The following is a 144,179-nucleotide window of genomic DNA, read 5'->3' on the forward strand; positions in this document are numbered from 1 at the left end:
CATTGAATTCATAAAAGTTTTGATTACTTCATCAGGCACATTTTTCAAATGATGAGAGGTAGAAGATTTCAAATCTTCCAAATTGTAAAGTTGTTCTTTACCAAGCTTGTGATCAAGCCACAACCTTTCTCTATTGGATTCAAGTCTGGACTATTGGCAGGCCATCGAAGCACTTGAATTTTACTAGAATGCTAGGATTAAGCGAGGTTTCCAAAATTTCGATGTACCTTTCTTTGTTGAGTCTACCATCGAATAAATGAAAATCGCCAACTCCACAGACACTCATACAGGCCCAAATGCCTATTGAACCACTGCCTTGTTTTGTTCGTTTCAAAATGCATGATTCATCGAATCGTTCGCTTGGAAGTCTACGCAACATTAAGCAACCTTTTCTGTTGTCTACCTCAACGTTCATTTCATCACTAAAGACCACACGGCTCCATTGATCTGTTGACCAACTTTTATGTAGTTTGCACCACTCTTTCCTGGCAAATTTTTGTTTTTTATTTAAGCGTGGTTTTTTTGCAGGAGCACGCCATAAATAATTTAAATTGTGGAGGACCCTTCGCACAGTTCTAGGGCTTGCTTTCAGACCATTTGACAGTGTCCATTTCGTAGACAAGTCTGTAGATGATGCTTGTCTGTTTTCTTTCATTAATCTCACTAACGAGCGAACATCACGGTCATTTGAAATTTTATTGCGTCCAGTCCTATGACGATCATTAACTGACCGGGTCTCTTTGTATCGTTGAATTATGTTAATAATGAAAGAGTGAGACCTTCCGAGCTTTTCTGCTATTTGTCTGATGCTATAGCCTTTTTCTTTTAATACAAGAGCCGCGTATCTGTCTTTTTCTTCGATCTTTGCACGCAATTTTGCAATATTTTTATATCCTTATTGCAATTCAAAAAATAAACGTTTATTTGATATCGAAACTCAGGTTTTGACATTTTATTTTATAGCCAACGTAATAAGCAATTAAGACAGTTAAAAAATTATTGTAATATTATTTTTAATAAGTGCAAATTAAATGGTCGTTAAATTTTGTCCAATTTATTTAAAGAAGATTTAAAAGTACTCATCAGTTTTTTAATAAGTTAAACGCTATTTAATTAGAATTAGATTAAAAAAATTATACCACTTTAATCCGTATGTTTTAATTAACAAGATATTAAAAAAAAAAATTAATATGTCAATTAGAATCTTCTTAATTTTAATTTAAAGATTAAGAAACCAACTAAAAAATGAGTGGTCTTTAATTTTTGGCCACCGCTGTATATGTATGTATGTATATATATATATATATATATATATATATATATATATATATATATATATATATATATATATATATATATATATATATATATATATATATATATATATATATATATATATATATATATATATATATATATATATATATATATATATATATATATATATATATATATATACATATATAAACATATATATATATATATATATATATATATATATATATATGTATGTATATATATATATATATATATATATATATATATATATATATATATATATATATATATATATATATATATATATATATATATATATATATATATATATATATATATATAGCGCGAGTTACTTAGTATTCATGTTTGTGTTTAGTGACCAGAAACTTCTTTTATGTTTATTTCATAATTAGTTTTATTAACTTCGATGATTCTTCACCATTTCATTGAAATCGCAATTATTGTTGAAAGTCTTTTTGTTTACAAAACAAATATAAAAATTGCTTTAAAACATTACATTAGAATAAAAAACAGATACACAAAATTACATTTTCATAAATAATACATACTTTTTAAATAAAAAATAAGAATATACTTATAAGAAATCAATACTACATAATAAACTTTCAAAATTTTGACTATCTAAAAAATATATATTTAAAACATTTATTTTTGTAAACAAATAATATTAGTTTTAAAGATTTTCGGCTTTGCAAATGTGGCTCCGAGAATGAGCCATAGTATTAAAGTATTAGTTCGTTTGATAATACATTCTTAAAACAATTTATGCTGTAATAAAACAACAAATTTCGAATTTCGAAATTCGAATTTCGAAAACAACAAAATTTCGAATTTTTAAAACAATTCAGCAAAAAACTCTAGAACTTAGCAAATTTCGCTTAGTCAGCGTATTTTTTGAACCAATAGAAGTAGATTGTTAGTAGATTACCGCTTGCAGATACTTTGTAATTGTTTTTACAAATGTGAGAGTTCCTCCATTAGGCATAGGCTGTAGGGTTTGTTTTCAAAAGATCTTTCTTTGAAAAGCAACCTTTGCAGAACCTGCACATTTGTTCGACATCTAAAAACTTTCCACTGTCCATTGATAACGCAGAAAAGACACCGTTTAATGATGAAAAGCCTCTTCTCTGCCAAGCACCGTCACATGACACACCAATATCTAAAACTTCATCATTAGTAGCATGTTTACGCAATTCTGCTACTGCATTAAACATGGTATCTTCAGCAACTTTTTGTGTAATAGCACCTATTTTCACAGCTAACTTATCATAATTATTTTGAGCCATTGGTTGTGGCATATTCATTAAAGTAACGAATATTTTTATACCAGAATATCCCTGTCCAAGTGCACGCATTGTGTATATTGATCTACAATTAATATCATATCATCTGTTACATTGTTTTGAAGTATAAAACTCATTTTCATATTTGCAGTTAAAGCACTTGATAAGTAACTTTGAGGCAAGTCCTTTTTTGCCTTGCATTTTTTCGGACAATGACAAGGATGAACACTCGCCACATTGAGGACATGCTAAAGCACTAAATATATCAGATGATATAGAGCAATCTATAATTCTATATCCAGATATTTTCATTCTTGTAAAAGCTCTGGAACATTTAATCGGCTATACCTTCTTCGCAGATACAGATGTAGAAAATAAATTTAATCCAGATTCGTTATTTATAGAGTTATTATTGACAGTTGTAGTATTTGAATCAATCAAAATTGTTACAGGAGGATTATCATTTAACTCCATTTCAATATTTTCTTTGTTAAGATTGTTAAATTTCTTCCCTAAGAAAACTCTTCTCTTTTTTTTAATTATTGTTCTTGATTTTATTCTAAACGCTTTACTCATTTTTTTGAAAAATTAAGAAAATTGATAACTTTAAAAGCTTCAGAATAACAGAAAATTGTAATCTGACTTGACAAACCAGACTTTTTTCGCTTGCTGGATAAGTAAAGAAGCCAAACCAAGCATTTTACTGCAGCCATTTAAAAATGCGCATTGATTATTAGGATTTTTAATAAGGTGCTACATCGTTGCTATGGGCGTTGCAGTAGTATAAATTTTGAGGTACCTTAAAAAAATGCTGAACTTGGAGGGTTTAATGATTAAAATCAGTAAACAAACAAATAATTTTGAATTCTGCATACATTAAAATGCATAAATAAGTAAAAATATTTTTTATAAAATTTGGGTACATTTAGAGGGGGTTTCCCCCTTAAGGTTATAAAGTATTTTGGTTATTACTACAAAAGACATTGTTCCTTAAATTTAAAGTTTAACGTTTAACTTAAAGTAATAGAAGCTAAATTGATTACAATTTCAAATCCAAATCAAAACGTAAAAAAGTAAAAGTATAGCTGCACTTTCAATGATGTCCCAAAAAAAATGTTTTTTAGTTTTAAGAAAGGAGAAAATGATTGTGAAACCGAATTTGCCTTACTTGAAGATTTGAACAAATTTGCTTATTTTAACCTTATTTATCTAATGTATCTTACAATGATAAATAGGTCAAAGGTTACGCAAGTTGACCTATTAGTAGTTTCAATACCAAGAGGTATTGCTTTTATTAGATGAAACTGGACAATATTCCAATTTGGGGTAAGGTTAAAGTCTCAATTTTATTTGTAAATGAAAAATCTTCTTTTTAAGTTTCATGCAGTTTTATTTTATAAGTTTATTGCGTTCCAAGCCACAATGCCTCAACTGAGTGATTGTTTTCGCTTATTGCAGGTCAACGGACAAAAAAAAAGGAAACTTCACTACTATTATTATATTATTACTATTATTATAAAAATATAAAATAATTAAACTCATGCAAAAACTTCAATATTTATTTTAATCTAAGGAACTTGATGATTATAAAAATGCTTTTTTTTTAAATATTTTTCATTATTACGAATAGGCGAATATTTACGCTAATCAACGACATCAACTTCTGCACAATGTCTTTGGAAATTTTTTTCCCTTCCAATGTCTACTCTCTTATCAAATCTTTAGCTGTACTTATTGTTTTTCCATTCTTGCCCAAATATCCTTTTCCAATTCCCCAAAATTTCTCAATGGGACGGAACTGTGGGCAGTTTGGTGGGTTCAAGCTTTTTGGTATGAATTGGATGTCTCTCGAATTGTACCACTCTACAGTCTTCTTAGAATAATGACTAGAAGCAAGATCAGGCCAAAACCAACAGGGGAATTAAATGACTTTGATAAAATGGCAAAAGTCTGGTTTGCAAGCATTCCTTGATGTAAACATCCGAGTTTAAAGTTGACAATGTGAAAGAAGCTCAAGATCTCAAACCGCAGCTTTTTATTGCTTGCCACAAGAGAAATTTCTTACCAAACTTATCCGATGGTTTATACTTGAACTTGTTGCTGAAACATCTACGAACAATTGAAGTGTAAATTTTGGACCTAGGAGGTGTTTGAAGTCACATTTGATGTACGTTTCGTCATCCATAATTATGCAGCCATTAAATTTTGTAAGCACGTCATCATAAAGTTTTTGAGCTCTAGGTTTAGCTGTCAGTGATTGCTTATCTGATCGATTTGGTTATTTAATGGCTCGATAAGAATTGAAATTTTTAAATTTCTTAACTTTCCTAACAAAAAGCTCTGAAACTTTATATCTTTTGGCTTGTTCTCTGATCGATAAGCCGGGATTTTGCGTGAATGATCGTCGAATACAAACTTATGCTTTCTTATTCTTAAGGCCACTCTTTCTTCCAGATCCTTGTGCTCGTTCGATAGATAGAGAGTGTTTGCATTATTTAATGACCATATAAACAGTAGATTTGCTGGATTAAGATTGTTTAGCCATTGAAAATAGCGACGCAGAAGGATTTTGTAGATTGTTGCGCAAAATTTTTTTTCGTTTTTCTTTCTATTTCAATGACAATTTAGTTAAGAAAAATATTTTGTTTCGTTAGTTGGTGTTTTTAATTAATATTATCATTACTTAACGTAATTATGCAAAAAAAAAATTTTAATGTGTTAGTGACAAGTTTTAAAAAGAAAGTCATTGTTCTGAATTTAACAATCGCATGCTTACAAAAATGAAAACATTTTTTTCTTTAAGGATAAAAACATGTTGATTAGTTTCACATCCACTCTGTTGCTATTCGAACAATGCACCCATCTGAGTAACGGTGATCTATACTGACTTTTTAAAATTTTTTCTGAAAAGACAAGAGCTTTTCAGAAAAAATTTTAAAAACTAAAGTTTATTCATTGAATAAGGATCTAAAAAACTTTTTTATCTCTTGTAATTTTAGTTTGTAAATGTTTTACATGCAGATCAGACATCTTGTTTTAAACACCAGCAGATAACTAAAGATATGACATAGCTTAATATTTAGATCCAGATCAAACATTGCGTTTCATACATCAGCAGGTTACTAAAGACTTTGATATTTACATTTTATGACTAAATTGATCTAATCACATGAAGTTTTCTCATTAAGTATTGATGAACTTATGGCTAAGCTAATTAACAAGTGCTCTCTCGTTTTCCTGCTTACTAAAAAAGGATTTATGGTTCCAATTTTAAAATGCTCTAAAGATTGCTTTTAAATCTCTGGCTATACCCCAGTCTTCTAATTATTATTAGCATGATCTTTAAGTAAGAAACTTCTAGTCTTGAATTCAACTCACTGATAATTAATACAGGTCTCTCTCGCTTTACTGCTGACTTTTTAACAACCCTAACAGAAAAATACTTTCATGCATTCTATTCTAGCAGAAAGATTCTTTCATGAATTCCATTCAAGGACAATACTCACCTTCATTTTCGGTAACTTCACAGATACCAAATGGTTTGATCCTTGGTCATGCTTTGTTTCTCGTTTAAAATAATAATGTTCCTGATAACCATGCTGTATCATGGATTTATTTATTAATGACATAAGAACATACACCAGTTTTAGCTAAAGCTCATCACTTTTGATCGCTTCAAACAGACAGAATATCTTAAATGTGATTTCTTTCATGTGACTATTTAGAGCTTGCAGTGGCTGGTTTTAATAATACATTTTACTTTTTAGACGAGTTTTAAGCTGCCACCCCTGTGCCTCTATTACAGTGTTATAATGTTGCAACTCTATATCTTTTCTACAAATACTACCAAGGTTGCTATGTAAGCTTTTAACGGGTGGTTACTAAAAATTCGGACTAACTTTAACTGAACTTTAAATGCCACAAGCTAAATCTTTTTTTTTCATGCTTATATTCATTTTAAAGCTTATTTAATTCTCTGTAAATTAATTTACTTGTTTTTAGATGATTAATAATAATTAAGAAAATAATGATGGCCAAGCAAGAAGAGGTAAGAAAACGGATTTATGAGTTCTATTTAAATAATAAATTGCAAGGTAAAAAGTTCACAGTAGCTCACTTCAATGCTGAAAAATTCCAAGAAGCACTATCTATGATATAATCAAACGTGTTGAGAATGATTCTGGGCACAAAAGAGTGCAAGGAAGTGGTTGTGTGGTAAAAATCATGACCCCTAAGGTTATCAAGCGCCTAAAAACCATATTTGATCACATTGACCGAGTTTCGATGAGGCAAGCTGTTCGAAAATATGGATGCAGTCATTCACATATTATTAAAACTCTTGCCAAGTGCACTGACATCAAAAGTTATACAAAACAGGGTATGCCTCATCGACAAGAGAACCAGAATCAGCGAATCAAAACCAGCATTGATCGTCTTTATCGTGATTTTAAAAGAAAATCGGTCATCCTTGACGACGAGTCTTACTTTACGCTGTCACACTCAACAATTAATGGAAACAGCACCTACTACTCTAGCAACGGAGACAAGACTCCACTAAGTTTTAAATATTGCAAAAAGCGCAAGTTCGAACCCAAGGTGCTTGTCTGGCCGGCCGCTTCTGATAAAGGTATTTCAAAGTCATTTTTTGTCCCCAGCGGCCTTGCAGTCAATAAAGCCAGCTATGAAATTAATTGTATAAAGAGAAGATTAGTGCCGTTCATCAACGCTCATCATGTCAATGGTAAATATATATTTTGGCCGTCCTGGCGTCATCGCATTATGCCAAAACCGTGACCAACTGCTATGAGACTCATAACATCAATTCTATCGAAAAAGTTGACAATCCGCCAGCCGTACCGGAGTGACGTCCAATAGAAGACATTTGGGCTATTTTGAAAAAAAAAGTATATGAGAGTAACTGGCAAGCAAAAGACGTGAAGCAACTACAAACCAGAATAAAGCTTTGCCTGAAAAAAATTGAGCTTAACCTTGTATTTTCACTTTTTGGGTCAACTCGTGTTAGAGTTGGCCGAATCCGAAGAAACAGACTGGTTGAAAACAAACTTAATTAAAATAAATAAATAACTAAAAACTCTTTTTAATGATAGTTTCATTTAATCTCTACCATAAAAACAATGGGAGTAATTGCCCATGAAAGTTTGTCCAGATTTTTAGTAACCACCTGTTATCTTTTATTTTATCATCTTAATCTTTTATGACTCGTGATACAGCAAAGCTGCTTCCACTTTCACTCAATCTTTTATGTTTAAAAAATTTTCATGTATTTAGTTTTTTTTCTCAAACATTAATGCTTTGAAATCCACACCCGTCTTCATGCTTTTCTGACAGTTATTTTAAGTTAACAATTATCTAAGTATTCAATCGCTTTTTTAGGTCTTTAATTTTTTTGTTTTGTTTTTTGTAAACTCCTGACTTAAATAATGGTTGCTAGCAACATTATTTTTGGGAGTAAGTTATTGAGTATTTTAAAAATGAATTATACAATTCAGGGGCGGATACAGCATTTTTTGGTGCTTAAAATACTTCCAGACATTGAGCAAACTCTAAACATTTATACCTATGTCAAATAAGGATGCTTTGCAAAATATTGTGATGATTGGAGCCTGAGAAACAAAAAAGCTCTAAAATTTTTATCATAACTGCCCTAAACGTGAAAGCAACAAGATAAATATTTTTAAATATATTATATTACAATATTTAATTAAACAATTAAATATCACATATAATATAACATATTTAAAAATAAATATATATAATTAGTTTTGCAATAAATCAATTAATTTAGTTTTTAATTAAGTTTATTTTTGATATGGGAAAAAGAATTTTAAAGAATTTTCCTAATCGCATATAGAAATTAGAAATTTCTATATGCGATTAGGAAAACTTCATGAAAAAAAAACTTAACCGCAATGGCTTTATAAAATAAAATAATAATATCAGAAAAAATCGATTGCAAAAGTTGTGTTTTAATATCTAATAAAAGGATTGGGTTTTAAAAATTCCTTTTTAATTTTACTTGTTTTTTATAAATTTTTTTTTTTTTTTTCAAACTTTAAAAACAGCATTCACCTAAGCTTAAAAGCAAAAACCAATCAAAATTAATCGAAGGCCAATCTTTAACTTTGTGTTGCCAAATGTTCCTAATACCAAATGTGTTTTAAATGTTCGCTATATTTGGTGAATTTTATTTTTGTTTTTAATATTTTAATTTATTTAATATACCAAAACTGCTTTAAATTTGCAAAAATTAAAAAATATATTTAACTTGCAAAATGTTTTAATAAAAGGTATTAGTTAAAGCAAACTTTTTTTAATATTTATAGTGTTCGATTTTCAAAATGAAGGTTCTTCAATTTTTTAACTTTACAATTAAATATAGAATAAAAAAAGTCAAAAAAATTGAAATTTTGATATTGATTGAAACTTCAAATACTTGATATTTGCAGCTGATTTTATTTAATCGTTCTAAATAACCTTTATACTTTCTAAATATCAGTAATATTAATTTTAAAAAGAAAGGCATTTGGATGGCATTTTATACTGAAAGTTGATTTTTAAATATTTATAATAGAAGAATTTAATACATTTTTAAAATTAACATTAAGATTATTATATTAACATTATTGGATCTACTATCTTTGGAGAACAGAAGGGGTGATTTGATACAAATGTTCAAACATTTGAAAGGGTACGATATCATAAATTTTTACACAAAACCCGAAATGCTAGATAACGGATATAAAACTAAAGGTCACAGTAGTAAACTGAGATATACAGGAAATATAAAACGACATAATTTCTTTACCAATAGAGCAGTAAACGACTGGAACATTCTTAAACAAGAAACAATAGTCGCAGCCAGTATCAACCAATTCAAAAACAAACTAGATAAACATTTTAAATATTACCTTTTATTATGTTTGTATGTTTATTTGTTACAGCTGTTACATTTACAAACTCTACATAGTTTGGGCTAATCACTCTTCAAGCGTACATCACTATTGTATTATTATATATATTAAATAAAAGCCACGCTGTTGGAAATAAAACTGCAGTTCTCCGTTTGAGATTTCCAAAAGGGTTTCTATATATTACGCCCTCCCCAAAATGAGGGGGTTGTAAACTTCACATGGTCAAAACATTCGAACACGAAAAAATTATTAAATAAAATTATAAAACCTTTCGATGAACTTAATTTTAGTGTAGTATGCTAGAAATATTTTTTATTCGGTGTGGGGGAGCACACCTTTATGGGTATTTTTGTTCTCCAAGATTAGAGTTAAATGTCATACCTGAAACATCAATAAATCCTGTCTACGGGCCTGAAATGTGTATAACAAAATAAATAACTAAAATGAAAAACCACTTTTAATGAAAAATAGTAATTGGTTATTAATAGAAATAAAAAGAAAACAAAAAAAAAAATTTTGTTTGCTCGATTGCCAAAAATGCATTTTGCAACCACGAAAGGCTTACTTTTATGGAACCATCGAGTTTAATTGATGCGTTCGTTAGATTTAATGACATTCATAATAGCGCACTGCAAAATTATGCAACCGAGTAAAATATTTTATTCCTAGTCAAAAGATTCATTTGTCAAAAAGTTTTTTCGTTTACCATTATTTAAGTTTGTTAAAAATAATAAAATTATATTTTAATCGCTTTCTTTCATCTAAACACTGCGTGATAAGTTATCTTGTTAAAAAAAACCTTTAAGCATCAAATAAAATTTAAAATGGTTTTTATCAGGATTTATTGACTTTTCTTTAGTATTTGAAAATAAAATAAACTGTTTTAGTTTTTTAATATTATGAACATTATGATCATTTCATTAAAATCCAAATTAATAAAATATTACGGTCTGGACACCAAAGTAAGTTGCAAAAATATAACGTAAATTAAATTGTCTTACTTTGACTGAGTGAAGCTTGGTATCTTTTGTGGTTTGTCAAATACTTTACTGGACTCGTAATGGCAAAAAAGTGATTGGATAAAAGGTAAAATGCCAGCAGACGGAAGCGCTCTCGGAAAAAAGTAAACATTTCCTATAAATATGTGAATAAAATATTTTGACATTAAAAGCTTATATTAACAAAGTAAACATTTATAATGAATATTATTCTAAAGTTTCTATAATATTGTTTTAAACCAAAGATACCTTTAGGGTCGTTCGGCTCAAACTTTTCAGGTCTAGTTATACGTGTTCCAAGTAATATTAAAAAAATTGTAAGAGGCCATAAAATTTCAACGATGTTACGAAACTAAAAAAAAAGTAACAATTATTTGGTAAACATATTCAACTATAAAATGTTGGTGTTATATAAATTTTAGCATTACCAATGATCTTTTTCTTATTATCAAGTTTTTCCATATAACCAAGCAAACTTTTGACCAAAAAAAACGCATTTCTGTTAAGTAAAGTTTAAAATGTATTTGATCTAATAAAAAATATATCTAAAAAGATAAAAAAATTACAAGAATGTCTAAACTTATTTTAAAGATTTGTTTTGAAGTATATCATTACCGCAATGTTGCCTGACGTACTATTTTGAAAATTCATTTTGTATAACCTTTATTTAATTAATAATAGTTTATCTAATCTTTTAAAAGAAAGTTTAAAATAAAAACACTATGGAACCTTATTAAAAGATGCTTTGCGACTGCTTGCAAGTTTTGTAATATCGTCTACCATTACTCTGGAAAAAAAAAAGTATTGAGAAACATACAAAAACATATACATTCAATTTGAGTGCATATTTTTAAGTTGATAGTCCGTAATCCACTTAGCGAACTTTTTTTAATCGTTATGACGCCGCACGACGAAAGTGAAGCACAAATTATAAAACAAAAAGAAAATACTTACTCATAATTAACTCAGAACACGTTTTGACGTCAATATGTATTGCTTCATCTTGTGCTTTGCATTATATGCATATTTTGTCTTTACTTAATTTTCTGCTAAACATTTGTTTATTTGTTTTTATTTATTTATTTAGTATGTAGTTTCCTTTTTTGTTTGTGTTCCTTTTGCATTGCTATATAATGACGATTAGAAATGTTTCTAATCGTCATTATATAGCAATGCTATTTATGTTGCTTAATGCCCATTTTTTAAATTTTAAATCCAGCAGTTTATTTGGCGTTATCTAGAAATGTATAAGTATGAACACTTTTAAATTTGTAACAGTTATTCGTTATATATTCGTTCATAAATACGTTTGGCCAAAAAATAGGGAACTTTTTTAAAGTCATATTTTTATCCTTCTTGCATAATTTTGTTTTGCTATCGAATAGACAAATTAACAATGATTCTATTAACCCTTAAAGAACGGGGAAAAAGTTACGTTAAGGACGGGTGGGTTATTAAACTACCCCAACTAAAAATATAGGTTTTTATTCAAAATATGTTGAACTTTTAAATTTAAAATGCGTGCTTTCAAGAAAAATATCATTTTTTTTCAATGTTTTTTAAGTCAAAGTGATATTTGATACAATTTATACTAATAAAAACAAAATAAATCTTTTAAATAAGGCAACTATTGCAAACAATTTTGCTATGAGTCTTGCAAACAGAATGACTACATGATGCTTATTGCAGACGGGTTTTTCTGTCGTGAACACGAGAACACATATAGCATCTTTCTATGTGTTGCTCTTGAATTACTTGACCTTGATTAGGTTATTTTATGCAATTACTTGGCAAAGATTATTATTTGCAACTATTTGTGGAAGATTGTTATTTGTATTAAATTTTTTAATAAGACTTTTTGATATATTTTTTTAAAATTCACGTCTTCTATGAGAAGCCCCATTTTTATGATTTGGGTGAATTGACAAGAATAAAATCAAAGCATTATATGCTGCAATATCCAAAATATTACAAAACATAATTAATGGCCATCGGTTACTCTCTCAGCGACCTGAAAAACAGCTCTAACGTATTAACTCCACCTTTTTATTTGCTGTAATCTAGAATAACACGTGGTTTTCATTAAGGTTCATAACAATGTCATTACTGTGATGGAAGATTGATAATAATATTATTGCTTTTTTAACTTAGGTACAACGGAAACTATAGTAGAGTTATTTTAAAAATCAAAAATGCACGTGCATCGTCCTAACGATGCACGTGCAAGATTGTTTGTAATAAAAAATCAGCTGTTATGTGTCTACCATTTTCATTTAAGTGATCAGATAGTTCAAGAATCACTTATGTACCTTGTCCAACATCACATACTCCATTTACTCTACCCATATACGGTTAAAAGTTTAGACAGTAAGAGGTTTCAGCATCACTTAATATCCATATCTTTATTCCATACTCTCCTGGCTTTGTAGGTATAAACATCTTAAATGGACAACGTCCCCAAAATGTAACTAGTTGCTCATTGACAGTAAGATATTCACTTGGATTGTAGTTGCTCTTACATTTAGTAATAATCATTTCTATTATATTTCTTAAAAGTGGAAATTTGTCTTCAAAAAATCTTTGATTTCTTGTTTCTCTCATTAAATCGAATGCATAGTTGCAAGTTAACAAATCGATCTCTTTGCATTGAAGCCGAAAATATTGGGATGCCATCTAATCTACTTCAAAGCTCTTTTATGCTTTGGTTTTTAGAATGGAACACTCCAGCTAGGAGAAGAACTCCAATAAATTCATAAAGCTTATTTACTGTTGTGTCAACCGATCCTTCTAGTCTTATTCTACGAGCTTCAACATTAGTGCAGTTGAAAATAATTCTAATCAATTTTGGTGTTTTAAAGAGTTTAAAGGTTGTATCCACAATTTGGCCGCAAACCTGAGCTGCAAATCTTGTTGGGCCAGTTGGTTTTCGAAAAATATTAAGCGCACGTGGCTGAGCATCTATAACTGGAAGTTTACTCCAAATATTCTCACCATTCTTTGAAATCATGTTTTGATCTAAATTGTGATTTTCCTGAAAAAATTCTTAATCACTTTCATCAGAGATGATAGCAGATCTGATTCATCGTCAGCTGTAATAATATCTTCTTCATCGTATGTAAGGTATTTTTATACCCCATGTAAGAAAACTTGCATGGGGTATAAAAATACCCCATCCGCATTTAAAGTAACTAATTTTTTAACTATAAATATTATTGTCAATTTATTAGTAAAACAAAAACATTTTACTCTTACAACTTCCTTAAATGATAATAAAAAATGCTCTCAAGTCGCAGTTTAAATAGACAAAAAAAATGTGGCAATTAAAAATAAACTCTTCTGGAGTGTTAAAATACTACGTCGTCCTTAAAGGGTTAAGCTCGGTTTCTGTCAACCCTATTGAGAGCTATTGTGCAAAAAACCGGGGAGAAGTTTTTTTTCCATATATTTTTATAACTACATACTTTTTACAATAATTATTACTTTTATTACAAATACATTCAAAAATACTTTTAATATAATTAAAATATTATTAAGATATATTTGATATACAAAGTAATCTATTAAAGTAAAATTGTACATTTACTTTAATAAATTACTTTGTACATCAAATATTAAAATTTACATTTTGAGAAAAACAAGATGAGATTAAAGAAAACAAACTAGGAAACACAAAAAAACAATGAAAACTCGCAGAAAAATGTGTGAAGGCTTGTCATTTTTTTTAAGATACGCAAAATTATTTTATTCATGACTTATTATATTTTTGAGTGCTCATGTTGCATATACTTTGTTTTTATGTCAAAAATATTATTGATGCAAAACAATAATGTCTAAAATATTTGTTATATATTTTTCACATATATTGTTAGTCGTGTTACGAAGCATAACATCAATATAACATATATATGTATATATTTTTCACATATATTGTTAGTCGTGTTACGAAGCATAACATCAATATAACATATATATGTATATATTTTTTACATATATTGTTAGTCGTGTTACGAAGCATAACATCAATATAACATATATATGTATATACATACTTGTTTAAGTGGTTAAGTTTTGGACTTTTGTTTGAAATATTTTTAATTTTTAGAAAATTTCCTTATTAGATATTATAAATTTTTTGGAATTAATTTGTTATACAGGTAAGAATTACGATATGCTATAGAAAATTAGGATAGTTTTCTATTTTGAAGGGTACTGTAAAGTTGAAAAAAAATTTTTTAATTGACTTGGGACGATTACCATTTTATGTTTAAACATAAACAAGATACGATAATAAAAATTGGTTTTGCAAATATTTAAAGCATTCATCTGTGTTAGTAATGGGTTAGAATAAGTATGCATGTCTTTATAAAATACAAATCTAGAAGCGAATTTCTTCCTTGGAACATAATTTAGTTTTATCGATGCTTGCCCATGCAATATTGGCGTATGATAGATAGCTGTGTATAAATGAAAACTCAAAAAGTTTTAATTTAGAGAAAATAGAGAAAAGGTCTTGATTTATGGAGTAGATTAATGTTTTTAGATATTTTTTTATCAATGACATTTATGTGAGAGTTCCATGATAAATTTATTTTTATTTTTTATAATTAGCACACCAAGAAATTTAGATGATTGGGTTCTTATAATAATTGTGTTGTCTATACTAAGAATTTCTAAAATTGGTAGGAAAGCTTATTTTTTTGGTTCTAATGAAATAAGATGTATTTAATTTTGCTTGAGTTTTTTTAGCTCTGAAGATCTAGGTTTGTGAGTATAAAGAGGTCAATGATTGAGCTGAGAGAATAAAACAAATTGGTATCATCTGCAAAAATTATGCGATTTAATTTTTACGAGACTTTAGGAAGGTTGCGTAAATAAAAAATAGAATAAGAGCCAAAATAGATCCTTGATGGACTCACACTTGATGGACTCCACATTGGATTTTTAGCAGTTTCGAATTTTTTTAGAGACCTATAGTAACACATTGTTGTCTATTATCTAGATAGTTTGCAAACCATTTTATAGTTTGATTTTTAATGCCATATTTCTTCATTTTTTACAGTAGTATTGCGTGGTCTACTGTGTCGAACAAAAAACAAATTTTTCATCATTGAAAGAAGCGCTAATATTATTGATGAGATCTAGAATATCATGTTACATTGATTGTTGCATTAGAAATCAGTATTGATTTTCACTTAAGATTCTGTGTTCTATAAATAGCCCTACAATCTGTTATAAATTATTCTTTCAAAGGGTTTAGAAAATAAAAGAAGATTTGAGGTTTAAGGTCCATAATTACTTAAATAGATGTACTCTATTTAAGTAATTATCGACCTTAAATCATTAAGCTGTTTGCAGATGATATTAAATTGTATCAATTGAGAAATGATTACAACAACATTCATCTTGTAAAAACTTAAAAAAAAATCTCAGCATGGTCCAATGATTGGCAACTAAAAATATCAACAAATTATTTGATAATGGAGCCCTCATCTGCATAGAAAAAGTTTAAAAATATTTTACTAGAACTGTCTCCAAAAAATGTCATATTACATAGACTAATTACTTATTAAGATTTATTATCTTCCAACTTGAATCTCTTGAATATCCCAAAGTTAAATTGATATTAAGTTAAATACACCATCTTTATATATATGTATGATTATATATGATATTATAGGTATGATATTATAGGTATGATTTTTGCTATTTTCATTTTTTCTAGGACGGTTCCTAGAAAATATAATTGAAGAGCTAAAGATATTTAAAAATAAGTGTTTTTATTGCACACAAAAAAACAACATAAAATGCAACATTGCTAAAAATGTTGTCGATAACTGGGGCCTTATTCTTTTTTCCAAATGCTTTTTTATTAACTCCTCGTCTCTGTCTATTTGTCTGTGAGCATCAAATCTTGCAATCAATTTTTGAGTCACTTCTCGATGATAGCTTTTCTTCAAATTTTGCACACATACTCTTGCTTGATGGCAATACAATATTCAATAATTAGTTTTGCAATAAGTCAATTAATTTAGTTAATTTTAATTAAGTTTATTTTTTGTATGAAAAGAAGAAGAATTAATATTATATTAATATGTTAACTTACTTAATAATAATACTTATATATTAATTGTTAACTTACTTATCAGCGCGTTCAGCTTATTTGGATAAGTCGTTCACTTATCCATATAAGCTAAACGCGCTGATAAGTAAGTTAAAAGGAGTGTCTGTGGTCCGAGACCCGCCTCTTCCTTAACTTTTTTTTTTTTTACACACACATACAGCCGAATGTTAATGATTTAAAATAGTAATATCAGAAAAAAATTGATTGTAAAATTTGTGTTTTGATAAAATATAAAAGCATTGGGTTTTAAAAATTCGCTTTTAACTTTACCTGTTAATTGATTTGGTTGCTGTTTCTAGTTTGTCTAAATTTTGTTATATCGCTAAGAATACCCGATCTATTTTAACATAACCATATGTCTTAACCTGGAGTAAAAGGCTCGACCAACTTTTATAGAGTTACCTCCTGTTGGATAAAAATTAGCCTCTTCAGCGTGTTGCTGAGTTTTAGTTTCCTTTTTTTTAGTTATAATATCCTTAATTTTTCTATTTTGTCTAAGGTAAGTTGAAAATATTTTAGCCTGTATAGTACCACTAATAAAGGGTAACCTTGTCGTAAAAAAAATATACACGATTCAAGTTAATCAGTGAAAAGATGATATCTCTAATATAACTTAGATTGTTATTTATTGTACTTTTAAATTATTTAATATTTTTCGTAACATTTTTTCGTATCTATTTGCTTATTTTGTAAGAATTTTATAATCTACATGTGTTAAAGATATCTTCAATTACTGATTTTTTTTTTTATTTTATAAACTTTTTGCTTACACAAGTTATAGCGGTTTGTTTTTGCGTGTTTGCATTTCATTGTCATGTATATTTAACAAACTTTTTAGGACTTCTTTAAGATCATTTTTTATTAAATCGTTTAAATTATTTTATAGTAAATTATTTTATAGTAATATATATATATATATATATATATATATATATATATATATATATATATATATATATATATATATATATATATATATATATATATATATATATATATATATATGTTAGTAATATATATATGTTTAAATTATTTTATAGTCAGGCTGCCCGAACCCGATGATTAATTGTTTTTCATCTGCGATATTAACGAGTTTTAAATTTTAGTAATCAGAAACGTCTTTTTTTAATAAAGCATTATCTTCTTTATTTATTTTATTTGCTCAAGTAATCTTTTTTATTATTTATTTATTTTTTTCAGTTTTCCATCACTCTTTAATATTTGTAATTTTTTTTTCTCTCGACTCTTCCCAGTTCGTTTCCACTTGAGTATTATACTCGTAATTTTTAAGAAGTGTTTTATTTAGAAACATCGTTCCTTTTTCAAAAGTAATTTTATTATTATTTGTTTTTATAAATTGAAATTATAGATTTTTTATAAATTGAAATTATAAATTGATAGTAGTCAATTAATATGGTTAAAATAAGTTTTGCTTACATAGAAGCGAGTGAGAATCACCATTTGCGGATGCAATCTTGAATTCGTATTTTTCCGAGATAAAGACTCTCTTTCAATTTTACAGAAAATTTGATATAACCGATTTTTTTTATTTGAGGGATGTTCTTTAAACTTTTTATTTTATTCATTCTCTGTTTGTGAATGTCAAGTTATTTATAATAAGAGAAACTTTTATTAATAACGTTCTAAAAACACTTCCCATTGTGAAATAAATTCGTTTAAATATTTGTTGCAAAAATTATTTATTTAATCAATAAACGTTTTCTTAATAGTTACAGGTTCGTATATATTTATAATGACATATTTTACCGCGTTTATTTGTTAAACCGCATAAAAATCCCGCTTACATCATTTCCAAACAAAAGTGCTGGTTCATGACGTGTTTTGCATAATATTGCGGTTCCACACAAATTAGGAATGCCAGGCAAATGAAAAAATGTCTTTGTCTCACTCACTTTTTATCATACATATGAGATCATTACCCAAACGAATTTCCTGCATGAGTATGAAGTTGTGGTTTATATTTTTAAATAAGGCAATAACTGCTTTAATCCGAAAATTTAATGTTTGTCGTAAAAACTTGGTTTTCTATATTTTAAATTGCGGGGTTTTGTGGCTTTTTTTTTCATTTAGTGAAATTAAATCCTACCCAGTAAACACACAAACGTCTATTAAACGTCAAAAAAACGTTTTGACATAACGTTTAGATTTGATCAATTACCCGTTTAGAATGAAATCCAGATGAGCGTTTAGAACAAACGTCCATAAAACGTCTATATTCAAACGTATTTTAGACGTCTATTATAGGATTATTATACGTATATAAAGCGTTTAGATTTTGTCTAATTTACGTTTAAATCTAGTCAATTTAACGTTTATGAAGCGCTTAGATTTAGTCTAAGTAAACGTATATTAAACTTTTAGATCTTTTCTAATAGTTTCCTTGATTTAGTTAACGTAATTTCAATTTATTTAAGTTTTAAAACTAATATTAATTAAAATTACGTTATAACTTTTAAACTTTATATAAGTAATAAGAGTTAAATTGGTCTTGAAATTTATAAATAAGATATAGTTATAAAAGTAATAAAATTTATAAATAAGATATAGTTATAAATGACCTGGTCTTATTTTTTATATTTTTTATAACTATTATATGTTTATAAACTACATATAAAGTTATAAATACTTTTATTTTATAAACTACATATAAAGTTATAAATACTTTTATTTTATAAACTACATATAAAGTTATAAACTTATATAAAACGTTTCATATAGTGGGGATAGAGAAAAAATGTTTGTGCGCTATACTTGTTTATGTTTCGATAAATAAAGAAAATTAAATGGTCAATCTTTTTGTAGTGAAAATTTTATAGTGACAATTTCTATTAAATATTTTTAAATTTAATCTAATTAGTAGAAAGTAAAAGTTTACATAAAGTCAAAGATTACTAATAAAATTAATAAACACATAAACAAATATTTTGGATCACTGTTTTCTCTGGTTTATGCATTATCAAAAATCTTCCTAGAATACTGTCTACCGCTTGTTCATCATGCACCTGTTTGTGCAACATCATCTTAAATATTCGTATTCTGATCGTCTGATTTCGTAACCTGATTTGTAACCTCAAAAAACTAGGGTAAAATAGTTAGCATTTTAAGTTTAATAAATCAAAATTGGAATTTCACAGAACAACTTTACATAAAGAGGATTTTCTGAATGGAAACTTCTAAAATTTCTTGTACCATCCATATTTATTTTTGACATTAAAAAATTAGTAACTTCGCGACATAACATATGCAGTGGTTTTTACCAGCTCTGTTCCACCAATTTTGATTAGCAAATGTAACTAAATTAAGCTAAAATGCATCTAAAAAAAAAAAAAAATATTCAGTTTTTAAACCTCTTGGTTATTGCAAGATGAATACTTATTGTTACACAATCATACTAAATGCTTTTAAAATGAATTTAAACTGTAAAACTTAAGAAAAAAGATCTTGCAGGAGGAATTTCATAACGAGAGACCAGCTACTCAAATTTTTTAAATGTGTCAATGTCGCCATCAATAATTTCAAAAACATCGGAGTCCATTGATTTGTTGGCATTTAGGAAGGTAGATAAGTAAAGTAGATTAGCAACTTCCATGAATTAAAATGGCGCACCTGACACTCGTTTATTATTTATGTATCAGTCGTTTTGCATTTAGTTGTTGAAAGGAAGTGAATCTTAAAAAAGCAAGTCTAAGTTAATTATTTAGCCAATAAAAAATAAATTTTTAAATATTGTAATACAGCCAATGGCTGTATTACAATATTATAATATAATACACGTTTATTAAACGTCGATTAAACGTTTAGAATAACGACTTATATTAGTCAATATTGTAAACGTTTGATCAACGTTTAATAAACGTATATATTAAAAAGTTTAAAGATTTCAAATCTATAAATATTTACGTTTAATTAAGGTCGATTAAAGGTTTAAAATGTTGACTAATGTATGTCGATATTCTAAACATTAGATCGACGTTTATAAACGTATATACAAAATAGTTCGAAATTTGCATTTCAAATCAAGCGTCGATTTTTAGTCAATAATAGGTCGCTAAACGTTTTATCCTTTTTTCGACCGATTTTGACTTAATATTGACTAGTTCTGAACCAATCTGTGTTTACTGGGTACACTTTATATATTTTTTATTGTTTTATGTCTATTTTTTTTATTAGACTATCTTATATTTCTTATATTATACCTTTCCTATATTTTTTTTTTTTAATTCATTTTACTGTTTAACAATAAATAATCAACATATATATACAAGAAAAAAAAAATGTCCGTAGAACAAAGAAGACAGTAAAAATCTTGTCAACAAGCACCGTTTTTGTATATACAATAAAAATATAAACTTTTCTTTTTAACAATGATCTTTATGAAATAAGGAGTTAAACAGACAGGGGCTCAAAGAAGATGAAAATGACAATACGTCATCGCAATCTTTTCATAGAGCCCCTTTATACATTTTCAATAGAATATAGATATTCAATTAAAAACCCTAATGGGCATAAAACTACTGTGCTAATCAGTAAATCAAAAAAAGATCAAATAAAATAAATACTAAAATAATTAAAATTACTTGGTGATCCCTTTAAGCACAAATGATTCTCAAATTTTAAAAATTTCCTTTTTTGTTAGAAACTTAAAAAAACTTAATGACTTTGCCATACATTTGAATACTTTTTGATAACTATTCCATTTATTTGGTCCTCGATATGGAATGCTATATTCAGCATATTTATTAAAGTTTTGAGGCATTTTATATGAGTTACTTATATTTGCTCTTAGATAATAGTTTTCATTTATGCTTATTTCAAACTTGTTATTAAAGTTTACAGGAGAGAGATTATTATTGAATCGATACTTAAAAATTAAATGCTGATAGATATTTATTTAAAAAACATCCATCATTTTCATATCTTTTATTATAGGTTTGGCGTGTTCACGCTTATTTTTAGAGTAAATAATTCTGCTAGCATGTTTTTGTAAACTATAAATTTTTTTAAGTTTTGATGGTTGCGTACTTGCCCGTGTTATGTTTGCATAGCTGATGAAGCAATGAATTAGTCCAAAATATATTAGTTTGAGACTTGATGACAGGATAAATTCTCGTCAACAAAAATTCCTAAGAATCTAATACTGGCTTGTTTTTTAATTAAGTTATCATTTAAGATAAAGTCAGGCAACTTAAGAGGAAGGTTTTCTTCTTGTGTTATTTTATGGAAAATACATAGTTAATCTGATTATATGAGAAAGTAAAATTGCAATAAATTATAAATCTCTCATAACTAAGTAGTAAAATCTTAATAAATAATATATCTTTCATTCATTAAATTAATCAAAAATAGAAAAGACACATAAAGCACCTTACGTTGAAAGACACATAAAGCACCTCACGTTGATAAAACACGGAAAGAATAAAGATCTGAGGTTTTATGCCGACAAAAAAGTTGTATGTTCTTCCATCGTTCAACCGATGACTAAAAATACAATAACTTTTTATTTGTTTATTGCAAAAAGTAGAACAATAGCTTAACAACAGTACCGAAAATATTTTATTGAGATTTATTTTTTTAGAGATAATTTGATTCAAAAATTAGGGTCAATTTATAACCCAAATATTTTAGAAATAAATTAGTTTTTTTGATTTATATAATGCTATAATTGACAAAATCAATTATAGCATTTTATTACCCTAAAGTGTGCATATTTTTGAATAGAAAGCGTTAATCGCACAAAAAATATGCCTCCCACTAAAAAGTTGATTTTAAAAAAAATTTAGCATTTGTCAATTTTCAAGACTTAACTCGTCATTTTACAAGACGGAAATTTAGTTTTTAAAATTAGTTTATTGTTTTGGAAAACACTTTTTGCAGTACCATAAAATAAATAATATTTTAAAAAAAGTACTGTCACAGATCTATTATGATTAAGGTGGATTGTTTCCGAGTCATTAAAATTCCATTTATTATAATGTTTATTGGTTTATATTCTTACTTTTGAATAATAACGGTATTGTTTTTTGTTACTTTTGTAAAGAAACAGAAACGTTGATGCAATTCTTGAAAACGTTAAATCGCTAAAAACCTCAAAAGTCATACAAAAAAATCTTAAATTTTGTGGTTTAAAAGTTGCATAAGTGTCCGACAAATAATAATATAACGATAAGTTTGTTATTTTTTGTTAATTTACTATTAAGTTTGTGGTGTTTGTTTTGTTTTCATTTTACATTTTTTTTAAAATGTTGAAGTGCCTAACGTTTAGCAAACGTCAAAACAATGACGAAAGTGTTGAGCCAATGCACAGTGGGACGTTAACAAACAAAAGGGTGGCCAAAATTATTTTCTTAATACCTTCACAAAGTTGTTATTATTTCAAAAAATTCGTATAGTAAAGTATGTAGTTCAAAATTTCAGATTTTTTGATTTATAGTTTGTAGCATAGACGCTCATAAGATATTCTCCACGCGGGGAGGGGGATGGTGTTTGGTTGTTGGAGCTAAAATATTGCTTAAAATTAAGGATACTCTATCGAAGTCTAATCTAAGATATGCTTAAATTAAAAACACTCATAAAATAAAATAAAATAAAAAGGTACTCAAAATTATTAAGAGGGAAGGATTAATTTTTGCAAACTACGCCTCGCCTCCAACCCGCCCCCACCCTCTCGTTTCTCTAAAAATTCAAAGTTATTTATATTTTTCATTTAAAAATTTTGCTTTATTATCATTTTTTATTCTAATCATTATCTATTTCTACACTTATATTAAATCTTTTATTAAATTGACCAATATCGATGCCATAATCTGATGTACCATCATTTTCGTTATTGCATTTATCTGTGTCTACCTTTTCCAATATGAAAGGTCAGTACCTATTTTTGGAAGAGCATATGTTTTATTTTTAGAATTTTTACTTAAAGATGATAAACATATAATTGGATCTGATGAGCCTGGGGGGGAAAATACCAAAAAAGATTCTCCCCTAGCTCAAATGCGAGGGCGATGAGCTAGGGGAGAATCTTTTGACTATGTCTAACAGGTGTGTCAAGTTTTCTATGTTTTTTAAATATAATGAATAATTTTACTAAAGCAAAAATGGTTAATGAATATTTCTTCAGTATATTTTATTATATTTAATCAGTTCATTTTTAGAAGCTGTAACACTGACAAAACAAAATTTTAGTTTTTTCTACAGCTATAATAAATGCCAATTGAACTTTTGGTCACATCTTTTGGTTTTCCTACAACTGATGGATTGTTTGTAATTTCACAAACAATCCAATAGGTAGATTAATAAATCCTGCAAAAAACGATATTGGTAGAATTAGTAAAGATATTCTCTCTAAATTAAATTATGAATTAAAAAATACTTTGCATCTAAATCAGCGGAAAAGCAATCAAAATGTTATCAACTGGTTTAAAAGTATAAAAGATAAACACTTTTAAAAATTCCTAATTTTTGATATCAAAAATTTTTACTCTTCAATTAGTGAAAAATTCCTTAACGGTTCAATCAATTTTGCGGAAAAACATCTCACTATAACCACAGAACATAAGTCAATTATTATTCATGCAAGAAAATCTTACTGTTTAGGATATTCATTCTTTTTTAAAATTTCAAATTTTTATTATAAATATGATTTGTCTTATACCGCAATGACGGATTAGCAGTTTTAAAAAATGCTACACTGTAAAAAATATAACGCTATCATAATGGTAGCTTAACGATAAGTGAAAAGTTTAGCGTTACGTTTACCGTTATGTTAGTAAAAAATAAGTTTTAAGCGTTATGTTTCCCAAAAATATTTACATATTCTTTTGTCTATGAAAGGCGTTATGTTTTACCTTTATGTTTAGTCCGGTGACTATATGGTAAAAATCTGACTTAAAATGAGTTTTCGTTGTACTCTTGTAATAGCTAAGTTTTTTGCTTCGATATTGTTAGAGCATGGTACTAAGATACGAAAAACAGAAACTTGCCCCATTTTTGCCATGCAGTTTTTTAGAAATTAGAGCTCGGGTCTTTTATCCCAAAAGGGCAATGGAAAAAAAAATTATCGACATTTTTTGTGCAAGTGATATTTTTCTGGTAGTAAATTAAACACTGAATAGATTTTTCCAAAGAACATCGACTCTAAAATGCATTGTTCTCAAGTTAGACCCGGCGCTAATCGTAGTTGGGGGGGGGGTGACAATTAATGATTTTTTTTTTCATTCAGTTGGCAAATGTGGGCCTTTTAGTCCATTCAGTTTGCAAGTTTAAACTTTTTTGTCGGGTCAGTTTGCAAATTTGGGCTAGTAACTTTTTTAAACTTATCTCGTACTCATATTTATGTAAGCGTAACAAAAAGTAGAAAACTTGAAGTTTAAAAAAAGAAAAAATGCTATGATTGTCAATTATTTTTTTATTTATCAAGTTCGCTTTCTTACTTTATTTTATCATCATTATCATCATCATCATAGAGTCTTTTCACACGCTTCACCGCATGCGCATAGATCAGTGAATGTTAGTCCGTTTTGTTTACAAGAACATCGGTTTGTGACGCAAACAAGTTTGGTTTGAAAGAGCAGTTAACAAATTCAAAAAGTGAATCGGGTGCAGGTGGAATTGTTGTCCAAATTAAGTTTACCTAGCCTCTATTTATAGATCAACCGTAGCCATCAGACGAAGGAATATTTATTATATCTTTTAATGAATTTTTTCGGATGTAAGCATCATAATTGGCACGTTTAATGCGAATCATAATTTAGAGGGATTTTATCTTCTGTTGATTTGCCCATTTTGAACAAGTAATATCGTGCTTTATTGACAACATCTATTTTACTTGCACCATAAAGGTTACAAACAAATTTATGTATGCCACTAACAACCTCATCTGATACACCTAGTGACATTCCGATACCTCGGAATGCAGTACAATATTCTTTTTTCTTTTTTGCCGACTTTAGGGCATATAATTTACCTTTTCCCTGAAAAGCAGACACTGCATCACAACCTAAATAATAAGTAGAAACAGCTTAAACATTTAAGTTTTCAGATACAAAATTTAGATAAACAGCACAATTTAATATATTATTTTTGGTAAGGTAGCAAAATAGCGCATGAAATAAATTCTTTTCAAAAAAGGTAATGCTTTCACTTATACAATTTAATTTGAATCTACCTGTAAAAGAATGGAATCTGATCATTCCATCACACCAACTGTAACCAATCTCTTTTGCGATTTTATTCACATTAATGATACGTTGTTTATTTCCACATCCTGTTTCAAAATGTACAAATCGAATACCATTTTAAAACTATCCTTTGAAACATAAAACAAACAAACAAGAGATATTAAAATAATCAAATAAAACTTAAAAACATTTGCATTATATTACTACAAAATATGTATTGAACTATAATATCATATTATAATCTAATATTATTAGTATGTCATGTTATAAATATAAACTTTTAGAACGCAAGTGTTGCTATAACTTTTATTAATACAATGAAAACTCAATTAATCAATATATTTCACACAAAAAAAGTACTGTTTACAATATAGTAAAAAAATGCAAATAGTAAAAAACAAATTAAAAGCAGACTTTGTAAAAAAGAATTAAAAACAAGTATTTAAACATTAAAAGTGAAAAAAAATACACACACATATTATATGTGTTTAATGTTTAAAAACTTTTTTTTAAATTCTTTTTACAAAGTCTCTGCTTTTAATTTGTATATATTTTTTTGTAGAATATCCGTAGAGTTTTTTTTGTAGAATTGTTCCTTTTTTTAATTTTTTCACCTTTAAAATACTGTTTTCAAGGTCTTTCCAATGATATATGACAATCTAGTTTTGATTAATTTAAGAATTTCATGTCATGTGCCTATATATACATATATGTGCAATATATATATATATTATATATATATATATATATATATATATATATATATATATATATATATATATGTACAATATATATATATATATATATATATATATATATATATATATATATATATATATATATATATATATATATATATTGTATATTATACAGTCGTGGACAAAAGTTTGCGACCACTGCAATTTTCACAAAAAACACTCAAAATTTAGAAAAACAAGTAGTAAATTATAAATCAGTACATATATTTTGAATGTTTATTCACACTAAACAGGTTAAACAGCATGTCTATTCATATTTTAGTATTTACAAAGAAATCCTTTATTTTTGAGAATATTTTCAATAGGTCCTGGCATCGATTCACACAGTTTCTTGCAATAGTCCGGCGTAATCTCCTGCACCCACACGCGTTTAATCCAGTTGATGAGGTCATCTTCAGAACTTGGGCTATGTGCAGCAATCTTCTGCTTCATTACAGTCCAAACATTCTTAATAATATTGAGATCAGGACTGCTGCCTGGCCAAGGTTCCAAGAGCGGGATGTTTTCAGAACGCAGCCAGTCCTTAACAGCCTTGGTATCATGTTGCACCATCATGCTGGAAATGAGTGATGCCATGTATTGGTACAAATGGTGGCAGCTTATCCATCAGTATACTCAAGTAAACAGCACCATTGATCGTTGTATTTTACGCGAATATTATTTGGCTAAAGTTTCGGCTTCCGTGCTGGTCGGTAAGATTTCAAGCCTGCATCAAATAACCGTCTGCGTATTGTCCGACTGTTTGGTTTCTTGGATGGTGATACAGACAGTTTGCCTCTAATGGCACTTGAGGATGCTCTTGGTGATTTTTTTGCTGCCTTTATTATAGCATTATCCATACGGTTGCTTGTAACCTTCGGGCGCCCAGCGCGTGAACGGGATTTAAAACTTTTCAGCTCTTGATTTCTCTTTACAGTAGCTACAACAGTGGAATGTGAAATACCGAGATTTTTGGCTATCTGTCTTATAGAAATGTTCTCTTTGTACAAAATAACGACTTGAGCTCGCTTTTCAGATGTCAGTTCTTTACCGCGTACCATCTTAACTAGTTCTGCTTCAAATAAGGTCTCTGTAATATAAATTGTTCCAAAATATTTCAGTTATATCTAAAAATAAACATGTAAACATCAATTTTAGACTCTAATTGACAATTAGCACAAATTGGTACAAAATTGTAGCACTAAAGTAGCCCAAAAGCAATTCAGAGTAGAATACATTAAAAAATATGCGAAAATCGCAGTGGTCGCAAACTTTTGTCCATGACTGTATATATAAACATTTTTTCAATACATTTACAAATATACAAAAAGTTATATTAAATATATGCTTTAAAATACATTTTTGATATATATATACATACTTGGGCCTCAGTTGTGAAGAGAGGATTAGTTTATATCAGAGTTTTAAGTCATAAGGACAATTGTTAAGGATATTGGAAAGTGAGAAAGCAATGTTTTTGTCTTTAGAATGTCACGTAGGAGAAAGCAGATTGATACTAAAATCCAATGAAGAGTGCGACTCCAAATTGGTTAAGAATCTATTTACAAAAATAATTGTAAATAAAAATGTAATCAAAAGAGTATATCATTTCAAACCCATGAGCAATGCACAAATTAGCCCTATTTTAGAAGACAAAGAACAAGAAGAAGAAGCTGCTTCTGCTTGTACTTTGACTTTAAGATTGTTGGATATTAGTACTCAAAGGTCTTGCTCAATGCATGCTGGAACTAGATTGCGTCTGGTACCATCAGGGTCAGCTATAGTATTATTAGTTAGCTTTTGCGACAAATAAGCTACATTAATTCACACCTCTCGACGTTAAAATTAACACGGCAGTTGTGCGACCAATTTACAGCGCTTTAGCTTCCCCTTTTAATCAGGGTGAAATCCTCAAATATATATATATATATATATATATATATATATATATATATATATATATATATATATATATATATATATATATATATATATATATAAGAAAAACGTGGCGTGAACTTCATTAGTTAGATGCTCTTCTGCAATGCTCTGTGCTAAGATTGTAAGGACTTCTGCAGGCACTTTAATAACACAAAAAAAAAATAATCTTTATCAATGTTAACAAAACCAAAGTCATTATAAAGAGTCACCGATGTGGCTTAACAATTCATTCTTAAAACACTAACAGGGGCACTATCCCATCGACATCCATTAGCTTTTAATACTTTACATTTGTTGATGGAGTCAGATCCTCTAAAAAACCTTTTGAAAAATTAGATTTAAACAGTCAACTCAGCAGGGTCTTTTTAGAAACCATATAATTAATCGTTTTAAAAAATTAACATTTTGATATATTTGTTAAAAATTTTGGTTTTTGACGTTTTATTTAAAAAGATTGAAACAGTCAACTTAGCAAGGGCTTCTTACAAACTACGCAATTACTCGTTTTGAGATACTCCCAAAGATTGTCTTAGTGATGAAATTGTTTATGTTTACCAACAGTTTCATTATTATTATTTTTTTTTTTTAGTTTACAATTATTAATCGTAATATAACAATATACCAATACATAGACTTGGTATCTGAAAGAAGATGCAAAAGATCTTGTCGCCAGAACCATATAAAATATATCAAACGTGTATATATAATATAATAAAAATACAATTGATTTAATAACTATTAACAATGTAGAATAAACAAAAACAGAAAATAATTTTACATTTCAAAAATATTTATATATATTGTCAGTAGAAAGAATAAAGTTTTTTAATTTAGTTTTAAAAACGGAAAACGAAATTGACAAACCAAAATTTGGAACAACAATTTTGTTCCATTAATACGGTGCTCGATAGTTTATGTACAATTGATTAAACTTTGTTTGACAAAAGGGTTCAATTAATGAATTATTATTTCGTAAAGTATATTTGTTTATAGCTTTATGGGTAAAAAGATCTTTAAAAATGAACAATGGTTGTTCACTTTTACAACGAAACATAAAACATAAAATATTATAGACATTGAGTTCGTAAACGTTAAGTGCTTTAACGTTTTTAAACAAAATATTAGAATGAGAAAAACGATTTTCAAAACATATTAAACGCATTGCGTGTTTCTGACGATGGTAAAGATTTCGTTTAGAGGTACTCTCCCCAAACAATATTAGCATAATTTATATAGCTATGAATAAATGAGTAGTAGAGTTGAATTAAATTTTGTTTATTTAGATAGTATCTGACCTTATATAGAATTCCAATACTTTTGGCCAATTTAGTAGAAATAAAGTCGATATGATACTTCCATGTAATGTTTTTATCAATGTAAATGCCTAAAAATCTTGTGATCGACTCCTTTTTTATTTCAATTTTATTAATAAAAAGTTTAGGTAAATTCTGGAAAAGGATCGATTTTGTTTTGTCAATGTTTAAAGTTAAACTGTTGTTTAAAACTACATTAGTCCACTGTAGTTTTGCTTATCTTTTACTTAGTGGACCATTAGTGGCAGCCACCATTAGCGGCTAGCCAATTACTAGCTACTATATCACATGTTGAAAAGTTATCAGCTGGCCACTTATTGCGGATGCCACTGATGGTCAACTAAGTAATCGATGAGCAAAACTCTAACAAACTGTTCAAAATGCCTATATAGGTCCATTGCTAATCCACTACAACAGTGTTTTCTGAGAATAAAAAATTTGCTAAGAAAACATTCTATATCAGAATTTCAGTTGACCTATATGAGAATTTTGAGACGATTAATAGTGGCAGCCACCAAAAGTGGCTAGCCGATGACTAACCATTATAACATATCGGAAAGTTGTTGGCTGACCATTTATACCAGCTGCCCTTAATGGTCCACTAAGTAGCCGATGAGCAAAACTCTAATAAACCACTCAAAAATTTCTTTACAGATTCACTGGAAATCCACTAAAACAATCTTTTGCTGGGTACTTATATTTAACTTTTTTGAAACTAACTTATTAAAAATTAGAAGTTTAACATTCTTATACACAAACTTATTTCATAAACAGTATGTTTAATTTAATAACATTATTTTTTTTTTTATTCCATTTTTCTTTTTAGGAATTGACAGGATGTATTTAGATTTTCTTCTCTGGTGCCTATTGTTATAACTTATTTTAGAAAGAAAAAAAAATTTTAGAAACTTTTATGCCGTTAACTTAAAGTCAAGACAATTCTATTAGCGAACTAAAAAACAGCACTAAAAAGATTATTTATAGATAAATATTTAGTTTATATTTTTTAGATAATATATTAAGTTAAACTAATATTAGTGGTTTATTTATTAATAAATATTATGGGTTGCTTATTAAAATTATTTGATAAGTACTATTGATATTATCAATCAGAGAGGATTCTAAAGGTGTAGGGGGTTGGTTAATCGAGTATTTGACACATTTAGTCGGCTGATTTTTAGTTTTGAGGACCTTTTGTTTTATTATTTCAGTAAAGCAAAGTAGGGCCCATCTGGCAGGTATTTTGAATGTTAAAAGAAAAAAAAAGTTTGTTTATGTCCACAAAAATTTTAATTTGAAAAACGAGTAATGTATACTTCTTTACTAGCATCTTTATCTTGATTCGGTTGCACGCAGGGTTGGTTTGAGTACTTCTTGACCTACTGCCATTTCAAGCCTTCTGACCCCTTTCGGTCTCCTTGTATTCAAATTTAACAGCAGTTAAGAACAAAAAATGTTTTAATTATTACGTTACCTGAAGCTTTCAAATGTTCATCTCACGCTATTTATTACGCAAAAAACGTTGTTTCATGAAAAACAGCCACTGTTATAAAGCAACTAGTTGAGGTTTTAATGCATCAGCATTTTAATCTCGCTTTCATCAGCATTATAATCTCGCAAATGATTGTTTTTACATTTAAACATAAACCAAATAATATTAAAGATATTAGTCTCATATATAATAGAGGCTTGGCAATAGTAAATCGACCCTTGAAATTAATGAGGTATGCAATATGTTTCTGTTAAGAATAAAGAGTTCGAATTTATTTTTACTTGAACTACCCCACGCAATGTTCGCATAGTTTACGTGACAATGAATGAGTGAATAATATGGTCTTAGTAAAGTATAGTTATTTAAAAAACTTCTTGCTTTAAATAAAACTCCTACGCTTTTTGATAATTTACCACAATTATTTATGTAATAATACCAAGTCAGATTTTCATCAATACAAATACCAAGAAAGCTGGTAACGGTTACTTTTTTAAAATTATATTATCAATAAAAGGAGGTGGCGTGGTATAAATATCAAGAGACAATTTATTTGCCATAAATCAATCAGAAACTCTTACAAGTTTTTTATCCATATTATGAAATAGTAATGTAATATTATTGTGAGATAAAAATAAGTTCTTATTATCTTCTTACAAATATAATTGTCATTAAATTTAAAGCTTTATGAAGATCGATGATGTAAACAAGAAAGAGAAAAGGAACAAGTATTGATCCTTGAGGAACTCCATTGGTTATATCAAGCAAGTTTACTGGTGATACTACATCAGCGTTACAAATTGCTTTCTATTATTTAAGTTGGTTTGAAGTCAATTTAAAGCACTGCCACCTATTCCGTAAAACTTTAGTTTATTTGAAATCATTTTGTGATTAAAATGATTTATTTGAAAGCATTTTTTGACCAAAACGATGATCAAAATCTTTTATTGAAAGATTTAGCAAAGTCGATAAAAACTTTTGCAAAGTTGATAAAACATTCAACTGTATATTGATCTCTCTCAAAGGTAAACTAGATGATTACGTTTTCTTTTGAGTTTTTTTTTTTGAAATCCAATTTGATTGCTATATATTTAATTGTTTATAGATAAATTATTATAAATTAATTAGTAGTAGAATCAACGACGATTGAGAAATATTTTGCTAACTTGATTTCGCAAACCAGGAAACCATGTCCAAAGTAATTAAAAAGTATAAACTATAATATTTTGTTTTATGGATGATTAAATTACCTGTAAATTTCATCAAATGAATGGATTCTTTACAAATGTTTGAGATGTAATCTAATTTTAGGTATAATATTAATTTAATTGGCAAACTTGGCATTAAAACAACTTAATTGGATGGTTTTGTCAAACTTTTTTTTTATTTATAGAAAAAAGCTTCTATAAAAAATGTCAAACAGATAGAGCTCTAACTTATATGAAATAACTTGTTCCTTTCGGCCCGTTTTCTCTGTCCGTTTTTGCTTTTTAAATAAATCTTAATAAAGAGGGTTGAAATTTTATTATAGCCTAAGTTTCCAAAAACACTTGAAGAATTGTTGCGCAACTATCTTCTATGTCAAGGTTTCTTTTATTATGTAAAAAATATTAATATAAATTAATATAGTTTTAAAGTTTAGTAAATTAATTGTTAACCAAAACCCAAGAACTTAGAATCAATTAACTTTTTGCCGTTTATTCAAATTTATTGAAGTATAGAGACCATATAAAGAAAAAGTTTAGAAATAGTTAGATAAGGAACAGACTTACCGTGACTCGTATCGTGCGGGTCATGACAGCAAGTATATAGTTAATAGTAGCAACAACGATAGTATTAATAATACAGTAGTAATAAAAAAATAAAAATCGTAACAATAGTAATAAAAATAAGAAAAAATATATACAAATACAGTGTCCGAAAAATACAACTTTTTCATAGAACCAAAAAGGTTCAAAACATATCTTGGTTATAAACCTCAAATAAAAGAAAAATATAGTTCTCAAATTATAGTTCTCTAAAACTTTAGGAAGTGTTAGGTGTAGATTTCCATTTTCTTCAAAATATTTAAACTTTTAATAATAAAGCATAATCTCAAAATAAATTTTTTTTTTTTTTTAATATTTTTATTTGATTTAAATTAAAAAAAAAACTCACATTTTATTGTAAATTTCTAAACTATGTATTTTTTTCATATAAAGTCAAACTTCTCTTTAAAATAAAAAAAAGTTAAAAAAAGCCTCGAACGAACTTTTTGACTTCGGATTAAGTTATCTTTTTGCTAAGGATATGTTTTTCAAATTGCTCCTTTTCATTCTCTTATCCACACTTTTTTCTATTATCTTTAACAACCACCATGAAAAACGATAAAATTTTAATGATAAAAAAAGAATAACAAAATAATGCATTTGATAATTTGTATAAACAAGGGGTTAGCAATCTTTTAAGACGGAAGACCCAAAGTTTATAATTTATAAAAATTTTCCAGTTTTTAAAGAGCTACTAACATCTAATTATAATAGAATTTGTGCATGGAGCTGGAGAGTCGCATTATAACATCGAAATTTTAGCATTAAATTTTTATACCAGGGTCGGCAACCTGCTTGCGAGCAGCAGGTTACCGGTTCTAGTATAAAATTTAAATAGTATAATGTAGATTATACTATTTAAATTTTATACCAGAAAATTTTAAAATGCTCATTTTATAAAAAAATTAGCGACGTAAAAGCTAATACGAGGTAATATATAAATATATAAATATATATAAATATATAAATATATAAATATATAAATATATATATATATATATGTATATATATATATATATATATATATATATATATATATATATATATATATATATATATATATATATATATATATATATATATATATATATATATATATATATATATTGACATTAAAAAGTTTTGTTCAGAAACGTCAGTAAAAACTCTTAAAACATAAAAGTTAAAGTTAATTTATGTCGTATTAGCATCGCTAATTTTTTTTTAAAATGAGCATTTTAATACCACATTATTTCAAAATGGGGCAAGTTGGGGCAGCTAACATTTTTAGCTTCTTATAGAATGATACAAACTCTCTTTAAAAAAAGAATCAGCTTCGCAAAGGAAGTCTAAGGTAAAAAGTCCTAGCACGGTAAAAATCAGTTTAAACTCGTTACAATTGCATTTTTTAAATGCATTTCATAAAATGTGTATAAATACATATTTCAAATATTTTCATAATTTAAGATAAAGTTATCTATTATCTTTGTATATATAGAAAATTAAATTGAAAAGTTTTGTATTTAGGGAGAAAATCAAGATTTAAAAACGATAAAATTTTAATGATAAAAAAAAGCTGTGTTCGGTCACTTTCAAATATAAATTAACGTTTGAATCTTTTATTTCAGTACTTATTTTTTTATACCGTTAAAATCAAAAGAAACTGTAGAACATAGTTAGCTAATAACATTATTTAAATAGCGCTACTCAAAAAACTGTATTTTGGCCAAATTTTAAGTGTTTCTAAATCACTGTGTGGCGGGGTGAACTTTTTCAAAAGATATGCAAATAATAGTTCATTTCGTGCTTTTTAGGTAAAAGCTCATCAAACTACAGTACAGGAGCATGGGGTTGAAAAAAAGTCATAACTCTAATGTTCATCTAGTTGATTTTTGAAAATGTTGAATTCGCGTCAATTTCTATTTGCGGCAGGGTATTCCACTGCAACTCAACACGGTTCGTGAAGAATTTCTCTCTTGGCATGCAATTGAGTACTCTTTGCTCTGCAAGTCTTTGATTATGATCAAGCATAATATACTTTGACGACGAAGGACGATTTTGTACGTTTTTAAAACGCTCTTTGGACGTTTTTATTAGGCTTAAACCTTATAAAAACGTCTAAAAACGTTTTAAAAACGTACCGTGCCCACTGGGTTGAATAATGCATGAAAGTTTATTTCATCAAATCCACGCATGAACTTGAACATCAGAATTAAATCACCTCTTATTCTTCTTTCTTCAAGCTCAGTGGTGCGATGCTTAATCTAAGGAATGGTTTTTGTAGCACGGTTTTAAACTTTTTCCAGCGCTTCTGTCTGTCCGTTGGTAAGATGACTACGCTTGAGATAAAAACTCCAAGATCTCTCTTTAACTGAGCAACTTTAATTGCAAATGGCAGGCCGTCTGATCCTGGTATGTAATAGTCTTGTTTTGATACCTTTTTTATGGGCCAGTATGCATGACTAGTAACTAAGTATGCATGGCTAGTAACGAAGTAATTAAACTTATTTTAAAAAGCAACGTTGTTGACGTCAAATTTTCTTAACCCCCCACCCTTTGCCAAAAATTGTCAAAAATCTTCAGACCCTCCCCCCTATTTTGTTGACGTAATTAATGCACAGTCCCTTTCAAAGCATAGTCACAAGAAACTCCAATTAGTAATATGGGTTGTACCGGGGGGCTCTTTGTGTCCGCTATTTGATAACATTTTTCGCAGTCCTTTAAAAGTTCACAACCTTACGAGACCAACAAACAATTTTTTAATTAGTTGGCATGAAATAAAAAAACCATCACATTTTTTATTTATAAAGTACAAAAAAAAAAAAAAAAAAAAAAAATTCGAAGGTATTTCTGTTTGTATGTTTTAAGTCTTATTTTTACATTTAAAATTTAAAACAGTTTGAGTAACACTTATTTTCTTTACTTTCTAGTATTAAAAGTTAACGCAATAAATTCACTATTAATTTTGAAGTAAAAAGTAAATTATTCGATGTTTGAAACAAAAGAATGTCTTCGATAGATTTTGTTAAATAGAATAGAATATGCTACAAGTTGACATGCTACAATTTGGGCTTTTTAAAAAGATTAGCTGATTTGAATTGAGTTCTTAGAGTTTAACTAGTTTCCAAATAAACTATTTAAAAAAAAAGATGCATAACTAAAAACAAATCCCAAAAATATAAAATTAAAAATAAAAATGATTTAGTTAAAGTGATTTGTTCGTTTATTCTAAATAATTTTAATTTAATAAATTGTTCAATCTTTTTTAGAATACATACAACAACAAAATGAGCAAAGATTTCAATGAAATTTGTGAAAATGCTAAACTTGCACGTGAAAGTGCATTATTAGGACAGTATGACTCAGCCTTAGTTTACTATCAAGGAGTATTGCAACAAATCCATAAAATGATGTTGCAATCAAGAGACTTATCTCGTAAACAAAGATGGCAAGTGGTAAGTATTAATTTATTGTAAAATATTATAAATCAACTATCAGTTAAATAGTATTTGACATTTAGATAGATACAGGGGTTCGTTTAATTTATACCCTTTTTTACAGGCTAAACAGGAAATAGCTCAAGAGTTTGAATATGTAAAAGATATTAATCGAACTTTAGCAGACTTCAAGCGTGATACATTTAACCCATCAGCTCCACCTTTAAAACTTCGTGAATATGGTGAAATACCAACAAGAGAAACAAGAGACCCTGATGTGTGGGCTCCTCCAACTCCTATTGACAGGGAAACAAGGTGACTTTTATTACAGCAACAGTTTTTTATATTTATATATTTATGGTAAGTTATTAAGAAAAAGAAAGTTCTAGTATAATACCTCCAACTTATAACTAAAATTATAAGTATATAATATATTTAAACTATATAATTATATATAAATATATAAGTATTATTTATAAGGCAGAAGGAGCTCTTAAACCTAGGATAGCAATCTTTTAACTTTTAAAAATATTTAATCCTAATTTGCAAAATAGTTTAATGCTAGAAGGGATATTTGTTTGTAAAAATTTCCTTCAAATCTTGCATAATTTTATATTTGCACTGTAGTTAAAAAGTGTTTCGCTTGTGTGTGTTTTAAAGTTAAGAGACTGATTTCTTTATCTTTTTTTTTTGTGAACCTGCATTAACTGATGAAACGTGTCTCTCTTGAAATCATATTTAACAAAAGTCATGATTGATAAAGCTACAGTTAAGCTGCCTAAAGTAATTATATTTTTAATTTTTTTTAAAAAACAGAGAAGAATGTAAAAGTGCATATCAGTAAAATAATCATAATAAATAATAATTTATAATGATAATTTATATAATTATAGTAAAAGTAGCTTTTATTATTATTAATAAAAAAAGTATTTATAATAATAAATATAACATTAATAATGTTTAAAAGTTTTTCAAAGTCTCAATGAACAAGAGCGCAAAAATAGAATTATGTTAGGCTGCTTAACAGTAGTTTGACCATATGATGTTTAATAACAATTATTTTGGATACTCTAACAAAAATAACAGTATTTTGAAATTTATAATTTGGTTAAATTTCTATTTAATACTTAAGCATGTCACTTATTTTTGAAAGAAATCAATGTCTTGTTTAAAGTTTTGACTGAAATTTAGTTCAGTGCTAGGATTTTTATCAATTATATATATATATATATATATATATATATATATATATATATATATATATATATATATATATATATATATATATATATATATATATATACACATATATATACAAAGATTTTTCAGGTTTTAAGTTTAGGATAGATATCTTCCAGACATGGAGCAAACAAATATTTGTATCTTTATACTATATGTCAAATATGTTTTGCAAAAGATTGTGATGAATGAAACATGGAAACAAAAAAATGCCCTAAAATTTTTGTCTAAGCTTAAACTTAACTTAAATAATTATAATATAAATAAAAAGTAATTTCTCTAAAAAATAAAAATAAATATGTTTTTTATTTGGTTTGGATTTTTATTTAGCATTTAAAGCATATATTATAAACAAAAATAAACATTTAAATAAAACTAAAGTAAAAATAAAACTTTGTTATATATGTATTTTACTTAATTAAATTGAATTCTTTGTAAAAGATTTAATTTATAAAGATATAAAGATTTAAAGTGTAAATAATAATTTTTGATAATAGGTATTGATTAATTTTGATAAAAGTTTTAACAATACATTTGTTAAGTCAAACCAATCCACAGATTGACTTCATTTACTAAATCAGTTTGTGGTGCAGGAAAAACACTTTAATGTAATTAAAGTTCTTTAGAGCAAACACAATATATGCTCTTGTATATAAACATTTTTTAAACTCTTTTATTTCCTATATTTTTCTCATTTGTTAAATGTTTTACTTCAAAATAATACTTATTGCAACTTTTCAATTAAGTTATCATCTAAAAATATTTCTATCATCTAAAAATTTCTATCATCTAAAAATTTCAATCATCTAAATTTCTATCATCTAAATTACTATTATCTAAAAATATTTCATCATCTAAAAATATTTTTCTAGTTTTTTTTTCTTCTTTTTTGTTAACTTTAAAGTTAGGACTTTTTTTTAATTTTTTATTGATATTGATAATATAATTTCTTTTATTATTATTTTATTTTATTTTTTTGTAAACTTGTAAACTGATTTTTTTCTTCTTTTTTTTTTCTTTTTAAATCTTATATTAGAAGATAATTTTCTATTTGATTCTATTAATAAAAGTATTATTTGTAAAATAATTTCTGACTATTGGTGATGCTTTGCAGAAAAGTTTAATATCTTTATACACTTTTTCAATTAGTAGAATGGTGTAAATTGAGTGAATTCATTTTGCTCCACAACAGCATCATCTTTCATACTTACCATTGATAAGATATTTAGTTGTTTCAACTTTATTGTCAGTTTTTAAAAAACATTTACATTGTTTTATTAGTACTAACAAAGCAAATTAAAAGGATGAAAAAAAAAGTTTACACACTTTTTTTAATTCTGGTTCACTCCCAATAAGACTGCAAGCAACCACTATTAAGTTGTGAGTTATTGCAAGCAACACTATTAAATTAGGAGTTATTGCAAGCAACCACTTTTAAGTAAGAATTAACTAGAAAACCACAAGGAAATGGTTGACAGAAGACTTGAAAAGTTGTATATTGCATGAGTCAGGGAAACATGAAGATGGGAGAGAGTTCCGAAAGAATGAAAGTGTGTGTGTGGGGGGAGGGAGAATGAAGTGTTGGAGAGGGGAAACTAGACAAATAAAAGTTTTTAGAGCACAGATGAACAGATACAGTAAAAAGATGTGACTTTGCTGAATGAGTCAAGCAAGAACGAGTTTGGTTGATGGAACTAGAGATGATAGCTCCTTGATCAGCGATCATGATAGTATTTGTAGAAAAGAGAAAGACACGCAACTTTATGACAGGGAGAAAGGCTCAGGCTTGACAGATAGAACAGGTTTAACTACGTTTAATAATACATTGTTCAACATTTTTGGACCTAGTCAGTATGTTCTCCAGATTTTTTCAAAATTGGAACCACAGATGTTATTTTCCAGCAAGGAGGAAAACAAGATTCATTCAAGCGCTTATTAAATAGTTTTAAGAGAATTGAAGAGATTTCTGGAAATTTAAAAAGACTATTACAGGAATATTGTCTTGACACAATCCGTAGAAGAGTTTAATTGAGGTATGACTTCTGCAATGGAAGCTAGAGTGCTTTGAATGTTCAAAATGGGTTAAAATGAGTCAAGTTAAAATAAAAGTTCTTTGCAAGTAGTTCAGCTTTATCTTGAATACATATAGAGTGCAGTCTTGAGAAGAAGGAGAATGATAAAGACAAAAGAGAAAGGTGATAGAGTGAATAGTTGTTGAGTGGAAGCACATAAAAGAATGGTCAGAGGATTCAAACCTGATTTTTCGACTAATAAGTGTATTGGTGCGTAAGTAATCAAGTTATTTTAAGTGATTCATTAAAAAAAAAGTGTTCTTGTCAAGATATATAAGTTTTAGCTTGGTTTCTTTCCAGTTTTTTAAAATCTGAAATGTTTACCTTTATTTTTTTATCTCAACTCAGTTTTTGTTTTCTTTTTCAGCTGTTTTCATATGTAATAACTCCACTTTTTGTCAAATGAAATAAAAAACATTAAATATCAATCATTTTCTAATATTACAAAGGTTTTATGTAAAAGATATAATCTGTTGATATAAACTTATTTTTTGATTAATAATTCTTGCATTTCTTTATAGTTGAACATTTATTAAAACATTGGTAATTTTGCTAATTAAGACGAATCTGATGTTCTATCTCTTGCATGGATCAGATCTTGTTATCTAACCAAGATTGAATGGTATGCAGAGAACTTAACCTTCAAGTTGCAAAAATTTTGCAAATGCTGTTAATGATCTTCCAAGTAAATTAATCAATGAATGCAAATTGTTTGCTGATAATACTAAGAATTTGTCCAAGGTAATTTCAGATGAGTGTACCTCAAGTCCACATAAGGATTTAAATATATCATTTAAATAGACAGAAGACTGTCTTTTAAAGTTTAATTTTGGTAAATGTGTAGTAATACACTATGGAGTAAACAACAAAAAGAATCCTCTGTATGTTAATGGCATAAAACTACCAGAATCAAACAGTATAAAAGATCTAGGTGTAATATTTTCTAAAAATCTCAATTGGAAAGATCAAGTTATTTTTGTAACAAGAGCATATAAGATGTTAGGTCGAATTAAAAAATCGCTTGCAAGATTAGACTGTCATTTACTTAAATCACTATATGTAACCTTTATTTGTCCTTTTCTAGAGTTCTCAGTACCAGTATGGTCCTAGTATCAAAAAGGTGACTGTAAAGTAATTGAACAAGTTCAGTGTTGAGCCACCAAACTGATTAAATCAATTAGGTGTTTCAGTTACGTGGATCGATTAAAAGTTTTGAAATTGATAAATCTAACTAAACTGTTCAAAATCATATTAGAGGTTACTATTTCAGTTACATGGATCGATTAAAAGTTTTGAAATTGATAAATCTAACTAAACTGTTCAAAATCATATTAGAGTTAATATTATAGGGAAACAAAAAATCTGCAAAAGCATAATTTCTTTTACAATAAATTGTCAAACTTATGGAACTCATTGCCTTTGAAACTAGTCAAATCATCGTTTGTAAACTCCTTTAAAGCAGGTTTCGACTGTTGGACAACAACAATCGATTGAAGCGGCTATCACAATGTTTTTAAGAGCATGCTCACTGGCCAATCCAGTTACAGCAATAAATACTAACTATTGTAAAAATAAAAATAAAAATTGTAATTATGTTAATAAATCTGCCTGCCCATTGAGCAACAAATGTCTATCTAATAACATAGTATACCAAGCAACAGTATGTTCTAATAAATCTGAATACAAAGATAAAGTATTTATTGGCTCAAATGCAACCTCTTTTAAAATTCGTTGCATAAATTATTTAAAATCATTTAACACCAATAAAAATAAAAACAACACCGAGTTTTCAAACAAATTATGGAAGTTAAAAGAAAGTAACTTGGTACCACCTATTAAATGGAAAGTTATTAGACATTGTTAGCCATACAACTTTTCCCAAAATGTGTCATCTTTGTTTAAATGAAAAATTTAAAATCTTATTTTATAAAGGTACTAACTTACTTAATAAATGGAGCAAAATGATCTCTATGTGCAGACATAAAAACAAATTTCTTTTGTCCTCCTACAGCACTGGTGATTAGACAACCATCTTATTTTTATCTTATATCTTATTTTTTCTTTTGTTAAATATCGCTTTGTTTGTGTTCAACTTGTGTAGGTTTATCCAAAGATAAGGAGTTGATTTAAAAGAGCGTCTCATTGTAAAAGGTATTTCTTTCAACACTTAAATCTAGCGGTGGGTGTAAGCGTATGCTGCTTTTTTTGCGCTAAGATCAACTATTTTATTGAAGACTTTAATGAACATTGAAGTTGCAAATACTACCCTATATGTAAATATTTATAACAAAATTTTAACTTTAATTTTAGTAGTTATTAAATGTTTAAAATACTTTAAACAATTTGAAAAATTAAAATAATAGTATATGCAATAAATATTATAATAATAGTATTTGCAAAATTAAATAGTATATATATATTATATTATAGTATTTGCAAAATTAAATAGTATATAGTAAATAAATAATAGTATTTGCAAAATTAGAATGATAAATATTATGCTTAATAAATGCTTGAGTTTTATATTAAAATATTCAAATATTTGCTTAAGTCTTATATTGTCCGTATAAATTACCAATGAAATCTAAATTTAGTAATAGACCTTTTCACAGTTCCGATAATTTTGTGCGCTCAAATAGTAAGTCATGGTTCCTTATGCGCAGAATTGCATGAAAGAAAGTAAATACACAAATATATTATGAAAGTATTCTTGGAAACAGTTGTTTAAAATGAGATTTCTTTTCTTTTTTTCATAATAAAGACATCGATTTTGCTTTATTATAGTTTATTTATCTATTTTAAGTCTAAATTTATTTATATATTTATACTCTTTATATGTTTGTGCTATAGAATATATATGAAAGAAATAAAAGCTCTTAAAGAGTGTGAAAATGCACAATGTAAGTTGTGTATGTGTGTATATATAATATATGTACATATACATATACAATATATATACATATATATGTGTGTATATATATATATATATATACATATTTTTTTGTTTATATATATATATTTATATATATATATATATATATATATATATATATATATATATATATATATGTATATATATATACATATACATATATATATATATATTTTTTTTTAATACTGTTGTTTAGGTGCCCCAAGAAGACCTAACGGTCTTGTCACAGAGCACTGCGGATGTGCATTTAACCAGAAAGTTCGCGCCTCCTTTCGTACCGTGACGTGAAAATATGTCCGAGGCTCGTTTCGAACCTGGATCTCTTGCTTATAAAGCAAGCGCTCTAACCACTGCGCCACGGCCGCACATATATATATATATATATATATATATATGTATATATATACATATATATATATATATGTATATATATATATATATATATATATATATATATATATAATATATATATATATATATATATATATATATATATATATATATATATTACCATTTTGGAATCTTCTTTTCCTAAAGCTCATTTTTATTTTTTAACATTAAATATTATTTAGAGCTTTTACCCTCAATGTACAAATTTGTTTTTTTGTTTTTGTTTTTTTCTTTGATTACAAATGTTATATAACAAAAATATATAAACAGTATAGATTTTAGATATGAAATGGTTAAAATAAACTTATATATAGCTAAATCAATGTCTTTTTTATGAAAAAATAAAACAAATCTTAAGTAAACAACTGTTTTTTTAAAGGCTACTATCTTCATTTATATGTGTATTTACTTGTTTTTCATGCAATTCTGCGCCTAAAATACATAACATAATAATATATTATTAAATATGCGCACGCATATTTAAAAGTACTTCATGATTCTTAAGGAACTGTGAAGACGTCTGTTGAAAAAAATTATATTTCCTTATAATTTATTTCTTTAAACAATCTTATACTTAACATTTTGTATGTTTATCATTATTTATTTATTTTTTTTTTATTTTTTTTTTGCGTGTTCAATGAAATATTTTTAATATTATAAATATTTTATAAATAGATTTTATCTTTTACCAATAAAATAATCGTAAGCATAGTTTATGTTCATAAATATATTATGTCAAAAGTACTTTACATGATATTGAATTAATAATAAGAAAAAAAAATTTTTAATACATTTATGAAAAGAATTCTGTTAAACAAAAACTCTTCTTTCTTGTTTTAAAGGCAAAAGTTTTTTTATTTGCTTTCACATAGTTTAATATTTGATGGAGAGACTTATGTTTTATGTAGTGAATTAGTTTGCAGATAATAAGAAAATAATTATACATTCTTTTGAAAATAAATTTTACATTTATAAATAGTTTTACAAACTATTTTACATTTCTTCAAAACAAAACTTAAATTTTTATTTTTTTTTAAATAATCTTATAAAAAATAAAAATTTAAATAAACATAAGCGTTTAATAAGTATTTACTATTATTTTAACTTTCATTTTGAATTAAATATTTTTGGTTGTTTAACTTTTACAAAAGGTTAGTAACATTCATGGAACACTAAAACTCATTTTAAATAAATGACATAATTATGGTAAACTTAATGATAAAAAATATAAATATAATTTAAAAAATTGCGTACATAAATAAGCTACATTTAACAATAGATTTTTTTTTAATTAAAAATATTGAAGTTTAAAAATTTTTAAAATTTAATGAAACTTTTAGTTAGTTATTGTAAACTGAATACAACCTAGGGTCAGAAAAAAGACAAATCAAGGAGTGATGGTGATTAGTGCTGTCTAGAAAATGAGTAACAAAGTTAAAAATCTGAGTAAGAGATTGAGGAAAACAAAAATTATGGACTTGATGCTAGCGGGTTAGTAGTATTAGAGCTAAGCCATTCAGTGTGATGAGCATTAAATCAACAATAACAATAATATTGGCAAAAGGATAAAGAGAAAGGATATAGTCAATTTGAATAGAAATTGCTCCTCAAAAACTGCAGTCTTGAAATTAAGGAGAGCAATAAGAAACAAAGAGAAAGGTGTTAGAGTAAAGAAGTGCTAAACGGAAACACAAGAAAGAATCGTCAGAGGATTCAAACTGATTTTTTGATAAACAGGTAAATTGGTGCATAAGTATGTCCCAAGTCAAGCATGTGACTATTGGAGTCTTTTCGAATCAAAAGATAGTACCCATCAATACTGAGATTTAAATAAGGAACATCTAAATTAAATTAGTCTCACAAAGAACAAGCAAGTCTGTTGAATTTTGCAAGAGGTAAGATTCAACAGATGGAAAGTTACTTCAAAGACCACAAGATTTTGTGAAAAATATATTGAAACAGTTTGATGGTGGGGATGGTATATATGCACAATTAAAACATCAATTAAGAAATCGTGTTAGTTTTGGTGGGTGAATTTTTTTAAATATTAAATTAACTAACAAATATATACAAAAAACATAAATACTTATTTAATAATGTCAAAGGGTTTCAAAATGTCTTAAAAACTATTAAAAGCCCACATATAAATTACAGTATTGTGTATTATACTTTAAATAATTTTGTAAATTGTGTTTGTAAGTTGTATAAAAAAACGCTTTTTACTTTATTTTTTTATATTTTATTTACGCTTTATACTCATTGCATAAAATAAAATTGATTTTTGATAATATTTTTGTTTATTTATTAATTTTATTTTTTTGTATTTTTAAGAGGTTCTAAACCTGTATCAAAGCCTGTTGTTCGAAACATTCGTAATGATCGTTATAATGATGATCGCTCATCTCGCTCTTCAAAAACCAAAGCCCCTAATAAACCTAGTAGCAATAAAGAAAGTAAAGCACCTCCAGCTGTCAAATCAAAAGTGGATACCAGGCGGTCTAAGGAAGAAAAATCAACAAATGTTAGTATTTTATAAATACTTTAACCTAAAAGATAATATTTAATAATATGTAAGTAACTTTAAAGAAGGATTTTTGTCAGTAGAGAAGTTTATTTTATATTGAAGGAAGAGGATCGAGAAGCACGTTTTGATGGCTCGGGGTATGATAAAGAATTAGTTGAAGGTTTGGAAAGAGATATTGTTCAAAAAAACCCAAATGTGAAATGGTATTTTTAAAACTTATTTTATGATTAAAATATTTAATAACTTTTGTTTAATGAGAAGTTTTTAAAGTTTAAACAACATTTATCAAAACATTCTGGTATTGATTTTTTATGCTATATTTTGTTATGTTAAGTTATATATTATAGTCGCAAATTTTTTAATTTTATACCATGCAGTGATTAGACTTGATATATAGCTACCATACTAAGATTAATGAGTATGTAGACTGGTCATTTATAATGACCTCTTTTTTTTTCTAGGAATGACATAGCTGAACTAACTGAAGCAAAAAAACTTCTCAACGAAGCTGTAGTTTTGCCATTGTGGATGCCTGATTTTTTCAAAGGAATTCGAAGGCCTTGGAAGGTTGTTTTTTGATCACCTTTAGTAAAACATCTTAAAAACAACTTTAAAAAATATATATGTAAAAAGTATTTTTTAGATAACTTAAGATAAACATCAAATGTCAACATGTTTATAAATTATTAAACATTTTTAATAAAGTTAAACATTGTTTTAAATGTTTTGTGATACATTTCATAGTACTTGCATTTTCTTAGTTAAAATAATGGTGGTATCTCTAGTATAGAGTTTTATAAACTATTGCTGTCTGCAGTTATAGTTACTTTCGAATTTTTTTCATTGAGATAAAATTTTCTATTTATTAAGATAAAATTTTCTATACATTGAGATAAAATTTTCATTTTTGTGGTTATTCAGAAATTGTAAGACACTAATTTTAATTAAATATTCTATGATAATTAAAAATAATCTTTCAGATATAGTGTATGCACTTTTGTTGATATATGTCAAAGGTGTATCATTTTACTTCAAGAGAAGCGTTTCATGTTTAGTTTAAATCTTGATACATGTGTTGTTTTATTAAGGAAGTTATCGAAAAAAATCTGAATTTAATATTTGAGCATAATAATTTATTTTTGTGATTTTATATGTATATGGCATAAATGTTCTATAAAATATAAACTTTTATTTTTTGAAACGCAATTATTTAAAATGATGCAGCTGAACGAAAACCCTTTCGAAAGCAACTCAAAATGTTTTTTGTAAATAAACCTAGTTTATAAAAAAAAGAAATTGTAAGTCATTTTGAAAATGAAGGATTTGCTTGAAGTACAATATATGATAACCTAAAAAGACTTTAAACTGTTCAATCCTTTTCTGATAGAAAGCACCCTGGTTGCCCAACATCCTGGACTAGAGAAAAGAAAGCCCAATTAACGAGACTTGTCAACAATTGAAAAGGGGTTGGTCTGAGAAAAATAAGTTTTAAATTTAGTGTAAATCAGTTGACAATGGGTCGTTAGTTAAAAAAATGAATATTAAATATTGAAAACATGAAAAGACTCCAAAATACACTATAGAACAACAATTAAAGGCAAAGAAAAGAAGTAGGAAACTAGTTAACCAACTCTATAACACAAAATTGCTTCTGGTCATTGATGACGAAAAATACTTTCATTTTGCAGGGGACAACATGCCTGGAAATTCTGGATACTACACAAACAATAAAAAAAACATACCCAGAAAGTGTTTGTTTTATAGGAAAAGAGAAATTTCCTATTTTTCTGACCGTGGTATTTCATTACCATTGTTTCCCACTTCCAAGACTGTAGCAGTTAATTCATCGATCTATATTGATGAATGTTTAGAAAAGCAACTTCTTCCATTCATTTATAAATATCACAAAAAACTTTAACTATTTATTTTGGCCAGATTTAGTAAGTTCTCATTATTCTAAAGATTCTCTAAATTAGATGGACTAATATGTCTATTATGTTGATGAAGAATCCAATCCCCAAATGTGCCTCAAGCATGATTAATTGAAAACTTTTGGGGATCGGCAAGCTTCCACAGAGCAAGTTTTGATTGATCGAATTAAATTAAAACTACAAGAAATCAATTTAAATTTTTTACAGTCGCTTGTGAAAGGCGTCAGCAAAATTGAGGTCAAATGCAGATGGTGGTGTTTTTTCATTTAAAAAATCTACTAAAAGTAAAATAAAAAATATAAAAATAGTTTTTTTTCATTTATAAATAAGTTATTGACGTTTTTATTTTGTACCGATAACTTATGCAAAACTTGTTAAATCTTGAAAATGGTATTGTGTGCATGATGATATTTTTTTCATGTCATTAGTCAGCAAAGATTAGTCAGGAGGTTAATCAACAGCTATGCTTGTGGTACTCAGCTTTTTTCAGTTTTTATAACACATCAACCCAATATGAATGCAGGAAAAATGAGGAACTTTAGGAGAATCAGTAGAACAGGTTGAGAATACCATTAAAAGTTTGGAAAAGGAATTTGAATTTAATGAAAACAATGAATTAACAACTGATGAAAATTAGTTTAGTAGAAACTAGAATCAGTAATTCTACTGGATTTTTTTTAAAGTGGGTAATCTATTATTTGAAGATGTAATAATTACAATTGAAGTATTTAGTTCTGAGTTTGATCCCCATCCGTCCCTGGTAGAATGGTGCTAAACTTGTTTCTCTGCGCAGCAACCTTGTTTGTCAAGGTTTATGTTTCGGAGTTAAAGAGGGTTGTAACCACAATATAGTAGCCTCAATGACTGTAGCCTTTTCAACTGAAATGTTTCATAAGATAAAAAGTTGAAGAATATTTTGTCTGAACTAGTGATAGTTTAATGAAAGCAAATGTGGATCTGTCAATGTTTTCAAATTTTGTAACAACTAACATTTTATTGGAGTTTATGTTAAATAAATTAAAAGAACTAAAAAATATAATAAGTTATCTAGTTTGTAATGCATTAGCCTTCAGAGTTAACTTAAAAAAGACTGAATTAAGTTGTTTACTGCATTATCTATGTCATGGAGAAAACAAAATAATATTATAGATATAGCAGTGCGGACAGAAATTCTCTATCAAGAGTTAAGCCAACAAATTTTTAGTTATTGAAAATATCATTGTATATTAGTGTTGATGTACAGATATTATATTATAAAACCAACCATGTTAATCAAGTTATAAATGCTTAACCTGTTTATTAAGTTATAAATCCTTAGTTGGAGTTGTCCGCGTATTTTCAAGACATAATTAATGTTCAAGTTTTTTTTAATGCAACTTGCTGAATTAAGTTAGTAATTTTATTTTAATAATAAAACACAAAATAATCTTGGGTTTGATTATTCAATCCTGGGATTAGAAATTTTCTAACTTTTTGTACGCTATAATTGTTTACTATTATATTGACCATTGACTGTTAACAAAGATTTAATTGTAAATTTCAATTGTTAACCACAAATATTGAAATTCCAATAATTTCTATAGGGTGTTTTAATGGTTGGACCACCTGGCACTGGAAAAACAATGTTAGCAAAAGCTGTTGCAACTGAATGCGGAACAACATTTTTTAATGTAACTTCATCAACATTAACATCAAAGTATCGAGGTGAATCAGAGAAACTTGTGAGGTTGCTTTTCGAAATGGTATTTTAATTAAAAAATTTTATATTGCAATAATTTGTATGTATATTTAAAGTTTACATAGTAATAGGAACAATGCTATATATATATATATATATATATATATATATATATATATATATATGCATATATATATATATATATATATATATATATATATATATATATATATATATATATATATATATATATATATATATCGTCGTTGGCCAGGTAATATCTCACTTGTGTAAAAAGCAAAATTTTTACTCTTACTTTTAAAACCTCATTTCATTGAAATATATAGTTTTTTCAGTCTCCTGTAAAATTGTTTAAACATATATATATATATATATATATATATATATATATATATATATATATATATATATATATATATATATATATATATATATAAATATATATATATATATATATATATATATATATATATATATATATATATATATGTTTAAACAATTTTAAAATGTATTCTAAAAAATAGAGTGTAAAATTTAAAAGAACAGAGAAGTTATAAATTAAATTAGTAGAAAATCACTTAACAAAAGTTTTCTTCATTTAACACTGTGTTTCATCAATAAAGACTCATCAGAAATGAATGATCAAATTAATAAAACTTCAATTTATACCAAAAATTAAATTACAGGAAGTTGCAAATGTTTTAACTACTGTAAATTTTCACACATTAGTGAATTAGTGGAATATATATATATATATATATATATATATATATATATATATATATATATATATATATATATATATATATATATATATATATATATATATATATATGTATATGAACAAAATTTTTAATGGTATGATCAATTTGTTAATTTAAAAAGTATATTACAAAAAAAGTCTAAATAATAAAGTGAAATAAAGTTATAAGTTTTTCATGCCACAACAATAAACAGTCCACTCTTGTAAATGTTGCGGCAGTTAGCCGGTGTACTCTTCTTATGTCAATAAAAATGTTTACACCTGCTAATAAGTTTTTAATTGAAAACTTGATCTATTTTATTTTTTTATTAGTTTATCCAAATTTTCAGCTTGCCAGTTTTATTGTACACCAATATTTTAAGTTCAGACAACAAAATCTTAATCTGGCGTAATTCTGGCAGGGTTATGCAGCTTTGGTACAAACTTGCTGTTTGGATTTTAGATCGTAAGATTGGCTTTGTGTTTTACATAAATAATGTGATGAAGCAAGATCAGACCAGAAAAAAATATTTGATTTTTATGATATTTTTCAATGAATTCCACTAATCTCACAAGACATTTTAATATATATATATTTTCATTTACTGCTTGACCCAATGGAACAATAATGTTGGTAGATTTCTTATTGTCAAGAATGCAATCCAAACAAGTAGTTTTGGCTCAAATTTGTCTCTTTTTTTTTCAACCTTATATTATTTGATGCTGCGTTTAAGTGAGAAGAATAAAATCTAGTGTTTCTAATATATATTTAAAATTGAAACCAATCTACAGCTTTTTAAACAAATAGCCAGCCATTTTGTGCCAGTGTTCTTTTAGGTGTTTAGTTTTTTTTTATTATAATGATTGCTAGTTTTTTTATTGGCAATTTTGCAATGTAGGGTTGTGATTTAATAAATAATTTTGCAAAACTACGCAATGAAATATCAACCTTTTGATCAATTGTTTAACTAAAAACTAAAACTTTTATCGGTTCTCACTAGCACCTTTGTTTCTAAAATTTATATACAGTTTATTTTTAAATAAGTGTCAAACCTTGGTAATCTTAGAATGTCTTGGTCCCAGAGTCCCTTATCCCAGAATAATAGTCCTAACAATTAGTTTACTATTAATAAATAGTAAACTAATTGTTAGGCTAAAAGTTTTTTTTATCATAAAACTTGATTAATTTTATTTGAATTGATAAAGTTTCTTATATTATATTATTCTAATTTAACTGATTTATTATCTTTATTAGTTAAATGGTTTGCCAAAGGTCAATTCAAGTTCAAGATTAGGTCAGGTTCAGGATCATCATGATCACCCTGCTACTGGTATCATGTAACATAGTACTACCTGCCCCATGCCCTGCTGCCTTTTAGGGTTTACTTTTTTTAGGCAACGGCTAGGAGAAATAAACTCCGACTTTCCCAGCTTTGGGGCTCTTGGTTGAGCAAGTAAGAGATAATGTCTTGATAAAAATACTTATCTTGGGCGGATATTAACTGCATTGAGCTAAAATTTCCATGCCTTTGGCTCTTGATTGAAGGCTAAAAATGGTGTCTCAATAAAAATACTCATTTTGGGCAGATGTCCTAGGTAAAGACTTTAGGGGTAAGCTGAACAATTCTGTTTGACCAACTTCAAATCCCTTATTCATTTATTAGGCTGGCATAGATTTAAGCCTTGTTACATTGTTTTCTGCCTAGGATGATGAATGCTGGATCTTCTTGACTCTACTCATAGATTTTTGCTTGTGCTACCTTGATAGTGGCTATGCAACTCTTCCTGTTATCTCTTAATGATGGTACAGCTTTAAAACTTAGTTTATCGGTTCTGAGGCAAGCTGGTAGTAAGGTTTCTTGAACTCTGTGGTAGCTTTCAGAGAGGCTGATTCTATAAACAGCTGTAAAATGTCTGAGTATTAACACTGCCATGTTGTACATGGATGACCTTTCTCTTTATTCTTTATCATTCTCCTTCTTCTAAAGACTGCACTCTTTTAGATGTATCTGATCAAATTTTTTGACCATGCCTTTTCTCTTTATTTCTTTGCCAATATTAATTTTATTGGTGACTTTGATGCTCATCACATTGAATGGCTTGGCTCTAAGACAACTGACCCTGACAAGCCTCAACCTACTCCATGGTTTTCACTTTCTTGTGCAGATTCTATATCTAATTGTAATCATTTTTTCATCTTTTTCAAAAGATAAAAAAGATATAAAACAAAGCTGCACAAACAGATAGAAAACAGATTTTGGAAACATTCATAATCTCTAATGCCAGACTAGTTAAACAGGTTAACCCATTGTTAGACATTCAAATCACTCCAGCTTCTGTTGCTAAAGTAATATCTCAATTAAACTTTTATAAGGCTTGTGGTTCTGACAACATTCCTGTCATAATGGATTTGTAAGATTTTGGAAAACTGTTAAATGGTACTTGTCATAAACTAATTTGTCATAAACTAAATGTCTCAAACATTGAAAAGAAGCGCATTGATCAGTTGTAATTTAGTGAATAAGCATAAATCAAAAAGAAAAGCAATCAAAAGTAAATAATTGGTGATAAAGAACCATTGTAAAATCATTGTAAAATTTTTAAATTTTAATTTTTAAGAATCATTGTAAAATTTTGAAAAAATTAAAATCTACTAATATATAAAAGTTTATAAATAAGATGGTTTGGTTATGCATTATATATTGAAATAAGAACAAATTGTTTTCATGTTTATAGATAATCACTCACAATAAAGTGAACTTTTCATTTCAAGTAGTCATGTAATAACATTAGACATGGCAAAACAATTGAGAGTCAATTTTCCAAGTGTTTTGCCTGAATATTAAAGATATCAATAATGTTGGCAAAGATATCAATAATGTCAACTGCTTTGATGCTATAATCCATAATTTTAATGAACAAGATACTTGTGATTTTGATGAATCTTTTTCAAGTGCAACTTCTTAAAGGATCAAGAGAGACATTAAATGTTATTTTTGAAATAATAGGTGTATCCTCCATAAAACTTAATGACATTCCAAAGCATAAACGGTTATTTGTTGCTATAAGTAAAGTTAAAAAACAAAGTATGAAGAGCATATTTCAAAAGTGTTTATTGTTAGTGAAGCAAAATTGAAACATAAAATTCCTCATATCAAAAAATTGACAAAAGTAAATTTGATGATCAAGACAAATTAACAGCAGAAATAAAGGAATAATAAGTTGTTTCTGATTGAAAAACCCAAGTTCAGATGTTAACATTTATACCAAAGTCTTGGTCATGAAACTATGCTGCAAGATATTTCAACATACCTGAATAACAAATTAAAAAAGCACGCAAACTAAAGAAAATAAATGGGATGTTTGCAGTTCCAGACACTAAGAAGGGAAAAATATTTCTGAAAAAACATTGAATAGAGTCAACAATATATACAATGACAATGAGTTTACTAGACAAATGTCTAGAAAAATTTAGTAATATACATACACTAGCGTCCATAATTATTCGAATGGTTGTAATTTTCAATGTAAGATATCAAAGTTTTACTTACTATTAGAAGAGAAACTGTAGGCAAAGTCTACCTGAATTAATGTTATCTTCCTATTTATTAGGTTTACAAAAAAATTTATATAAAGTCCCATTAGATTAACTTAAAATTTAATTGACTTTTAATTACCCTTAAAATAACCGCCATACATATTCTTGGCATTCTACTTAACGACTTATCTAATTTGTCGAAGTCATGCTTAATCATTCTATTCAATATTTGATCATTCTGGAACTCAGTCAAATAACTTATTCAACTTTTTGAAAAATATGTTTTGGATTTAACCTTTACATTATTTTCTTCTAAAAAAAATAAATGGCTTCCCATTAACTCATCTTTCCAAAGGCGTAGCATGATTTTTTTTATTTATTATTTACTATAAGTAATATAATAAACTACTTTTGTAGTTACTCTTTCTATTTTAACAAAGTCACATGTGGCACTCCAACCAAAACAGCCTCACACCTTAACACTACATCCACCATGTTTTATAGTCAATAATACAAACTATTTTATCATAAATTCAACAATTTATTTTTTCAGACAAATAATCTTATCTTGAAACTAAAGATTTAAAACCTCGATACTTTGGTCCGCATTTACAGTCATTGATGACTGTAAATGTGCATTTACAGTCATCAATGACTGTAAAATGTATACAGTCTGTAAAATGTGCATCAATGACTGTAAAATGTGCACAGCATTTTAATTAAAATACTTTTAAATTATCTAATAGTGCAAAAATAAACATAAAAATTATTTAAATAAAAAATAACATTTTTTTAAAAAGTTAATGTCATTCGAATAATTATGAATGGTAGTGTATGTAGATATTTTGAGGAAAAGGTCATATTTACTTATTGTTTTTGGACATCATTCAAAACATAATACAGTTTTTAATAGAATTAATAAATAAAACATGATTAATCATCAAGGCACTTAAAATGTTTCTAATTGTAACTTGGTATTTCCTTGCACTCATTTTTGAAAAATAATTGCATTTGTTGCTCACTGTTATTTGTTGCATAATTCATACTTAATAGGTTACTATGCACCTAGTTTATTTTTGTTATGCTTTGTAACTAGGCTCGTTTCTATGCTCCAAGTACTATTTTTATTGATGAAATAGACTCACTATGCAGTCAGAGAGGTAGTTCAAGTGAACATGAAGCAAGTAGACGAGTCAAGTCTGAGCTTCTTATACAAATGGATGGTTAGTATTTTTAATGTTTTTATTGTTAATTTATTTTTAGGTGATGAAATTGAAATGAAAATATGTATTTTTGTTTAGGTGTGTCTGGCAATACATCAGAAACAGATGCGACAAAAATTGTAATGGTGCTAGCAGCAACAAATTTTCCTTGGGATATTGATGAAGCTCTACGTAGAAGACTTGAAAAACGAATATATATTCCGTTGCCATCAGGTAATATTTTAATTTAATAATTTTGTTGAAGATTTTTGAAAAGTTTTTTTTGTACTGTATGATGTAGGTAATGCAAAGGTTTTGATAATATTTTTAATTTTATAGATTAGTCTTATTTTTTATGTATTTTTAAATATTTAATTCTTATCCAACAATAGAAAATATTTTTTAATAGAACAATAGCTGTGATAGAACAATTCTAATAAAAGAATTTAATGAAACAATGTTTATACTTTTTTTTGCTTATCTTTGGTATGATCAAGAAATTTTATTACTTTCTCAATCTTTGCCATCCAATATTTTAATTGTATAAAACTTTTGGTAATTATCTACGCCATGCAATATTTTTACTAAAATGGCATAAAACTGATGGTAATTATCTACGCCATAGTAATTATCTATGCTGGTAATTATCTATGCCGTCCAGTATTTTTGCTAAAATGGCATAAAAATGTTGGTTATTATCTTTTTTTAAATCACTAGAACTTATAGAACAGATTTTGACAACTATTCATAAATTTACACGTTAGTGTAAATTTATGAATAATAATAATTTATTTAACTATTTAAATTTATTTAATAATAATAACTTATTTAACATAAAAAGTGAATTTATGAATAGTTATTAAAATTGTATTAAGTCTCTTCACATTTGCAACAGTTTTGCTGCTGAATATGATCGTAAAAGTATGCACAACTTAGGCATTTATAAACAACATCACAATGATTTCAAGATGTCACAGTATCTTGAAATCATTACAAAAATGCATGTTGTAGTGTTAATATGTGAAAGACATAAAGTACATAAAATAGGTCCTAAGCATTAAACAAATAATTTAGGATGTTTTGCGAGATGTATGTAACATTAGCTGTCAGTTGATCAAAAACCTGTTTAAACATTTGTTTCTCAAAGTTGTTTGAATCATTTTAAGCAAAAATAGAATGAATTTTAGGCATTGTAACATCACCCTTAATGAAATATGTGTTTACCACAATAATAAAACAATGTATTGTAACCAGTGGAAGCAGGCCAGTGAAAGTAAAGACTGTTTTATTAGCTGGTTAGGTATGTCATTAGTTTTGATTACTAAGGAATATTTTTTATCAATATTCTTTATAAAAGCATTCAATTCTGACTCAATTGGATAGAAAAGTTCTTTTTCCAACTTATTTACCAGATTTGGCTTACCAGTGACTCATGTATTTCCAAACTTAAAGAAATTTTTATGGGAAAGCATTTTATGTTAAATAAAGAAACTATTGCATTCATAGATAAGTATTTTGCAGAATAAAAGAAACTGTTTTATAATTTTGGAATTAGAAAAAGTTGTATTTAAGTTGAAGGAGGTTAAAATTAAAATATTTTTTGTTTTTTTATGAAAACAACTGTTTTTATAATACTTTAGTTCTTGTAACTTATCAATGTAACAATTTAACCACAACATTTGTAACTTAGCAATTTAGGCACAACATTTTTAAAATAACAATTTAGGCACAACATTTTTAAAATAACAATTTAGTTGCAACATTTGTAAAATAACAATTTAACCACAACATTTGTAAAAAAATAAACAAGAAAAAATTGAGCTTTTTTTTATTATTTGTTAAATCTGTAAAATTTGTTAAATCTGTAAAATTTGTTAAATCTGTAAAATTTGTTAAAATTGTAAAATTTGTTAAAGGAGTAAAACAAGTTTTTCTAACCAAAGAAAAATATTTAATTTGTAACAAATATGAAAAAACAAAATTGCAAACAATGTAAAATATTTGTTACATGTTTTAATCAGATTTTTTTAACTTTTTATTTGTAAGCTGTTGGTCGAGAAGAATTGCTTAGAATCAATTTAAGAGAAGTAAAATGTGCAAGCGATGTGGATTTAGTAAAACTTGCTAAAAAGATGGAAGGTTACAGTGGTTCAGATATTACTAACGTTTGCAGGTTAGTTTATTATTTTTTACTAAAAGTTAATTGTGTACTGTTTTAATGACTATACTACCTGTGGCTAAGTGTTTGATCAGGAAGGGAGAGGGCAATAGGTAACAATTATTATATATTGGCACACCATGTATAAAAAGTATTTTTATATACTAAAATTAAAGTTTAACTATTTTCTGGTGATTTATATTTACTTAAAAACAATTAAAATCAAGTAAATGAAAAATGTTAGCTTGTCTAAAATTTGTTATATTGAGTAAAATAGGGTAGAATAAAATAAAGGATATAATGAAATAGTTAATCTGATTAATAAATCTCTTTAAATTTATGTTTTAAACACCATCATCTCAATCTGAGTCTTTGTTATCTCAACCTCCAGAATCTATGCAAGTACCACCACCACCATCAGTAACTATACCACATTAGCCAATGTCTTTTGAATTTTCACTAACAACATCTAGCATCAGCTCTGAAGTAAACTCTAGAATAAATTTACTTGTAATCAACTTTCAATTCACATGCAATCACCCTTCAATTCACGTGCAATCAACCTTCAATAATCTAGTAATACTGACTGTTTAAAAAGAAATTCTATAAGAAATTAAAAAATTATTTCAATAGTCCAATTGCTTACCACTGCTTGGCAATAAATGTTTTGCGTCCAACACATTAAAAAAGAAAAAAATGTAGAAGGTTCTAAAGGGAGTGTCTCAATAAACTTGAAATACTCGAAAGATTGTAAAAAACAGCTTAAATACAGCAAACCAAGCTAGGAAACAACATAAGCTTAACTTTGGTAATAAGCAGCAAATAAATCAAGCAAAAACAGAGAATCCAACAGCAGCAGCAGCAAACCAAGTCAAATGTAAAAAGTGTGGTTTCAGGCAAAGATTCAAAAAGTCAAAGTAATGAATTATATCACTGTAAAAATTTAAAATCCTAAGTATGCATTTAACGTTTAGAACTTCTCAACGACTCAACATTATTACGAGATTTTTTTTATCAATTAGTTGTCTTTTTAATCTTAATTATTGGTTGCGAATGATAAAATAAAGGATAAACCAGAGAAAATAACAGCATAAAAATAATTTTTAACGTAGAAGCATCTCAATTATTAGTTCAAACCTAATTAATTTTCATTTAAAAGCGTCTCAATTATTACTTTAAATATAATGATTTTTTCTAGATTACTATGGTAGTGTAGCGCTTAAGTCGATTTATTGTTACATTTATTAGGTGCAACTGTTAGTTCGGCGTTGGATGAGGGTTCAAGTTTTCTTAGCGGATAATTTTTTTTAATGTTTTATTTGCTTAAATAGACATCAGAAACTATCAAAGTTTTAAATTTTTAAATAATTAACTTTCGAAGTAATTAAGCTTGGATTAAATAGCTTTGAAACTTCGATCTTTTCCAAATTTTATGAAATGAAACACTTTTAAATTAAATTAAAGACATGAATTTTATGTTTTTATTTTTTCCGGTTTATTTTTTATTTTATCGTTCGTTAAGGTTTTTATTTTTTTAGTTTATTTTTGTATTTTTTTTTTTAGTTTTTGTTTCTCTTTTCAGTTTATGGTTTTTTTATTTTAACTTTAGTTTATGTTTACATTTGTTTATTCCGCGCATTTTATAATGCTCTAATTTTTAAAACTTGCAAGGATATGTGGCCAATTTGTCAAACAAATTAATATATTCGTGGTCATATAAGGCGTGCAACCTCGCACCTTTCCTGAGAAGGCTTGTATTATGCAATTTAAAAGTGTCTTTCAAATGTTTCTGCCTTTTTATTACGCAAATTGATAGTGGTTTCTAAATGTCCTTGCCATAATATTACGGCTGCATTTCCTCGTATTTCTTTCTTGTTCATCAGTAATTATACGTTTTTTGCAGACACCATTGTTTGCTTAATGATATCTAAATAAAGTTTAAATTAAATGAATTTTTTGTTTTATGAAGAAAAAAACAAATATATATATATTTTTTTAACATTAAGGTTTTACATTAAATTGCATAGGCATAAACTGCCTGTCAACCTAGTTATATAATGCTTAACAATTACAGAGTTTGTGTAGCTAATAGAAAATAAAATGTGGACCTAGAGAAGCCATTCAATTTTTAGATGATTGTCTAGAAGCAGCTTAAACGTTTTTAGAGATAACACTGATACAATGTTTTTAGAGATAACGCTGATACAATGTCATTAGGAAGAGAGTTCCATTTATTTATTATTCTTAGAGAAAAAAAGTTCATACGTAGATTTAATTGTGAAGAATGTTTTTTTAGTTTATAAACATAACCACGAGTAATAAACTGGCTATCTATTTAAAATAGACTTCTATCACCATTGTTATTTTTGCACCATTTATAGACGTTAATTAGATCTGCACGAAGAAGCCTGTATTTTACAGTTGTCATATTTAACGCCAACCAACTTTGTTCATAGGGTAGATCATATAATCTTTTGATTCATTTCGAAGCTCTACACATTTTTTTCTACACATTTTCTACTTGCCGTTTGTCTTTGAGAAGTCCAAGGTTATAAATTGATCCACAGTATTCTAGGTGAGGGCGGACTAGAGCTGAAAATAGTTTTTGATGATTAATAAATCTGGATATGATGTAAATGTTCTTTTTATTTGTCCTATTATTTGTGTTGCTTTGTTGACTTGAATAGTTATGTGTTTTTTGAATAGTTGTAAGTTCGAATCTATGCGAACACTTAAATCACGTTCGCAATTTGTGGGTTTAATGTTTACTCTTATATTTTGTTCTGGATCATGCATAATATAAGTATAGGATTTGTTGTTGTGCCCTAAGTGCATTACAGAACATTTATCAATGTCAAATTTCATTCCCCATTTTGGAGATATTTAGAGACCATTTCATAAAAAAATATTAGGCTTAAAGCGGTCGTAATTTGAAAAAATATGGGACTGTTTAAGGGTAAATTCAATGACGCTTTTTTTTTTTTTAACAATTATTATATTAGAAAATTTTTAGAATAGCTGTCTCATAAAATCTCGGAATTTTCAGATCTCAAGAAGTAAAAAGTAATTGTCTTATATAATATTTATATATTGTCTTTATAGAGATGCTTCTATGATGGTCATGAGGCGTCGCATTATGGGACTTTCTGCTGAAGAGATAAAGAATATAGCTAAAGAAGAACTGGATCTTCCTGTAACTCAAGCGGACTTTCTGGAAGCACTTCAAAAATGTTCTAAATCTGTGTCTGAAGCTGATATAAAAAAATATGTTGATTGGATGGATGAGTTTGGCTCAGTATAAAATACTCTGAGAGATTTTCATTATATAGCTCGTAGTTTCATACTAAAATGAATGTATATATAGAATTTTTATAAGAGTTTCATTATCTCCATTATTTGTTGTTTTATTTTTTATTGAACTTTGTTGCAAGGGCAAATTGACAGTGGGCAACACATTTGTCATTAAATGATATTATTTCTTAGAAGAGAATGTTTTCTCTTTTTAAATAGTTTAATATCTTAAGTAAAACGTTTATTTTATTAAATGCGTATTTATAAATTTTTATTTAATTAAAATATTTGAGATTTTCAAAAATAATAATAAATCTAGTATTTTATATTTTCATAACGTTGTAATATATCTTGTACAAAATGTCGGCTAACAAAATTTTCTTTAAATTTATATTTATTGATCGTTTTTATTTACATAATGTGCACTATGTAGTTATCGTTCGATAGTAAAATTACATACTTCTCCTGTTTATGTAGTTATTACGTGAAAGTAAATGTCCGTATATATCCTGTTTATGTTGTTATCATCTGTAAAAAAACACGGGTTAATTAACGTTTTGCAGAATTCGCACAAAAGATCACTTTTTTTTCAATATTTTTTACTAGTGTTTTTGTTATTTATGTTAAAAATATGAGTAAATTATATAGCAAATAAGACAATTATTTGTATACGCAAAGTGTACAATAATCTATAGGCAGGGTGAATAAAAATGAGCGATTGCTTTTACTAAGTAGTTGGTCAGCTTTACGTGAAGAAAAACTTAAGCAGTTTTCCTCAAATTTTTATTCACGTAAAGTTAAGCAATTTACTCAGTAAATGCTCAGCTGTACGTGAATAAAAACTTTAGCCAAATTGAAGTTTTCAATTTTTATTCACGTAAAACTGACCAATTACTGAGTAAAAGCAATTGCTCATTTTTATTCACCCGGCCTTATGTGTCGTGTGTGTGTGCCATGGTTAACTATAAAATATAAAAGCTTTTTGATTATTAATTAACCATATTTAATCAAAGCAACCTCTGCTTTTTTGAAATAAAAAATTTAATGGTAAACTTGATGCTAAGTTTTTTTTTCTACTAGATATTTATGCGTGACCTGTAGATATTTTTTTTTAAATATCTACAGGTCACGCATATATATATCTAGTAGAATTGCTTGAAATTGCCAAAAATTAAATTTAAAAAATTAAAATTAAAAAAAGGTAAAAAAACATCCAATGCAGTCAGACAATAATAAAATTTATTTTTTTAGGAGAGCATACAAAACAAATGAAATTTCAATTAAAAGTCCGTGCTTTCATTAAGCACGTCCCTGAATTTATTGACAGTTATGCTAAAAAGCGTGGCAGTACCCAGCGAATGCCTCCTTAAACTCTACGAAAGAAATTTTCAAAAGGTCTTGTGTTTTTATGTCTACATAAAAACCAAAATGTCGTTATCAAAATTTTTTGAAAAACGTTTTTTGACCTTATTAGTAGTTTCATGTTTATTTAGTTTAAAATATTATATTTAAAATAAAACAATTGTGAAGGGTTATATGGACTAAGATGTTAATAAGCAAACAATTCTAAACGAGTAATGCGCCGATAACACATTTACAAATCTTACGAATATGGTAACAAAATAGACACAGGCATCTATAATGTTCTATATATAGTTGAATTGCTGAGAGATTTTTGTCAATAAAGATAATTGTGTTATATCCAAAACATCTAATTGTGTTCATTATTTTGATAAATAAATTATTAAATATGAAAAAAGACGCTATTTGTAATAAAATCTCCCTGTACCAACTATTCAAAATGATACTATAACTGTTAATAATATAAGTATAAATGATATAAAGATAAATGGTAGTAATAATAGAATTGGAAATACAAATATAAATGGTAATAATAGCTTATATACATACAAATGACAATAATAATATAAATGATAATAGTAATATAAACATTCGTTACCTTAAGCAATGTATGTTTTTCTCTTTACCACCTAGTAGATAAAATTACAGTTAGAATAAACTAAATATTTAAAAAGTTACTATATAAAGTAAGACCATTAAAACAGCATAGCTCTCAAAATTGTTAGCCTTAAATCCTAACAACTGGACGTCATGTTTTCCGCAGTTAGTTCAGTGTTTTTGGAATATTCTCATCTTTCAAATTTAACAATGATCAAGTTATCAAAAAGTACTAACTTTGAGATTTTTGAAGAAGGACGCGTTTCATGATTCTCAAAATGTAATTAATACAGTAATTAATCTTGGTTCTTTGACAGAACAACATTCTTCACCAGAATTTACATTCAGGAAATTTCATGGTAGTGTTGCTCACTATAAACTCTGTTTTGATGAAGCATCAGGCATATCAATTGTGTTTTAGTCAATAATGGTTAATAAAGATCTTGTATTTTTTTATTGAACTATTTTTTTGTTACCAGGTTTCTAAAAGAGTACTAAAAAAATCTACTTGAGATGCAAAACAGTTTAGTAGTAGTAGTAGTAGTAGTAGTAGTAGTAGTAGTAGTAGTAGTAGTAGTAGTAGTAGTAGTAGTAGTAGTAGTAGTAGTAGTAGTAGTAGTAGTAGTAGTAGTAGTAGTAGTATATATTTGTTACAACAAAAGTAAAAATAATTGACAAAATACAAGTCATAGATTGTCAGATTACAGTTTTTGTGAAGCTCATATTGCAACTTTAACTAAGGAAAGCTGCGAGCTGTAGTAACATTAGAGCTTATTGAGGTTCGCTTTAAAACTGTTGGTAGTTGGAGAACCGATTACTTTATCTGATAACATGTTCCATGCATTGACAATGTGACTGTTAAAAAAGTGGAAACAAACTAAATTGTTGCTGTACTTTTCACGGTGAAGTCTTTCTCTGTGATTTGCTCTTGGTGGAATTGTAATGAGGGGAAAGTGCCAGTTGACTATGTCGATGTCATTAATAATTTTATATTTTTGGATAAGGTGACCTCGTTTACGACGTTCAACTAGAGAAGATAGGCCAAGTTGTAAACATCTGGACTTGTATTCTAACTTTTTCAGTTTGTCTGGTATTTTTGTGGCTCTGCGCTGTATTAATTCAATAGTTTGTTTATCCTTCACCAAATAAGGGTTCCAAGCTGGAATTACAAACTCAATGTTGGTGGAGTAGAGTTATTTCCATAAAGAAGCATTACAAGATTCTAAAGTGTGTTTTAGGATGCTTAGCAGTTGATTTGCTTTACATGAGGCAATGATAGATTGGGTTTCTACTTAAAGATATTGGTAATTTGAATTCTTAAGCCACGCTCAGAGGTGGTTGCTTCCAATGTAGTACGAGTTGTTATTGAACAAGGGCCTAATTCCTCCATTGAGTTCTTAAAAGGAGTTTTTTTTGCCAAAGTGCATCACCTTGCATTTCGTTGCGTTTAGCTCCATCAGCCAAGATTTAGTCCAATGAAAAATTTAGTCAATATGTGATTGGAGTTGAAGTTGAGCAGCAAGTGAGTTGACAATGCTTTGGATTTTAGTGTCATCAGCGTAGATCTTACAACTGTTTTCTTTGCTTATTACATCCGGCAGATCATTGATGAAAATGACAAATAAAATTGGACCGAAGACTGATCCTTGCGGAACTCACTTGTCACAGGTAACCAATTCGATTGAGTTTCACCAAGGATGACTCGTTGAGACCTGTTGAGTAGAAAAACTTTTATTAAATTGAAAAGATTGCCTTCGATTCCGTTCATTTTTAATTTGTAAAGCATTCGTTGATGTGGGACTTTGTTAAAAGCTTTAGCAAAATCCAGAAATATGACGTCAACTGGTAGCTTTCTGGCTATATTTATATTGAGGATTGTGTTAGTTCTACGATCAAAACGGGGAAGATTGTTATTGAATAGCTCTTTGCTAAAAACTGATTGAAATTGATTGTTAAGTGAGTTGGCTATTGTAATTTTGTCAGAGCTAATGATCTCACTGGAACTGGTGATTCGTATAGATGAGATCTGATTTATTACAGATCGTTTACTATTTATGTATGAAAACAGTCTTTTAGGGTTACGCTTATTATTGGCAAGGGCAATTTCGAAGGATTTCAGAGAAGAACGACGTAATTTTTTTACAAACTTACTAGTTTCTTTATATTCCCCAACCAGGGATGTGATTTTCCATTTTGAACTGACGTTACAAGTCCAGAGTATTTTTTTAAGACGAATAAGAGATAATAATTCTTTTTGCTGTTTTTTTTGTGTTTTTATTTTTTTAGGTGCTCCAAGAAGACCTAACGGTCTTGTCACAGACCACCGCGGAAGTGCATTTAACCAGGAAGTTCACGCCTCCTTCCTTACCGTGACGCGAAAATATGTCCAGAGTTCGTTTCGAACCTGAACATATTTTCTCCTGCTTATAAAAAAAGCGCTCTAACCACTGCGCCACGACCGCACACGGTCGTTCTTTTGTCATCTATGGTTGTTTTTTGGGGGATGGTTGTTCGGCATACGAGGGATGAATTGAAGACAACATTCATTGTATTTGTTGAGCCAAAGTTGGTAACATTGTTCTACGTTTAAGTCTTTAAAAAAAGATGACCAGTCAACCTTATTGAATTCTTTGTTGATTTTTTCGCAGTTACCAAGCTTGTATATAAATTTAGAGCTGTTGAAATGTGATAATTTTAAGCTGGGAGTCAGTTTGTCATTCCAGGTGATAGAGCAATGTATTGATCAGACAAACCGAGTGGAGGACCAATGTTGATTTTGCTAGCACGATATGGAGAGTCACATATGATGAGATCAAGAGTGTTTGTCATAGGTCGATTAGCAGGTTTGAAAGTAGGGACAGTGACGATTTGGTGAAGATGACAATCTTAAAAAAGAGAGACAAATGAAAAACTGAGACCAATTTTACAAAAGAAAAAGACTGAATTGGAAGTCCAAGTAATCTCTTAGAAATAGAAATCATCGGCAATGATGATTGTATTTTTTGGTCGATACTCAAGTTTTGGCATGGAAAATAGCACTTGAAATCTCTGAGAAAGCTTTGATACCGGAGGATGGAGGTCTATAAATGCAGCCTAGGAGCCTATTCAGAAGCTTTAGCTCAATTCATAGTTGTTCTGAATATTAACGAATAAAATCTTTGTGTAGTAGGGATTGCTCTATTTGGTTTAAGATGATTTTATTGTTTGTGTATATAGCTACACCTCCTCCGATTTGGTTGCAACGGTCTGAACGATAGAGGTTGTAGTTCGGAAGAGAGGGAGTTGATTGGTCATTGAACCATGTCTCGGTGATAAAAATAATGTCAAAGAGTTGTTTTCTGCAAGTAAGGACAGTTCGATGAGTTTTATTGGATTGAGGGAGGTTGCATTGGTGTAGAAGCACGAAAGATGAGTAATTTAATGGAAGAGCTAGCCTTGCTTAAGAATGTTGAACTAGTGAGATGATGAGAGCGACTGAATGGCTTCTGAGAGCGACTGAATAGCTTGGATAGTTTATCTAACAATCAATTTTTAATGGAGTGCTAAAAACATACTAGAGATGCAAAACAATTTGTTTATCATCAAGTTTTTAACAAAGTACTAAAACACACTGGAAATGCAAAACAGTTTATATGTTATTTATATAAAAAACGTATTTATTTTATAAATTTTAATAAAAAATTACAAATAAAGGAAATAAGCAAATTTCATTTGAAAAGAGAAAAAGATAAAGTTAGCTCTAGCTGATTATATTGCATGGGATTTTTTTTATGTCTTTAGAAAAAGATAACTTGGACGCTGGTAAAAAATAACTTGGACGCTGGCTTTTTATGTCTTTAGAAAAAGATAATAGACGCTGAAAAAAAAACAAGGAAAGTTATTTTTTAGGTCACTCATATTGGAAAAAACAAACGAAATTTTAACCTTGGCTAAAATTGACAATACAATATAAAGATACTTTTGATGCACCCAATTTGTATGATTGTTTCATAAATTATTCTTAATTTTAAAAAGAAACTCAATTTATCAAATCAGTTCCACAATTTAACCACACTAAACGACTAAAATGACAAATAGCAGTGGATTACGCGCCAGCCATCGCGACGGTTATAAGAATTGCGCATAATGAGGAGGCTGAATAAGTGCGAATTTCATAACTGCGAATCTGCATAAGTGCGAAGCAGTTGCAAAGACTGGCATAAGTGCGAACTGGCACAAGCGCGAACTGGCATATGTGCAAATCAATTGCAAAAACTGGCATAAGTGCGAACTGGCACAAGCGCGAACTGGCATAAGTGCGCCGAAAGAATTTGGAAACATTGGCATAAGTGCGAATTGGCAAAAGTGCGAACTGGCATAAGTGCGAATTGGCATAAGTGCGAACTTGCCAATTCGCCAATTTTGCCAATTTCCACTTATGCCATTGTTTGAAAATTCTTTCGGCGCACTTATGCTAATTCGCGCTTGTGCCAGTTCGCACTTATGCCAGTTTTTGCAATTGATTCGCACATATGCCAGTTCGCACTTATGCCAGTTCGCACTTATGCCAATGTTTGCAAATTCTTTCGGCGCACTTATGCCAGTTCGCGCTTGTGCCAGTTCGCACTTATGCCAGTTTTTGCAATTGTTTCGCACTTATGCCAGTTCGCACTTATGCCAGTTCGCACTTATGCCAATGTTTGCAAATTCTTTTGGCGCACTTATGCCAGTTCGCACTTATGCCAGTCGCACTTATGCAGATTCGCAGCTATGAAATTCGCACTTATTCAGTCGCCCCCGCATAATCCATGAGTGGTCGTAGTAAAGGATTTCAAAATTACACTTTTTTTTTTAATTAGTGCGAAATCCACATTTTCTCTCTCTTTTTTTTTTTTTTCTGCAAATATAGGGTAAAGTAGGGTAATTTTGGCGTATTAAGCTATTTCGTTGTTTATAGACAATGGTTGCTTTAATAACGTTAAAAAATCATGCATATTTATGCCCTGCAGATATATCTATTAAATAACAGTTAAAAAATTTTTTCAAACTTACAAAGTTTTATGTAAAATTTGTTTTACAAAATACTCAAAAATGACGAAATTAGCGACCTAGTATGGTATTTTCGGCACTATGTCACGGTAAATTCGACATACTTAAGACGTTCCTTGAAAACGCATGAATATTATTAAAATATTATAAACAGCTATAAATCTGTATTGTATAAAGTAATTGTCTTTTAAATGGAATTTGTTACACCTAATTGGGATTTAATTAAAGGCGTTGCAATGGCAAAGATTAATAATTTTTGAACCACCTATTTTAGTAAGTATGAATATATCACCCAAAACAGAAACCTTATTAAAAAAGTGTGCTTCTAAAGTAAAATTGTAAATGAAATGATTCCTAATTTCTATGATTTCGACGATTACTTCTAAATTCTGTTTAAATAAGATTTCATGTTTATGAAGTTTATTAAGAAGTTAATAAAATAGTATTTTACATAACTTCAATAGTTAAACATAAAAAAATAAAATACAAAATTCAAAGAAAACTTTATAAAAAGAGATTTATTTAAAAAAGTTAAAAAACAATTTATCAATATATGACATATAACTTTTTTTTTAAAGAATCAGTGTTTCATACAATCATCACAAGTAAATACTTTTTTAGCATAAACACCACATAACAGCACACGTTTCATGCCACCATCTACAGCATTTATGGCATTTATCTAAACTATCCTTTAAATACGGATCGACATAGCTGTATTGGCGCATTGCACAAAGTTGTTTATTATTCGCACCTTAAGCATTAAGGTTATTAAAACATGCCTTTTGATGTGTAGATACATTTTTTTAATGCACTTTTTACGTGGCTGCCTGTTCTTATATTTCAAAGTTACAGATTCCTCTAGCTGAGGTTTATATGGTGATCCAGTAATTTTTCAGCATGATTTACCCTCCTTTTTATGCATGTTTGTTTTGTATTTTTAATGTCAAGTCCAGCTAGTGATCCAAATGTAACACCATGAGGTTGTGAGGTTTCATTAGAGGTGGCTAATTCTAATGACTTCTGAAGTGTAAATAATGAGTTTGGTGAAGCAGATTCTAAATAAAAATATTTATCTAAAGAAGGTAAATAAAATTAGGCAACAATGTAAATTATAAAAAAAGAGAGGTAATATTTGGTTTTGAAATTTTTGATACAACATACGAGTGATCAGTAGCCTAGCTTCAGAAAAGTCTTTTTCAGTAAACACATTTCTATTAAATAGATATATTCCACATTTTTTAAACCCTGACTGACAATTTTGAACAGTTGCAGCTTTCCCATAAGCTATTCCAAATAATTCATTAATCTCTAATTCAGTTACAAGACAACATGGATGGTGACGAAGCCAAGTACCAACTTCTTGATCATAAAATATTTTGAGGCTTTTAAAAAATGAAACATCAAGTGGTTTCAGTTTGTGCGTGCAGTGGGACAGAAGTGATAATATAATAACATTTGTCTTGTGAGCTTTTATAATAACACTAAGGTTTTTCCTATGACTTGAATGTCCATCTAAAATTAGAAGAAGTGGTTGGTTTCTTGACTGTGGCTGGACTGCATGTAAAAAATGATCAAACCATTTTTCAAACAAATCAGTTGTTATCCACCCATTTTTGCTGCCACCAGAAATAGAAACAACTGGGGCTTTATCTAAAGATTCATGTCTCACTCAAATACGTGGATAAATCAACATTGGAGGGACAAAAAATCCGCTTGCTGATTGGCAACAAACTATTGTGATTGTTTTTCGTCTTTCGAAGCCTGTTAAGCCACCATCGCAATGTTTATATGGCATATAGACAATCCAGATTCGTCTACGCTGAATAAGTTTGATGGTGGAATAATCTGCATTCCATTAGCATTAAACATTATTTTTTCTAGTTCATCATAAAAACGATTAACTTTTATTCTATTAAAACCAATGGTTTGATGCAATGAGTTTGATTCAGCAACTCTTACGGAGAGTTTATTATGACGTTTCAAAAAGCCCCTAAACCATTCTTTTCCTGATGACTTAGTTGCACAATTAAACTTGTAAATAATCCCATTTTCTTTATAAAACTGGAATACCATTTGTTTCACATCTTTTGGAGACAGACCAAATAATCTCTGTGATGTGGTCAGAAGAACTTCTACAAGCTCTTTTTTTTGAAAAGCTGAGAGTGTTGTTAGGTGTCCTGGACTTTCAACTTTTTAACACAATTATTAACAGACGCTCATTTTATATAGTCATGTAGTGTTTGCCTTGGTATTTTATATTATTTAGCATATATATATATATATATATATATATATATATATATATATATATATATATATATATATATATATATATATATATATATATATATATACATATACATATATATATATTAATAATAATATACACAATATAAATTAATTTTATGATATATAATATATATAATAAAGTAACAAAATATATATACAATAATTAAGTTTTTATATATATATGTATGTATGTATGCAAGATTCCTACAGAAAAAAAAATCAAAATTCCAGGACTTTCCAGGACCATTTTTCTACTTTTCCAGGATTTTCGCAAAAAATTTCCTGGACTTTTACAGGATATTTCCTCCCAAAAAAATAAATTCCAGGACTTTCTTTATTTAGCTCGGAAAATTAATGTTTTCCTTTGAAATAAACCATTTAAAATGATATAGAATAAAAACTTTATTACCACTTGAAACTAAAATTTTCATAAATAAATCTTTCTAATAAAACATAAAACCAAAAGCATAAAATAGTGTAGCACAGTGGTAGCACACTTGCCTTAGAAACTAGGTATCCGTGGTTTAAACCCACCTCTGGGCGTATTTCGCAACACCTGTTATGAAGGAGGCGTGAACTTCTTATTAAAAACATTTAACTAATTTAAAAATAAAAAATATGAAAAATTCTCAATCAATCATATAATTCTAATCATGTCAAGCATTTTTACAGATATATTAAGTAGAAGCAACCAACTGTGTACTATACTTTACATTTTGAAATATTTATCTTAATCAAATTATGTTTACATTGGTGAGAGGGAAAATATACTTGATTATAATATTATTCATAAATCAGAACTATAAAATTTAACCTCTTAAAATTTAGTTGAAAATTTTAACTATGGAACCTATGTTACTTAAAAATATGATTAAAATTTTTGAGATTTAAATCCTTGAATCGCAGTGGCTACGGGCATGTCTAGACGTATCTTTAATTATAGTCATAAGAAATAGATAGTCTGGTCACTCGGGCTGTATTATGTGATTTTTCTAATATTCGTTAAATACACTTGAAAACTGTCGAACGGCCAGGAACACAGTGTACAAAGTATGGAAACAAAAAAAGAGTTCAATGGTGAATTTGATATTGAAACATTATTTTTTTCTTTGGAAAATGATTTTCTTTTTGCAGACAAAAATTTTAATAAAGATTTAGACGCCTTGGTGTTAGAGTTGTCTAGTGAATCTGTTGAAAGCATATTTTCTTGCACAATTTGCTCTAAGAAGTGCATATCTCAAAGAGGCCTTACAAGGCATACAAATATACATATATATATTTATATATATATATATATATATATATATATATATATATATATATATATATATATATATATATATATATATATATATATATATATATATATATATAGTTCTATAGTTTGTTGGCTTTAGGAAGAGCGGAAGGAAAAAAGTGATTCTTACGCCAACACATACGTCACTTTTAATTACTTTTGACTTTCGTCCAACATTTCCGTGTTGGACGAAAGTAAAAACCATTAATTTAATTACAAATTAATCGTTTTTTAAAAAAACCACAAAAACGCAAATTTAATTGACCAGAATGTTTTTAAAAACATTCTGAATGTTTTTATAACATTTTGAATGTTTTTAACAATATAAACAATGTTTTTATTTTTATTTTTTTTAATAAAATGTTTTTATTTTTATTTTTTTTACTGTAAATCATGCGCGGAGTGTTGCTACATCGACTATCTTATAGCCTGACTCGCAAGGGAGTGCTGCTACATCGACTGACAAATAGCCTGACTCGCAAGGGAGTGCTGCTACATCGACTGACAAATAGCCTGACTCGCAAGGGAGTGCTGCTACATCGACTGACAAATAGCCTGACCCGCAAGGGAGTGCTGCTACATCGACTGAGGGTTTGGTTGGGGCAGGCAGTCTATCATTATTAAAAAAAAAATTCCGGTCTTGCATTTTAATTTTTACTTTTTGTCAACAAAATATCGAAAAAACTTTCGGACAACATCTAAGGGTTCTATATATATATATATATATATATATATATATATATATATATATATAATGTTACCATACTCAAACTTGTGAAAATTAAAACTTTAAATGAAATTATGGCTAAAAATATCAAAACCAGTAAACAAACATTCAAAAAATTTAGAATTTATATTAAAAATATTTTATATATGAAAAAAAATTGCAGTCTTCTCCTGTATTAGCTATTTGACATTATGTATATATTTATGTATATATATATATATATATATATATATATATATATATATATATATATATATCATATATATATATATATATATATATATATATATATATATATATATATATATATATATATATATATATATATATAGCACCGCTTTGAGCTTAATCAAGTCAAGCTTAAATTATGGCACCATACACCCAAGTGAATAGGTGTCAAATAAAGGTTTTTGTTAAGATTGCTTACTTTAAAGATAATGTAAATATGCTAAGAGCAGACATTAAACCATGCACCCATTAAGAGGAAAGGACAGCAAATTTAGGGAGCTTTTTTCAAATTTTAGAGGTCTCTAAACCAAATTTGACGAACTAATAATCTAATACATTAGGTACATAAGGTAATCAAATGTTTTTAAAAATTATAGTGTCCTAATGACAGTTTTTGGGAAAAATACATTTTTTTATATATCCAGTGGTACCTATGAAAAATAGATGAGCTTTAAGAAAATCACCCAGTATCACCCCTGATTACACACTAGGTCCCAAATACAATTGTTATCAGAGGCTCTATAAAAATCCTAATATTTAAATAATATCCTTAAAGGTTCTATAAAAAGCATCATTGGTGCTTGTTTACATTGTAACAAAAGTAAAACAAACAAAAAAACAAGTCTGCAAAATAAACTTTTCTATTTATTATTATAACAACGAATTTCTCAATTAACTGATCAATATTTTATGCCATTTAATGTTTTTAAAAAGATTTGTGGCTATGAAAATAGCCGTTTTTATCTGGGTTGGCAAAAACCCAGGTTTTTGAGCAAAAACCCAACCCAACTGGGTTTTTGGGTGGGTTATTGGGTATTTGGGTTTTTACTAATGTTCGGTATAAATCTTTAGTAACAAAGTTTGATAAGTTATTTAAAAGCTATTTTTCATTTTTAAAGTCTTATACAAAAGCCTTATTAATAATCAGATTGCATTTTTTTTTTATATAAAGCTATTTTCAAATTGAGTTATCTTTCTAGTTAAATTTAAAATATAGGTAGATTATAGGTCTTCATTTGACATTAACATGTCAAAGTATCAATCAGAGGGAAGAAATTAGGCTAGTGGGTGGAATGAAGTGGTCATATTAAGTGATCAACCAAATTGAGTAATATGTAATTATTGCAAAGAAAGCATAATTAAAAAAATATAGAGAGTTAAGATCCATTTTGATAAATCCAGAAGAAAGGAAAAAGATACACTAATGATTCTGCAGAAGTATTTAGCGATATATCAGTTTTAGAGTCAAGGCAATCTACATCAGCAGCATCAAACAAGTCTAACTAGTCGGATAATAATGATCAAAATTGTTTATTGTTTAATTTTTGAGCAGCATCAAATCTTGAATGTGAATGGAAATTAATTTATGAATATAATAGTTATAAATAAAAGATTTAAGACCAAAAACCCATTAGGTTGGGTTTTTGGTGGGTTTTTGGGTGGGTTTTTGGGTTTGGGTTTTTGGGTGCCAACCCTGGTTTTTATGCAAATTCATTTATTTGTTTTCAGCAGTACAAGGAGACATAAGAGTTTTTTTTTTATAAAATTACTTAAAAAGTTAACTTTTTTTATCAACAGATTTTTCAGAGTAAGTCCATTTTCTGCGTGGTATACGTGTCATACTCTCCTCCATTGACATTTTGTTTGATTCATTCAGACAGTTACCTGCAATTGGGTGGAATATATGTTGATTTCGAATAGTATTATCATTGAATCCAAAATCAAACAAGGAAGGATTATCTTTTCTTCTAGCAATTGACGGTTGTTGTCCAAAGTAATTTTCTAAAGGATCTTGACAAAACCATTGAGTTAATACATAACTTACATTGTTATTAATTAAAAATTTGACAAGTTCAATAACAGAATTAACTGTGATCTTTATACCATCATGGGTTTGCCAAGTAATAAACATATTACTTCTATCACTTTTTAAAAAATTTTTGGGTCTTGATTCAATAGAAAAAAGCCGATCAGATAGGTATTTAAAACAATTTTCTTTTAGCCATGTAAATCGAACATCATTAGTATCAGAAAATGGTTTTAAAAATGAGTTGTGTTTTAATATATAATCATTTGTATTACGAACATTTAAGAAATCAAAAAAATCATTAAAAGATTTGCATAACTGTGCAGTTCCAGCAGTATCAGATGGTGCATAGATTTCTAATGCAGTACTACATGAATTACTTAAAACTTGTGCAGCTAAACGAACATTCATAGCTGAAAATGGAGTTATTTTGATGTGCTTAACGGTTAGCTTTGGACATGCATGCAATTGACATTTTAAATCTTCATAAAACAAATCAGTTATATGAGACCATAAAACATGTTGACCCTGATTCCACATGTAGCGATTCCTTTTACCAGCTCCAGAATGAGAAAGGCTGTTCCTTACTGTTTTAATTAAATGAGGGACATCACAAATAAAATATATAAACCTTTTATCGCCATCATCAGCAAATAAATTATCAGTGCGGTAAGTCACATCAACATCACCATTATTATCTTTTTTTTCAGTCAGATTAAAATGCATTTTAAAAAATTGTCTATTCGATGATGCTCTATCACAAGTAACTGCTACTACTTTTAAACCAACTGAGATTTCTAAAATGCCAACAGCTTTCCAAAATAGAGAAAATAATTGCACTGATGTAATATTTATAGTAGCAAAGTTTTCAAAGCTTTATTTGAAAGGATTTACAATACTTCTTATTAAGAAAACTAATACATGAGAAGCAAGTTTGTCTGCCTGTTGTAATGCTGCAAAATTAACAATAGGATCGCCCAAATCAACATAACCAATTAATTCTCCAGAATGTTTGTCCCAAACAAGATTTTCTTGAATTTTCATTTCATCAAGAACTAGGACAATAAACTTTTCTTGAGCTGAAAAATGTTTGACTTTATCTTTCAATTCTTTGATTGTATTTTCATTAAATCCTAACTTTGGCTTCACATAATTTTTATAGTCACACAATCCCCTACGACTTGGTAAAACTAAGAAACCAGAATTATTTTTCTCATTTAATTGTACTGCTTCATAAGCAGATGGTGATTTTGCAGCGAATCCCAAACAGTAACGTATTATTGCTGGATGATAGCGAATCCCTTGTTTTGAGCTTTTTAAATATTTTTGCTGCTCTTCCCAAAACAGGCTCTTAAATGGAGAAATCTTGCTTTTATCAGCTCCTGCTATTATTTGAACTAAATCACTTTCAATACTTTTACTTATAGCTAGTGATGAATTTTCAATCTCCTGCTTCATCAAAGCTAATTCCTTTTTTAATTCTTTATTTTCCAGTCGAACACTCTGAAATGTAAGCTTCAGACGATCTGGAGATGTAAATTTAATTGGTGCATTTAATTTAGCAGGGATACAAGCATTGGCAACATTTTTTTTCAAACTTATGATTTCTTTTTTTTAATGCTTTTGCATTGAGAACAGCATAACACTAACTCAATCAGCATAATACATAATTGAGATTAAAAATACTCTGTCTGATTTAAGGGAAACTCATTCCTAGATGAAAATAAATCAAACTTTTTTGAAATACAATGTTTAATATACAGATTTGACTTTAATGTGAATATAACAGTTATTCAAGAACACAGGCTAAATGAAGTAACAACAGAAATAAGATTTGAAGCTGAAATATGTTGCATTGACCTTTTATATTTTCTATGTATTAAATGATCATCTGGAATGAGCCAAAAATATACACAAATGGTAAAAGCAAGATTATCATCAACATATATTTCATATAGAGGACATAAGTGGATTGTGTCATAAAGTTTAAATTCTGCCACAACAGGGCTCACACTCACTGTCCAGTCACAAATCTTTAACTTGCTAATACGATTATGAACTCTTTGTATGATTTATATATGGGTTTAAAAGTAATAATACTATTTGAAATCATAGAAGCATCTTTTTTAGCAACGATTGAAGATGCAGATTCCCTTTGTATAGGTATTGATGATATAAAACTTTTTTTTGGTAGACAAATAGTCGGTAATGATCCAGGTTTTAGTGACTTTCTGTTATCGTTATGAAGTATCATTTCTGGAAGATAATGCTTTTCACAAATAAACAGATTCTTTCTTTCTATTTGAGCCTTCAAATTCATATCTTAAATACAATTTTTAAGAATAATGGCTATTAGATTTTCCTCCAAGAAGTATTAAAACTATCATTAAATGCAGGAATTTTAAATATTGAAACTCCCTTATGCCTCCTAGAAGTACTGCATCCATAAATAGAACAATTAGCACCAGGCATTTAAAGAATTGGATGAAAAAGATGCAATTTAAACAAGCAGTTCGTAGAAAAACAATCAACGAAAATAAATTTTGTGCACTCTGCGGCGGACTGGACACTAAAAAATTGCTAACAAAGAGTTGATCAAAGGAATACCGCAAGTGGCCAGACTATCTATTTTTTATGACTATGCTTCAATAGATACGTCCAAACTTTAGATACGTTTAAACTTTCGGACGCAGAGGACAATTTTATTAAATTTTAATCTTTATAAATTCCTTAATAATTGAAGATTTTTGTTAACAATGGCTTTAAATGTTAGTGATATGTTTAACTCTTTAAAAGAATTAGAAGAAGCCATTAAAAACTATGAAGTAGAATTTAGTGTTTCTTTATATAAACGCGTCCAAATCAAAGGTATATGTTATTTAAAAAGATCTAAGGTATAAGTATTATAAATACTATCTTATATATGTTTAAGCAATCAGATAATAGAATGTGGACAGGCTCAAAAATGAAACTTAAATTTAAAAAAATAAGTTAATTCTCCTAATTATTTTTTTTTTTTTTTTTTATGATTCATTTAAATAATTTAACTAAATCAAAGCGTTTAAGATTTTTAACTATTTAAAAAATCCTCATCTTTTTGAAATGAATATGTTTATATTAAGTAGACTAGTGAAACTTTAAACTTTGGTTTTTAAACTTTTTATGTCATAAAAAGGTTATGTCATAAATGACTTTATTATATATTTTTATTTCTTTTTTTTATCGATAGCACATTCCAGATAGATTGCCCATATGGAATCTGGATAAATGTATCCGACAACAGTTCACAATTATGCATACAAAAGTTGGTATTGAAGCACAACCATGTTGTTGACAAAGTCAGTATTTTACTTATCTTAGTTTGAATTATTTTCATTTGCTATTTGGAAGCTAATCTCTGTTAACTATTTTGCTAAACATTTTTATATTTTTTTACACACACATATATATATATATATATATATATATATATATACATACATACATACATACATACATACATACATACATACATATATTAGGGCTATGCGAATCAATTTGATTCAATTCCTGAATCAAATGTCACTTTGATTGAAGATTCTATTCAAAAAATAATGATTCTAGTTTTTCTAATCACTTTTTATTTTGTGAGTTGTTTTTTGAGGTTTCCAATGCTAAAATGTTATTAAAATAGTTTTCTTATCCCAGTCAAAGTAAGAGTAATCAAAAATAGTTGTAATACCGCCTTTAAACAAATGCTGAATTAATCTGCGCAACAAGTATAAGTTCAAAAACATTTTTTGTTGTTGGAAAAAATATTATTAAATTCTGTTTTCCTCAAATTATTGATTCAATTTCAAATTCAATTTTAAAAAATTGCCTATTTGCAGGGTCCTAATATATATATATATATATATATATATATATATATATATATATATATATATATATATATATATATATATATATATATATATATATATATATATATATATATATATATATATATATATACATATATATATATACATATATGTATATATATATATACATATATATATATACATATATATATATATATACATATATATATATATATACATATATATATATATATATATATATATATATATATATATTAGGGATATGACTTTTTTGCAACCTACTAGGCCTGTATCGTAATTCAATGAACTTTTATGTAAAAAGAACGAATAGATGTTTCATTTTGACATATTTTGAAAAAAGGTCACCCCAAAGCCAAAAAATCGAATTTTCAATAGGTACACTTTTGTACAGTAAATGAATATTAAAGGCTGAAGATGTTGTAAGAGTCATACTCCTGTTGTTATTTTATTTATTTATGCAACATGTACTGTGATATAACAAAAAACATTATGTGAAATATAATTATACAAGTATTACAAAATTAACAGTATCAAAGCGTCTAGTACAACAATATACATAACTGTCTGTGTCTATAGGCCTACTGTGTTTAGTACATGGGTCACATGATGCTCACGTCTCATAAAGAGTCTAGCGCTTATTACTTAGAATGAATCGAAGTTGCAGTTTGTCTTTCTTTCTGCAGGAAGCATACAGGTCTTGCATCACCTTGATTGCACGTTCAGCTATCTGATTACTTCGTGGTATGTCGATGACGGATGGCTCTTTCTTCCAGTGATTTTTGAATGACTGCAATGCCTTTTTGTAAGGCTTCAATACATCAGATAAATTTGTGAAGTCATTGTCATTGTACTTTTGACTACTAAACCAATGTTCTGCCCACTCATATGAAATGAACCTGCAAACCTTCTCCAAATTCTTTCTCGCTTCAGGCATAAGAATGAACGCCAGAATGGCGAGAATGGCTCTTGAGTTCCATCTGGCATTGCTCATATTAGGAATGTTCTGAAAGTGAATCAGAGGGAAGTTTCTTTGTTCTTCATAGAACCTAAACACTCTTGTTAAATGGTACAAAAACTTCATATCGTCTCTCCACCCTGATTTATCAAGAATTTCAACAGTTCCATTCACAAACTTATCCTTCAGTTCATCATACTTATTCAACAGTTCAGACACAAATGGGTATTCAATGTTTGGAGATTTGGTATCACCCCCAAGTTCTTCGTCCATCACCAGACGGAGAATCCTGTCTAGTACGTGATGCTGACAACCGATAAATTGTGGTATTGTGACACCCTTTAATTTAAACATACGTTGCAACTTCACAACAACTCCATTTCTCTTCCCAGTATTGACGTTTGTTGTATCAGTAATGATCATCTTAATTGAATTCCACAAATTGTATTCATCAATAAGTTTGGCAATTTTTTCAGCAACAGTTTCAGCTTTGCCATCTTTTAAACGCAGTGCATCAAGTTTCACGTCAGTTCTTTCATTCTGAAGTACAACTACCTGATATTCCTTATCATCTATTCGTTTGCCGTCAAAGTGTAAGGACCACTGTTCCATTTTAAGTTGCTGTATCATTTCTTTTTTTAATTTACCTGCCTCTTTGAATATGGACTTGTAAATTGCTGATTGACTTGGAGTTGGAATATCAATACCTTGTTGTGATAATACATTGCATATTTTAGCAGCTTTCTTTGTGGAAACTCCACTTGATGTAACCATACTTACAGCAAATTTACTTTTGTAGTGCTTTCTAGTTTTTTTCTGAGTGTCCTCATCATCGTCTTTATCACCGTCGTCGTCTTCATCATCTTCACTCTTACTTTTGCAGTTTTCAGATTCAGTACCACTGTCTGTGGTAGACAGGACTTGTGATGTGGAAGGTATTGCTGTTCCAGACTGGACTTTCCTTCTCTTGGAAGGGTGAATGGTTTCTTTACTTGCCACTTGTCCTGTTGAGTACCCCACCTGTCCTTTACTTTCTTTTTGTAGGTGGTATAGACGTTTATCTTCCGAGGATAACCACTGGCCATTCACTTTCGTGATGTCAAATAATGCATTGAGAACATCATATTTTCCACGCTTGACACATTCATCATAGACCTTCAGCACCTTCATAAGCTTTGCTCTTATCACTTGATCAGACACACGTGGAAAATTCAGTTTATTGTCCCACAATTTTGTAATTTCCTTAGAAATTTGGTCTATTCGTTCTTTTCTTCCTTTAACATATGCTCCGAGAAACTGGTATCTTCCTACGATCTGCAATTGAAGTGGTATTCTGGATTTTTCATCGAGTGAATGTTCTTCTACAGCCACGCTTCCTCTTCTTCTGTGTGACTCTTGAAATCTCACCAAATTTTTAGTCCAAGTCTTCTTGTTCTTTGTTACTGTGGTATGACTTTTCTTGTGAGACATCATATAATATTGTTACGACTTTACGGATAGCTGAGCGTAAATATCCGTTTAATAAAGTCGTTTAATTAATAAAATACTTTAACTGTATAGTAATCCAATTATAGTTCGATAATCCAGTCAATGTTGATAACAGTTCGATAATCCAGTCCGTATCCTAACGATAATGCTACAACTACTTATACTTCGTACACTTACAGCGTCTTTAGTTCGCTACAGTAGTTCCTTATTAGCTCAGTTACACGCAGAGTACTTCATAGAACTATTCACATTATCAACACTGAGCTCTGACAGCAGCTCGCTTATATAATTATTTAGAGCTTCCAGAATGTTCTACTAAGTTCTATAATCTTCTACAGTCTGTTACAGTCGTCTATATCACCGTGGTAACACAATGACGTCATCACATAACAATTCCAAGTATTTGCCGGCACACGGCCGTTTCGTTGCCATGGTAACGTGTGGCGTTATATTTATAAATTCATAACAAAATAATGAATAGAATTAAGCTGAGAATTAAGCTTAAGATTAAAACATCGGTCAAAAATGAATGTATAAAAATGGTAAATCAAATTTTTATTTTGGGGGTGACCTTTTTTTGTTGCAGAAAGCTATTTGGGCCTTTTTTCATGATTTTAGGTAAAAGTTCATCGATTTATGATACAGGAAACATTTTATTTGAAAAAAAATTAAAAACACATATCCCTAATATATATATATATATATATATATATATATATATATATATATATATTAGTGGTAGAAAATTACTTAACAAAAATTTATATATGATATAATATAAAGTATATATATATATATGTATATATATATATACATATATATATATACATATATATATATATATATATATATATATATATATATATATATATATATATATATATATATATATATATATATATATATACATATATGTATATATATATATACATATATATATATATATACATATATATATATATATACATATATATATATACATATATATATATATATTATATATATATACATATATATATATATATACATATATATATATATATATATATATATATATATATATATATATATATATATATATATATATATATATATATATTAGTGGTAGAAAATCACTTAACAAAAATTTTTTTTTTTTTTTAAGTGATTTTCTACTACTAATATAATTGCTCTGTTCTTTTAAGAACATTGAGCACTCTATTGTGTAGAATACTTTTTAAAGTTGTTTAAATATATATATATATATATTTATATATATGTAAATTATGTTAGTGTATATTACAAATAGAGTGCTCAATGTTCTCTGAACTCTTCCTGATGATCCAGCAATGGTGAAACTTCAAGTCGAAGATAAAAGTTAGATAAGTGTTTTTTACTATTTTAATTATATTTATTTATATATATATATATATATATATATATATATATATATATATATATATATATATATATATATATATATATATATATATATATATATATATATATATATATATATATACAGTGGCGGCTCGTCAATAGGGGCCATAGGGGCCCGGCCCCACCTATATTTATTTAAGATAAAATATTTGATAATGTTAATATGTATTTTTATATATGCAAATATGCAATTATCAGCCTAAACTATTTGCAGACAAGTTTTATAAAAATAAATAGTTCTAAAGTTAGTTCTAATTTTAAACTATTTTAATTTATAAGTAATACTTAATAATAATTTGCAATTAATTCAAAGTATTGTAGCGTTGTTTTAATTCATTGCCAATAATGGCTGGGCCGATTTTTACTGGCCCTATTTATTTTGTTTGTAGTAATATTATTGTTGATGCGCGCGCAGAATTTATTGTGCTTTCAGATAGAACGAAAAAACGCACCGCAGGGCCTCATTGAACTGGCCCGAAAAGAAAAGAACCATAAAAAACATCACGAATTTTAAAAACTTCATACACCATTTTTAATTCTCGATTTTAAGAGTGAAGAATTTAGTTTAGAAGTTTTGTTGACTCAATAAGGTACAGTAATATTAGGAAACTTTATAACATTAAATGTAAACATTTATTTGTAAAAATAATGTAAACATTATACATTTGTTAATATTGGAATTTCACTGTGAATATTAACAGTGTTTATATTGCAATATTAACAGTGTTAGTATTAGTTTCTTAAACTGGATATGTAAATAAAAAATTTACCAAGTAGTTATTAGGATTATAGATTAACAGGAATAAGAACATGGCAAAAATATGATATTTAAAACAATGTAAGAAATTTTATAAAAAGTTTGGAAATTTTATAGTTTGGAAAATTGATTTTAAAATATCATAAAAAAGTTCTGCATTTCTTTTATAATCAACAATCTTGTACATTTTATAATATTTGCTAGTGAACTACATTTTTCAGGCATATATTGTTTTATTTATTTTTTAAAATTTTAAAGCTTATTATTTTTTTTTACAGAGAAAAAAATTGTGGCTCAGCCATATTAATGATGATCTTGATTTGTGTATTGTTTGGCAAGTTTATATGTTGTGACACGAGAAAGCTTAGTCATTTCTACAAATATAATAAGAGCTACTGCAATTTTGAAATTCTTGTTCTTTTCTCAATGAGGGATTGCTAAAGTTTATTTTTTCCAAATAGCTTATGTATCATATTCTGTGGCATAATGAATCAGCCATTGAAAATTGTTTACATTATTTGGTGGCAGTTTAGTCATTCTATCTTTTAAGTTGTCAATTGGATTGACGCTGAACCAGAGCCAATATCAACCATAATAATAAGCATTAAACACAAGTTTTAAAGACTGGATTTTCAAGTAAAGATTAAAATTAGTCAATATTATTATTAGTTCGATACAACAAAGGTACAAACAACAGAAGATATAAAGAACATTTTTTTTCAATCATTAAAACTCTACCACTGGTGGTACTGTTACATTTCATAATACAGCTTCAATAATTGCTACTTCCAAAAAGGCACTAATTAAAAAAATATACAAAGTTTAGATTATTTTAAAATGTTGGACATTTACCATTGCCATCGAAATAAAAAAATCAGAGTATTTTATTGAAATGTTTTTTTTTTGTGGGGGAATAAAGCTAAAGTCAAAGAACTAAAACTATATAAATATTTATGTATGCTTACAAACAGATATTAAGTTTTTATCTTTAATTACATAAAATTGTTAAAACATGTAAAGACAATGTAAATAATCTTAAGAAGTTTACTATTATTTATGACTGACATTGTAAATGTTGTATTTAAGAATTATGGATTTAATTAACTAAAATATGTGTTGTATTATGAAAAGATTCTTTAAACAATTTTTTGTTGTAAAAGTATCTTTCGTTTCTTTTGTTGACCTTTTCATCAGAGAGTTAAATGTATATGTAATGTTACATTCTTTATTATTTTATCGATTATTAATTAAGATTAAGAGTCCTTCTTGAATGAACTACTGTTGATAAAATTTTGAATCATGCCAAAATCATATTCTAGTTACAATATAGTTTAAAGTTATCTTATTACAATAATTTAGGTTCATTAATAAGATAATTTAACATGAACAAAATTGATAGTTTATTGGCAAACGTTTCTAGTTTTTCTTGAAGGCCCAACTTCAAGGAAAACTAGAAATTAAAAATCTTGGGGCATACCAACCAAAAGGTGTTCGTATAACTCAAGTTGATGGTAAAAAAACGCGAACATTTTGTGTAACATGGTTTGAAAAAAATCATGGTTAAGTGTAAGTGATGAAAAAAATTCGTTGTTTTGTTTTTATTGTGTTTTGTTTGGTGGCGAGAGCTTGTGGGCAGAAAATGGCTGTAAAGATACAAAACAATCTTTCTGAGCGAATACAAAAACACGAATCCAGTAAAACACATATAAGTAGTTCGTTGCAGTTTCAAATGCTCGGAAAGACAAACATTTTATCGACAATTGATGCTGGATACATTCTTAGCATAAAAAAACATAATGAATTAGTTGACAAAAACAGATACATTATCGAGGGTTATAGATTGTATAAAATTTTGTGGTGTACACGAGTTGCCCTTAAGAGGACATGACAAAACTATTGACTCAAATAGTCGAGAGGTATTTTTAGATATGGTTTCATACACAGCTACATTGGATAGTGTGTTAAGCGATCATCTTAAAGATTCAAAAATAACAAAAAATACTTTGAAAACAAACCAAAATGACATTCTAGAATGTATGTATAAAGTATACATAGAAAAAATTAAACGTGAGATTGATAAAGCAAGATTTGTTTCCTTGCAAGCAGATGAAACAACTGATGTATCTTGTCGTTCTCAGTTCGTCATTATTTTGCGTTATTTAAAAGGTTATCAGTCAGTTGAAAGATTTATAGCATTTATTGATGTTCAGGATAGAACTGCTATGGGTCTTACAAATGTATTAAAAGAAGAATTAAATTGTTTCGGTCTGAAGGAAAAATTAATTGCACAGGCTTATGATGGTGCAGCAGTTATGAGCGGATCAAGGAATGAAGTCCAAAGTCTAATGAAAGAAGTTTACCCAAATGCCCATTATGTTCACTGCTATGCACACCAATTGAATTTAGTTTTGAAAAAAGTTTGTTCGTCGAATAAGCGAGTAAGAACATTTTTTTCTTCTTTAAGTGGATTTGGCGTGTTCTTTACATCCTCGCCAAAACGAAATGATTTACTTCGCGAAATTACTTTTAAACAGGTACCAAGAGTTTGCGAAACACGATGGAATTTCCGTTCAAAAATAGTTACTTGCATAAAAGAAAACAAAACAAAGATTGGGAAATGTTTTAATAAAATTATAAACAATGAAGGATGGGATGATACAAGCGTGTGGCAATCTGTTGAGTTCAAAAAATGTTTGGAAGACTTAGAGTTCAACTTTTTTTTACCTATTTTTTATTCAATTTTAAAACATGTTGATGTACTTTACAATATATTGCAATCAAGTAACAGCAACACTATAACAATCAAGGAGGCTTTTGAAAAATTTGAGTTTTCTATAAATTTTGTGCGAAATAGCATCACTAATAATGTTTTGATAATAATGGATCGATTCTTAACAATTGCGAAGAAATGCATGAAAACCGAATGAAACGAAACACATCAATCGAACTACTAATAGAAGATGCTAAAAATGCTTGTGATAAAATTATTTACGAAATTAACGAGGTTTAGAAGCATTGAAATATTTAAATCATTTTCAATTTTGGATCCCAAAAATTTCAAATTTAATAGACACCATTTTCCTCGGAATCATAAAAAATATTCTAACAAACTATCCAATGCTGAGTGAAGTTAAGTTGATGTCCGAATTAACTGTTTCGTATGAAAATGCTGTTTTTAGTGATATTGGCACCATTAATGCCCTATCCCAATTTATGCATGAAAATAACTTGATTGAAACATTTTCTGAAGTATCAAAGTTGATAGAGATTGTTTTAGTCACACCGTTCAGCATCGGCTGTGTCTACAGCCGATGCTGAACGGTGTTTTAGTACTTTAAAAAGAGTTAAGACACTTTTGAGAAATTCCACAGGTCAAGATCGATTGAATGCATTAGCTGTACTATTAATACATATAGATTATTTACAGGATATTGATCAGTTTAATTAAAAAGTAATCGAAATGTTTTCTCTTATGAAACAGAGAAGAGCAGAATATTTGTATAAATATATTATACCTTTATGAAAATTTTAGTGTTAATCGTAATTTTTTATATTAATGACTTACTTCAAACTAACTAAAAATTTTTACCATAAAGTTAAAATAAAATAAAAATCTAAAAAAGAAATCTGTTCAAATCATAATGCACCACTATCAGGGCAGTTTTCAGTCAGTTTTTGCTGCTTTTTACGTAGGTTTAAAAGATTCAATGCCATTAAATACTTATGCTTTATTTTGGGAGTATGCTAGCGCTTAACTCTCTCAACCAATCAAAAAACGCTAGTGACCAAAGAATTCCTAACAAACACCTAAGTATCAGTTACGCTGACAGCGAGTCGTTGCGATATTTTTTGGTTAATATTTGCTGGCCCCACCAAAGTTTATTGTCACCGGCCGCCACTGTATATATATATATATACATATATATATATATATATTATATAGATATATATATATATATATTTATATATATATATACATATATATATATATATATATATATATACATATATATATATATATATATATATATATATGTGTGTGTATATATATATATATATATATATATATATATATATATATATATATATATATATATATATATATATATATATATATATATATATATATATATATATATATATATAAATATTCCCCAAAATAGGTTATTTTATAAATTACTGAATGATAAGGGTAAAAACAGTTTATATATTAGATATTTTACAAGTTTTCTACTTGTAGGAATTGTTTAACAATCTGCCAAAAAGAAGAAAATTAAATTGGGATGAAAAAGAAGATGTTTGTTGTCGTTTGAGTATGCACGGAAGCAAGTGGCTTATTAAAGATCAAGTTATGAAGGAAACAGGTTTTCTTTAACACTTTTATATATAAGTTGCATTGGAATTCATACTTATCATACATTACTCTCTACATTAAACTTTTTATGTTACTTTTTCTCTTAGGTAAAAACTCTCAAAGATTTCCATAACTTAGCTGCAAAACAGAAAGGTACAGATTTAAAATCACTAATTGCATTCAAGAATGTAATGGTTAGTATAAATAATTTTTTTTTAAACAATTAATGTGCAATAAGTAAACAAATATTGATTTCATTTTGACAACATTGACTTTTTTTTTTTTTGAATGTTGCTTTAAATGTAAGGTGAAAAATTAAGAAGTTAAATAATAATTTTTTTAATGAAAAGTTGGGAAAATAGTTATGTACATATATTGATGGACTGTTAGGAAGAGCATTCTTCTTAAAGAACTTCTTAAAGAACAGAGCAGTAATAAATTATTAAAAATTAATATCTATCTTTTTTCTTCTACAATGTTTTGCTCTTAATATAAGTTTATGAAGCAACTTAAATAATGCAATAATGAAAATAAATTGAACTTAAAATGATTTTAACTAAAAAAAAGGCTTTAGTTAAGTTTTTTAGTTGAAAGCATTTTTTATTAGCTTGTATTATTATTTGTTTGCATGTTTAAACAACTTTTAATTATATTCTTTTTTATTTTCTTTAGTTCTACCTTGACATTCTACACTACGACACGACGTTAGTTTAGTATTCATACTGTTGAAATATGGTTTAAATTTAGTAAATTTTTATGAATTGAAATTTACTTTATTGATCATTAGCCAGCAGTTAGTAAAAAAAATTATAATCAACATTATTTAGGTAACAGTACCTTTGTTTTTTTGTGGTATTACAAAGTAATTTTGTACTTTATCATTATGTTGAGAATTTGTGTAATAATTTATTGATATTTGAGTAATTATTGTTTTTTGTTTCAGTTTTTGACTATTTTTATCTCTACTCTTGGAAATAATGTAGTATTCTACAATAATATGGGAGTATACTGTTTGAATGAAATAATATAAAATGCATGCAAATGTGAAAGTAAGTTTAAATATCAAACAAAAAATTTATATTTAAACTTACTTTCACAGATTTATCTCTTGTATTTTTAAATGATTTTTAACAATATTTTTATGTATAGATGCGCTTGTTATCAAGTTAAATCATTATACTATAGTACTATAGTATATCAGATTTATTTACATATACAAATTTAGCATTCCCATGTTCCTAGGATAAAGCTACATGGTGCTAGGCCTATGTTTTGCGAATCCAGACCCGGTGCAGTAATAAAATAGTAAACTTATTTAACTATTTATTAAATGTCGGGAAATTTCAATAGTTTGATATGTCATTATAATGGCAATAGCTTGCTCTTGAGAAAGTAGCTTCCTGAAGAGTGATTTCATATCCACATTTAAGTGGGGATTATGTGCTAGAGTTTGTTTTTCTAATAAATTTGCATTCTCTATGGCCATAGAGCCTCTCCTGCCCAGTTGTTCTTTTTCAATATAGTTAGATTTTCTTTTAAAATATAGCTCAAATCTGTTGAATATATAACTTCTTTTTTATTAGGACCAGATCTTGAGCTAAGAACAGATGAAAATGGTATCATAACTGGAATATTTTTTCAAGACTATGAAATGAAGCGATTTTTTGGTTTATATCCTGAGTTACTTTTGGTTGATGCAACTTATAAACTTACTAAATTGAGAATGCCCTTACACATTCTTCTTGTAGTCTGACCAAATGGTGAAAAGGAAATTGTAGCTATATTTTTAACTGCATCAGAAGACTGTGTTTTTCTTTCAACAGTGTTTGAAATATTCAAGGAAAAAAATATAAACTGGAGTAAGATATCTGTTTTTACTGACAAAGACATGGCAGAGCGTGAATGCATTGAGCATGCATTTCCACAAATTAATTTATTGTTGTGTATATTTCATGTTTTGCGTTCTATGAGCAGAGAAATGACAACATCAAAAATGAATGTATCTGAAGCTCAAAGACTGATTGCTTTAAAAGCTCTTCAAAAAATGACATATGCAACTACTGAGAAGGAATATGAAATGTTGCGTGATGAATTTCACAAAGTTATGCCACCATCTGTTGTTAAATATGTTGAAGTTAATTGGCATGCTTGTAGGTTCAAGTGGGTGCATTGTTGGCAGCAACAAAATGTAACTTTTAGAGAATGACTACTAATCGTCTTAAATCTATCAATCATAGAATTAAAGCGGTTGTTTCTTTGTTGAGTCCTTTACCTATATTCTTCAAAGATTTGTTTACTGTTATAGCCTGCATGCGACAAGAAAGAGACCATAAATATATAAATACAACAGAACGGGTTCCTGTTAGTGCAGTTGCAAGTTTTCATGAATGTGATTATAAAGATATACTAACGCTGTTTGCTTTTTCTTTTGTTAAATCTCAGCTCGATGAATCTGTCAGTATAGACTGAGACTTAGCAAATGAAATAGTACAAACTTCTGGAAAAAGTGAAACACTATCTGAGAACAGCTGCGATTGTTTATTTACAAAGTCCATGGGTTTGCTATGCAAACACATGTTTGCAGCTAGAAGAATTTAAAAATTGCAAATGTTCTCTGAAAATTGTATTGCTCCTAGACGTTTTAAGGAAACAGTTCAGATAAATCATTGCATTTTTCTAACCAAGGATCAACATGAAAAACATGAGCCATATAAAATTTGCTATACTAAAGGATAAACCCTTGACCTATGTAGAAAAATATTGTCGCGCTAATGGACTTGTACAGCATTTATCTGATTTAGCAGCAGAAGGCGGATCATCACAGTTTGAATGTAGAATGAGGGTCTTGCAAAGTTTAGCAAGTATTCGGGGTTCTAATAATGAAGCTATGGTAACTTCAATTCAACATCAAAATGGAGTTTCCAAGTTGGAAATGGATGATGATAAATTTCAGTCTGAACTGCATGAAAGAAAAGTAATATGTTTACATTTTATGAATTATTGACATTTAAATTGCCAATTTGGCTGCTATAAATTATTAAGTATTTTAGTATTCATAATTGTTTGTTTTCCAATTATAGCTTGAAAGATAAGGCTTCAGTGGTGAAATTGAAAGCAGTGCAGTTCGAAACTATATAGTAGTAGTAGTTGTTGTTGTTATTTTTGGTGTTGTTGTTTTTGGTGTTGTTGTTGTTGTAGTAGTAGTAGTTGTAGTAGTAGTTGTAGTAGTAGTAGTAGTAGTAGTAGTAGTAGTAGTAGTAGTAGTAGTAGTAGTAGTAGTAGTAGTAGTAGTAGTAGTAGTAGTAGTAGCAGCAGCAGTTTGCATATAAAGATCTGTAATATTTAGACTTTTCAACCTTTCGTAATATGTCAAATTCCACAATAAAAAAACAATTCTTGTAAAATGATGTTGCACTCTTTCTGAAGCTTTAATTTCACTTTTAAAATAAGGAGACCAAACTGGCACTGCAAATTCAATAAGGGGCCAAAAAAATGTTTTATATAATAACCTAAGCATATGTACGTCAATATTCAAAAAAGTATTTTTCAATATCCATATCATTCTATTTGCTTTTGAGGTACAAGCCATTATATGATCTTTCCATTTCAAGTTTGAACAAAATAAAACTTCATGATCTTTTTCTGTTTGTTTTTCTGAGTGATTTCCCATCCATAGAGTATTCATACTTAATATTTTTTTTACCTAAATGCATAACTACATATTTATCAATTTTATTAAGTTTGACAAGTCATACCTTTGACCATTCAACAGCTTTATTTAAATTTAATTGCTATAACTCAGCATCATATCGTACTTTGGCCTGACTAATTAATTTTGTATCATCTTTGTATCTTGATTGGGGCATTCAGCCTGTGATCTTTGATTTTTTGAGCCACAGTATCCTTCTTTGGTTCTTCCACGCCATAAATGATTACACTGTTCTCTCTGCTCTTGATTTCAGTCTGTTGAGCGAGCAACAGTTTTTCAACACCTAATTGCTCAGCTGGATTACTTTTTTTCCAGATACAACACTAATCCACTACATGTATCAAGAATAGATGTTTTTGTCCCTAACATGGTATACTTTTCTTGATTTTCCTTATTAAACTTTTTATTTTATGGTAAATACTTTTATTTCCAATTATAGTTTGAAAGACATGCTTGCAGTGTTAAAGTTGAAAGTAATGCAGTTCAAAACTATATGATATACATTTTTTCATTTTGCCCTATTAAAATTAATTATTTTCTGAAAAAAAATTGTTTTATTTCCAATTATAGTTTGAAAGACCAGGTTGCAGCAGTTTAGTTAAAAGCATTGCAGTTCAAAACTATACGATATACTTTCGTTTATTTTCCCTATTAAAATTATTTATTTTATGAAGGTAAATAGTTTTATTTCCAGTTATAGTTTGAAGGACCAGATTTCAGTGGAGAAGTTGAAAGCAATGCAGTTCCAAACTATATGGTATACTTTTGGTTATTTTCCTTATTGAAATTATTTATTTTATGAAGATAAGTTGTTTTATTTTCAATTATAGTTTGAAAAACCAGGTTGCAGTGGTGAAGTTGAAATAGCAATATAGTTCAAAACTTTATAGTTCCGTGTAAAGGTATTTATAGTTTGACAATATTTATTTCATGTAACTTTGTACATGTAACATGTAATTTTCCAACATTGTAAATAAAAAAAAGTCTGATTTAACCAAAACAAAACAGAAATAGGACAAAATCAATACATAATACAATCATTACCATCTCTCACTCACTCTTGGCACATATGGTACATCCATTGATCTTTTACATTTCCAAAAAACATCTTTTAAACTTGCCTTAAAATGAATAAGCATCTGTTGTTCCCTTTCATGGTATCCACCTTATATAAACTTTTATTTAATATTTTTTACAATCATTTGAGGTTAAACCTAAATGTAACATTCACTCTACACCCACATCACCTGAAACTCAGCTGGTACACTAGGAGAACCAGCAGGCTAGACTAATAAAGCTGTACCAACAGCTATTTTAATTCATTCCTGGTTATTAGCTCTGCTGGTCCAGTAATATTACTCATAATAGATAAACCGTTTTCATTATGTCTATATTAGCTCTGCTGGTCCAGTAAGATTATTCACAACAGATAAAGCGTTTTCATTATGTCTATTTTGTTAAGCAATTTTTAAAAATGAGTCATCTACCTTGATTTCAATGCAACTGTCTTTGCAATTATTTTTCCATTTAGTATTTTAATACAACCTTCTTCAACAATGTCTATAGTTTTCCCAACGTTTTGCATTACAACTCTGCATACTTATGAATATTTTTTCCTTTGCATCATCTATTTTTTCTTCTGATTATGTGATTAAGTTTTTTTCAATAGCTTAGCCATGACATTTCCAGACTTCTTCCATATGTAATATAGTTTTTTACAGTTTCCATTCATTCCACTATCATCCAATCATTTTAGAGCTGCCACCTTTCATGCAAATCTTTTTCAAACAGTATATGTTTGTTTTTCTTCTACCGGGCATTTAAGCAATCTCTCACATTGAATCAATTAACATTCACATTGATTCAACCCTGAACAACACATCTTTCATCACACTGAAAGATATACTTTCTTGCTTGCTACACATACATACTTGCTACTGGCCAATGTTGTATTTTTGCCAGTGACTTACTTGAGGCTAGTAAGTGACTGGGGTTGATATTTGACCAGGGCCGGGGCCGGGCTTGACAAAATATAGCCGGATGCCGAGGTTGTGACTGAGGTTGTATAAACATTTATACACCCTAAAGTATATTTATTTTGTTCAAAACTCATGTTATATTTTGTATATATATATATGCATATATAAACATCATTATGATCAAAATAATCATCATTATTATCATGATGATGATCATCATCATCATTATCATCATTGTCATCATCATCTGCCAAGCTTGAGGCACTCTCCTATTCTTGAAAGGTTACATTTCTTTCTTTAAGACTATGATAGAAATGTTCATGATGATCATCATCATCATCATTATTATCATCATCATCATGATCATCATCATTAACAAGATAAAAAAGGAAGACTAAAGGCTGATGATGATCATGATCATTATTATCATCATCATATTCATGATGATGATCTTCATCATCATGTTCATGATAATGATCATCATCATCATCATGTTCATGATGATCATCATCATCATAATGTTTATGATAATGATCATCATCATCATGTTCATGATGATGATGATCATCATCATGTTCAAGATGATCATCATAATCATTATCATCATCATGTTCATAACGATAAGGATTATCATCATTTTCATCATTGCCATCATCATCATTATCAGGCTTTAGCCTTTTTTATGCTGTTTCTCTAGTATGAACAATCTAGAGCATTTTTTTTCTTAACTAAAGCTCATTCATACAATATGTATGGCACTCTTTTCAAGTTTTTTTTACTTCTACCACTATCATTTTCTACTGAAGCTGCTACCTCTCTACATGCTGATACCTAAATTACTTTAATCCTTTCTAACAAACATTGTTTGATACAACTTTTTTTCCAATCTGTATAAGATTATGCCTCCTTTTCTTGTCTTGCTAGAGTCGCATCACACACCAGTCTGATCATCTTCTCTTTCGGCAAATTCTACGCCATATAAATACACTATATGAAGTTTATATAACAATGAAAGGATATTGTATGCCAGCATTTAAATAAATAGCAAACATATATGTATATATCAGCAATGTGTATGCATAAAGAGCATCTTGGAAGCTTCTAGAATAAAAGTTTGGAAGCTTTTATTACTTCTCTTCAATTTTAAGTCAAGCCTTACTCTTCATTCTTCTCCACATTTTTCACCATCTTGAACAATTGCTTTATTAAACATTAATCATTCTTTTCATCTTTTTTACAAGAACATCTCCCTCAAGAACAAATGTCCTTTAATTATTGCAAGAAGCCAATGTAAAAAAGTCCTGTCTGATGTTAAGCTCTGTTATTCTCAGTTTACTAAATCTTGTATCTTATCTCAGATGTTAGGTATTAGAGACTTTTGCTTAGTCTGGAACAGTGTCATTAACTAAAGTAAGTCTAAAATTAAATCTCTAATTCATGGGTCTGAATTTTTTTTTAAATCTCTTTTTTGTAATAGCCTAATGCTTGCAGTGACTTATGGATAAATTTCTGGGCTTAAAATCCACAATTTTTGTTAGACAAAAAAATATCATTTATTTTTTTGTCTAACAAAAATTGTTTTTATGCTATAAAAACATTTATTAATCCAGTTTTTTTCCTTGAACATCAAAAAAACCTTATAACTCATACCCATCTTCATGTTTTCTTTTTTTATGCAACTTACAACTTTTTAAGTCTTTAGTTATACGTTTCCTAGTATTTTAACTTATTCTCTATTTTAAAGTAACTCATAACTTTATAGTGGTTGTTTGCAATCTTGTTGGAAGTAATTTAGAGTTTAAAAATATATAAATGTAGGCCAGTATTTAATAGATAGTAAATGTAAGCATAAGACTATAATATATTAAGTATTAAAAACATTTTTCTAGCACCGGCCATTAATCCTTGCTAAATCTTATAATTTTGCCAGGGCAGGGTTTACAAAAGATCTCATTTTTAGCAGGGGCTGGGGCTGGGGCATCGGTCACTTACTACCTGAGGCCAATAAGGAACCATCAGATGTGTCTCTTGTTAACTGGCACAACAGGCTACTGTAATTTCTTTTTGAAAGATGTTATATGAAATAAAAACTTACAATAGAATCAATTGTTGATGATCATTTATTTCTAGAAATTAGAAAGGAAACTGGAAAACATAAAAAAGAAATTATAAATTTCAATCAGTTGGATTGTTTAAGTAATTCAATAAAACTGTCATGTGATACTGTTAAAATACCAAAGAACCAACTTGATTTCTCCCAAATTCAATTTCCATCCAAGTTTGTATCAAGAGGGCGTACTAAGTCAATAAGGAAAAAATATGCTGTTTGTCTGCGTAAAGTTAAGTAAATCTGCTTGGCTTATGAACAGAAAACTGTTAAAGAAAAAGTTCATCGTAAATATACATTATTATTTACTTGTCAACAATCAGAAATTTAAAACTGGCTTTGGTTTAATCAATTGATTTGATGAATTATTTAATTTACTTAAATTTTTTTTTAACTTTGCAAGTTCATCTCCATAAGAAGTCATGAGTTAGGGTAAGTCACGGTAGAGAAAGTCAATAGTTTCACAAAGACTGATTTATTATATGGTTTAAAATTATGAGTTCTCTCTCCAACAAAGGTTGTTAACTGGCCAACTATATTTAGACCAATTAAATTGCAAACTATATATAGACAAAACAAACTGTAACATAGTTGAAAAAACTCATTAATTGAAACGCAATTTAAAAGTTGATGATAACTAAAATTAAGATTGCAGATAATTTGTATTATTTCACCAAAGCTTTAACTCTTAACTCTAGGCGTCGCAATCGAGCGGAAAGATGGAGGCTGACTTTTTTTATCACTACCACTGTTGGAGAACCTTTGTACTCACCAGATATTATTGTTCAAGCCTTTGAATATATGACTGTATCCTGAGCATTATATAAGCGTTTGAGAAATGACTTTCAGCTACCTAGTGTTTGATCTTTGACAAAATTGACCTCAAAAGCAAGTAAACTTTATACTGATCTGTTAATTTCCAAAATATAACACAGTTTGGAATTCAAGTAGAGTTCATGCTTTTTACTGATTGATGAGATGTATGTTAAAGCAACTGTTACATATCATGGTGGAAAAATCTATGGTCGTGCTAAGGGTGACCCAGTAAAGCTTGCTAAAACACTCTTTGCTGTATTGGTAAAATGCCTATTTGCAGGATCTACCTTTATTGTCAGTATGGTACCAGTATCTTATTTAGATTCTGATTTCCAGTATATTATTATTTTCAATGTAATTGAGTCTATTGAACAGTTTAAGAGAAAAGTTACTGCTATAGTTTGAGTAAATAAACATTGTTTTACTCTTTTCGATGCCATTCCTAATAAACCCTGGAGAACTAAGACAAACATTTTTTCATTATATGGTTATGTCCATTTATGGAAGAATATACGTAACAATTGGCTTACCAAAAAGACTAAAAAAATTCAATTTAAATTTGATAAAGGGTAGCAATTAGTTGCTGATTGGAAAGATCTTGAGAAACTGAGAGCGTTAGAATTGAACTCACTTATCTCATTATCTCTTCTAAATGAATTGGCCATTTCTCCAAAGTCTGTAGAACGACAAAGTGTGAAACTAGTAATGTGTGTTTTTTGCAAAGAAACCTTTGTAGCTTTAAAAATAAAGTCAGTAATAAACCAGGAAGAAGTTAAAGTTACTGTTGTGTAAAAAGTAATAGTGCTTTAGAACTAATGTGTTATGCGATAATAATGTTAACTTCTTAGGGGTATTTTGTAAGTCTTTAATTTATGGAAAGTTTCAAATTACTGTGTTTATTAGTGCTTAGATTCAGAGTGTAAACTGTTATATTTATAATTTGTATTCTGTCTTTTTTTTTAAAGTTCAGAATTCAATAGTTATATTTATATTTTTTCATCAACATTTAGATTTTCTTTTCAAAGTATCCAGATTTTAATATGACAATGATCATGAATTTGCTTTTGGAAACCTTTAAAAAAATCCACAAATTTAAGAAATACCTATAATTGAATTAGAGTTGGATAACAAGATCACCGTTTCAAAATACTTTAAAAAACTTCAGAGTGTTTTTTTTTACAAGAGATGATGGATTTAAATCCTAATTTCTCCTTACCTTATTTTTTAGTTTTGTTGCGGCGTTTGCTGAAAGGAGAAAGACCTAATGATGTTACAGTTGTTACACCTGCTTGTACTGTAGATCCTAATTTAGATGCTAAGGATCTTCCATCATCTCTAATGAATGAGATAGTAGTTTTTCAAATTCTAAAGCCATTTCTTACAGCACAAGCGTGGAAGATTTTAAGAGCTTCTTTTTTAAAACGCTTTCTTTAATTGTGTCAAGATAATATCCAAGATAAATAAAAATTGGTACTGTGGCACTTGCCTGTTAAATCTTGAAATTTATTGGTAATTAAAGTAGGTTATTGTTAAACTTAACAATATTATTATTAATATTAACTGTAATATTAAAAAGAGTTTTCAAAACTTATTTATGTATATTTATAATTAATATTTATAAAATATCTATGGAATAATTAATACTTAATCAATGTAGTTGTTCTATCTCAACAAGGTTTTAGTAGTTTAATAATTTTAGTAGTTTACAATTTTTATTCTAAATGTAGCGGCCTCTGATGCAATGGTCAGTGACACAGCAAGGTCTTTGGGGGTTTGGGTTTAGGTTTTTAGTAGTGGCCTAATAGGCAAATTTTGAATATTATATGCAGGATGCGTTGAATGAGGGACTTCAGACTTCAGGAACGCGCTAAAGTTGTGTTAAAGTCTTGCTAAGTCAATGCATGCTTAAAAAAGTATTATGATATACTTCAGGGAGCCGGGTTCGTTGAACCTCCTATTGCTGCGTCAAAATGTATTTTTTTAACGAGCTTTCCTCGTAATAGTAGCAAAGCTTAGCAGTCGATTTACATAAAGTGAAAAATATATCAGCAATATAGTATACATGTGCTGACAAGACACTAAGATTTTTTTAAAATAAATTTAAAAATACTTTCACAAATTTTATCGACAATTTGACAATAATGCGACTGTTTTAAACTGATCCTTTATGTTTTCTTTGACAAAAGAAAATATTATTGCAGCCCCTTAGAAATTTATATTTGTTATAACTAATTTTCTATAATAAATAGATAAGTCAATAAAAAAAGATAAAACACAAATTGGCCACTTCTCCAAAGTCTGTAGAACAACAAAGCGTGAAACTAGTAATGTGTGTTTTTTGCAAAGAAACCTTTGTAGCTTTAAAAATAAAGTCAGTAATAAACCAGGAAGAAGTTAAAGTTACTGTTGCGTAAAAAGTAATAGTGCTTTAGAACTAATGTGTTATGCGATAATAATGTTAACTTCTTAGGGGTATTTTGTAAGTCTTTAATTTATGGAAAGTTTCAAATTACTGTGTTTATTAGTGCTTAGATTCAGAGTGTAAACTGTTATATTTATAATTTGTATTCTGTCTTTTTTTTTAAAGTTCAGAATTCAATAGTTATATTTATATTTTTTCATCAACATTTAGATTTTCTTTTCAAAGTATCCAGATTTTAATATGACAATGATCATGAATTTGCTTTTGGAAACCTTTAAAAAAAATCCACAAATTTAAGAAATACCTATAATTGAATTGGAGTTTAATAACATGATCACCGTTTAAAAATACTCTAACAAACTTCATTTTTTTTTTTACAAGAGATGATGAATTTAAATCCTAATTCCTTCTTTCCTAATGAATGAAGGAATGAGATAGTAGTTTTTGAAATTCTAAAGCCATTTCTTACAGCATAAGCGTGGAAGATTTTAAGAGTTTCTTTTTTAAAACGCAAAAAAATGAAAGTTTGGAATTGTCTAATTTGTCTTCTCAATGCTCTTACAGAATCGATTGAGTGTAGCAGTTGCATTGAATGGTATCACTTTAATCATGTCAAGTAAAATCCAAGATAAATCAAAATTGGTACTGTGGTACTTGCCTGTTGAATTCTTAATCTTGAAATTTATTGGTAGTTAAAATAGGTTATTGTTAAATTTAACAAAAAACTTCATTTCTTAACATTTTTTTTATTAACATTAACTGCAATATTAAAAAGAGTTTTCAAAACTCATTTATGTATAGTAATTATAAAAATTACTATTTATAAAATATCTATGGAATAATTAATACTTATTCAATTTAGTTGTTTTATCTCAACAAGGTTTTAGTAATTTCAATAATTTTAGTAGTTTATAATTTTTATTCTAAATGTAGCGACCTCTGATGCAAGGTCAGTGACGTAGCAAGGTCGTTGGGGGTTTGGATTTAGGTTTTTGGTGGAGGCCTTATGGGCAAATTTTAAATATAATATGCAGGGTGCGTTGAATGAGGGACTTCAGACTTCAGGAACGCGCTAAAGTTGTGTTAAAGTCTTGCTAAGTCAAGGCATGCTTAAAAATGTATTATGATATACTTCAGGGAGCCGGGTTCGTTGAACCTTCTATTGCTACGTCAAAATGTATTTTTTTAAACGAGCTTCCCTCGTAATAGTAGCAAAACTTAGCAGTCGATCTAATTTACATAAAGTGAAAAAATATATCAGCAATATAGTATACATGTGCTGACAATACGCTAAGATTTTTTTTAAATAAATTTAATATTACTTTCACAAATTTTATCGAAAATTTGACAATAATACGACTGGTTTAAACTGATACTTTATGTTTTCTTTGACAAAAGAAAATATTATTGCAGCCCCTTAAAAATTTGTATTTGTTATAACTAATTTTCTATAATAAATAAATAAGTCAATAAAGAAAGACATAACACAAGTATTATTTTCAGGAGATACTGCTACTCAGTCGATGTAGCAGCACTCCGTTGCCACGGTTGTTTAGAAGCGACAAGTTATTATACGCAAGCGCATAAGAAGTAAGAAAAAATTAAGGTTTTAATAATGGCTACGGATCGTAGCTACAAAGTGTTTTTATGGTTATGGTACTCTTTATTGATCTACTTTTCCATTTAAATAAACATTTTTAAATTTTTCAATAACTGAAATCACGATAGAATTATCTTAGTTGGTTTGGAAAATGACTAAAATAAGACCAAGCATATATCAAAAAGTTTTAAGTTGTGCTTTTCCAAGAATATTACCATTCTAGATTGGGCGCCGGTAATCCTGCAGTTAAGCGGCCTAAAATAATTTTCTTTTTTCGCTTGTTGCGCTCTCGTCAGAGGATGCTTTTTAAACAATAGAAATATTAGGTGAAATAATAATAAAAAAAAAAGATGCTGCCCCATGCCAAACCCTTAGTCGATGTAACAGCACTTCCTTGTAGCAACAGGCTATAAGATAGTCGATGTAGCAGCACTCCCTTGTAGCAGCAGGCAGCGCCGTGCTGTAACTTTTGGGGGCCCTGTGCAGAAACTAAAAAAAAAAATTTTTTCTTTTAATTCGTAGTAATTTATGGTATTGGAGAAGTTTTTCTAATTTATTTAATAGGGGGCTCAGTGCGATTGCACTTGTTGCACTTGCGATAGTACGGCGCTGGCAGGCTATAAGATATTCGATGTATGTACTGAAGCCAATAAATATTCCTTTTGTTTATATTAAAAAGTCACCACTTTGAGCAAGTCTTCACAGGAAAGCGCAACAAGCGAAAAAATAAAATTATTTTAGGCCGCTTAACTGCAGGATTATCTTTATATGTACTGACAGTACCACTGTCGTATGTTAAATATATTTATTATATATAATATATATATATATATATATATATATATATATATATATATATATATATATATATATATATATTATAATAATATATAATATATATTATAATAATATATAATATATATTATAAGAATATATATTATAGGAATATTTATTATATTCTTATATATATATATATATATGACGTTTCTTTCACATATATATATATATATATATATATATATATATATATATATATATATATATATATATATATATATATATATACATTTATATATATATATAAAAATATAAATCGTATATATTGATGTTTCTTTCGTGTAGTTATATATATATATATAATATTATATATATATATATACATATATATAATATTATATATATATATATATATATATATATACATATATATAATATATATATACATATATATAATATTATATATATATATTTTTGAAAATAATCTGCTCTCACCCCCTAAATGTGTGACAAAAACACTAGGTTAAAAATTTTTTTGAATAAAAAATATTTTAAGGGGTCCCCTAAGAGCCTCTAATATTTAATGGGTCCCTAACATTTTCATACAAAAAATTTTTCAAAAATGTGTCAACCTGGTACTCATATAAAGCGAAATTATATAAAAATTTCAAAAATAATATTTACTTCGAAAAATTTTTTTAACCTTATATATATATATATATATATATATATATATATATATATATATATATATATATATATATATATATATATATATATATATATATATGAGATCATTTTTAATCATTGAAAAGTTCCCAAACAGATCGAAATATTGCATCAATACATTTTTCTTGTCTTAAAAAGCATACAAATGTTCTTTGCAGATAAAAAGTAATAGATCGATTATAAACACAGAGTAAAAGGAGGGGAGTAATACGTAACAAACCTGGAAGATTAATTATCTGCAGTAATGCACTAAAGAACTGTAGTAATGCACTAAATTATTATTATTATTTTAATATAAATTTATTTTGCTGTGTTTTTTTTTTCTTATTTAAATGTTAAAATTTATCTGAAATGTATTTTAAATAAACAAAAAGAAGTATTTGCAAAGTTTAATAATGTTATATGAAGAAAATTATATGTTATAATATATGCGAATATGAGAAATCCTTATTTGTTTAAGTTAAAACAATATTTAAATATATTCCTCGAATAATTAAAAATTCCAATTCCACTGCAAGATTTTTAATATATGGTAAAATTATTCTATTGGTTATCTAAGAGTCGGGTTCGACCTCTAATACTTAAAAGAGGTTTGCGCTATTTCAAATTATATTAAAACCGTAAATAAGCAAAATTATATATAAAGCCCTAACCCTTGGTTTCTAGCGAGAGGGTGCCAAATAGGCCGATTAAAAATTTCCTGATCTCAACTTTTGAAGCTCTGGGCCAGAAAACTTTCCTAGCCCTTTCCCTGTGATTTGAATATATTACTCAATAAAATGTTTAAATATATATTTTTTTTGTATATACAGAAGGATCTCGCAAAGCTCTCGGTATGTATAAAGAGTTCAAGGGGAATTGAGAATCTGTCCGACTTAGTAAAAGTCAGATTTATCCAGGGTCCGAGTTAACGGGATTATACAGTATATCTAATATGTGTTGAATGTACGGGTGTGTAAAAAAAGCAATAAAACTAAGAGTGATATTAATTTACCGCTGCTTAAAGTTTATTTTATACTAAATAATGCTTTTATGCTTATGTTTGTGGCTATGAAAATAGCCATTTTTTTTTTTTCTTTCTTCACAGAGTTTTAATTGTTCATTTTTTGACTACGATGATACTAGGTAATGCCTGTGGAGCAATATATTTATATCGACAAATCAATACTCCTTTCTCGGCAGAATTGTCTAAGTAACTTTCTTACTAAATATTCTTTTTTTTACGCATGGTTTAAGGCAAATATTCTCTGGGTTAATTTTTTGATAATGGGACTTGAGAATAACTTTTAATCGCAATGTTGGACAAGGATCGATTGATAAGTAGTTTTGAGTTTGTTAAACTCCATATGGATTGATTCTCCACCTTGTTCTCCATAAAAGCCGAATCCCGCTCCCCATTTTTCTAAAAACGGAATAGCATGATGTTCTAATATACGCAACTTAGGTGTAACTGAAGCCTCGGACCAATTCGCACGATAAAACTGCATTAAGTTTTTTATACTTTTATCTAAAAAAAATTAATAAATTTACTTAAACTTAAGCGTTGAAAACATTTTATTTAATGAAACTTACTTAAAAGAATTAAATCTTCTTGTGTAACAACACTTTTTGATTTTTTAGCACTGGGCAAATTTATCAAAGAGTTGTTTATAATTTTTGATAATTTCTATTGCTAATAGGTGCACTTTTGTTTCTGAATATCCTTCTTCGTGAACAAGCTTCGGGATACAGTTGCATAGTTGAAGTATTGAAGATTTGTAAATAGCAAATTTAATTTTAAAGTCTTGTTTATAAACAGTTAAATATCTATTAAAAGTTTATTATTAAAAGGAGCCGCCTATAAATGTCAGAGATTTCACCCAGTTTTTTGCCCTCTCCTCTCTTAATCATAAAAATGGGGCAGGTGATGTAAGTTAACCAAGGACTCTTAGCCTTGTTTAACTTACCTTGGACAAGAAAAATTGTAATATAAAAACCTTAAAACTGAAATGAGGGAATGGGTAGGAGGAACACATCAACCTTGGATGTTAATCTTAAAATCTCTTTAGTGATGATGTCAGAATAGAAATACATGTTTTTTTTATTTAAGCATACCTAGGATTAGATTTGGTTTTTTTTACCTAATATCTGATAGACTTATGCATAAAAATAACTGTAAAACAGGTTAACTTCAAAAGAGCATCTCATTAAAAACATTTGCCTAATCATCAAATTTTAAGAACATAATAATTAAAGATTTATTTTTAACTTTTTTCAATTAAATATATAACTTGTTGTGACTCTAATAAATTTTATGACTACAAGTATAGAAAATAACTTATGAAAGATAAATAAAAGTTTGTGAAAATTACTTTATAATAACATTACTTTTAGCATTTTATGCACATGGTTTCCGACAAAACTTTTTCCGCGATACGTTTGACGTTGTACTTTCAGCTTTTGCAGTATAGTCTCGATCATTTTTGTGCACGGACTCTGATCCATTCCTAATGAATGTTTTCCAAACAAAGTATTATATAGACTTGTCTAATAAAATAAAAAAAGTAGGGATAACATTAAATGCATGACAGCAAAATTTATATAATTATATATTTCCATAATAACAAGACCGATCTCTGTAAAAAAGGATTGAAATTTAAATCACCAACTTATGTGAACATTGATCTGCAAACTGCAAACTCTTAAATTCAAAATGTGCATATGAAAAAATTCCTTGATCACAAAATTGCAAACAAGCATCTTAAAATACATTCACACTTGTTGATGTTTAAGCATTCTACAATTAGTTACCAGCATATCAATGTTTACAAAACCGTTTTGTGTTAACCAGTTTCATAGATCATCTAGGTCATATTTTAAAAAACCGGAAAATTGTTTGCGGAAAATATCCGGAATACTTTCTCTCTCATTTTCCTCTTAATTTTGCATTCAGCTAAGTTGTTTCTAAATTTTTTGCAAACTTTTCTTAATTTTTGTATGAGTGTTGAATAAAAAAACCTAAAATTCAAAAATATTACAGTAATACATCTTTTAAATTGTATGTATGGAAAACCGTTTGGATATTCTGAAAAGGATAAAGTTCAGAAAAATATCAGGAATTTTGGAAATATCCGGAAAAAGATAATGCCTGACCAGTTTACACATATACAACTTTATTATATTTGCAAACACAAATTCCCTTTTACAAAAACTTCTTCAACTACCAAATTAATAAAAACATAATATAAAATTATAAAAACCAATATTGTTAAACCTTTTTTTCTTTTTCACTATTAAGTAACTCAATTTCTGTGAAGTATAGAGATTGAATATTTTCAAAATTATCAGAATTGTTAACAGCTGCTAACAAAACAACATCATTGATTAATTGGATTTGATCGTCAAGGTTAAGAATTTCAGCTTGAAGATTTAACAGCTGTTTTTGTTTTGATACAAAAACTGTATATTCTTCTGCAAAATTTGTGTTGCTTTTTGATGTTTCTGCAGCAATTAAAATATCAAAATGACGCACTTTTTCTTCAAACAAATTTAAAAAATTCAAATAAATACCAAGAGCCATGTGGAGACTAGGTAAAGATACCTAAAAATGTATATCAAAGGAACATAACAAAAAATATACTATTATCTACAATGTTAATATAACAAATAAAAACAACATTACTTGATCAAGAGGTATTTTCAAAATTGGTTCTTCAATGACATTATTAAAATTTTTAACATTTTTCTTTAAACCTCCATTTTCTATAAATCTTTCATGATCAGAAAATAAATCTTCCAAGGTACAATATTTTATTTCAGGATTTTCATGTTTACCACATTTCATTTTACTTGCTGTTGCATAACAGAAAAGACAAGGATGCCTCCCTTAAAATAAAATTGATAAGAATTTTGTATGTATACACATACACGTATGTATGTATATATATACATATATATATATATATACATATATATATATATATATATATATATATATATATATATATATATATATATATATATATATATATATATATATATATATATATATATATATATAAATATATATATATATATATGTGTGTGTTTGTGTGTATATATATATATCTTATAATATATATATAAAGGGCAATGTGTGTGTTTGTTTGTTCTCTATAGAAATCCAAACCGCCGGACCGATCTCGATGAAATTTGGCATGGGGGTAGTCCTCGAGGGGGAGAAGGTTCTTAGCTGGGTTTTGACCCCGTACCCCTGACCCCAGGGGTCGGGGGACCAAGTCAGGGGGACCATTTTTTGGGCCCATTTTTGGGCCCATTTTTGTGTACAGATATTAGGTAAGCCAGTTTAAATATTGGCCCGGGCAACGCCGGGTAACTCCAGCTATCTTATCTTCTTATCTTATCTTGATCTTCTTAATAATATATATAAAGGGCAATGTGTGTTTGTGTGTGTGTTTTTTTGTTTGTTCTCTATAGAAATCCACCGATCTCGATGAAATTTGGCATGGGGGTAGTCCTTGAGGGGGAGAAGGTTCTTAGCTGGGTTTTGACCCCATACCCCGAGGGGGACCATTCTTTGGGACCATTTTTGTGTACAGATATCAGGTAAGCCAGTTTAAATATTGGCCCGGGCAACGCCGGGTAACTCCAGCTATCTTATCTTAATCTTAATCTTATCTTATCTTATCTTAATCTTAATATATATAAAGGGCAATGTGTGTGTGTTTGTTTGTTCTCTATAGAAATCCGAACCGCAGGACCAATCTCGATGAAATTTGGCATGGGGGTAGTCCTCGAGGGGGAGAAGGTTCTTAGCTGGGTTTTGACCCCGTACCCCAACCCCTGGGGTCAGGGAGGACCATTTTTTGGGCCCATTTTTGTGTACAGATATCAGGTAAGCCAGTTTAAATATTGGCCCGTGCAAAGCCGGGTAACTCCAGCTATCTTATCTTAATCTTATCTTATATCTTATCTTATCTTAATCTTAATATATATAAAGGGCAATGTGTGTTTGTTTGTTTGTTCTCTATAGAAATCCAAACCGCCGGACTAATCTCGATGAAATTTGGCATGGGGGTAGTCCTCGAGGGGGAGAAGGTTCTTACCTGGGTTTTGACCCCGTACCCTGACCCCCGGGGTCAGGGGGGCCCAAAAATGAGCCCCCTGACCCCAGGGTCAGAGGGGGTTTTGTGTACAGACCGGGGTCATTTTTGTGTACAGATATCAGGTAAGCCAGTTTAAATATTGGCCCGGGCAACGCCGGGTAACTCCAGCTAGTATATATATATATAAGTTTAATTTTGCTGTGAGCATATATTCAGGAAGAGTGCTCGATGAATGATATCAGAGCTATATAATTGATTTTTTGACGAGATTAAATAAAAATAATTACATGATTTTTACTACTAAAAGTTTCATGCATTTAGCAATCATCAGGTAAAAAATACATTGTTCTTTTCGTTAAAAAATATACTTAATAAACATTGTGGCGTTCAAAAACAATTATAAAACTATAACTATTTTCGAGCGTGGTTTGGTTTTTTTAATCTTTGGGCTTGTGGTTGTCAAGCAAGAACTTGTTTTCGTGACGGCACTTAGAAATAATTTCTGTTTTTTTATTTAATAATTTTTGCATACCTTTGTATGATACTATGCAAAGTTTTTCATGAAGGTAAAGCAAGCATTTTTTTGTTACGTTGCTGTAGGCGGGGACTTGTTTAATTATTGACCAAGTTAATTTTGGTGTTATTTTTAAGTTTTCTTTTATCTGCCATATATACTTTGAAAGGGTGGTTGAATTTTTCATCTTTTTGTTTGTGAATGAGTGTTTGTGGTTAGCCCATCTTTTCTTCCATTCACCTTCTGCTAGGCCAATATATACTTTTTCTGGGATGTTAGGGGGGGGGGGGATACTGAACATTTATAAATAACATTAGAGGCTCTACATTTTCCTATTATAGGGCAGTTTTCTTTTTTTATGCAATTGCAGGGTGGGTATTCTTTTGGTCTTTCTGAACTTATTTTCTTGTTGTGGCTTTTTATTATACTTTCGATATTTTTGGTGCAGCTGTAACTCAATTTGATGGTGTTTCGATTGAATAGTTTACTTAGGGGGTGGGATGTTGGAAAGTGTTTGTCGATTAAGTTCAGGAAGATATGTCCGACATTGGTAGAGATGCTTTTACTGTAAGGGGATTGAACCATATTATATTTCTTTTTCTTGTCTTTTTTTCTCTTTTTTGGGGGTTATACTTTAAATTAAAATTAGTGAAGCCATTTCTTCTTAGTTCATCTTCATATTCTGGTATAGATAAATTAAATGCTTTTCATTCGAGGAATTTTGTGATAATCTGTTGTTGATAGAGATGGGTATTTGCATTATTATTTGCGGAGGGTGGTTGGAATCAGAGTGGATGTAACGAAGATATTCATTTGGTTTTTTGAAGGTTGGTAGGAGCTTTTTTCTAAGTTAAAGGATACATCTAAGAAGTTGACTGCGAGTAGGTTTGTTTGGATCTCTATTTTAAAACCGATCGTTTTTATAACTCTAATTATGTTTTTTCGTATTCTATCAATTTTTGATCCAGTTTTTTTACGAAGTATCATCAGACCATCGTCACGATATAGCCTAACGCCTTCTTTATTTATTATTTTAGATAGTGAGTCTAATCTATATAGGCCCACCAGTTTACAAACTTCTGCACCGTCAAAGCAACCCATTGTGACATCAAAGCAATCGTGTGCTAAGTTTTTCTTCCATGTTTCATTTTTAAAAAATAGCAAGGACTTTCTGCAATGTTTAATGACTCTGATGTTCTTTTCGCTAATACTTGTGTGTTTTTTTGCAAACAGTATTGCATTACTTAGTATTTCTGATGTAATAGTGGGGTAAAAATCGACTATGTCAAATTGAATAAAAACGCAATGTTGTTTATCTGGTATATTTTCAAACCATTTGATTGCATCAGTGGTATTTTTCCATTGGTTTAAACTTAATACAGTTCTAATTTTTTTATTTATAGTATCAAGGTATTTTTTGCTTATGTGACCAAGTTCACTTTTGGCAGGGTTCAATTGGCAGGGTTTATCGTATTGGAACGAGTCTTTGTGGTCTTTAAGTGTAATAAAAGCTTCAGACTTTGCGATTATTTTTATTCGTTTGCTTAAGTTGAGTGTGTTTGCAATATTTTTAGCTTCGAGGTTAATAGAGTTTTCGAGTTTCTGTGGGGCTTTTTTATACGCTTTTGCGGTGTTTCGTTAAGAAGTTTAATGTGTACCTGAGTGGAAACTTGATAAATATTATTTGTTTTGTCTGCGAATAATAAAACGTTCGGGTTGCTTTTTATATTTAATGTCTCTTTTTAATTTATTCTGAAAATCACTGTGTACTTTTTTAAACTTTATAAGGTTTATTAAGTTGAGCAAATTGTTTTCAAAATTATTTTAATTCTTTGCACTGGGGTGGCATGTTATTCGTTTTGAACCCAAAAGTTTCATTTGTTAATGACTGGTTTTCTTTCATTTTGTTTAAATAAAAAAATGTTTTCCAGCGGATTCACTTGATGAAGTTTTCTGTTTTTTCTATCAGCTGCAGTTTATAACTGGTTTCGTCTGGTACTGGTATATTTTTTAACGAGTAGTTAAAATTAATTTTCTCCATGGTGTGGAATCTATGCAGTAGAGTGCTCAACTAATTAGCGTAAGGAGCGATATAAATAAGTTTAATTTTGCTGTGAGCATATATTTAGCAAGAATGCTCGATGAAAAATATCAGAGCTATACAATTGACAAGATTAAATAAAAATAACATGTAGTTATTTTTATTTAATCTCGTCAAAAAATCAATTATATATATATATATATATATATATTATATATATATATATATATATATATATATATATATATATATATATATATATATATATATATATACAGTACTGGTCATAAGTTTAGAGCCACCTGTTTTTTTCATCGTTTTGCGGCATAAGTATGGTGAGGTTAACATTATAAGCATAACAATGCATATTGTAAGTTGACAAGGTACGAATCTATTGATATTCATGAATAATTGTGTATTAAACCAAATATAAATATTGATTTTCATGAGTTCTTTAATATTATAGCCAATTTTTAAACATTTTAACATATTTTGGTAACTTTATGATGTATTGGTATCAATGTTTTGGTTAATTCAGTTGTTATTTATGCTACTTTTTGGAATGTGTACACTAGTTAGATAATGTATTTAATGTTATTTTCATTTTTATTTTAGAGTTTAAGTGAAAATATTTTCTGAAATGGGCAAAGCTAAAAGCCTTGATTCAACTGTTTGGGCCCAGGTGGTGGCTTTGAAGGAAATTAGTGGCTTAAGCCTAAATGATATAGCCAAAAAATTTAAAAAAAGTCGCCATGCTGTACAAAATGCATATAAGAAACATTTGGAATCAAATACATCCACAGACAAACCCAGATGTGGCCATCCTAGAATGTCAACTTTACATCAAGATAGAACCTTAAAACGCCTGGCCCTAACAAATCGATGCCTTTCTTCCAAAATTTTGTCTCGACAGTGGCATGATGTTGGTGGACCTTTAATATCTCCAAAATCTGTTCGTCGTCGTTTGAATAAACAAGGTTTGAATGGCCGTGTTGCTATTAAAAAGCCTTTTATCTCCAAAATTAATCAGCAGAAGCGTATCAAATTTGCACACAAATTTTTGCATTTTAGTGTTACTGATTGGTAAACGGTGTTGTGGTTTGATGAGTCCAAATTTAATTTAGCTGGTAATGATTCTCAACGTATTTTCGTTTGGCGTCGTCAAAATGAATCATATAAACCCGGAATGCTTGCAGGGAACTGTAAAGCATGGTGGTGGTAGCATCATGGTGTGGGGTTGCATGTCATCTTTTGGGCCAGGCCAGTTGCATTAGGTGGAAGGAATCATGAATGGTGCCATGTATAGAGATATTTTGCGAAGGCATTTGCTACCATCAGCAACAGCATTGTTTCCTGCAACTTTTCCATGGATCTTTCAGCAAGACAATGATCCTAAGCACATGTCCAAAGTGGCTAAAGATTTTCTAGCTGCTAATGGTGTTCAAGTCTTGCACTGGCCACCCCAGTCACCGAATTTGAACCCTATAGAAAATTTGTGGGATGAAATTGATCGCCGCTGTGCAGGCAAACACCTAGTAATAAACATGAACTTTGGGACTTTATTTCTGCCGCTTGGACTAGAATTACTGCTGTTGATTGCAAGAAGCTTGTTGACACTATGCCAGCCCGGTTGGCTGAAGTAATTAAAAATAAAGGTGGACCTACTCACTATTAATATTTTAATACTCATTTTGGTACTAAAATGATATAACAATATATTTTTATATATAAAATGTATATATATGTATATATATATATATATATATATATATATATATATATATATATATATATATATATATATATATATATGTATATATATATATATATATATATATATATATATATATATATATATATATATATATATATGCGTGCCAGTTAAGTCGACAGTTTAAGTATCAAAAAGCTGATTAAGTCGACAAATATTTAAAGGCGACAAAATTGCGTCGACTTAAATTTTAAATGTTTTTTTTTAAATAAATTTCTTTACAAAACATACTGTAGAACGACATCGTTTAATAAATATTGTTAATATGTTTATAAAATAGGTTGGCTTATATTAAACTAATATTTTTTTCTCAGAAACTAAAGTTTTAAAATTTAAAAGCATATATTTATCAAGTTAGAAAATATAACGCTTAAGATGACACATACTTTAATGCATTTTTAGCGATTTGTAAGGATTATGATTTAGTTGTTTTTTCTTAAACAAAACAATATTTACTTATTTTATCTTAAAAGATTTTAGTGTTATCTATTATTTTAATTATATAACCATATAATAACATAAATACTTTTCTATACTTAACGTTGATAAAATTATGCAGGTTTTAACTTAACTTTGATTTTTAATAATTTAAAGTTTGATGCTTTAAAATTAAAGTCGACGGTTTTTGTTCAAAGTTAAAATAAATAAGTTTCGCTTGATTGGTTTTTTAAGATAGTCTTTTGAAAATCTATTGTATGATATAATTTATTTAAATCATACAAATAAATTTAAAAAAAAAAAAAAAAAAAGTGTCGACTTTGACAAGCAATTTAAAAACTGTCGACTTTATCTGGTATCTAGCCGTATATATATATATATATATATATATATATATATATATATATATATATATATATATATATATATATATATATATATATAAAATGCAAAATCGAAGTCTAAAGTCCTTGTTCCCCAATCACTAAAATTACTGGTACTCAGGGATTTTTTAAAAAATTTATATCAGCATATAAACGTTTCTTAACAAAATATTAACTTCTATATATTTATGAATTTAAAATTATTTAGCCTATAGTTACTAAACTTTTATGCGGTTAATGATAAAATAACAGTTTATTTATTATTTATAAAAATATAAAATCACCTGCAGCTCCTGAAATTCTATAGAGTGCACATAGAAACTCATAATCTCCAAAAACAAATACTCTAATACTGTTATCCCTGTAGAGTAGAAATGTAAAATATATATGTTATACAACCAATCTTTGTAATATATTTAAAATATATAATAATATTTATAATAAAGTATAACAGTTATAAAAATCACAAAAGTTCAATATTTTTTTCACCTTTACAAAATAAATAATTACTTAAAAAATTAATTTTGTAACTTACTTATAGCTTATTTTTTGAAGATCTTCTTTTATATAAGACTACTTTTATATTGATTCTGTAACACTTTGCCTCAAAAATGCTAAAAACTATGGTGTTGTCTTTGCTATTTGGGTTTAAGGTATTTGCAACCTAATAAGTCATTTTAAAACTGCCCCCACCATCACCTCCAATTTTTATTTGTATTTCTTTATCAGGAAAAAACTTATGGTAATGAAGTCTTTTACAACTGCATAAAAATAATACATTACCAAATAAGTGACTAGTATATTATAAAATAACAAATTTATAATTTATTATTATAATTATATTATTAAATAAGTAAATTATATAATTCAATAATAATTGTTTTAATTTTAATAATATACACAAAAGATCACACAAAATTCAATTATTATTTTTTTAAATAAAATGGTAAATTATTGGTTGTTAAAATCACCTTTCTAATTAATCAAGATGCCTTAATATATGCATTGGTAAATTTTCAATAAAGCCCCAAGATACATATTTTATTTCAAATGTTCCTTTCTCTTCTTTTTCAAAGGTAAATGGTGCATTTTCAACAATTAAGTCATCACCAGATAATTTTTCAGCAACTAATCTTTGGGAAGAATGTGATGCTGTATTTATATTAAAACTCTTCAGCCATCTTTGAACAAAGAAACAAGTAAAACTATATTCCATGCTTTTAACAAATTGATATAGAACAAAATTTGTATAAAAAGATAACAACTTAGATATTGTTTTGAGCTTTTCCCAAGGTATACACAAAACTGCTTTCATTGCTACCGTGTTAGTTGCACTAGTTACTACTGCTTCAGTATTTAGATTTTCAATTATCAAACCCTTTGTCTCTGTTTGAAATGATTTGATCAGTTTTGATGATATGCAGCATATTGCATCGTTCGATGTGCCAGACATAACCTCCATGTGTTTTTTATTAGAGGCATTTCTGACTCTTACAGTTGTTTTTGATGCTTGGTTACTGCTTACATATTTTACCACATAAATTACACTGGCAAAGCTGTAAATGAGGATTAAACTCATTTTTTAATTCTTCAACATTTATTTCTGAGTCATGAGCTATAACAATGCTTTTTTTAATGTCAGCAATCTTTGTAAACAACTAATCTTTTTCACAAACACCAGCCTGGTGAACAGGGCGACCAATAAGCCTTTTATTTATTTTTCTTGATTTAGTAAAATTTAGACCTTTACTGAGTTTTTCTGCCTGTTGGCAACAGTAGCATTCATCGCAATGAGGTTTCCAGTTCATACTCAAATGATGTGTTGTCGATGCCATTCTTTTGATAACATTATTTATGGTATCATAACATTTGTGGCAAATGTTAGATGGATGAACATTCTCTCATTCTCAAAGCATGACATGGAAAACCTTTTCAATTTTATTTTTTTGATTTGCTCCAATAGGGTACTTTTTTTTCCTAAACAAATATCCACAGACCCTGCAAAGAAGAGCCAAATTCTTACTGTGAGTCTTCATCTAAGAATAAGAAAACTTTTAAAACAGATGTTTCGAACCATCATCTTTATTACGATTTGTTAAACACATAGTGTTTATATGCGCAGAGTAAATGAGGAACGTAAATTATTAATAAACTTTATGAGAATGCCATAGCCATAATGTTGCGTTCAAAATTTACATTAAACCATTGCTGATGGTTGAATGTAAAATTTGAACAAGAAAAAAAATTGAGCGCTAAGGTATCTTATAAGTAATAAGAAGATAAAAGATTCTTCTATATGAAAATATAAAAAATTTTAAACTTTAACGCTCAAAAAAAAAGAAAAAAGACTTTTAAATTTATAAACAAATCAAATATTTTTTTTTTGTAAGTAAGTCTGCACCAAACAAAAAAATATTTTTTCTCTTCATTATACTTACTTTCTAACAAAATTAAGTTAACAAAATACTGCAGAGAACTTGATCAACTGGTTATCTTTGTAGACAATGATACAAAACGCCACGAGTTATGAAAAATTGGTATTCGACTAAAAATTAATTTTGTAGCGAAGAACCGTGGCCATTTTAAAATAATGAATTCTATTACAAAATTTTTATAACCCAACTGCGCTTGCGTACAATAAACTTGTCGCTTTTTAGGTGAGTTTAAACGACTGTGTTGCATGTTCTCCCTAAATCAGTCGATCTATGTACTGAAGCTTCCAACCCCTATCCTAATTTCCACGCTTTATTCCCTCATTTTACCCGTTGTTAATTTCCGTATTTCAGCATTCTGTATTTCCACATTTTACCCGTGACCGTTACAGTACTATAAAACAGGAATCTGTTTTATGGCTTCGGTAATTAGATGCATTCGGATATATTATATGGATACGGTTATATCCATCCATTGCCGAATGTTTTTCTTAATTCTCGTTAAATTGGCTTCAGTTTTTTTTAATTATTAACATTGCTATTATTAAGGTGCTCTGAGAAGTCCTAATGGTCTTTTCACAGACCACAGCCGCATATAGAATAGCATTTAATAGATTAGCTCTCCACTTCCAACCTTACCGAAAGAGTTTTTGTGCCAAGCCGGGAAGCGAACCCAAAGCTTTGCGGTCGGAGTCCAAATGCTTGACCCCTACACAATGGTTGCCTACTACTCTACGGTTCATTGCTAAAATTCAGGTCAGAAAGTTTGAACCTATTCTAATGTTTTTTTTCTTAGTAATTCACCTAAATTTTCTATATGTCCAAAAGTTTCGAACTACCTTTATCTTTATTTTGCTAGGAATACGTCTAAGTATTTCTACAACGCCCAAATGTTTGGACGTATCTTTACCTTTTTTTTTTAGTTCTGGAAAAGTCCTTGAATTTAAAAAATTCCAGGACTTCTCCAGGATTCAAGAGAAAAAATGAAAAATTCCAGGACTTTTCAGGACACCAGTCAAATTCCAGGACTTTCCAGGACTGAGGGAACCCTGATATATATTATTATACATAATGAATTATTAATTTGTTATATACATGTTATTAAATATGACATAAATTTAATTTATTTTGTGGGGAACTATTATTTTATTAAGTTTCACAGAGACACCTACGAGTTCATTTTTTTATTAACTCGTTATTATTTTATTACTATCTGAATTACTAAAATCAACTTCTTCTAAACACAATATTTTAAACGTTTATTTCCATTTTGGTTTCAAAGAAAGAACAGGTCGGCAAATTCGGCACTGCCGAAATTAAAAACTATTTATCAGTCGAAATTATTTCCTTAAAGCAGTCCTTGGGGAAACTTTTATATCTTGTAACATACTCTGAGTTTCATTTTATTGTTGCTCACATTTTATTCAGTTTATATTTTTGAATAAAATAAATAACAACTTTTGGTAAAAAATTTCGAGAAAAAATAATTTATCCTGCATTTTCAAAAAGGTAAAAATGTTAAGAAAAAGCTAACAATCATAAATTAACGTACCTGTAATGTAAATAAAAGTTTAAACTAATATTTTTAGAAAATTTGTTTATCTTACTACAATACCCAACTATAATTTTAATATTCCAATAAATAAATATTTTTAGGTGTCTTTTGAAGGGGTGTCGAAATTATCTCCCTGCCGAAATTGCCCTATTTTACCCTATAACCAAGCCACAATAGTAACGCTTATAAATATCTGTGTCATAGAGGTGACAACGTTTATAAAATTTTAAGATGTAAAGAAACAAAAAAAGTAATAAAACAATTTAAAAAAAAAAGAAATAATTAAAATATAGTTATGATGCAAAAATTTTTCGTTTTCAAACAGAAAAAAATTCAAAATTCAAAAAAAATAAAACTTCTGTAGCAATATCATAAAATATATTGAAGTAAATATAAGGTAATTTATCCGCAAGCATAAAATAATTTACAAAAAAGCTAAAAAATAAAAATGCTAAAACCTTATTTTTGCATTTTTAAGACCATGCATTTTTAAAATCTTAAAATCCTTTCTTCCAGGTAAAATTTAATTATATTTATATTTTCATATTGTTTATCTTTTTAACCTATTAGTCTAATATGATATACATTTTTATATTGGCCTGTTAACTAAAATCTAATGAGTTCTTTTTCCTTCATAACGCATCCAAGGGTAAGCATTTCGTGAATAAGACCAGAAAAAAATAGATTATGTCATTAAAGAAATTTCCTTGGCTCATTAGAGTTACTAGCTAAATATGATATCTTTTTAACAAAACATTTAAACACTCGCGTAAACTAAGGTAAAGGTAATAATTCCTAACTATCTGCTAACATTTGCAAAGAGTTTATTTAGCAACTTAGCAATTCGCTTTTACAAATAATTGGTAGATATAAACCACTTTTATATTTTTATTTGATATACCTTGAAATTGCTTTACAAAGAGCACTTAAGAAGTTTAAAATGACATTTTTTATATGATCTAATTTCTTTCCTACAGTTATTGAACTTAAAGCTGCCAAATAGTATTCAATCATTGTTGATTTAACCACAGACAATTTCGCACGTAAACTAACTTGATTCCAATAAGAGTTCACGGAGCAGCTGATATGCTAAAACTTTTCAAAAGACATATAGATGCACGACGTCAACATTATTGATTGTTGTGGGCATTCGTATGATAACGCTCTAATATGTCTGGGGTCTACACTGAGTTGCAAGACTAATCCCAGTGAAAAATAAAACCGCGTCCCACATGGGTTCCGCGTGGGTTCCGTGTGGGATTGATGGGATTTACGTGGGACGGATTTTCCCATGTGGTATCCGTATGGAAATTTGTCACCTTAAACCCATGTGTGTAATCCCACATGGGTTACATGTGGGAACCATATGGTATTTACACACATGGGAAATCCCACGTGGGTTTCCTGTAGGATTTGCATGGGAATTTATTTGAAAGCTGGAAACTAAAAAAAAACTTTTTAAAAAAAACTAAAAAAAATCTTTAAATCGACATTGCATTGCGTTTATATTAGGTACGTGACATGAAATTTTTAAATTAATCAAATACTAGATTGTTATATATCATTGGAAAGGTTTTTAATTCAGTATTTTAAAGTTGAAAAAATTATCAAAATTGAACAATTCTACAAAAAGTTATGGCATTTTGAGTACCGAATTTTTGATATATGGACTTCTTGAAGAAACTGTGATCAAATTTGAGGTTTTTTTAATTTAAAACGTCATAACTTGGTCAATTCTTATCGAAATACATACAACTTGGTATCAAAAGATAGATCTAACAAAGGGCAATATATATATGCAAAGGGTGTACAAAGGGCACTAGAGGGGCGTCTTTATTATGTTGAAAAATGTAGATTTTTTAAAAGAAAATATTATTATTTAATTGAAATTCATAATTTTTATTTGTATTTTTTAATACATTCTGCAAATGGCAGTTCAGCTCATTCAAATTCTTGCCCCAGGTTGCACAAACTTTGCTTATGGTAAGATGGTTGACTGTCTGACATTGTGTTAGATATATTTTCAATAATCGAGTTATGACATTCATCAAAGCTACTTTGGTAAAAATCTGAATAAACAAATGCCATATAAGCAATTGAAGTGCATATATGACTTTCATAATCAAATGCTGTTCCTCCTGGTAACTGATCTAGAGCAAACACAAGACATTTATCTTAAGATGTTAAGTTAATGCTATTAATGTGGACACTTTCTTGTGTTGTAGCATCAAACCCAAGAGTAGGATTATTATTATGCATAGGCCACTCTGCTGCTTGCAAATCTGGAATACTGCCATGTTCACGAGCTCTTTGCTCAACAGTACTTCGATGAGGAATATTATTAAAAGTAACACCCATATAATACCCTATTTTGCTCATAAGATATGGAATGTTACTTGTTGGTTATATTATACAACAGCATATTATAAATTATTAATCTTATTTGTAATAAATATGTTTTTTTATCTTCTGGCATAATTACATTTCTTTCTTCCTTAATCTGGAGAAAATCATTCTCCAAACTAGCAACTACCCTGTTACTTGTAAAAAACAACAGCATTATGCTTAGTTTTGAGTTGCCTTAACTTATGCTTTTCATTTATTTTTCAAAGCTTTTTTTTCAGCTTTAAAGTGACGAATCTGCTCACTGTAATTTTATTCTTTTATGTGTGTTTTTTCAGATCTGGTATTTTTGCCCTTGAAGCTTTAATTATTTTTACTTTTTGTTTAACATTTTGTCTTAGAACACGTAATTGGTTTGGCATGCTGTTTAATTCAGCTTTTAAAAGTGCTAACTTGTTCCAACATTATTTGTAAGAGTTAGCTTTTTTTTTTTTATAAGGCCTAATTTCTCTCTAATTATATGTTTAGTTATGTCTCATTTGCTATAACCTGCAGATGTTGATGTTCAACTATTTAAAAAAGATAAAACATTCATATTGGTATATAAAACATCTGAGAAGCCTGATGATAATACAATATTAGACAAACTTGATATATGGCTTAAAAAAGTTTATTGCAAAATTCATAAAAAAGCTTACTATACTCAGCCCATCTTAAAATGTCTACTGACTTGTTAAGATGTTTTGAGAAACGAATCACTATTTTTTGTAAATGATAAAAAAGTATGTCTATTTCTACAAACTGTATTACACTCTGTATTAGACTCAATGCCTATTTGCGACAATTCAAAATTAGCAGTTAAATACTTTTTGCATTCACTATAAAACCCAAACTTTGTTTTTGGCCCCATGATAGCAGAAAAAAGTTTAATTTTTATAAATAAAATATAATATATTTAAATAATGGTAAATGTAATGACATTAAAATCTCACTGCAAGTGTGCGTTATTGAAGCTTAAAAAGTTATCTAATTAGAGAATAATGTTAAGGTGTCTGAGTATGCTTTTTTTTCAATGAAATTTGGCAGGTAGTAAGAAAAAAGGTTATTAAAGGTGAGAGAATATATTAGAAAAATGAACCAGCATTCCTTTAATATATATTTGATGTCCAAACAACAACAAAATTTTACCTAATTGGAGTAGAGTTTTAAAAACTCTGAGTATGCTTTTTTTTCAATGAAATTTGGCAGGTTGTAAGAAAAAAGGTTATTAAAGGTGAGAGAATATATTAGAAAAATGAACCAGCATTCCTTTAATATATATTTGATGTCCAAACAACAACAAAATTTTACCTAATTGGAGTAGAGTTTTAAAAACTCTGAGTATGCTTTTTTTTCAATGAAATTTGGCAGGTTGTAAGAAAAAAGGTTATTAAAGGTGAGAGAATATATTAGAAAAATGAATCAGCATTTCTTCGATATATACTTCATGTCCAAACAACAACAAAGTTTTACCTAATTGGAGTAGAGTTTTAAAGTGTCTGAGTAAGCTTTTTTTTCAATGAAATTTGGCAGGTAGTAAGAAAAAAGGTTATTAAAGGTGAGAGAATATATTAGAAAAATGAACCAGCATTCCTTTGATATATACTTGATGTCCAAAAAAAAAGCAAATTTTTAACAACAATAAATTCATAATAAATAAAATTTTTACTAAAAAAAATTCATGTAAAATTAAAGTTCCATAATTCTAGTATTCAAAAAATATCTATGTTGATACATATTTTTAAAAAATAACAGAGCAAAACAAGTTTATACCATGCAACTTTTCAACTAACTTGAAAAAGCGTGTCACAGAATTTGGCCGAAAAAACGGCTTTGTAAAATCCGGATATACGCGTACCAAATTTTAATCTTATTTTTATATAGAAAGATAAACATTATTCGTGGTACTTACATACTTGCTTGCCATTCTCTATATTAATATAAAATATTTTCTCATAATATAAATTACATTATGTGAAAATATTTTATTTAAAATATTTTCACATAATATAATTTATATTATGTGAAAATATTTTATATTAATATAGAGAATGGCAAGCAAGTATGTAAGTACCACGAATAATGTTTATCTTTCTTTATAAAAATAAGATTAAAATTTGTGCAAATAGACGTATTATTAGGATGATATAATAGTTATTTGAATATAGATCTTGAGTAAATTATTTGCAAACAATTAACTGATGCAAGTTGAAATGTTGTCAAAAACCATTCTTGCATGCATGGGACACTGCAGTGTCCCACAAAGAAATGCAGGTTTGAAAGTCAAAGATTTCCCAATTTTCTTTATTAAAAAAAGAAAAAAATAGGATGGAGATGGGTTTCTGTAACTTTTTTTATGCTCCAAAACTTTTAACTTTAGATATAATAAGGTCCTTAAGACTTAAGGGACTTACGAACTACATTGAGGAACAAAAACAGGATATTTACAGCAACTTTGTAATTTTTAATCTGGAGTACCACAGTGCTATTAAGAATAAAGCCTCTGGGTCCAGTTTTCAAAGTAATATGGTCTAAAGTAATGTTTAAATAAAATAATATGCTTTAAAATGCATATAGTTATACATACAACTCCTGATAGTTAACTCTATGTATAACTAGTTATACATATAATTTTTTATAAATACTTATTTTTTAAGGTTATGCTTGAACAAATTAGTACCAATTAATTCAAATTCAAGATTTAGTTAAAGATAAAGTTCTTATTTATTCATTGTTTTTGTTAATTTTATATTTATTTGTTCAAATTTATCAGTTAGTACTATTTTTTACTACAGTAAGAATGTTTATCATTGTTGAACATGATTTTATTAGTAACCTAATTTTATTTTCAACATTTTTTGACAACACCCTTTATATTTTAAATGATGACAGCTTTACTTTTCTATTGATGTTAAATTTATTACGTTTCAATAACTCAGATTGAATCTTAACTGAATTATTGTAAGCTTTGCAAGGGTTTGTTGTATATCAAATGGTGTTGTAAATAAAGTAAAAATAATATATATATATATATATATATATATTTATATATATATATATATATATATAAATAAAAATGTATATATATATGTATATATATATATATATATATATATATATATATATATATATATATATATATATATATATATATATATATATATATAACATTAAAACAATAAAATTGATACAAAATTTCACTTTAAAACAAATACCATTAAGATTGTGATGATAATAGCATCAGGAAACTGGTATTTATGTATTATTATTATACTATAAATAAATAGTTTTTTAATTCATTTTATAAAATAGAGACTGATAACTGATAATTAATGGAAATAAATACAAATTATAAAAATCATGTAAACTTCATTTATTATTTTTAAATGCTATATTAATGTTAGTCTACAAAGTTAAAATCAATTTAGAGCACTGTTATTAGTTCTTTTGCAATTCCACTTCCACTTCTGTCTCTCAAATTTATAAAATAGGTGGTCAAAGCTTGCTCAATAGGTAGGTTCTCAGCATAACAATGCTTTTTTCTTACACTTTCTAAAGAGAAATATGGCAAATTGATTACTTATTTTACCTAAATCATAGGGTCATCTATGCATAATGATGTCAGATGATGACCCGGTTTATTGAACACCTTCACCCTTTATCAAACTCAGTCAATTTTTCGCCATCTCCCATTGAAAATGATGTCAGTTTTTGTTATCATATTATGATGGTATATCTGAATTGTTAATATAATATAAAAAATGTATATACCATCAATTTTTTTCTGGTTCAATTATACATTTATTCTCAACAGTACTAAAAGTAAAAAAAAAAAAAACATAAATTGTTCTTTCAGATAAATAAGCTAATTTCTGAATTTAAATTGTTTTTCCTATGATCCTCTACAGTTTTAAGCAACAAAAGCAAGAAGTTTTTAGACCACATTGTTAGTGTAAATACCTCTAAAACCTGCTCATAGCTAGCATAAATTGTTTTACTTTTTTTTAAAATAAAATATTTTACTTTTTTTTTTAATTCAATTTTTTAATTGACATTATTTTGGTCTCAACATCCCCTCCCCATTGTCAATTATTGTTAAACTCACACTGCCCCTCTATCTACTGGCATCATTTATGGATGATCCCATAGCCTAAATACTATATATATATATATATATATATATATATATATATATATATATATATATATATATATATATATATATATAAATATATATATATATATATATATATTCTTTTTACTTTATTAACAACACCATTTGAAATACAATAAACTCTTACAAAGCTTACAATAATTCAGTTAAAATTCAATCTGAGTTATTGAAACGTAATAAATTTAACATCAATAGAAAAGTAAAGCTGTCATCATTTAAAATGTAAAGGGTGTTGTCAAAATATGTTGATAGTAAAATTAAGTTACTAATAAAATCACGTTCAACAATGATTAATATTCTTACTGTAGTAAGAATTAGTACTAGTTAACAAATTTGAACAAATAAATATAAAATAGTGAAAAAACAATGACCAAATAAGAACTTGAACTTGAACTAAATCTTGAATTTGAATTAATTGATACTAATTTGTTCAAGCATAACCTTAAAAAATAAGTTTATAATAAATTTTATGTATAACTAGTTATACATATAGTTAACTATCAGGAGTTATATGTATAACTGCATGCATTTTAAAGCATTTTATTTAATTTATATATTACTTTAGATCATATTACTTTGAATACTGGATCCAGAGACTTTATTCCCAATTACACTGTGGTACTCCAGATTAAAAATTGAAAAGTTTCTGTAAATATCCTGTTTTTGTTCCTCAATGTACTTCGTAAGTCCCTTAAATTTTATGAACCTTATATATAAAGTTAAAAGTTTTGGAGCCTAAAAAAAGTTACAGAAACCTCCCTATCTCCCCCCTATTTTAATTTTTTTTTTTAATAAAGAAAATTTGACTTTCAAACCAGCATTTCTTTGTGGGACACTGCAGTGTCCCATGCATGCATGCTTGGTTTTTGACAACATTTGAACTTGCATCAGTCAATTGTTTGCAGATAATATACTCAAGAACTATATTCAAATATCATATGAACATGTTAGAGAATGTTCATATGATATTTGAACATCACAAATTTAATAATATTATTGTGATATGTTATATAAATAATACCATAATAGATTATGATATGAAAATAAGATAGGATATGAAGGCAATGATCGAAGAATAAATTTACTTATAGAAATTTAGATGTTTGTTTATTAGTTTCGGAATATTATATTATGTGTGACCGCGGCTTTCTATAATAACAGGCCTTGACATCGCGCAACAAAGTTGTTAAACTGAAGGCTAATAATGAGAAGGCTGAATAAGTGCGAATTTCATAACTGCGAATCTGCATAAGTGCGAAGCAGTTGCAAAGGCTGGCATAAGTGCGAACTGGCACAAGCGCGAACTGGCATAAGTGTGCCGAAAGAATTTGCAAACATTGGCATAAGTACGAACTGGCATATGTGCGAATCAATTGCAAAAACTGGCATAAGTGCGAACTGGCACAAGCGCGAACTGGCATAAGTGCGCCGAAAGAATTTGCAAACATTGGCATAAGTGCGAACTGGCATATGTGCGAATCAATTGCAAAAGCTGGCATAAGTAGGGGAGATGAGGGCGCATTGATCGCCGTAGCAGTGTTTTGAAAATTGCGCAGAACCTGAAAGAGATGTAAAAACTTATTAACTACGAAACACATGTAGAACTATCTGGCTTTTGGAATATATAAATATTTTGATTTAAAAAAATGATAAACATGAATAGTTTTAACTTTTAAACAACCCTCTCAAAAGATCAATGTACCTCAAACTATGGGGTACTATGATCTCCGACTTGGGGCACATTGATCTTATATGCGTAATATTATCTAAACGTTTAACACTTCTAAAACTAAATCTTGTAAATAATTTAGTCAAAGGGTAATATTGTATAACATATAATACATCTAAATTTTTTAATTATTTTTTAAATATAGCAGTTAAACCCACTAGTCTAATTTTTAATTAAAAAATGTATAAATCACAGCAGCTATAAGCTACCCGCTTTATATACGTTTAAAACTTTACAACAACTTGAAATTTATAAGAACTGAAATATAAAGACTGAAATAAGAATACAACTTTTAAGTTTACAAAACTTGTTAAAAGTACAATATTTTGATTAAGAATATTTCATTATTTGTGAAAGTCAAGTTGTGAAGCAGCTTTTGATTTACATTGTTTTTTATTCCTAAGCAAGTAATTCTTAGTTTCTTTCTTATCTTTTGTGGAGACTTTTTGTTGATTTTTGGTTTGCTTCAAAATTTCTTTTCTTTTGACAAACGAATTTCATTTCTGACAGGAGTATCAGTCAAGATCCTTGTTTTTAACTGCCTACTTTTGACATTTTTTTTTCTGGCAGATGCTTTTGGGTAAGGTTTTAAAACCTCAGGTGAGATTATAGAAGCAACACTTGTTGACACTTTGTTTAAAATACTTGTTTCAATATTTACTATAGTTATTTCAGACTCTATGTGATTAACATGTGCTGGTATCATTTCAGATTCCATGTTGTTGACAGGAGTGATAGTAACTGTATCTGGAGCAGCTCTATCTGTAACTGATGATGGTAAATATTCGTCATCTTTGAAAATTTCAGAATTGAATGGCTCAATGCCAGCTACTCTAAATCCTGTCTGTATATTAGATGGTGAGAAAGCTTTTGTATACGGTTCTCGAACTATTGAAACAATATCATAAATGGTCATTGGTCTTGGGTTTGAAGCCATCCAATTATCACATGCAGAATTGTAAAACCTTTTCAATGGTCCAAAAACAGTTCTATCTAATGGCTGCAATTTATGGCTGCAATGGGGAGGAAAACTTATCATTGTAATTCCGTGTTGAATTGCAAGCTCCAAGCCTTTAACAGAAATATGACTTTCATGACTGTCGAGAAGTAACAAAACTGGAGATTCCTGAGAACAGTTTGAATATTTAACAAAATGTTTAATCCATTCTATGAAAATTTCTGAGTTCATCCAACCAGAAGGATTTGCAAATCCCACACATCCAGGAGGTCCTTCCTTAATCATGTAATCATGAAACTTTACCCTAGGAAAAATAAATAATGGAGGAATGGAATTTTCAATAGCATCAGAGGCACAACATGCAGTTACCAATGTTCCTCGTTCTGCAGATGTGATTCTTCCAACTTGTTTGCTTCCTCTACCAGCTAAAACCTTTACCGACTTTTGAACGGTTGTTAAACCAGTTTCATCAACATTATATATACAGTTAGGATTATATTTATATCGATTTCTTACCGTTTTAAGATTTTGAAAAAACTCTCTTACAGTGTGTTTGTTAAAAGCTGTTGATCGAGCGAAGCTCGTTGCTTCAGGTGTTCGTAGAGACAACTCTGGTTGTCTTTTCATAAAACTAAATAAAAATATATTTGAATTATAGTACGATTTAAAAAAATCACTTTTTATGACGAAAAACAATATTTTCTTTATTTTTTTTGACGCTGATAACCTTATGAAAAAATATTACGAATAATCAATTAGGGAAGCATAATGGTTAGTTAAATTGCAACCTCACTTCTAGTAAGGCAAAAATGAACGAGTAAAAGCCAAAAGATCATACTGCCCCGGCGATCAATGCGCCCCCATCTCCCCTACGAACTGGCACAAGCGCGAACTGGCATAAGTGCGCCGAAAGAATTTGCAAACGTTGGCATAAGTGCGAATTGGCATAAATGCGAACTTGCCGATTCGCCACTTATGCCAAATTTGCACTTATGCCAATGTTTGCAAATTCTTTCGGCGCACTTATGCTAATTCGCGCTTGTGCCAGTTCGCACTTATGCCTGTTTTTGCAGTTGGTTCGCACTTATGCCAGTTCGCACTTATGCCAGTTCGCACTTATGCCAATGTTTGCAAATTCTTTCGGCGCACTTATGCCAGTTCGCGCTTGTGCCAGTTCGCACTTATGCCAGTTTTTGCAATTGTTTCGCACTTATGCCAGTTCGCACTTATGCCAATGTTTGCAAATTCTTTTGGCGCACTTATGCCAGTTCGCGCTTGTGCTAGTTCGCACTTATGCCAGTTTTTGCAAGTGATTCGCACTTATGCCAGTTCGCGCTTGTGCCAGTTCGCACTTATGCCAGTTCGCACTTATGCCAGTCGCACTTATGCAGATTCGCAGTTATGAAATTCGCACTTATTCAGTCGCCCCTTCCTAATACTGTGTTTACATTATCATCTTTTAACATTAGACGAAAGTTTGTGTTCGCACTTTTTTAATAAATCTTTAAAATTTGATTGGTTTATATAAGTTGAAACATCTGGTGTAGTATGTAAACTTATCCTCTTTCTTATAATAAATTACAATATTTCTAGGGATTATATATACCCTCGTTATTCAAGTAATATAAAAAACCGTTAAAAAAAAACATCAAATAATAAAACTTCAATGTAATGTGTTCTTGCGTCTTAAAAAAGAAAAATAAGGTTTCCAAAACGACGATGTGACGTAATCACCGTCGTCTTCATTCAAACCGCCTTCACCCGGAGAACACTGGTGAAACTGTATTTCCAAGGACTCTCTCACTTTTCTCTTAAAATAGTCTTCCTCTACTTTAACACTGTTGTTATTATTCCAGCCAAAGGCACCATGGAACTTTCTGGAATGCCCCGCTACAGCCGAATTTTTCCATTTTCCCTCAAAAGTATGTTTTTGATGTTGGCAAATGCGAGTTGAAACCTTGAGTTTTGTTTCACCTACATAGAGCTTTCCACACGAACACTCCAGTTTGTAGACTCCAGGATAAGAGTTGTTGGGAAGTCGAGGCTTGTTTTTTTGAGTTATTAATAGTTGAAGGTTTTTTAGTGATTTAAAAACTGGAGTATAGCCTACACTTTTAAATATCTGTTTTAATTGATTACTTAATTTTGGTACCCATGGTAGAGAAATCTTACAGAAAATGTTTATAATAAAAAAATACTTCAAAACATTGTCAAAAAAATAAAAAACAATAAGCAAAATAATCAAAATAATCAACAAAACAACAACAAGGGTATATATAATCCCCAGAAATATTGTAATTTATTATAAAAAAGAGGATAAGTTTACATACTATACGAGATGTTTCAACTTAATTAAATTTTATAAAAGTTTATCTAAGATGTTAACTTTTAAAAATTGATTGGTTTATAAATTAGATAGCGCAACTTCAAGACGATAAAGTTGTAAGGTTCAAGGCGTTAACATTGTTAACGCCTTGAACCTTACAACGTGAAGGTAATAATATTGTCAAACTAACGATAAGTTTTTTTAATAATTAAAATGCCTTAAAAATGCCTTTAAAATGCTGTGTATCTTTTTGCAAGTCGAACTATCTCAACTACAACAAAAATATCAATTTATACAACTACAACTACAATATAAATTACAACTACAACAAAAATATCAATACTCAACTGCAACAAAAGTATCAATTTATAAATTCCCGAAGAATCTAGAGGAGAGAAAAAGATGTAGTGAAGCTATCCCAGGAACTGGTTTATTGTTACAGACTATACAGCAGTATGTCAACTGTATTGACTAAATGAAGCACCTTTTGAAAGCAAATATGGGAAGCAACGACCTTTAAACCCACCATCTGTTTTTTAAAATATTCCGCCTAGTTGTTTAGCCACACCAGCAAGTAAAGTTAGAAAAATTGTAACTTCAGGCGGTTTTTAAAGCATTTTACCAGATGAGTTAAATGATTTTCTAAAAGAGGATGAACTTATATTTGACGATATACAATCTTTGTTAAGTGATAATAACTATGTTATTGTTTTCCAGCTTAATAAAAAAGTTTACACATACAATCAAAAATGTACACACTTGGTGTTCCATTATTTATTTTAGTAATTTTCAATGATTATTCATTTGTAGCTAACCATAATGGCACAAATTGTAATATTTCATCTTTAGCCTTAAACAAGTTAAAGTTAATTAAAAAAAAATCAGCTTTATTTGAAGCAGTTAGATTTTTAAAAAATAAAGAAAGTTCGCTTCATTCAAATATTCTATTCGAACACCTTAATGCTATGAGAAAAGTTAATGTTGGTGAAGTTTTATATACTTCAGATATTATATGTAGAGCATATGAGTATTTTGCTATGCGACGAAGTTTGTATGATTGTATGTGTATTGACTACAAGTTGCCAAGTATAAGGACCTTAACACGATTGACTTCAAAAATAAGCTCAATGGAGGACCTAAGTTTCATAAATAGTATTTTTATGAATTTAAATCTATTGAAAAGAACTTCCATACTACTAATTGATGAGGTCTATGTCAAAGCTTCATTACTTTACCAAAGAGGTGCTTTGATTGGTCAAGCAGTAAACTACCCTGATAAGTTAGCTAAAACAATTTTATCATTTATGATAAATCTCCTAAAATCTATACAAAACAATTGGTTGACAGAAAAGACTGGCGAATTTCAATTTTTGAACAATAAAGAACTGGCTTTGGCTAAGTGAAGTGATTTAGAAACTTTATATAAAACTGAGTGCAATAGTCTTTTTAAACTCTCTAAACTTACAGCTAAATCAGTTTATCCAAAATTCGGTTTAGAAATGAATTATGCGGAGAAATCCACTCAGTTGGTGATCAACAGTTACAACTGCTACGAGATATTGCTGAACTGTCAAATTTTATGAAACCTACAGCCCAGTGAAAAAGAAAACCGCGTCCCACATGGGTTCCGCGTGGGTTCCGTGAGGGATTGATGGGATTTATGTGGGACGGATTTTCCCATGTGGTATCCGTATGGAAATTTGTCACCTTAAACCCATGTGGGTAATCCCACATGGGTTTCCTGTGGGATTTGCATGGGAATTAATTTAAAAGCTGGAAATTAAAAAAAAAACTAAAAAAAAATTTTTAAATCGACATTGCATTGCGTTACGTTGATATTGTGAGAAAATATTTTATATTAATAAAGAGAATGGCAAGCAAGTATGTAAGTACCACGAATAATTTTTATCTTTCCTTATAGAAATAAGATTAAGATTTGTGCAAATAGACGTATTATTAGGATAATATAATAGTTATTTGAATACAGATCTTGAGTAAATTATTTGCAAACAATTAACTGATGCAAGTTGAAATGTTGTCAAAAACCAATCTTGCATGCATGGGACACTGCAGTGTCCCACAAAGAAATGCAGGTTTAAAAGTCAAAGAATTCCTAATTTTCTTTATTAAAAAAAGAAAAAAATAGGATGGGTTTCTGTAACTTTTTTTATGCTCCAAAACTTTTAACTTTAGATATAATAAGGTCCTTAAGACTTAAGGGACTTACGAACTACATTGAGAAACAAAAACAGGATATTTACAGAAACTTTTCAATTTTTAATCTGGAGTACCACAGTGTTATTGATAATAAAGCTTCTGGATCCAGTTTTCAAAGTAATATGATCTAAGTAATGTTTAAATAAAATAATATGCTTTAAAATGCATATAGTTATACATATAACTCCTGATAGTTAACTATATGTATAACTAGTTATACATATAATTTGTTATAAAAACTTATTTTTTAAGGTTATGCTTGAACAAATTAGTACCAATTAATTCAAATTCAAGATTTAGTTAAAGTTCAAGTTAATGTTTTTATTTATTCATTGTTTTTGTTAATTTTATATTTATTTTTTCAAATTTATCAGTTAGTAATATTTTTTACTACAGTAAGAATGTTTATCATTGTTGAACGTGATTTTATGTTTTTATTTATGTTAAATTTATTACGTTTCAATAACTCAGATTTAATCTTAACTGAATTATTGTAAGCTTTGTAGGGTTTTGTTGTATATCAAATGGTGTTGTAAATAAAGTAAAAATAATATATATATATATATATATATATATATATATATATATATATATATATATACATATATATATGTATATACATATATACATACATATATATATATATATATATATATATATATATATATATATATATATATATATATATATATATATATATATATATATATATATATATATATATATATATATATATATATATATATATATATATTAGTGATGTACCGATGCCGATACCGATGCCGATGGATAGGAAAAGGCCGATACCAATGCCGATACCGATGAATTAACTAATTATTAAAGTTTTGAAGATATAAAGTCATAGAGCTTTAAATTGGGTAAATTTTTTCATGTAATCCATACTGGTAAACAAATACTTGGACCCAAATAAAAAAACTTGCCTGTAAACAAAGTCAAAATAAACAATTTTTCTCAAAATTCTATGCGATGCATAAAGTTTAGATTATTTATTATTTAATAATTATCAAAATGCAGGATAAAAGTATTAAAATGCCATCGGTAATGCATATCGGTAAATTAATAAAAAAAGGCCGATGCCGATACCGATTCCGATTGTACAAAAAGTGGCCGATTAAGCCGATGCCGATTAATCGGTACATCACTAATATATATCTATATATATATATATATATATATATATATATATATATATATATATATATATATATATATATATATATATATATATAAATATAACATTAAAACAATAAAATTGATACAAAATTTCACTTTAAAACGAATACCATTAACATTGTGATGATAATAGCATTAGGAAACTAGTATTTATGTATTATTATTATACTATAAATAAATAGTTTTTTAATTCTACAAAGTTAAAATCAATTTAGAGCATTGTTATTAGTTCTTTTGCGATTCGCACTTCCACTTCTGTCTCTCAAATTTGTAAAATAGGTGGTCAAAGCTTGCTCAATAGGTAGGTTCTCAGCATAACAATGCTTTTTTCTTACACTTTCTAAAGAGAAATATGGCAAATGGATTACTTATTTTACTTAAATCGTAGGGTCATCTATGCATAATGATGTCAGATGATGACCCGGTTTGTTGAACAACTTCACCCTTTATCAAACTCAGTCAATTTTTTGCCATCTCCCATTGAAAATGATGTCAGTTTTTGTTATCATATTATGATGGTATATCTGAATTGTTAATATAATATAAAAAATGCATATACCATCAATTTTTTTCTGGTTCAATTATACATTTATTCTCAACAGTACTAAAAGTAAAAAAGAAAAATATAAATTGTTCTTTCAGATAAGCAAGCTAATTTCTGAATTTAAATTGTTTTTCCTATGATCCTCTACAGTTTTAAGCAACAAAAGCAAGAAGTTTTTAGACCACATTGTTGGTGTAAATACCTCTAAAACCTGCTCATAGCTAGCATAAATTGTTTTACTTTTTTTTAAAATAAAATATTTTACTTTTTTTTTTAATTCAATTTTTTAATTGACATTATTTTGGTCTCAACATCCTCTCCCCATTGTCAATTATTGTTAAACTCACACTGCCCCTCTATCTACTGGCATCATTTATGGATGATCCCATAGCCTAAATACTATATATATATATATATATATATATATATATATATATATATATATATATATATATATATATATATATATATATATATATATATATATATATATATATTATTTTTACTTTATTTACAACACCATTTGAGATACAACAAACCCTTACAAAGCTTACAATAATTCAGTTAAAATTCAATCTGAGTTATTAAAACGTAATAAATTTAACATCAATAGAAAAGTAAAGCTGTCATCATTTAAAATGTAAAGGGTGTTGTCAAAATATGTTGATAGTAAAATTAAGTTACTAATAAAATCACGTTCAACAATGATAAATATTTTTACTGTAGTAATTTGAACAAATAAATATAAAATAGTGAAAAAACAATGAACAAATAACTTGAACTTGAACTAAATCTTGAGTTTGAATTAATTGGTTTTAATTTGTTCAAGCATAACCTTAAAAAATAAGTTTATATAATAAATTTTATGTATGACTAGTTATACATATAGTTAACTATAAGGAGTTATATGTATAACTGCATGCATTTTAAAGCATTTTATTTAATTTATATATTACTTTAGATCATATTACTTTGAATACTGGACCCAGAGACTTTATTCCCAATTACACTGTGGTACTCCAGATTAAAAATTGAAAAGTTTCTGTAAATATCCTGTTTTTGTTCCTCAATGTACAGAAACCTCCTTATCTCCTCCCTATTTTATTTATTTTTTTTAATAAAGAAAATTTGACTTTCAAACCTGCATTTCTTTGTGGGACACTGCAGTGTCCCATGCATGCATGCTTGGTTTTTGACAACATTTGAACTTGCATCAGTCAATTGTTTGCAGATAATATACTCAAGAACTATATTCAAATATCATATGAACATGTTAGAGAATGTTCATATGATATTTGAACATCACAAATTTAATAATATTGTTGTGATATGTTATATAAATGATTCCATAATAGATTATGATATGAAAATAAGATAGGATATGAAGGCAATGATCAAAGAATAAATTTACTTATAGAAATTTAGATGTTTGTTTATTAGTTTCAGAATATTATATTATGTGTGACCGCGGCCTTCTATAATAACAGGCCTTGACATCGCACAACAAAGTTGTGTATAATATTCCGCCTAGTTGTTTAGCCACACCAGCAAGTAAAGTTAGAAAAAATGTAACTTCAAGCGGTTTTCGAAGCATTTTACCAGATGAGTTAAATGATTTTCTAAAAGAGGATGAACTTATATTTGACGATATTCAATCTTTGTTAAGTGATAATAACGATGTTATTGTTTTCCAGCTTAATAAAAAAAGTTTACACATACAATCAAAAATGTACAAACTTGGTGTTCCATTATTTATTTTAGTAGTTTTCAATGGTTATTCATTTGTAGCTAACCATAATGGCACAACTTGTAATATTTCATATTTAGCTGTAAACAAATTAAAGTTAATAAAAACAAAATCAGCTTTATTTGAAGCATTTAGATTTTTAAAAAATAAAGAAAGTTCGCTTCAATCAAATATTTTATTCGAACACCTTAATGCTATGAGAAAAGTTAATGTTGGTGAAGTTTTATATACTTCAGATATTATATGTAGAGCATATGAATATTTTGCTATGCGACGAAGTTTTTATGATTGTATGTGTATTGACTACAAGTTGCCAAGTATAAGGACTTTAACCCTGTTGAGGGTTAAAGTCCTTATACTTGGCAACTTGTAGTCAATACTCTCTCTCTCTTTCTCTCTCTCTCTCTATATATATATATATATTTATATTTATATATATTTGTATTTATATATTTTTTTTTTTTAGAAAATGTTTGAAGAAAGTTAGAAGATACTAAAAACCGATATATATAAGCCGAAGCGATTTAATTAATTCAATTGACAAAAAACGGCGTGTAAATCGCAAAAGAAAAAATAATATTTTTAATATTCGTTTTGGATGTATTGATTAATAGCATTTATTTTTAAATAAATTCATTTTGCAACACGTTTTTTAATATTATAAAATTTCGTCATAATAGTTTAAGGTAAATCCCACATAGGTTATAGGTGGAAAACATCACATGTAAAAGATCAAAAATGCTACACGTTTTGAATACCGAATGGGATAAAGTAGCAAATACCAGATTAAGTGAAGCCTCTCTGAAAGCTTCGATGATTAATTTTAAATTACTATTTAAGTAATTTTTAAATTAAAAGAATTTTAAGAATAATCATAGAAGATTAAGAATTAACATTTGTCTAGTATTGACTACTTTTATACCATTTGGATTAAAATATGTGGCATTTAAGATCTATAACATGTAGTATTTTCCACCTATATCCCATGTAGGATTTACCACATAAAACCCATGTGGGATTTACCATATGAAACCCACATGGGACAAAATAATAATCCCATATGGGTTACATATGGTAAAAACCCACGCGTATCCCATATGGGATTTGCCATATGGAATCCATGTGGGATTTACCATATGAAACCCACATGGGACAAAATAATAATCCCCATATGGGTTACATATGGTAAAAACCCACGCGTATCCCATATGGGATTTGCCATATGGAATCCATGTGGGATTTACCATATGAAACCCACATGGGACAAATTAATAATCCCCACATGGGTTACATATGGAAAAAATCCACGCGTATCCCATGTGCGCTTTTTCACTGGGAAATACCAGATTAAGTTAAGCCTCTCTGAAAGCTTCGATGATTAATTTAAAATTACTATTTAAGTAATTTTTAAATTAAAAGAATTTTAAAATTATCATAGAAGCATTCGGACTTTCATTTGTCTAGTATTGACTACTTTTATACCATTTGGATTAAAATATGTGGCATTTAAGATCTATAACATGTCGTATTTTCCACCTATATCCCATGTAGGATTTACCACATAAAACCCATGTGGGATTTACCATATGAAACCCACATGGGACAAAATAATAATCCCCATATGGGTTACATGTGGTAAAAACCCACGCGTATCCCATATGGGATTTACCATATGGAATCCATGTGGGATATACCATATGAAACCCACATGGGACAAAATAATAATCCCCACATGGGTTACATGTGGAAAAAATCCACGCGTATCCCATGTGCGCTTTTTCGCTGGGAGATACTAGCAATGCAATAGCGCATTCATGTTATGGCTTTATTGATCTCGTAGAAACTTTGTTGAGTAATGGAGCAAATTATGTCTTATTAGGTTGGTTTTCAACAGATCCACTTCGACAGGGATCTGGAGGTACTTACTTTATAAACGCTAAATTTGTAAATTGAAAAAATTAATATTCAACATACTAAATTGATATTACAACTTGACATTTCTGTTGATGGTCATACTTTTGACATGTGTTTTAAAGATATTTCTACTGATGAAAAAGAACTTCTGGATAGTATTTGTAAATATTTACCCTGTTGAGATATATTGATAAAACTTTTTTTTGCTTGAATTAACTTTTGTTGGTGTTTTTGATTGTTGGTGATTTTTATGGTTACCATTTTTAGCAAAAAAATTGAAAATACAGTTATCTTTCTAATATATATACTTTGTTATGGTTATGCTTGTTATTGATACTATTTAATATTACATAAATATTCTTAATGAAATTTGAAATACGAAAAATATGATTATCTTTTAACAACTTTTTGGTTTCTTATTACATTTCCGTCTTTACTAGAGATTATTATTAGAAAATATAGACTGCCATTACACCCTACCTAATATAAAAGTATATCAATATAAGTAAAAGTGAAAGTTTAATCGGCCTTCAGTTTTAACGGCATTTTGCGCGATGTCAAGGCCTGTTATTATAGAAGGCCGTGTGTGTGACGAAAAAGTAAAGATACTTTTGCATCCAGTGGCTACTGCACCCAACGTCTACTTCATTGAAAAAGTAGGGTTTTACATTTTTATTTTTGTTTAACTACTTATCCTAATTGATCACTTTTTTTCAGGATTCTCCTCATGGGTTCAAGCTCATTACGCATAATATGTGTTCAATTACCCATAATACGTTAGTCATTGTAAGTAATAAGTTAGGAAATAACTATTTGTGAAATATTGTAGTCAACCTGGATAATAATTAAAATTGCTCGACTAATAAGGTTCCTTATTAAAATTTCTCTCTTTCTCTCTCTCTGTCTCTCTCTCTTTCTCTCTCTCTCTCTCTCTCTCTCTCTCTCTCTCTCTCTCTCTCTCTCTCTCTCTCTCTGTATATATATATATATATATATATATATATATATATATATATATATATATATATATATATATATATATATATATATATATATATACATATATATAAATATATATATATATATATATTTATATTTATATATATATTTGTATTTATATTTTTTTTTTAGAAAATGTTTGAAGAAAGTTAGAAGATACTAAAATCCTTGGTATTATGCAAGCCGAAACGATTTAATTAATTCAATCGACAAAAAACGGCGTGTAAATCGCAAAAGAAAAAATGATATTTTTAATATTTATTTTGAATGTATTGATTAATAGCATTTATTTTAAAATAAATTCATTTTGCAACACGTTTTTTAATATTATAAAATTTCGTCATAATAGTTTAAGGTAAATCCCACATAGGTTATGTGGGATTTACCTTAAACATCACATGAAAAAGATTAAAAATGCTGCACATTTTGAGTACCAAATGGGATAAAGTAGCAAATACCAGATTAAGTTAAGCCTCTCTGAAAGCTTCGATGATTAATTTAAAATTACTATTTAAGTAATTTTTAAATTAAAAGAATTTTAAAATTATCATAGAAGCATTCGGACTTTCATTTGTCTAGTATTGACTACTTTTATACCATTTGGATTAAAATATGTGGCATTTAAGATCTATAACATGTAGTATTTTCCACCTATATCCCATGTAGGATTTACCACATAAAACCCATGTGGGATTTACCATATGAAACCCACATGGGACAAAATAATATTTTGTATTTTCCACCTATATCCCATGTAGGATTTACCACATAAAACCCATGTGGGATTTACCATATGAAACCCACATGGGACAAAATAATAATCCCCATATGGGTTACATATGTTAAAAACCCACGCGTATCCCATATGGGATTTACCATATGGAATCCATGTTGGATTTACCATATGAAACCCACATGGGACAAAATAATAATCCCCACATGGGTTACATATGGAAAAAATCCACGCGTATCCCATGTGCGCTTTTTCACTGGGGACACAGCTACTTCTTTTCTTGATTATTTTCATCAGCTAAATAACTTTTTTCCTGCTTCAACACATCGCCGGTGAATATTGATATTAAAACTGAAAAGAGGTGTTAAGGTTCCAAAAAGTCTTTAACAGACTAGATGGTCTGCACGTGCAGATGCGTGTTCTTCAAACGGGTTATTATTAGTTACAAGTTACAATTATCAGAATCAGTTTTTTTTAAGTTCTTTGTTGTCAATAATACTTGAATATTTGAAATATGCTGTAAACTTCAAAGTAACTTCAAAAGAACTGAACAATAATAAAACGCAACAGCCGAATGCGATTGTAGAAGTTAGTAGACATTTCAGGAAAATGAATATGCTAGAGACGGCCGTCATGAAAATCATCTGGAGCACAATTATGAAAAAGTTCAGCAAAATAAACAAAATGCTTCAAGTTGTTGAAATTGACTTAACAGTTGTAAATTTACTATATAGCTCTCTGCCTATTTTCATTCAAGAAGTCAGATCAAATTTTGACAATTTTGAAAAAGAAGCTATATTTTGGTGGGCACCGACAAGTACTCTGCTGACCAGAAACGAAAAAGAGTGCACAAACGCCAGTATGATGGATTGACGTTTATTGAGGCAAAAAACATGGAATAGAGGAAAAGTGATTGCTGAGGTTAATGTCATCATAGTTTAACTTTTAGCTGAGTTTAAAAGACGAAAGTTACCTTGGTTATTGATGATTATTTTTTCTCTCGTTTTGGATTTCTTGTTGCAATCACATTGCACCCCCTAAACCTTTTAAAGGTTTGGGTATTTATTTTCATAAACTGGCTTGTATCTACATTCCTTAATTTACGTACGGATTTTAGTGTGTTACTGTGGGGAGCGGGAAAGGGAGGCAAGTGAGGCCACAACCATTGTTTCACCAGGGGGCCAGGATGACCCAAAGACTCACGGCAAAATTGAACTAATTGAAAAATGTGTTATGCTAAAGAGTGGATTTGAACTCTTGGAAACTACACCGAAGACGTCGCACTAAATCACTGTGCTATCGAAGATATACGTTTAAGTGAAAAACAAATCATTCCATTTCCAAAAACAGACTATTCACATCTTTAGAAACTAACGTTTTTAAGAATCGCACGAACGTTTCCATGTCCGTTTTTTTACAAAATCGCATCAAAAGTAACAATAAACAAAATTTTTTTTTCAATTTTTTCTTTTAGGTGCCCCAAGAAGTCCTAACGGTCTTGTCACAGAGCACCGCGGAAGTGCATTTAACCGGGAAGTTTACGCCTCCTTCCTTACCGTGACGTGAAAATTTGTCCAGAGCTCGTTTCGAACCTAGGTCTCCTGCTTATAAGGCAAGCGCTCTGACCAGTGCTCCACGGCCGCACTGGTCAGAGTGCAAAATTTAAATACACTATTGTAATTGGAGTTGTAATGGCTAGGACACGACCTACTTTTGACATAAAAATGCGACATTACTTTTTTAAAAATATTTATTTAATGGTTATTCAAAAAAGGTTTTACAACAAAATAAACTAATCATCATTTTTTTTTCTTTTACCAACTGAAAACTTTAAAAAATTAAATTCCCGTCTGTTTTCTCATTTTAAAATTTCCAAGTTAAGTAATAAAAATTGACGAGTGCAAAAAGAAAAATAATTGAATTTTTTTTTTTTAAAAGTTATCTTTTGGGTGGGAGGCATTTTTTTGTGTGATTAATGCTCACCATTCAAAACTATGCATACTATTAATCCTCTAATTGATTGTGTTATTAAATTAAAAAGATACTGAATACTTTCAAAAATATATAGGTTTTAAAATGAACTTAATTTTTGAATCAAATTGTCTCTAAAAATAAAAAATTTTAAAAATATTTTTGGTACTATTGTTAAGCTGTGGTTCTACTTTTTGCAATAAATTAATAAAAAGTTATTGTATTTAAAATCATTAGTTCAACGATGGAAGAACATATACCTTAAGAGTAATTCCACGTCAAAACAACCAATTTTTTTTTTAAATGCAACCCTATGTTCTTGGATTTTCTTTATATTTTTACCATAGTTAGTACATTATAAAATAAGATAAATCCCAAAATTTCAAGGTCTAACTCTCAACGGTTCGTGAGTAATGGTTGCTTTAATTTTGGCTACTATTATTGTTTTGGTCATTTTCTGCCATTTTTAAATTTACATTTCTCCTTATAAAACCAAGTCTTTAAACATGTGAATTCTAAAAATAAGTGACTTAGTTAATCTCAAGGTGAGGAATTTGAATATATAAATAAAAAACTCATTTTATAATTAAAAAGTACCTAAATAACAATTATAAATGTTAAAATAATGGACACCTGCCCCAATAAAATTTTTAGGTGTGTAAGTTTTTTAGGCTTAAAATTTCAAATTAGATCATTGTATGTTTGAAGAACATTGTGTAGAAAAATCATTTCTGCCAAATACATAGTTTAAAAATTAAATGAAAAATATTACAAAAAAAGCAAATATAGTATATTTCGCTTATCGTAGTATTCAAAATAAATAAAAATAATGCATACTTGAATTGATATACAATTTTTTATAATATATCCATTAAAAAATTATTGATTTACAAATATATACTTACTAATTTTGTAAAAATCTTTTTTTAAAAGTTCATATTTGTCTGATATTATTGTTGGTGCACTTATTAATGTTATTACATTAGTGATTGGTATCCAACGATAATCATCCCTTTTTGGCCAGAAAAACTGTTCAGATGGACCGTGTGGATGCATAAATTTTATTTTTATATCATTATATTCTTCATCTTTTTCTTCGACAACTGCAATTCACCAAAACGAGTCATATGTACATGCGTAATATTCGTACTTCTGCATTAGATCAAAACTTATTAAACTTAAATTTTGGTAACTTGATTTTTTAGTTATATTAATAGATTTTGGATTTATATCGTTACTAGTTTTTTTAAATAATATAGATGTTTTCGAAACTGGTATGCAATGGTGAAATCCTCGAGTTCCTGGTATTGTTTTTCCCTTCTCAAATCATTTATTTTGCGTAGCTTTAACATTAACCATAGTTTCTTTATCAATTTTAAAGAACTTTATTGTGAGCATTTTTTGAGTGCAAAATTCAAACATTGCATCGATTGTTAGTATTTTATTTTTCTTTGGACGTTGCAAACTTTCTCTTGCTATTGTTCGTTTTACTGTACCGCCTATTGCATCGCAAGAAGATTCGTTTTACTGTACCGCCTATTGAATCGCCGTGACTGGTTGCAAAAAATATCCATTCAGCTTCCAATAAAAAATCTTTATACTGTCCTCCACATCTATCGGAAAAGTTATACAGTTTAAAAATTAAAGGAAGGGTTTCTTTGATATAATTACATAAAATAGTCTGATTTTGATAGACAAAACAGGTATTGTGTATTGCATCGTCAGACATAAAACAAAATGATTCCTGTAAAATATTGCCATTTACTTTATAGGATAAAACAACTGGGTGAAGGGTGAATCCAGATTTACACCAATGATAACTTTGGATCTCATTTTGCACAACAAATTCATAATTTTCTGAAAAGTCACACTTTTTCATTCAATTTGAATTTTAAATCTTTAAGAAACTTTGTTTGGCAATAAGAAATATACGAGTGAGCTGTTAGTTTATCAATACACTTCACAACTAACTCTATATGTTTCAACAGTTTCAGTTTGTGTGACGAGTTGGGTCCTGTCAGTACCTTGCCATTGATTAAAACTTAACTCATCATCAAAATCAAGTTCTTCAAGCTCTTCAAAAAGAAATAGTTGTAAGACATCTGTTCCTGGGCAACTCAAACATCTATGAACCATACACTCATTTTTTGAAATGTCACAAACCACCTAAAAAACAAGTTTATTTACTATAATTTACTATTAAATTTTCTATTATAATCATTAAATAATCATAATAATAACTAAAATCATAATTAAATAATTAAAATCATAAAAATAATTAAAAGTATAAGTAATATCAAATTTAATTTCCGTATAAACTGCTATCTTTTTTTAGATTTCCTAACTTATAACGTACATTAAACACACTTATAACTGAAAACAAACCTTTTTCAATAAATGTTTATAAGTTATATCCCATTTCATTGCATATAAAAAAAGAACTGCATTTTGATGACAAACACATACACACACTGAGTGAGCAGCTGAGGCTCCAACACTTACACATCACTTAGGACGCAGACTGCAAAATTTAGAAATTCCAAGATTAATTCCTGGATTTATAACTTTAAATTGGCTGTACAATTCTTTCAGGTTACACAACAGCAATCGTTTTTGTACTTGTATTCTGTTATTTTTTCCTTTTCCAACACTTACATAATCTTTTTTATTAGACATTGTTTGTGAGTATTCATCATCTTCATAAAAACTTTGAACAATGGAGACAACACTTTCTCCAATTTTGTCCAATGGGAGTAAAAGTATGCCACTCTCCTGTTTCATACAACGTGCTGTTCGAATAGCATTCACACTAACTTCAAAGTAGTTAAAAGCATAGTCTCTAGACCAAGATCATGAGTTAAAGTGAGAAATTTTAATTTATTTTTATAGTCAGAAGCATATATCTTTTCTTTCATCAATAGTGTCAGTTTATCCAGATCAGATGCTTTACTTTGATCTGTTTTCGAATAAGACGCAATAGAATTATCTATAAAATGCAAATTACTTATTCCATAATGAGCTGCTAAATCTTCACCAATCTTTTTTATTGGTTTCTTATATTTTTTCATTGCAGATGCAACACGTTGATGTAAAGCAACAGAATGTAAATTAATAGGAGGTTCTCCTAAAACTTCCAGGGATAAAATAATATGAGTAAATGGTTCATCTTCTTGTATCAATATTTCATCTACTCCATTTTCACTAGGGTGTTCTACTGATAAAACTGCCTTTGACTTACAGCTAGTATATAACTTCCACCCAGGTAAAACTCTTAATCCTAATGACTCAAAGTGTCTAGCCATCATTAAAGATATTGTAAATTTACCTTAAAAAAAAGGATATTTAAGATACGTGTTGTATACTTTTACAGATAGTATTCATATATTTGAAATCAAATTACCTTTTATTTATTTTTTTATGCACTTTATAAACATCACAACAATTGCCTTTTTTTTTTCAAATCTTTTTTCAAAGTAGTGAAAATGGTGATAACAAATGCTGAATAGTTCTTCACAAGCACGCAACTCAGATCTCCATAAAATGTTTTGACGAATATCGGTGTCTAGGTCATGTAGTAAAAAAATTTCCTTATTTCTAGAATATGAGGTTTTATGGCATTCTGACTTCAATTCTTTACCAATATCACATGAAATCATTTTGATAATGAATTAAAAAATGTTATACTTGCAAATTTAAAAATGCACAAGTACTAATTACATTATTTATGTAGGATTAATTGCAACATTTATATTAGATGAATATGTCTGAATTCAACAATTAAACTTTAATAATTTGGAAAGACAAGGAAACAAAAAGGAAATATAAAAATATATTAAAAAAACTTAAGAAACTTAAGAAACACTTCGATTTAGATAGGAATTATCTTTTTTCGTAAATTACCATTGCAATATATATACATTTATAGTACAAAAAGTAAAATATTTGCAAAACTATGTATTTGGCAGAAATGATTTTTTCACACAATGTTTTTCAAACATACAATGATCTAATTTGAAATTTTAAGCTTAAAAAATTTACCGCACACCTAAAAATTTTACTGGGGCAGGTGTCCATTATTTTAACATTTATAATTGTTATTTAGGTACTTTTTAATTATAAAATGAGTTTTTTATTTATATATTCAAATTCCTCACCTTGAGATTAACTAAGTCACTTATTTTTAGAATTCACATGTTTAAAGACTTGATTTTATAACAAGAAATGAAAATTTAAAAATGGCGGAAAATGACCAAAACAATAATAGCAGCCAAAATTAAAGCAACCATTACTCACGAACCGTTGAGAGTTAGACCTTGAAATTTTGGGATTTATCTTATTTTATAATGTACTAACTATGGTAAAAATATAAAGAAAATCCAAGGACATAGGGTTGCATGGCCTGGTTGTTTTGACGTGGAATTACTCTTAAGCTATTTGCATAAGCATGAAACGTCTTTTCTTTTTTCTTTAGCCGTGTTTTATCGATTATCGATATAATAAGCCAAACTTAAGTTGAGTTTGCCGCTTGCGTAAAATACAAGATAACTTTTTAAAATTTTCTAAAATAAAGTCATTTTTGCTTAAACTGTTTTGTTTTATATTTATAAAAGCGACAAGATTGAAAATACCAAAAAGGATTTTATGCTTGGCATTTGAACCCGCAATTTGAACACGTAACTGTCAGGATGATGGTACAGCGTACAGCGCACTAAACCACTAGGCTGCTTAAGATGTAAGCTTTAACAAAAATAAACTATTTTATAACCTTTAGGATATAATTAGGTTATAATGTTTGGTACGTATAGGTTTATATAAAATATTGGTGAGTAGATATCCTCGTGATCTCTCTTTTGATTATATAATATATGCTTTGAAAATCTGTAGAAGTTTAATATTGTTGTTACCTTTGTTATATGCTTGTTTGAACTTATTTAAGGTTCTGACGACAAGATCCTTTGATCTTCTTTCAGATGCCTTGTTTTAAATTTGTTATATCGTTTATCAAAAATTTGTGAAAGTTTATTATTTTTATTTTTGACAATATAAAAATGACCAACCAATGTAAAAAAAATTAAAAAAACAAACAAAAAACATAATAATGATAATTATTTGATTATAATTTTTTGGTTTTTTACAAATTAAAGACAGCTAAGAGTTTATTGCAGAAAAGATGTTAAAAGAAAAGTCTAATAGATAGATTTTAACTTATATGACATACCTAGTTCCCCGTGACCCGTTTTCTGGGTCCTCTTTTGCTTTGTAAATAGGTTGAAATTTTAGGTTGAAATTTTATTAAAGCCTTAAATTTGGAAAAACGCCGGGAAGAATGTCACACTGTTGCCATCTATGTTAGAGATACTTATGTTAAGTGTTTTTCTAATCAATTTGGTAAATCCGCGCATCTAAAGCAGTAAAGAGACAACTTTTTTTCTTAAAGTAGGAAGGTGTTAACTTCAGGCTTTTTCTTTTGAAATATAAGAACGGGGTAAAAAAACGTCTTATAAACTCCAAGTATGCGAAAAAAGGGCGATTGTTAATTTTTTTTTTTTTTTGCTCTTGGAGCAATATTTAAATATTTTATTTTTCTACCCAGTAAACACAGATTGGTTCAGAAATGGTCAATATTTAATCGAAATTGGTTGAAAAATAGATAAAACGTTTAGCAATCTATTATTGACTAAAAATTAACGCTTGATTTGAAATGTATATTTCAAACTTTTTTATATATACGTTTACTAAACGTCGATCTAACGTTTAGAATATCGACTTACATTAGTCAATATTGTAAACCTTTAATCGACCTTAATTAAACGTAAACATTTATAGATTTAAAATCTACGCTTTAAATCTTTTAATTTATACGTTTATTAAACATCAATCAAACGTTTACAATATTGACTAATATAAGTTGTTATTCTAAACGTTTGATCGACGTTTAATCAGCGTTTATTATATTATAATATAGTAATATAGCCATTGGTCAGAAGACTCACACTACAGCTTAAGTCACGCAGTTTAAATAGGCATAATTAAAAGAAAACAAAATAAATTATTAAAAAATTACTTTTTATTGGCTAAATAATTAATTTAAATGCGTTTACAAGATTTACTTCTTTACAACAACTAAAAGCAAAACGACTGATTAATAAATAATAAACGAGTGTCGGGAGCTAAAAAGTTAAAAATCTCTTATCGCGACAATGTACCTTCCCAAATGCCAACAACTTAATGGACTCAGATGTTTTAGAAATTATTGATTGCAACATTGACACAGTTAAAAAATATGAGTTGCTGGTCTCTCGTTATGAAAATCCTGCTATAAGAACTTTTTTCGTAAGTTTTATAAACAGTTTAAATTCATTTTGTAAACGCTAGTATGATTGTGTGACAGAACCTACGGATACACTGTTATACTGTTATTCTGTTCATCTTTGCAATAATCAAGAGGTTTAATAACTAAATATTTATTGATTTTATTTAAGAAACA

The 144,179-nt window shown here is 28.3% G+C and overlaps 7 protein-coding genes and 1 long non-coding RNA gene across 16 annotated transcripts in view; 3 read left to right on the plus strand and 5 right to left on the minus strand.

The window, feature by feature from the left end:
* Positions 1-11,414, minus strand: part of LOC100206550 (retinal-specific phospholipid-transporting ATPase ABCA4) — a 160,905-nt gene extending 149,491 nt beyond the window's left edge. For 2 of the 5 annotated variants that reach the window (XR_010637485.1, XM_065792801.1), the window contains exons 1-4: positions 11,242-11,411; positions 10,941-11,011; positions 10,762-10,864; positions 10,516-10,648 (exon numbers count right to left, since the gene is read on the minus strand). Coding sequence is in view for 4 of the 5 variants with exons in the window: in XM_065792801.1 (XP_065648873.1) it covers positions 10,516-10,648; positions 10,762-10,864; positions 10,941-11,009 (305 nt within the window). In the remaining variant the exon portion in view is untranslated. The other 3 variants (XM_065792798.1, XM_065792799.1, XM_065792800.1) reach the window with 3 other exon arrangements.
* Positions 11,415-35,796: 24,382 nt separating this feature from the next.
* On the plus strand, positions 35,797-60,356 carry LOC100202709 (katanin p60 ATPase-containing subunit A-like 1). The gene is made up of 11 exons (XM_065792802.1): positions 35,797-35,941; positions 36,367-36,552; positions 36,659-36,849; positions 45,499-45,688; positions 45,794-45,894; positions 46,153-46,258; positions 49,206-49,364; positions 54,698-54,824; positions 54,903-55,037; positions 56,850-56,976; positions 60,064-60,356. The coding sequence occupies exons 2-11, from the start codon at positions 36,385-36,387 to the stop codon at positions 60,260-60,262; spliced, it is 1,503 nt and encodes a 500-aa protein (XP_065648874.1). The 5' UTR covers positions 35,797-35,941; positions 36,367-36,384; the 3' UTR covers positions 60,263-60,356.
* A 23,665-nt stretch (positions 60,357-84,021) lies between these two features.
* LOC136078587 (zinc finger MYM-type protein 1-like) lies at positions 84,022-85,020 on the plus strand. The gene has a single exon (XM_065794367.1). The coding sequence runs from the start codon at positions 84,022-84,024 to the stop codon at positions 85,018-85,020; it is 999 nt and encodes a 332-aa protein (XP_065650439.1).
* Positions 85,021-92,404: 7,384 nt separating this feature from the next.
* Positions 92,405-93,323, minus strand: LOC136078588 (prostatic spermine-binding protein-like). Its single transcript, XM_065794368.1, has 2 exons — positions 93,295-93,323; positions 92,405-92,810 (listed from the first exon to the last, which is right to left on the minus strand). The coding sequence occupies exons 1-2, from the start codon at positions 93,321-93,323 to the stop codon at positions 92,405-92,407; spliced, it is 435 nt and encodes a 144-aa protein (XP_065650440.1).
* A 9,616-nt stretch (positions 93,324-102,939) lies between these two features.
* LOC136078053 (uncharacterized) lies at positions 102,940-113,421 on the minus strand. 5 transcript variants are annotated; one of them, XM_065792803.1, is made up of 7 exons: positions 113,256-113,421; positions 111,789-112,853; positions 111,353-111,578; positions 111,102-111,178; positions 104,248-104,450; positions 103,840-104,166; positions 102,940-103,072 (listed from the first exon to the last, which is right to left on the minus strand). In XM_065792803.1, the coding sequence occupies exons 5-7, from the start codon at positions 104,407-104,409 to the stop codon at positions 103,043-103,045; spliced, it is 519 nt and encodes a 172-aa protein (XP_065648875.1). In that variant the 5' UTR covers positions 104,410-104,450; positions 111,102-111,178; positions 111,353-111,578; positions 111,789-112,853; positions 113,256-113,421; the 3' UTR covers positions 102,940-103,042. The 5 variants fall into 5 exon arrangements, with proteins under 5 accessions (XP_065648875.1, XP_065648876.1, XP_065648877.1 ...); XM_065792804.1 differs by lacking the exons at positions 111,353-111,578; positions 111,789-112,853 and having other exon boundaries at positions 113,256-113,395; XM_065792805.1 differs by lacking the exon at positions 102,940-103,072 and having other exon boundaries at positions 103,722-104,166; positions 111,789-113,406.
* On the plus strand, positions 108,866-109,312 carry LOC136078589 (uncharacterized). Its single transcript, XM_065794369.1, has one exon. The coding sequence runs from the start codon at positions 108,866-108,868 to the stop codon at positions 109,310-109,312; it is 447 nt and encodes a 148-aa protein (XP_065650441.1).
* Positions 113,422-123,555: 10,134 nt separating the features above from the next.
* LOC136078590 (uncharacterized) lies at positions 123,556-124,674 on the minus strand. The gene has a single exon (XM_065794370.1). It carries the CDS (start codon positions 124,672-124,674, stop codon positions 123,556-123,558), a length of 1,119 nt encoding a protein of 372 aa, XP_065650442.1.
* Positions 124,675-138,463: 13,789 nt separating this feature from the next.
* LOC136078054 (uncharacterized) lies at positions 138,464-141,378 on the minus strand. The gene is made up of 3 exons (XR_010637486.1): positions 141,093-141,378; positions 140,078-141,017; positions 138,464-139,858 (listed from the first exon to the last, which is right to left on the minus strand). It is a non-coding gene; the product is annotated as an uncharacterized LOC136078054 (long non-coding RNA).
* Between the last annotated feature and the right edge of the window lie 2,801 nt (positions 141,379-144,179).

This window comes from Hydra vulgaris, chromosome 03 (assembly GCF_038396675.1).
Source record: "Hydra vulgaris chromosome 03, alternate assembly HydraT2T_AEP".
In the NCBI taxonomy this organism is placed as follows: domain Eukaryota; kingdom Metazoa; phylum Cnidaria; class Hydrozoa; order Anthoathecata; family Hydridae; genus Hydra; species Hydra vulgaris.

Excerpts from the sequence above, each read along its gene's own strand:
- LOC136078587 (XM_065794367.1), top strand. The coding sequence starts at position 84,022 with ATGGTTTCATACACAGCTACATTGGATAGTGTGTTAAGCGATCATCTT.
- LOC136078589 (XM_065794369.1), top strand. The coding sequence starts at position 108,866 with ATGGGCAAAGCTAAAAGCCTTGATTCAACTGTTTGGGCCCAGGTGGTG.
- LOC100202709 (XM_065792802.1), top strand. The coding sequence starts at position 36,385 with ATGAGCAAAGATTTCAATGAAATTTGTGAAAATGCTAAACTTGCACGT. Across the intron at positions 45,895-46,152 it reads AAAAACCCAAATGTGAAATG|GAATGACATAGCTGAACTAA; the intron begins GTATTTTTAAAA and ends TTTTTTTTCTAG. Across the intron at positions 56,977-60,063 it reads GATATTACTAACGTTTGCAG|AGATGCTTCTATGATGGTCA; the intron begins GTTAGTTTATTA and ends TTGTCTTTATAG.
- LOC136078588 (XM_065794368.1), bottom strand. The coding sequence starts at position 93,323 with ATGGTGAAAAATGTGGAGAAGAATGAAGA. Across the intron at positions 92,811-93,294 it reads AATGTGGAGAAGAATGAAGA|GCTAAAGCCTGATAATGATG; the intron begins GTAAGGCTTGAC and ends AGCATAAAAAAG.
- LOC136078053 (XM_065792803.1), bottom strand. The coding sequence starts at position 104,409 with ATGAAATGTGGTAAACATGAAAATCCTGAAATAAAATATTGTACCTTG. Across the intron at positions 104,167-104,247 it reads TGAAAATACCTCTTGATCAA|GTATCTTTACCTAGTCTCCA; the intron begins GTAATGTTGTTT and ends ATACATTTTTAG. Across the intron at positions 103,073-103,839 it reads ATAGTGAAAAAGAAAAAAAG|GAATGGATCAGAGTCCGTGC; the intron begins GTTTAACAATAT and ends AACATTCATTAG.
- LOC136078590 (XM_065794370.1), bottom strand. The coding sequence starts at position 124,674 with ATGAAAAGACAACCAGAGTTGTCTCTACGAACACCTGAAGCAACGAGC.